Raw genomic sequence first — 143239 nt, 5'->3', positions numbered from 1 at the left:
ACGGCTAAAAATAGAACATAGGGGTAAAATGCAGTTTTTGGCTTATAACTCAAAAGCCAAAACATTTAGAGGAAATCTGACATGGAGTAAAAATGTTTATCAGGTCAAGAGCTATCTGCCCTGAAATTTTCAGATGAATCGGTCAACCTGTTGTTGGATTGCTGCCCCTGAATTGGTAATTTTGAGGAAATTTTGCCGTTTTTGGTTATTATCTTGAATATTATTATAGATAGAGATAAACTGTAAACAGCAATAATGTTCATCAAAGTAAGATTTACAAATAAGTCAACATGACCGAAATGGTCAGTTGACCCCTTTAGGAGTTATTGCCCTTTATAGTCAATTTTTAACCATTTTTCGTAAATCTTAGTTATCGTTTACAAAAATCTTCTCCTCTGAAACTACTGGGCCAAATTAATTCAAACTTGGCCACAATCATCTTTGAGGTACCTTGTTTGAAAAATGTGTCCGATGACCTGGCCATCCAACCAAGATGGCCACCACGGCTAAAAATAGAACAGGGGTAAAATGTAGTTTTTTGCTTACAACTCTGAAACCAAATCATTTAGAGGAAATCTGACAAGGAGTTAAATTGTTAATCAAGTCAATATATATCTGCCCTGAAATATTCAAATGAATTGGACAACCGGTTGTTGGGTTGCTGCCCTCCAATTGGTAATTTTTAAAGAAATTTTGCTGTTTTTGGTTATTATCTTGAATACTATTATAGATAGCGATAAACTGTAAACAGCGATAATGTTCATCAAAGTAAGATCTACAAATAAGTCCACATGACCTAAATGGTCAATTGACCCCTTAAGGAGTTATTGCCCTTTATAGTCAATTTTTAACAATTTTCATTAATTTGGTAAATTTATGTAAATTTTTACCAAATATTTTTCTCTGTTACTAATGGGCAAAGTTCATTATAGATATAATTGTAAGAAGCAAGAATGTTCAGTAAAGTAAGAACTTCAAACACATCACCATCACCAAAATACAATTTTGTCATGAATCCATTTGTGTCCTTTGTTTAATATGCACATAGACCAAGGTGAGCGACACAGGCTCTTTAGAGCCTCTAGTTTTTAAATGTCCACTGCCAAGTCAGGAAAATGGCCATTGTTATATTATAGTTCGTTTCTGTGTGTGTTACATTTTAATGTTGTGTTGTGTACTTGTTCTCCTCTTATATTTGGTGCGTTTCCCTCAGTTTTAGTTTGTAACCCGAATTTGTTTTTTTTTCAATCGATTTATGAGTTTCGAACAACGGTATACTACTGTTGCCTTTATTTAGCACAAACTACCCATAGAAATGGGAAACAAATAGTCTTTCAATGTAAAAATTTATTGAAAAAAATATTATAAATAGTTTCTTTCAAAAACAAACATTCAGCAACAACAATAACAAAAAGAATAACAAACGACTTGCAGACTAATTGCGTATTTCTTCAGAATCAAGTCTACATGGCCTTAAATTAAAAGCACACATTTAAATGGCATGCTCGCATAAAGCGTCTCTTCTGTCTGCAGCAGACAACACTCATTTTGATCTCATTATTTTTATAAACTCTGTAAATAGAAAAAAAAGCAATAGTTATAATCATGCTGGATAATAGTAGCAACGTTTTACAGTATATGGACATGTACTGAATGTTCTATTAAGCTTTCAAGATTGAAGGGGAAATGCACGTTGATACTGTACTGAATGGTGAGCATTAAACCTCTGAGACAAATGTTAACATCTTCAACATATAATCATTTGCTGTTTACAATTACCAAACATTCATCCTGTTGCAATGATACCACAACACTTATAATCAATTTACGGGCATCATGAACATTTTGAAAAAAACGTGACGAACCACATCACCATGGGACTACTTGAATGGTCTCCCACCTTTCTTCTATCGATTTACCCATCCTCATTTTCCATCAATATTGGTTTGGGGAAAACTTATTTAACTATTGTGATCTGGTCAAATTGTTATAAGATTCTAACTTTAAAATGCCTATACCAAGTAAGAAATATGACAGTTGTCATCGATTCGTTTGATGTGTTTTAGTTTTTGTTTTTGTCATTTGATTAGGGACTTTCCGTTTTGAAGATTCCTCGGAGTTCAGTATTTTTGTACTTTTATTTTTTTCTACATTTAGTTCATCAAAACTTATGATTTATGCTTTGGCTCGCCTTTAGTCAAAGTTAGTATTTCTTCTTTAAATGCGATTGTGGTAAAGTGTTTTTGGTAAGTGTTATACTTAAAAAAAAACTTATTCACACACAACACGGTCCTTTTTGCAAGTTGAGTCCAACATTAGTTTTGGTAAAATACTGCTTCAAATATTCACATTTTGTTATCCAATATAAATCGGTGGATAGGAATCAAAGCTGTATGAAACATATTCTTTTTTAAATACATGTGACCTAGTGTATCAACATAAACTAATTTCTTTTCAAACGGAACTGTTTTCTAGTTTGCGTTTATTGAAAATACAACTGACTGATTTCCAGTCCGAATATATGCTACAAGTAAAATATCTTTGTACAATGACTGAAGATATGACTAAACTCACCTTCAACTCCAACCTTCCCGTTTCCGTCTTCATCTGCTTCTCGAACCATTTCATCGATTGTTTCATCTGATATGTCCAATCCTAAAGACTTGATGACGTATCTCAGGTCAGCACATGTAATGAAATTGTTGTTGTCATGATCAAAAATGTTAAAAGCTTCTCGGAGTGTTTCATCACTTTCCTCCGAATTGTTCCTCCGAATCATCATATTTATAAATTCGTCAAAATCTATAATTCCATTTCCTGCAACACAATGTTAACCACAGATGAATGAATGTGAAAGTTGAACAAGATTACACCGTAAATCAACAACAGTCCTAACATAGGAATATGTTTATTACCTTTCAGTGTGCCTCTGCTTCACAGAGTTATCGTCTAATGGTAAAATACAAATACTTCTCTTCTTCTTCTTTAGTTACAGAAAACGATCAACAATTTGAAGATTACATTCTGGCGCATGCCTGATTGAGGTTGCTTTTTAAAATTAATTTAATTTTTTCTTTATTTTCAAGCTTTACAATTTTTATTGAACTTTTAATTTTTACATTTTTTATTTAATTTTTTTTTTTTTTAAATTAAGATAAAAACAATAGGTACATTTAGTTTAAGTGAGAAAAGGTTTTAAGGAGTACTTCATGGGTAAGTGCATCCTTAAAGTTGTCTGTAGAAGTTTTGTTTGAAATTTCAGATGGTAATTTATTCCAGTCTTTGATTGTTTGGCTGAAGAATGAGAATTTAAAACTGTCTTTATTGCATTGGAGCTGTCTGAATGTTAATTGATGAGTAGATCTTGTTTTGGACTGGCTTTTTATGAGAATATCTTGAGATGGTATTGCAATTTCGTTATTTATTACTTTTTGGAACATTTGTAATCTGGTTTTAAGCCTTCGTTCTTGAGGGGTTTGCAATTTCAGATTTTGAAGCATATCAGATACACTGTTGGTGTTGTGAAATCTGTTGCAAGTATATCGTGCAGCTATTCTTTGCACTTGTTCCAGTCTGTATATATTTTCTGATGTGTGTGGGTTCCAAACTGTACAGCAGTATTCGAGTTTTGGTCTTACTATTGTTTGATATGCTCTTTCCTTCACTAATTTTGAACTAATTTTTAGATTGCGTCTGACGAATGATAAAGACTGAAAATTGATTTAAAAGGTGAATATTTTTATCAGGTTGATCCCTATATTGGAAAAATATATAGTCTGTTCTTATGCTGTACATTTACACCACTGTTATTTTAAAAAATATAAGAATATGGATAGCAAAACAAATATTTAGCGATAAGTACTCTAACAGATCATTAGTTTTAGAACCGAAAGTTAAAATGTGACTTGTCAGTGCAATATTTTTTATGTGATTCTTAGTTTAATTTTCTATTTTCATGTCTTATTTTATCATGTCACATTTTGAACTCTTATAATTACTGTTATATGCATTGAATAAATAAATAAATAATCTTTCTTCCAAGAGGTTTAAACATAATTTTCTTGGGAGTTCGCAAAATAATAATGACACATCATAAAGTACATGCAATAGTATGATGATACATGTATATACATATTATACTATTTTAAATGAATATTTATGAAAAAGAGTATTGAAGAATTTGTAACATTTTGTATTGAAAGATCGATACAAGTGTATTAATCATCTTTATTTCGTTGGGTAAACTGTTCCATATTTGAGAATTAGAATATATTAATGATCATTAATGTTTTCTTCAAAAATTATGTTTCTTTAGCCGAAAATAAATTATATTTAAATTTATAATTTTGATTATCAGTAAAATGAAGGTTCTTCTCGTAAAAAGTTAGGATGATTTAAATGTAAACACACGTATTGTCTTTAGATATCAAATTCTTTTTTCCACATTTAACAAATTTAAACTTTTAAACAATAAACTAAAGGCTTTCATTGTGTCCGTTTCTCCTATAACCCTTAATGACTTCTGTTAGACATATTTGTGGAGGATACCCGGTCAGTAAGTGCTGCCGTTGTAAAGATCTGTCTTTAACATATCTGTTCTCTCATTTTAAAATGCTTCTTGTTTTAAAAGAAGTATAGTGTTGTTTCATTTTATTGTATGATAACAATAACCCCAATATTTTACCATCAAGATCAGCTTCACGTATCATCTCAATCAATTCCTCATTTGAGGGGTTCTGTCCAAGCGCTCTCAACACAGATTTAAGTTCCCATGTTGATATGACTCCATCACCGTTCGCATCAAACAGTCCGAATGCTTCCTTATATGCTGCAACAAGAACAGATGAAAAATATACTGGACAAAACTATGTTAATGTGCATACGTAACTTCCGGCAATGTATAATATGCATATTTTTTGTATATTACGCAATACACAGGCGCGTGTTTGCCCCTTAAAATTTTCATTCAAATTGATATAGGATATACATTTTTGTAGTTGTAAATGTTTAAAACACTTCTGATTCTGTTTTACTGTTTCTATGAGTCGATCTCATTCGATTTCAAATATTTCAATTTAAATCTTCCACTTTTGACATATTCTATTTAGATTTTAGGGCAATATAAACAATTTAAAACAATTTGATTAAATTAATGACACTCACAGCAGTTACTTTCAATTTGTGTTTGTGTTTTTGTGTTGATGATTTAGTTGTGTTTGTATACACTACTACTTAACCTCTAGATGTCTACTTGTACTGATGAGTTGATTTCTTATTGGCGATTTGCTTATATAACTTAAGTCCATACATATCTTCAGGATTTTTTAAAAGCAATCTGCAATGTGTGTTTAGTTTTATATAAGTAGTGTCTTGGATTTTTCTGAGGGATTTTTTATTGCGGTTTAGCGCCCATTTCAGCTCGTATTGTCTCGATCATGGCGGTTCAATACATGTACTATAGAATCTGAATATTTTAAAGAGAATTGCATCATGTAGTACTAGTATAACAATGCTGCATCTGTACTAACTTATTCACGTACCTGCAAGTTCTTCTCGGGAAAGTTCACTAGCCTGAAATCAAAGAATTAAGGTTAACAAAATATAGACTAACAGCGTGTTAGTTCAAACTTAAACATTGCTTTATGCCCTTTTTCCTTTGAATACAAATCTTATGAAACGAAACATAAATTAACTTTTCCTGGTGTTCATATTAGACCAAAAACAGTACTTCAAAAAACGATTGTCTGAAGTTGTATCGTTTTCGTGTAATTATGTGCCAGACACTTTAGGGTCTTTTGTCGGTTGTTTCTTGTCGAAAATATTAACCGCTATCTGGCGATATATTGTTTTTAAAAATTGCTTCCCTCGATTTGCAGATATTTAGAATCCAGGAACTTAGTGATGTACACTACTATAAAGTTACGTCTGGTTAATAATTCGCTTCTTCTCAAGGAATGTAATCCCGTCAAAAGAGTAATGACTATAATAAAATTGAGAATGGAAATAAGGAATGTGTCAAATAGACAACAACCCGAACGAAGGGCAGAAAACAGTACGACTTATGCTGCGGTTTAATTCGCATTCGAAACGTTAACGTCTGAACGTTAGTTCTATTTACGATTTGCAATACACGTCAAATTCGCTTTTCTGTCCGAACGATTAATTAATTAAACCCCCTTACCATGTAGTCAGCTAAAGGTTCCAGGTTAATAGCCAACGTATGAATTTCTGTTCATTTTACTGTGATTCACAATTATAATTTAATACAGTTATTGATAACTTTATCAGTCTTAACTTTTAAATTGCACATGTACAAATATCGTAAATCATCTAAGCATTCAATTTCACCTTTTCAAATTGTAACTTATAAATCATGTATAATACATCATGAGACGTTTATAATGTTCGTATAGTTACAATGTTGTGAGGTATTTATTAAATGATGATGGTGCATGACTGTAAATATGTCAATAACCTTTTAAAAACACGGTTGGGGAACTATTCAGTTTAACAACTTTATTTGAAATACTTCATCTTCTTAAAATGTTTCGATCCACTCAGTAAACAGTGAATGAAATATAATATCCTGAAACATAGAGGATATTGCAAACCTTACACAAGCTAATGTTATACGAGCCCGAGAGAGAAACTGAATTTAAAGATGCTGGCCGCTGTTATATATACTAAACAGTTCTTCACAACAACGAATATACGACATATTTAAATCTTGTCTCAATATCGGTATTAACAGCTTGATATGTTGGCAGTACAAATATATCATTGCATAAATATTGAATCTATTGCTTACAAAAAGTATACATAAGGCAAGTTAGGGGTGAAATAATTCAGTGAAATAAACGCTTGATAAAAAGGCATTTAAAAACAAGATACCACGATACGTAATAGAAGAAAGAAAACGACAGTCAATTTTACATTAGAATGATACCAACTGTAACCAAGTTAATTAATTTTATTATACTTTTTTTTCTAAACCGTGTTCTTTTATGTTAATTTTTATTTGGGCATATATATTTCATCGTTTTTTAGCTATAAGAATTCGGTTTTGATGACAGTTTAATCCACATGCAATTCTGATGGAATCAAGAAGAATTAGAGCATGGCATATTGTACAAACACTCGTCTGATGCTGCCCTTTAGATTTCATTTTGTATTTTTTTTGTTGTTCGGTTGTTGTCTTATTAACTTTTACTTGACAACTCCTTATATGTTCATATATGTTATATATTAAATTGAAAAGATTAGTTAACGGTTTGTTTAATTAGACATCTCTGATTTTTAAGAGCAACAATTTTTTTATTCAAAATCTATATAGATATAATATTCGTTCATTTGTATTTGGGTGAAATAAAAAAAAATAACATTCCGTTTTAACTAGTAATTAATTAAAGTTTTAAGTTTTAATAAATCAATTATGTTTCAAAAATATCGCAATATATGCATTTGTTCTAATTTCGTCCTTATAATTTCAATATTTTTAAGACTTACCATTTTGTTCACATGCTCGTACGATAGACGAAGATTTTAACAGATAATGTTTACATATATTTAAATACCCATTTCAAACATGTAAGTTCATGCACCAGTATTTAATAATTATATACTTCGAACACGAATACTTCTATCAACAATAGCACTTCATTCAATTAATCAATTACATATCTTGAGATCTGAAAGTTTGTGTAAATTAAAAAAAAAATCCTACTTGATTAAACAATTGACATATAAGATTAGTTACATTGAGATTTGTAATTTTAAAACTATATCAATACTGTCTGTATGACCTTAGTATACTTAATTTCAACAATTGACATTTAAATTTTTAAAAAAGACCTCCTTTCATTTTTGTAGATATGTTTAAGATTTCATATCAAAGCTTGAATAAAAAGATATTTAAACAAGAGTAATTTGACCGTTGATTATGTTGTCAATGAGATAAAAATGTCTTGATTGACATAAGTAACAAAATAAACCATGTAAACATCATGTAGTAGGATCATACATAATCTATGTATACTCACTATTATAACATTTGTTGAAATCATCTTTTTTATAAATTCGTCAAAATCTATTATTCCATTTCCTGGAAGAAAAACAATAAGAAACACCGACAAATAATTATAAATGAAATTAATTCATAAATAAATTACTTAAAGTCTACCGAATTGACAGTTTTGTTTAAAAACACGCGTTCAGTAGTTTAGGGGGGGAAAGGGGGGGGGGGGGTATATGGAAACATTTGTGGTGAGGTTCCTCTACCGTGCCAAAAAGGCAAAATCTCCTACGTTTAAGGAATCTTTATGCGCAGTAAGAAATGGGCAGTTATTATTCAATAATTTATAGTAGTTTTTACCCTTTTTCTTTCTTGCAATCGCTCCATTACAACTAAACATTATTCTAACCGGTTATAGAGAGGGAGACGAATGGGAAGAACACAGAATGAGTTTTGGAGTTTGAAAATATATTGAAAACACGGAAGTATTACATTGACCAATATAATACTTTTATGTTAGACTAAACCTGAAATAAAAAATCAATGTATTTCTGTAAAAGATATGATACCATCATGTCTATAATGGAATATCCATAAGCAAATGAAAAGAAGGGATCATCTGAAGTGACCGCTTCTCAGAAACGTAATCAAATGGGTTCAAACTAAACATCCATACGAAAGTATAACAAAAATATGAAGTTACTATGTACATTTCAAAATAAAGTTACATAATTATTAATCTATTCTTTAAATTCGTAAAACTTATTCATTTTCCTTTCTTTTATATTGTGTAGAATGGTTTTTTATTAGTCATATTGGGGTCCTTTATAGCTTTCTGTTCGGTGTGAGGTCAGGCTCCTTGTTGAAGATCGTACTCTAATAATAAATAAACAATAAATAAGCTTTATTTAGAGTCGGCAAGGTATACAAACATGACAAACATAAGCTCTGATGAGCTTTTAACCGACATTTTAACCTAAAATGGTTCACTTATATACAAATTGTGACTTGGATGGAGAGTTGTCTCTTTGGCACTCATACCACATCTTCTTATATCTATGTATTCTACTTCAGGTCTTCTTCATTGTCAGTCAACGTGGAATAATTTTAAGGAATAACAATACTGTAGTTCAAGAGTGTTCGTCGTCAATATTCGATTTGACGGTCGCAAATGCATGGAACAATCTTACCATGTACGTCAGCTTCTTGTATCATTGCACGTAATTTCCCGTCTGTTATGATATTTTGTCCGAGTGAACTCAACACAGACTTCAGTTCCCATGTTTTTATAACACAGTTGTCAGTTATATCAAATAATCCAAAGGCTTTATGGGCTGAAACGAAGATAATCATCATGAAATAAAGTAATGTACTGTCAGGTCCAGAAGTATACTAATGTTTAAACAGTTACATATTTACACTGGTTTAAGTATAAACTATGTAACAAAAATGAGTAAAAGTATTTTTATTGTTCAATAATTAATCTTTCACAGTAAAATCTGAATACAATTACGACTTACTTTAAATCTGCAGTTAATTTGTGTAATTAAACATACGCTACTTGACCTATCTACTATAAGTGCACTTTTAAATGATTTAATATTCATGCAACATGTACTTTACAGCGATGAGTGACGTAACACATTGTTATCATATGCGTCCGAAGAGCTTTTCTGGGCTTATATTCACCAATAACGGTAAAAAACGGAGTTATATTGATACACGAGCAGATATATGATCAAAAGAGTCCAAATAGACCAGCCGACACATATGAAGGTCACTTTGCTTGGGGGAAGAAATTGCTACAGTGTTTTTTGCCTTAATATGCATGAAATATTTGCAACTGGACATGAAGCAAACTCAAAACAGCCAGCATTTGATCGAGATCTACGAATTGAATTTGTCTAAATGTCAAAGGATTACATACTAGGCGGATGAGTCATCCGTGAACTTACATCAAACTAGTGTATATAAAGTGTCAGTGAATCAAATTAAACACCAACTTCCACATTAACCATGATATAAATAGAGTAAACACCAACTTCCACGTTAACCATGATATAAATAGAGTAAAAACCTGTAACCAATGCTTTGAAACTGGCACAATTAAAATAAAACATGTACATTGTAAATTTTCCGTTAATAATCTAGTATTCTATCATTGTCAAAACTCTATACAAGATTTTTTTTTGACATTTTCATTTTGATTTAAAAATTTACACAGCAGTAATTGTCTTGGTCGTTATCACAATTCTTTTTTAAAGATTTCAAGATGACGTGTGTTTCTATTTAACAATGCATAATCGGTCAACAAAGTATTTACTACATAAGTATGTATTGTTTGCGATGTGTCGGTGTCCGTTTGATATATAAAAGGTAGAATTTGACTGTTTCACGTTCAAATGAACAGTTTTGTTTTAGAATAATATCTGTTTCGTGGATCCTTAAGATTGTTTTTTTTTTAATAAATTTAGTTTTTTGTTGGTTTTTTTTTCAGTTACGTAAGTGTATGGTCATACATGCTGTCGATACAATGTAGTATTATTTTTGAATGGCACACGATCATGCTGTTCTCTTGTGGTTTATGGCGTCTTTATACTAAATCTGTTGGATGCGTGTTGATTGATATTTTTTTAAAAGTTTAAATTTACTTTGAACAATCGTTCAGTAGCTGCGATCATTCATCACTATCTTTTCTTTTTTTATTAGTTGGTTTTCATTTCCTGTCTTAAGGTGTTTGTGTTTCGTGCCATTATAATGAGTAGAACTGTTTCCAACTTACGTTCAGGCATTCATTTAACTTCACCACATTCTTAATTCACCTAGCTGCTCGAAGTAAGTAGCCTTTTATTTAGTGGTCATTGTTGATTTCTGTCAGTTTTATTTGTTTTTCGTTCATTTTTTTTTACCACTTATCATGCCATTGATGTTCTCATTTGAATTGTTTCAAATGTTGTGTTGTCGGGGCCTTTTGTAGCTGACTATACGGTATCGGTCTTACTCATTATCGAAGACTGTGACCTATAGATTCTTGCGTCATCGCTTTTGTTTAATTGATTGATTGTTGGTAATAAGAACTCTTGGCTATGTCATGGTGGTCAGTGGAAAGAACCACCGACATTCAACAGAAATACTGAAAATCTTCGTCAACCAAGACCCGTGTTGAGCGTAGACTATCTTGCCACGAGCGGGAATCGAACTTACATCCTTAGTGATGACTAGTAAATGATCACCATACATCAGCTGTGGATAGTTGTCTTATTGACAATCATATTACATCTCCATATGTTTGTATAACAGGTTCAAAATATGTTGTAAGTGGACTGTTTGCAGGACTTAATGTCAATCTGACAAAATTATGTCAAATGGCATTAATATCAATTTCTTACAGTTGAATAAAAAGGTTTGCGGTGTGATTTCGCATGTCATAGTACTGAATTTTTAATTCCCATTTTTAAGGCAGAAAATGCATTTATTTTGAACTTTAATAAGTCTTGGTTCATCCATCATCGTTCTTGTGTTCTTGGTGTAGTTGCCGATGCACAATCTAGTTTTCTATGAATAATTTTGGACTATAATTTTTCATTTTACATTCTTTTGGTTCTGTGTAGCCTTCAGAGAAACAGACAGTCAGGAAACCATGCAATGGGCTACAAATGAAATTGTTGTCTTTTTGATATTGACATGAATAAGTTTGCATACATGATACTTCAGGGCAACTACTCTATATGAAAAATGTTTTCCAATTACGGAGCGCTATCATATATACGATCAATTCTAGCCCATATACTATTTAGCTGTCAAAGTAGTGGTGTTCAGACAGTATAATTTCCCTTGAAAAAAAATCATTCATTTTAAACTGTGTGGATCTATATATTTTGTCGGGTCTTTTGCTGATGTTTTATTTGTAGATGTTTTATTTTTTTTTGTCAGGCAAAAATTATAAATTTGGCAATGGAGATAAGTCACTAATCGTAAAGCTCAATAACACGATCAAAGTTTTCCAACAAATATGCAACTTTTTTTTTCATCCAAAAAAAAAAAAATGAAATACAAGTTTATGTATGTCAAAGTATCCTGTTCGAACGATACATAAATCCATAAAATTTAGCAAACATAAAGTATACTGATAACTAATATGCACATAAGGCTTTAAACCCGTGTGTATTTTGCCTTTGGTTTTGCTTTTTGCCATAATTCTTCAATAGGTAAGAAAAGAGGCAGATAATACCAAAATGGCAATCAAAAAGTATTAGTCGAAGAGAAACCAACAACACTATGGCAAAATAAGTTCACTTTTTTGTTTATGATAGCCATGCAATTCGTTAACTTTGCTTTTTAAAACTCGTTTTCGGTCATTAATCGTAAAAGGCAATCAAAATTTTTAAAAAGAAATAGGATAGAGCTCTACTTCATCAAAGAAAATCTTATTCTTTCAAAAGGTTTAAAGCATGTTCACACGACCATAACATTTTTCAAGGAAAATTTTGATTGTGTAAGCTGTGTTGATACACTGCCAAAGTTGTATCCAAATAATACTGAACGTAACAGAAGAAAAAAAAAACATGGATTTAACCATACAAAATTATAAGAGCAATTACTACAAACTAAACAGAGAACACAGTTTCAGCTTGCAATACTTTAATATTTCCTATATGAGAACAAACATATATATCAGTAACATGTCCTGCTGGCTTTCTATAAAAATCAACCAGAATTCATCTCAATATATACATAGGTATACCACCGGACTGTCATATTTACAATACGTTTTGGCAGTTATTTAAATGTGCATCATCTGGGTGAGATTCGTTTACTTTTAACATATCATCTAACTATCTGTCTAACAAAATCTGTAAAAAAAAGAGAGGAAAATTAAATTTTAGAAAAAGAAATGTTTAAATATCAAAAGAGGCTAAAATAAAAATCCAAGCCCTATTTTTTAATGTAACAAAAATGTGTGATCATTTAGTAGCTTTTCATATGTGAGGTATGTATCACACAAGAAGATGGGGGTATATATTGTATTTTTCAGATATAAAACATAAACGTATTGAAGGTTGAAGTTCAAAAAGTTATCACTCTCATCGATCAGATAAATTAGTCAAGGAGAACATGGTTGATTTATCCAAATCATTTTTTCCCTTGAGAAACATACCTCACGCTAATGTCTACATTTGTAACTTCATGTCAGAAAGAAACTTGTATATTTTCGAATTTGAATTGTTTTATGCCTACGGTCTTTCTTCTGCAATTAAGTAGCAGAAAGTTTGTGATTCCTCCGAAGTAAATTAACTTACGTTGTGTACACATAAATCAATGTAAAACAAATTATTCATAAGATTTAACAAAATAAATATTTCTTCAAACACTTCAGAAAAAATTGTTTTCCTATACGATTTTCATTTAAATGTTAGAATGCTCTTAATTGAAATATACATGATGTAACACAAACGTCAAAGTCACTCACAGTCTATTTACTCACTGTATGTATTGTATAAATCTTAACCAAAATAAATATGACTAACATCCGTTTGAAATATGCTATTTTGGTTCATTCATAAATGGAACGAAATATTTAGCTTTAATAATTACATAAGAAATTTACAATACTCAAATATTTATTAAATTCTCATAATCTGAACACAAGTACTTATTGTCAAGTATAACACTCAACAAAAGCTTAATCCAAATCAATAAAGCAAACTAAAATTAAGGACATGTGGTAAAATTTAGGATAAATTGATATAAAACGAAAAACAAACATAGAAAACCGCAACCAATTCCAAACACTGAATTACAGGAGCCTGACTTGATACAGGCACATATAGCATATGGTGGATTCACTATGAAAATAAGGAGAACTGGTATGGTTGCCAACAAGACAAATATCCACCAGCTTCAACATGACGTGGCTGTTAACAACTATAGTTTACTGTATCACCCTAACAATGTGCCAAACCCATACCGTATAGTTCCCTTTAAATTTGCTTGACACGAGAAAAGTTAAAACACAGGCTCCTTACTGGGGACAGACATAATGAATAAACAGAATATTACAGGCTTGAGCATATTTCCGAGTGTTGTGTCTTCCAGGAACATGTGTCGGCACAACAAAGGAAATGGTCTGATAAGATTGGCACTAAGCATGAAAAACGTAAAAAGGCAAAATAAATAAAGCATGTTTCAAACCATTAGTTTCATTTTGTTCAGTTTTGTCTTTGAAACCAAGATAACATGCACTTTTGAAACGCTTTTAAAAACTCGTAAATATTTATTTTGGATATGTAAACCATTTAGAAAAACTTGCGTGAATAGCATGAACTCCAGACAATCCAAAATGTGGTTCATTGACAGGATAGAGTCTCACTCCTGTTATACCTTCCACAACATACATGTATGCAAATCAAGAATCCAAGAAAAAATGTCACTACATTGTCGGCTTATTTACAAATCAAAAGTCTATTCTGGTATCAATAAAATTGGATATAAAAAAATATACACATCGTATTGGTCAACCAATGCATAAGGGGATATAGTAAAACTTGTGTAACATCAATGGATGAAAGGCATGGACTTACAAGATTTTGTACATGTTGCATTTGTTTTACTTACCTTCATACTTTATATTACCATCCCTATCAATTTTAGCTTCCTTTAACATTTCTTCTATTTCCTCATTTGGCATTTCTTCTTCCATTGAAGAAAAAATATGGCGAACAACTTCAGTGTCAACAACGCCTTTTCCTCTGACATCAAATACTCGGAAGGCATCTATCAACTTTTTAGAGAAAGCTTCTTCTTTTGACCTGTTAACCATTACTGACATAAACTCTTGTATTCCTATTGTTCCTTTACCTGAAACAACGGGATTTTTTTCAAAAAGAAAAAAAAGGGGAAATTATCTTTAGAGTTATTAAGTTTGTGTGATTAAATATTGAATTTCATGTAATCTACACAAGGACACTCAGTTGGATGATATTTCATTTTCACTATTATTAAATTTTACTAAGAAAAAACACATGTAGAAAAAATCTATCATATTAATTACTCGACCCAATACTTTAAAAAAGTATTCCTACAGAATTTGTACCTAATAGTGTATTTCGTGAGCATAGTGGTGAATGTTATTTTTCATATACTCCATGATCAGTTCATATTCTTTATTCTAAAAAATCTATAGCACCTACAATCAACCAAAAATTGAAAAGCAGTAGGTGATATTCAATCAATTATGAGATCTCTTGAGTAAAACAAAAGTATAAAAAAAACTTAAAATAACATCCTTCAAATGTGCATTTAAAATGCGAATTGCAAAAAAAGTTACATTTTAAATTATGAAACCTTTTTATCGATATTGAGTTATTTTACAGCAAAATGTTTTAAAAAAAATAGTTAATGTACGAAAAATAAATCCTATGGTTTTTGGACAATTAAGTTGACTCTTTAAAATAAGAACAAAACAAAACAAAACAAAACATCCGACTAGTTATGAAGACAAATATGGTCTTTAGATAATCCGTCATTTTGATGTGATTTTTCAGAATTTTAAGAATTGAGAATAGAACAAACCTTCAAAATCAACCTCGTTCATGATATCAACAAGTTCATCTTTTGGTACGTTGTATCCCAGAGATTTCATAAGTGTTCCTATCTCTCTTGTAAGAATAACTCCTTCTCCGCCACGATCGTAGATAGCAAAGGCATGCTTAATAGCTGAAATTCATTCATAATACAGTTATTATAAATAGATGTGCCGTTTAAAAGAAACTTAAGACACAAAAAAGTCAAAGATGCAAAAACACACATAAATATACATAAACATGCATTGAAACACGAGAAACTAGAATTTGCAAGCGTATGCATATAAATACTGTCTATCTAAATAAACTTTAAAATTTTATTTTGTGGAAATAAAATTGAGAATGGAAATGGGGAATGTGTCAAAGAGACAACAACCCGACCAAATAAAAAACAACAGCAGAGGGTCACCAACAGGTCTTCAATGTAGCGAGAAATTCCCGCACCCGGAGGCGCCCCTCAGCTGGCCCCTAAACAAATACATACTAGTTGATAATGAACGCCATACTAATTTCCAAATTGTACACAAGAAACTAAAATTAAAATAATACAAGACTAACAAAGGCCAGAGGCTCCTGACTTGGGACAGGCGCAAAAATGCGGCGGGGTTAAACATGTTTGTGAGATCTCAACCCTCCCCCTATACCGCTAACCAATGTAGAAAAGTAAACGCATAACAATACGCACATTAAAATTCAGTTCAAGAGAAGTCCGAGTCTGATGTCAGAAGATGTAACCAAAGAAAATAAATAAAATGACAATAATACATAAATAACAACAGACTACTAGCAGTTAACTGACATGCCAGCTCCAGACTTCAATTAAACTGACTGAAAGATTATGATTTCATCATATGAACATCAGGCACAATCCTTCCCGTTAGGGGTTTAGTATCATACCATCATAACATATATGAGAAGAACATAACCCGTGTCATGCCAATAACTGTTTTTAGAATAAATGTGTTTAGCTCCGATGCAAAGACCTTATCAGTGACTCAATATTAACGCCAAAATATGCAATTTGTAATGACTTGACAACAGTATCGTAATTATATCCGTTTGCAATTATAAGCATGCATAATCTGTAACTTATTAAAATCTAATGGAACTGAAATCACAATAAAATCCATACTACCAAAGAAGAGTGACAATTTGGTTTGGCAGGATGTATAAATGCACAGCCACGTCCGGTAAACTGTTGAAATCTATCACATTTTACATGACCTCCTTTATCATTGCATGGTAGTTTAAACTCCAGAGCTCTATTCCAGTCCATCCGCTTTCCAAACATTTTTATCTGAGTTATTGTTTACGTGTATCAATTATTTGTAAGACAATCAATCAACAGTCTCTTTTAGTTCGTAGGCAATTCCCAAAGAGAAGCCCTTGTGTAGCTAACAAGATGAAGACTGTTCGTGTAAAAATTTACTGAACACCAAAAGGATATGAATATGCAAGATCACAAAGCTGTCAAATCGTGCTACTATTAAGCCTGATAGACCCGATGTATGTTTTAAAAGATCGTATACTATTAGATATAAATATGTTGTACTGTGACTTATAGCAAGTGTTGCTCTCTGTCTAGTGTAGTATGTCCAAATTCTGACCAACTTGCAATTTGTTTTCAAACTGTTTAACTGATCCGAAATTGTAATCAACTTATGTGGAAAACCAGAGCCAAGTCATCAAAGAGCAAGATGAAAATAATAAAGCCTTCTTACAAACCTATAATAGGTATAAGAAGCTGTGGTATGAGTGCCAATGAGATAATTCTCCATCAAAGTCACAATTTGTGAAAGTTCGGTCTTTAACAAAGAGCATTTGCTAACACCGAACAGCAAGACTTATTCCTTTTCAATGCTATGATGAAAGAATTGTTAAAAATTGCTGTACATGTCATTGGTATTGTAAAGGTCATTCCAAAGGTACCAGATATTAATTTTAAATTAATGAATAAATGTCATAATTTATGTTTTTGAATTATTTCTTCTTAAATTGTGTGGTAATATGCCGCATGCTACAAAGCTTTCTTTTTAAAGTAATATCTAAACTACGCGGCGAAATATGTGTTAAGCTTAACTAATGTTCTCATGAAGTTTTAACGGTAGATGAGATCAATATGTAAAAAAAGGTGTTCAATGGTTTTAGATTATCTTCCATGGAAACGTATAAAACAACATAATGTAACGTCACATACAATTTACTGAAAATAACATGTTTTCTTATGGCTAATTCATATGAATGTAATAGACGTTTTAAAAAAGACAAATTGTATGAAAGCTTAGTTTGGACATTTTTATATTTTTATCAAAAAGGACAATTATCTCCTTTCAAATTACTCTTTACAATAACAATCTTAATATATATATAGAAGTATTTGGCAAAACGTTCATCAGAGCAATCAATTCTGGTTTAAGCCATATATGATATCAAAATCATAAAAACAAATCTTCTGGGATTATAAGTATGCTTTATTTATCACCTAGTACTTTGATCACTAAACTCGGAGACTTCTACAGCTTATGGTTAAAGTTGCTGGCCAGTTTAACAGTTTGATTTGATAAAACAAATTTCAATTTGGTCAGAATATTGAATGAAATGCAATAGGTAGAGAGAGAGCGAGCACTTATATTCAAGTCGCGCTAAAGGCTTCGGTCATTATTCTAAGACTGCATTTTAAATTAGGTTAGGCTGCTTACCTGCTATCTGTTCTTCAGAAAGCCCCTGTTCTGCCTACAAAGTATTTTGAATTATTGTTGAAGTTTTTGTATGCCCCATTTATGGACATTATGTTTTCTGGTCAGTGCGTCCGTCCGTCCGTTCGTCCGTTGTACCGTTCTTCCATTCGTCCATCCGTCTGTCCCGTTTCAGGTTAAAGTTTTTGGTCGAGATAGTTTTTGATGTATTTGAAGTCCAATCAACTTGAAACTTAGTACACATGTTCCCTATGGTATGATCTTTCTAATTTTAATGCCAAATTAGAGATTTCCACGGTCCACTGAACATAGAAAATGATAGCGCGGATGGGGCATCCGTGTACTGGGACACATTCTTGTTTTATACTGAGTTATCAATGTTGTTTGGTCACATGCGAAATTTTCTGTTCTTATTTTAATAACTTGAATGGTATTTCAATGCATCAGATATAAATGAATGAAATATGCTTATAAATATTGTTTCTGGTCACAAAGGTATCATTGAAGCAAGGCTTAGACCATGATATGTGTATAATAATCGGTTCCGAAATCTAGTTTTTGTGTAAATATGCATATAGTTTATGATATTCGTTGGTTGTATGTCTGCACAGTTTGTTTTACATATTTTGTTTGATTAATACATATTAAGACAAATAAAGTAAATAAAGAAAAAAATGCACATCAAACACTTAAATTTGGAAAATTTTATTTTCTTACCATTCTATATTATTTATTCCATACCGGACTAGGGTTTCACGTCCTTAACAAAGGTACATAAATGTACATCTAGATTGTTTCAAAGATAAAACTATTCATTGCTAACCGCCATACAATTATCTTACCGAACAACAATGTAATTTAGTCAATACTCCATAAAGACGATTTATATCTTAATTGATCAAATGTGCATTATTAAAGTAAACAATACAGGTCCTTTTTATCTCAGTTCTTTAATGTAGGTCTTTATGTCAATAGTGGTGCATTGAAAGAACTAAAAAAAAACACGTATTAAGTAGTCAATAAAATCAATTTTTGAACAAAGAGTAAATCGAAAGGAATAAAAAAGTAGTGTTTAACAATTATACACCTCCATTTGTTAAATAAATTAAGCGATGTAGTTTTGTATGAAAAAAATAATATAATAATGTGAGGGACATATTAGAAAATACTTGTCTGGTTAGTTTAAACATGTTTTTATAATTATCAAAACAAGAAAAAACATATAATGATTAGGACGCAAGTTATAAACTTACGAGATCTTCTTTCAAATGCCTGGTTATGCATCGACTAATGTCATTTATTTTAGCGGAAGGCAAATACAAGATAAGTTGAGTAAATGCTATGTATACACTTTAAACTTCTTCTATGAGTTGCATATCTACCAATACTTGAATGGTCTACAAAAATGTGTAATTCCATAGTATACTTCGTATACAACAGCCATTATTTAAGAAAAGCTTTAAAAATTGAGATCATACTTTGTCTCTGTTGATCAGTGTAAGCCACTAACCAATTCCGAAAATATTTGACAGAACATGTGTACACCAATGTCCATTTAAAAATAAGTTGTCCTTTAGATCTTTCACACCCGATTAACGAGATTATTTTGAAATGAAACCAGAAACTATCTTGACAAACTTCCTGGTTTTTTTAAATGTACATAAAACTGTTGACACAGAGATATGTCTCGCTTGTTGGCTTACCATTCCGAAAAAGACGATCTGTTGGACAGCAAAATATCTAATCATTTCAGTTGCTGGACTATCAGGACAGCGAAATTAATTATACAAGACAATTAAAATTAGTATAAGAATATGTAATATACCGGACCTTCCAGCACCAAATGTTAATTTTAACTCCTGAATTGGTTGACAAACGGAGATGAACAGACAGCAATGTAACTTCTTTTAGAAAATATCGTTGTCTATCGTAAGTAGTTCATATCAAACTAACTAAACACAAAACTAAACTTTGAAAAATTGTCATTTCATTGAAAGTCACATGACCTAGGGGAGACAGCCTTGAAACAGTCGTTAAAATGATATGTTCTGGTAGTAATGCAACTTCATACAAAACATCATTGATCCATCTCAAGTAATTCTTATCAAACCAAGCAGTAAACTGAACTTTGAAAATGCTTGATTGATTGAAATTCACTTGACCATAAACCTATGGGGGCAGGGCCTTAACCTAATCGCCAAACTGATAGTAATTAATTCATATAATTAATACTGATATATCACTTGTAGTTTCTTTCAAAAAAACTTAAGCAGAGTCTGACCACATCTTAAAATTGCTGATCAATTCAAAGTCGCTGGACCATAGCCAAGGGAAAGGGTATCAAAAGTGTCGTCAAACTATAAATAAATAAATAATAAATAAGCTTTATCCGGAGTCGGCAAGGTATACAAACATAGACAAACATAAGCTCTAAAGAGCATTTAACCGACATATGAGACATTTTTAACAATACAACATTTATAACAATACAAAAACATAATATAATACACATGCAATAAATTTCACAGTACAAAAATGAAACACTAAAAGCAGAATATAAGCATTAGCTAGGTATTAAGGCTAAAAGCATATAAGTGTAAACTAGGCATAAAAGCTGGCAAAATACTTAGCATAAAATATTTGAAAAACGGTGTATGATCTAGAGGGTAAATAAATTTGCATAAAATATAAATTAAAAGTCTGCACAAACTGTGCACTTACAGTCATTTCCATTCCATGACTTTAAAATATTTTTGAACTGACTCAAATTAGTAATTTTTCTAAAATCATCAGGTAGATCATTCCATAAAACAGCAGCTGTGTATTTAAAAGAGTTCTTACCATAGGTTGATGTTCGGAGCCTAGGTATATCTACAATATTAGAATACCTAAAATTATATTTACAATCTTTCAATACAACTAAATCATTGTAACTTAAAGCATTGTGGTGACAATTTATGTAAAATTTTAAAACACTCAATAGCCATGTTACGCATACGTCTTATTTTCAGTGATGGAACCTTTGCTCGTAAAAGTCGTTCATCATATGAACTAACATAGTCTTCATATATAAATCGTAAAGCCCTTTCCTGAATTTTTTCAATTTGTTATTTTTGTTGCAAAAATGCCATGCCAAAGGACAAAAATTACAATTAGATAAAATAAATGTGTGGAAAATGGTCAATTTAATCAATTTAGTAAGGCAGCAACCATTTGATTTTCTGGGGGGGGGGCTATGGTTTTTTTTTCTGTGCAAACTTTTTTTTTCGCCTTCGGCGAAGAACAATCTATTTTTTTAGCGACAAACCGAAGACAATTTTTTTCTTTCAATTTTAGCATTACATATAGTGGCAGCTGAGGGTGAAACAAACAATTTTTTTTACTCAGGGTCCAAAACAAATTATTTTTTTCACCAAAACCTGGAAACAAACTTTTTTTTCCAAAAAACACCATAGCCCCCCCCCCCCCCCCCCCCCCAGAAAATCAAATGGTTGCTGCCTAAGGTATCAGCCAATGCGCTTTAAAAAATTCAGTTGTTGGGATGTTTTACGACAAATATGGTGATAGTCAATATCAATACCTAAAAGTTTGACAATCTCATCACATGATATTTTTGCTGACCGTATATTAAAAACAGGCGTTTTTGCAAATGTTTTATTTCCAACTGCAATGGCTTGGAATTTAAAATTGAGAATGGAAATGGGGAATGTGCCAAAGAGACAACAACCCGACCATAGAAAAAAACAACAGCAGAAGGTCACCAACAGGTCTTCAATGTAGCGAGAAATTCCCGCACCCGGAGGCGTCCTTCAGCTGGCCCCTAAACAAATGTGTCAGGATTTGCCTGCATACAATTAAATCTAAACCAGTCTATTAAAACAGCACTTTCTCTTTCAAGTGTACATAATAAATTTTTCAAAATTGTTGTCAGCATATGACAGAGTATTATCATCGGCATAATTATACAGGATACCATGCTCAATAACATAGAATATGTCATTTATAAAAATATTAAATAATAGGGGCCCAGGATTGAGCCTCGGGGTACCCCTTTTTGGATGTCAGCCCAACTGCTTAGTACTCCCCGAAGTTTGATTTGTTGACTACAATCTGTAAGATAATTTTGAAGTAATTTCACTGATTTAGAAGAAAGTAGGCAGATAATTTACTTGAAAGAATATCATGTGGTAAACAGTCAAAAGCTTTCGAAAGATCCATTAGAATAGCTGCCACATACATATTATTATCCAAAGCTGTTTTCCAATCTTCAAGGATTCTCAGCAGACTTGTCTGACATCCATGACCTTTTCTGAATGCACATAAAAAGCATGAAATATATTCTCAAAAAAATCAGTCAACTGGTCATACATAACCATTTCATATACTTTTGAAATTGTTGGTAAAATGCTCACAGGTCTATAGTTCTTTTTATCCAGTGGATCATTCTTTTTGTGTAATGGTACAACCTGAGCTTCTTTGAGTCTGTTTGGAAGCACACTGTATTCTATGGTGTTATTTATTAATGTTGTTATCTGTTTGTTGAGTACTGGTGCACCAGCTCGTATTAATAGTGTAGATGATATCTGATTACACCAGTAGCTTTTTTTTTTTATATTGATCTGTTTCACCAGTTTGTCTACAGTGTCAACATGTATAGGTTTAAAATCAAAAGGTTTATCATGTTGTATGTTAGATTTAATTTTTAAAATACTGGGATGTGTTTTTCTTCAAAAATAGTACCTTTGCCTATGTCATTGGCAACATTAACAAAAAAAGTATAAAGTTGTCACAAACATCTTTAGTGTCATTTAAAATTTTATTATCATCCACAAGTACAATTTTTGTTGGCTACAAGTAGACTTTTTAGATAACTAGAGGCTCTAAAGAGCCTGTGTCGCTCACCTTGGTCTATGTGAATATTAAACAAAGGAAGCAGATGGATTCATGACAAAATTGTGTTTTGGTGATGGTGATGTGTTTGTACGTCTTACTTTACTGAACATTCTTGCTGCTTACAGTTATCTCTATCTATAATGAACTTGGCCCAGTAGTTTCAGTGGAAAATGTTAGTAAAAATTTACAAATTTTATAAAAATTGTTAAAAATTGACTATAAAGGACAATAACTCCTTAGGGGGTCAATTGACCATTTCAGTCATGTTGACTTATTTGTAAATCTAACTTTGCTGAACATTATTGCTGCTAACAGTTTATCTCTATCTATAATAATATTCAAGATATTAACCAAAAACAGTAAAATTTCCTTAAAATTACCAATTTAGGGGCAGCAACCCAACAACAGGTTGTCGGATTCATCTGAAAATTTCAGTGCAGATAGATCTTTCACCTGATAAACAATTTTACCACATGTCAGATTTGCTCTAAATGCTTTGGTTTTTGAGTTATAAGCCAAAAACTGCATTTTACCCATATGTTCTATTTTTAGCCATGGCGGCCATCTTGGTTGGATGGCCGGGTCACCGGACACATTTTTTAAACTAGATACCCCAAAGATAATTGTGGCCAAGTTTGGATTAATTTGGCCCAGTAGTTTCAGAGGAGAAGATTTTTGTAAAAGATTATTAAGATTTACGAAAATGGTTAAAAATTGACTATAAAGGGCAATAACTCCTAAAGGGGTCAACTGACCATTTCAGTCATGTTGACTTATTTGTAAATCTTACTTTGCTGAACATTATTGCTGTTTACAGTTTATCTCTATCTATAATAATATTCAAGATAATAACCAAAAACAGTAAAATTTCCTTAAAATTACTAATTCAGGGGCAGCAACCTATCAACCGGTTGTCCGATTTATCTCAATATTCAGGACAGATAGATTTTGACCTGATAAACAATTTTACCACATGTCAGATTGCTCTAAATGCTTTGGTTTTTTGAGTTATAAGCCAAAAACTGCATTTTACCCATATGTTCTATTTTTAGCCATGGCGACCATCTTGGTTGGATGGCCATGTCACCGGACACATTTTTTAAACTAGATACCCCAAAGATAATTGTGGCCAAGTTTGGATTAATTTGGCCCAGTAGTTTCAAAGGAGAAGATTTTTGTAAAAGATTACTAAGATTTACGAAAATGGTTAAAAATTGGCTATAAAGGGCAATAACTCCTAAAGGGGTCAACTGACCATTTCAGTCATGTTGACTTATTTGTAAATCTTACTTTGCTGAACATTATTGCTGTTTACAGTTTATCTCTATCTATAATAATATTCAAGATAATAACCAAAAACAGTAAAATTTCCTTAAAATTACTAATTCAGGGGCAGCAACCTATAAACGGGTTGTCCTATTCATCTCAAAATTTCAGGGCAGATAGATCTTGACCTGATAAACAAATTTTACCCCCATGTCAGATTTGCTCTAAATGCTTTGGTCTTTGAGTTATAAGCAAAAAACTGCATTTTACCCCTATGTTCTATTTTTAGCCATTGCAACCATCTTGGTTAGTTGGCCAGGTCACCGGACATATTTTTTAAACTAGATACCCCAAAGATGATTGTGGCCAAGTTTGGTTTAATTTGGCCCAGTAGTTTCAGAGGAGAAGATTTTTGTAAAAGACGACGGACGCCAAGTGATGGTAAAAATTGTTTGGCTGTGCTATAAAAGTGTTTTGATTTTTGTCCTCCAGCACATCTTTCTTGATAATAAATGTTCACTGATTTTCTTTTTAATTTTGTGACCATATTTCTTTGTTTTCTATATGCTTCACAACTTTTGCTTGTTTTGTATTTTTCAAATTTTGTTCTCATTTGTTTGTGAAAAATAGCTTTTCTTTATTCTCTGTTCATATATGGTACCGCGTTTTTTCAAGGGTATCTGTATTTCATTGGTGCATGACAATTTATCACATCAGAGACTTTAGTTTCAAAATCATTATATACCAAACTTATATCATCTAAACATTCATCTGAATCATGTAAAAAGTTTATAATATCAAGATCATTAATATAATTATCAACATTAAAAGATTTAAAACTTCTGTATTGTGTCTTACTGTTTACACAATTAGGTGTATGACCTTTTATAAAAGTAGGTATCATATGATGACAATCACTAACACCAGTGTTATAATTCAGTGTTTTGAAACAAAGAGTTGTTCTATTTGTAAGAATAACATCTACAAGTGATGGTTCATACCCTTTCATATAGCATGTAGGTTATTTTACTATATTTGACAGATCAAAAATGTCACATATATCCTCCGACATTTGTGATTTGCTTTTAACCATAAAATCATAGTTAAGATCACCAATAACCATATAATTTTCTATAAATTTGGAACCTTTATCTAATAGGATATTGATGGAGTCATAAAAAATATTATTGGCCGTTGATGGTGGACGATAAATAGCATAAATTAACCATTTAGTTTTATCAAGAGTAATCTCATATACAATGTTTTCAAGAGACTTATATTCAATGTCAAGTCTTCTTCTGGCTGGTATGTCAGCTCTCATGAAAGTAGCTATACCTCCTCCATGGTCAGTACGGTCTCTTCACTGTAGTTTGTACCCATCAACTTCAAATTAGGAGTCTTTAAAAGAAGAGTCTAATTTGGTCACAGAAATAATTAGGCAGTCAACAATTTTATCAAGTAGAATTGGTTTAAGTTCATCAAATTTGTACCGCATACTGTTAATGTACTGATAGAATTGCAACTTCAAAACATAACAGTTCCCCTCTTTTCAAAGTTTAGTGGTGGATAAACTGTCCTTTATCCTTTCTATTCTTTTTCCTTTCACTCATGTACTAGGTTTGATTACATTGTATCGTTACTATTGCTACTACGTGGAGATTTAACCACAGGCCCTCATCTCTAAAAAATATCTATATAATTAAACAAAACACAGTATATAGTTAAACATGTAATTTAAAGACAAGTGCTTGTGCATTTAACGACCCTCATGGGGGTCTCAAACATAGACTCGTTATTACTACTAGGGGGTTGTTTAATGACCTTGACTTCAAATGAGGGCCTCACACAATTGGCAGTGCTTGTTACTATTATATAACAATTTCTATACATATTTATTGTAGTCAGTTGAAAGTTAAGGTTTTATTCAATTTCTATAACAAAACAAATGTCTAAATTAAATTCTTAAATTATGTCATTAGTTATATAATTTATATAACTTTTCTTACATGTTTAAGTTCAATTTAAATTAGTTTAAAAATAATACTCAATAAAATATACTTGCACTTAGATATGGTTTCATTGAAGTTTAAAAAAAGATTAGACGGCTGGCCAGTTACGATTTCATATAAAAAGGTGGATGGTGGATGATATCCATGGGATCTTATTGCGAAATATTGCATATTCACATACATTTAACTATACATTGCACCTATAATTAAAATTGATGTCAATATCTTTTAAATATAGAAGACGCTTGATACGGTGCTTTTTGTCCGCAATTCGCTTTTTGTCCGCTTTTGCTTTTTGTCCGATAATTTTGCTTTTTGTCCGAAACTTTTGCTTTTTGTCCGTTGCTTTTTGTCCGTTTTGCCTTTTGTCCGATTATTTTGCTCTTTGTCCGAAACTTTTGCTTTTTGTCCGTTGCTTTTTGTCCGTTTTGCCTTTTGTCCGATTATTTTGCTTTTTGTCCGAAACTTTTGCTTTTTGTCCGTTGCTTTTTGTCCGTTTTGCTTTTTGTCCGATATAAAATGTGTATATTTTTGGCAGGTTTCATTTTGAACTTCAAAATACCATGTCCTTTTAGGAGTTAAATACAGACCATACTCACATTATAAATGATTTGTACATGAAATTTCATGTCTTTTACAATATATCGCATTACCTCTAAAATGGCTCGAAGCACTAATATCCTAGACCCGTAGGTGTTGGTCAACAGAGGGCAAGGGGAATACTCTTGTATATCTCTAAGTCTAAAAAACAACTATTGAAAGCTGGCTAAACTAAGACATACTCCAGGTAGGCCATTATACCAGAAGAAGAGGTAGTCAAACCCTTATAAATGGCTTATAGCACTTATGTCCTGGATCTACACGAGTTTATCAGCAACGAATTAAAAGGGCATGAGTTTCGCCGGTATATCACGAAGTAAAAATACACCTCATTATTGCCAGCTCTTAAAACTAAGAGATTCTCCACGTTGGCCATTATACCAGAGGTATAGGTAGGCAGTGCCTCTTAAATGGTCCATGGGCCATGGCACTTATGTCCTCGACCCGTACGAGTTGGTCAGAAGAGGGTAAGGGGAATACTCTAGTATATCACACAGTCCACCAAAAATAGTGACGGCTGCCCAAACTAAGACATTTTTAGGTGCGCCCTTATACTAGATGTTGGAGTAGTCATTCTCTTAAAAATGGCTCATAGCACTTATGCTATAGACCCGAACGAGTTTGTCAACAATGAGTTAAAAGGGGGATGAATTAGCCCGGTATATAACGAAGTTGAAATAAACTGTTGCCCGCTGGCTAAACTAAGAAATTATCCACGCGGGCCATAATATGAGAGGTAGAGGAAGGGATTGCCTCTATAAAATGACCATGAGCACGTATGACCTAGACCCGTACGAGTTAGTCAGCAAAGTGTAAGGTTGGTACCCTAGTATATAATAAAGTCGAACTAAACTATTGCTGGATGGCTAAGAGATTCTCCGCGTGGGCCATGATACCAGAGGTAGAGGTTGTCATTGCCTCTAAAATGGCCTAAATCACTTATTCCCTAGAGAAGTACGCGGTATCATCAAAGGGTTTAAAAGGGAGTTGGAACCTCTGTTTACAAAGAAGTCGAAATAAATTATTGCCGGCTTGCTTAAGTACGAGATTCTCCAAGTTGGCCATTAATCCTAGGTTAAATGTGTGCATTGCCTTTTAAATGGCTGATAAAACTAACGCCCTAGACCTGTACGAGTTTGTCAGCAAAAGGTTAAAGGGGGGATGCGATGCCTCTTTTTACAACGAAAATATAAATTAAGCCGACTGGCCTAACTAAGAGATTCTATACGCGGGGTATTATATCAGAGGATGAGGTAGGCATTACCTCTAACATAGCCATAACACGTATGTCCCAGACCCGTGTAAGTTAATCAGCAAAGGGTAAGGGGGGTATCTAAGTATATCACAAAGTCGAAATAAACTATTGCTGGCTGGCTAAACGAAGAGATTCTCCACATGGGCCATGATACCAGAGGTAGAAGTGGCCATAGCCTCAAAAATGGCCACTTATGCCGTAGACCCGTACCAGTGCTTCAGCAAAATGTTAAAAGGGGGAGGTGGTATCTATGTTTACAACGAAGTCGAAATGAATTATTGCCGGCTGGCCAAACAAAGAAATTCTCCACATAGGCCATTATAACAAAGGTAGTGGTGGACATTGCATCTAAAATGGCCCATACTTCTTATTCCATTGATCTGTACGAGTTTGTCAGCAAAGGGTAAGGAGGGTACCCTGGTATATAACAAAGTCGAAATAAACTATTGCCGGATGGCCAAAAATAAAAGATGATCCACGTTTATCATGATACCAGAGGTAGAGGTGGGCCTTGCCTTTAAAATGGTTTATAGCACTTATGCCAGCAAAAGGAAAGGAGGGTATTCTAGTATATCGCAAAGTCGTTATGAAATATTGCCGGCTGTTCAAACTACGAGATTCACCACATGGGCCATGCTACCAGAGGTATAGGTGGTCATTGCCTTTAAAATAGCCTATAGCACTTATATGGCATATACCCGTACGAGTTTGTCAGTAAAGAGCTAAAATGAGGAGGTGGTACCTCTGTTCACATTAAAGTCAAAATAACTGTAGCCGGTAGGCCAAAACTCCTGGATTCTCTACGTGGATCATTATACCAGAGGTAGAGGTTTATTTCGACTTCGTTGTAAACAAAGGTAACACCTTTTATTTTTAACCCCTTGCAGGCAAAATCGTACAGGTCTTTGGAATTAGTGTTATATGCCATTTTAAAGGCAATTACCATATCTATCTCTAATAAAATGGCCTACGTGGAGAACCTCTTAGTTTGGCCAGCCGGCAATACTTTATTTCGACTTTGTTGTAAACAGAGGTACCATCTTCCCCTTTTGATTCATTATTGTCAAACTCGTACGGGTCTAGGGCATAAGTGCTATAAGAAATTTGTATGGCAATGCCCTCCTCTATCTCTGGTAAAATGGCCTACGTGGAGAATCTTTTAGTTTGGCCAGCCGGCAATTATTAAAGTGTATTTCGACTTCGTTGCAAACAGAGGTACCACCTTACCCTTTTAATTCATTGTTGTCAAACTCGTACGGGTCTTGGGCCTAAGTAATCTGTGCCTTTTTTAAGGCAATGCCTACTTCTACCTCTGGCATCATACCCCACGTGGAGAATCTCTTGGCCAGCCGGCAATTGTTTATTTCGACTTTTTTATATACCAAGGTACTTCCCTAACCCTTTGCTGACTTACTCGCTGGCTTATCCCTTATTGTAAGTAAGTAAGTTCAATAAATATAAGACTATATGCCAGGTCTTTCTGACAACCAATTACAAACAAATTGGGGTTTATCTAATGAGGCTTTTCCTAGGATGCAATTGCTCGTAGACTGTATACAGTTGACCAAATAATCCACAAATTCCGCAAAAGGATCTTTTAATTATAGGCCATGTCCATTTAGACATTAAGCAACAAAAGCCCAGCATGACCGATGCATTTGTCTTTAACATCTCCGATATTGATTCCGCGTGGCCTTCCAATTGACATGAGTGTCCATTGGTGTTCATTGTTAAACCTTTGGAGCTATATCAGTTTGTGTGGAAATTAAGAGTACGATGACCTTCCCTTGGTGATAACAACATGACCAACAACCATATCGTGTGTTACCAAAAGCCGTCAGCGATAGTCACACCGACAATTTGCTACCTTCGTGGACAAAAGCCTGGCTTTTCGCTGGATCCTAATTAACATCTAGTGTTGTCACTACCATTTGCTGTAGAGATTTAGTTGCACAACATAACAGAAACATTCTTTGTAAATACTATATGTTGATATTTTGACATTTGGATGGTTCATATACCAATTGTAGCCGAAAAATGATAATGAAACATTTCTGTTTAATATCGATCTATTGTTGGAATTGTAAATTTTCATATTCAATTTTTGTTTGTTTAAAGATGACCATTTTAAATAAAGATTTTAATTTTTTAAAAAGCAGGTGTTAGACTTGTGCTTTTATTGCCACTCAGTTCATATAACCTGTCATTTTAGTCGAGCCTGTAACTTTTGTTGCAGAAAGCTCGACATATGAATAGTGATCCGGCGGCGGCGGCGGCGGCGGCGGCGGCGGCGGCGGCGGCGGCGTAAGTTAACTTCTGAAAAGCTTAATATTTTAGAAGGTAGAAGAATTGGATGCTTCATACTCTGTATATAGATGCCTCATGTTACGAAGTTTCTGTCAGTCACATGTCATATGTCATTGACCTCATTTTCATGGTTCAGTGATCACTTGAAAAAAAAGTTCAGAATTTTTGTAATGTTGAATTCTCTCTTATTATAAGTAATAGGATAACTATATTTGGTATGTGCGTACCTTGCAAGGTACTCATGCCCGTCAGACAGTTTTCACTTGACCTCGACTTCATTTCGTGGATCAGTGAACAAAGGTTAGAATAAGTTTTGGTGGTCAAGTCCACATCTCAGATACTATAAGCAACAGGGCTAGTATATTCGGTGTATGGAAGGACTGTAAGGTGTACATGTCCAACTGGCAGGTGTCATCTGACCTTGACCTCATTTTCACGGTTCAGTGGTTATAGTTAAATTTTTCTGTCTTGGTCTGTTTTTCTCATACTTTATGCAATGAGTCTACAATATTTGTTGTATGAAATGATTGTAAGGTGTACATGTCTAGCGGGAAGATATCATCTGACCTTGACCTCATTTTCATGGTTCAGTGGTCAAAGTTCAGTTTTTGAGTTTTTGGTCTTTTTATCTAATATTATATGCCAAAGGTCACTATATTTGGTGCATGAAAATATCTTATGATCTATATATAAGTCTCCCAGGTTTTATTTGACCATGACCTCAATTTCACGGTTCATTGCACAGTGTTAAGTTTTTGTGTTTTGGTTTGTTTTTCTTAAACTATAAGTAATAGGTCAAGTATATTTGTTGTATCAAAGAATTGTTAGCTGTTCATGTCTGCCTGGTATGGTTCGTCTGACCTTTACCTCATTTTCATAATTCATTCGGTCTTTGTTTAGCTATCTTGGTTAATGTTAAGTTTATGTGGCAGTTGTAATAAATCTTTATACTTAGGGCTATCAACATAATATTAATGATGAGTAAAGTAGGCGAGACATTTCAGTGTGTGCACTCTTGTTTAAATGTGCTTATTTATCCCAGTCCTGGACTGCATTCCAATGGCTTTCATTCGTTTACTTTTGTGTAAATTTTATACAGATCAGTATTTTTTCAAATGTTTTACCAATATTTTAGCTGCATGTAACATCTTGAACACTCAGAACAGCAAAACAAAATTTAGATTTCAGAAATAAATAGCCTTTAGTCATCGACGAATAGCCGATGATTTCAAGAGTTGTTTCCGTTAAAGGATGATTCCTTTTTTTTGTGCAATACTTGCTCTTTCGGAGGCTCGAGGGTAATTTCAGCAAAAATTTTATCATTTTTGTTTTCATTACAAATTTTATTTATTACACTATTAGTTATAACTTTATGAATTGGCTCAAAAATCAACCCAAAAAATCGAATGATTTTGGCCTCAGATTTATTTTTCAAATGTTTATATCACTGTAAAAGCTCCAAATTGTCTCCCTTTAGTGCAATAATGACATTTTGTTTTGGCATTAGAATTAAAATGTCTTTTTCAACTCATCGGTGACCTATAGATATTTTTCAAATATGCTTTACGTAAACTAAACAGTTGTAAAATTAAATCGATTTCTGTAATTTAGTTCTTTTTTTATTTCGATATATATATCTCTCTATTTCTCCTATTAGTTCAACTTAAAAAAAGTACCTTAACAAAAATGGTTGCTTCTTTCGAGGGCAGATTGTGAGCTTAAGTGAACGATAACCCCATGTTTTTATTTGATTTTTCTATTTAGTATACAGGGGCGGATGCAGGAATTTTCGAAAGGGGGGGGTGCTAACCCAGGGCACCCAGGGCAAAGGGGGGGGGGGTGCAAAACATATGTCCCGATACAAATGCATTGATCGGCAAAAATAAAGGGGGGTGCGCACCCCCGGAACCCCCCCCCCCCCTGGATCCGCCACTGAGTATATGATAAAAGTTCATCTATAGAAAAACAAGCAAAATCCTACATGTATATTTAAAAAATAATGGATTAATACCCTCCAGTCCCCTTAACGACAAAAAAAAATAAATAGAACATTACGTTTAAGTATCACCTACAGTATTTTACAACCTCCATTGGTGATACATTATATGTATTTCTGCTGTTGTTTTATATAAGTTATTGTCCTGAATAAACATCTTTATGCGTTTTTGCGTTTCAGTTTTTATTGTGAAATTTCTTCAATCAGCCAGGACAAACTTTAAATTTCGCCTTAACGATGTTTTCGCGAGAAATCCATGTATTATTATCGAATTACTACATTTAATCATTGTCTAGTGCCCTAAAATGAGATTTTCCGAGACGCTGGGTTTGAAATGGGATACCCTATTTAATTTAAACAATATTTGCAATCTTTTCAAAAAGATGCAGATGGGAATTTTCGTTCCTTGTGAAAGTGTTCGCGAGGAGTTTAATTATAAACTCCTTATAGGATTATCCAAAAGCAACTATTAAGGACCCCCTTGGAATAAAGATCTTCCAAGACAACGTGTTCGAGAGTTTGAGTTTAATACATGACTTTTTAAAACTTAATGGACGGAGCAGGATTATCTTACTCTTCCAGTTAACCATACATCATCACAGTTGCATTGGTTCTTGTTGCTCAGATTTTAGATTTCAATGATTTCGTCCGAGACCACAATTGTCGTCCCTTGATTTTCGTTATTAGTCCCTAGTGATAACAGTGGGTTACTTGCCAATGATTTTTATACCCCTTCCAAATTTATTTCTCCTTGTTTAATGCCTCACATTGTAAGTAGGGGGGGGGGGGGGGGGTGGGGGTGAAATTACACTGTAAAAAAAATTGGGTCCAGAATTTTACAGGAAAGTAGTGATTTGGTCCAGCTGAAAAAGGTTAAAAATTAGCACTTCGGTAGCTGTCAAAAGATTTCAAGACACCCTAAACACAAAATTGTCCATATTTTGAGTTAGACGCGATGAAGTTTTCTATAATTTTGATATAATTTGTCCCAAAATTAGTACAACACACTGTAAAAGTTTCATTGAGAAAGCGCAGGTGGGATTTTTTTTAATTTTCATTTATGTTCTAAAAGAAATGCACTACGAATTAATTGTGTTCTCGGACCATTTGTTTTGTGGACTGTTGTGTATCTTGTTGTTTTTCATTCAGCTGCGGCTTTGTTAATTGGTTTGTTTCAACCCTTTTTAGTGTGATTATCCTTTGGTACACTTTGCCTCTCTCTTATATATGATATCGCAATAATTATATATATGTAAGCGTTCATATACATTTATATGGATACAATATTGAATTAAAATAGACATAATAATTAGATGAGTGAAAAAAAATGAAGTAATAATTGTACGTGTGAGGAGATGGCATTCTTATAAAAAAGAAGATGTGGTATTATTGCAAATGAGACCACTATCCACAAAAGACCAAAATGACACAGACATTAACAGCATTAGGTCACCGTACGGCCTTCAACAATGAGGAAAGCCCATACAGCATAGTCAGCTATAAAAGGCCCCGATAAGACAATGTAAAACAATTCAAACGAGAAAACTAACGGCCTTATTTATGTCAAAAAAATAAATGAAAAAACAAATATGTAACACATAAACAAACGACAACCACTGAATATACAGGCTCCTGACTTGGTACAGGCACATACATAAATAATGTGGCGAGGTTAAAGTCTTTTACACTAGAAATATTTTAGATCTTGTTATATAGACTAATTCTTATTCATTCTGGTCGTAAGTTAGTCTGTCATCCTCAAACGTGTGAGCAATGGTGTACGTACACCAATTTGCAGAATACATGGGATATTCAAAGACTTAAACGAACGTTAAGTCTCAGAGGCATGACTTTTTATTAGTTGTTAGTGGCTTTGAAATAGCTGTCAGATAACTGCGAGTACTCTCAGATCTGTTCATTGTGACTTTTTGTGTCGGGATGTATAAGTACCCGGCCACGTCCACTTGTATTTGTGTCTATCTGATGAGTTAAGCCTTTTTAAACTGATTTTTATAGTTCGTTCTTATGTTGTACTGTTATACCACTGTCCCAGGTTAGGGGGAGGGTTGGGATCCCGCTAATATGTTTAACTCCGGCACATTATTTAAATCTGTGCCTGTCCCAAGTCAGGAGCCTGTAATTCAGTGGTTGTCGTTTGTTTATGTGTTACATATTTGTTTTTCGTTCATTTTTTTACTTAAATAAGGCCGTTAGTTTTCTCGTTTGAATTGTTTTACATTGTCTTATCGGGGCCTTTATAGCTGACTATGCGGTATGGGCTTTGCTCATTGTTGAAGGTCGTACGGTGACCTATAGTTGTTAATGTTTGTGTCATTTTGGTCTTTTGTGGATAGTTGTCTCATTGGCAATCATACCACATCTTCTTTTTTATATGCTCGAAACTTTAGAATAGTTTAAAAATTTATCAAATCAAATAATCCTTGAGTGATGGTTTCGTTATTGAAATTCTAAATTGATGTTTAACCGCGCTAAATATTATATATGATAATCATACGAATAAGTCAGGAACGGAGTTTCAATCTGTTATTCAATAGTTGTTGTTTGTTTCTGTATTTGTTTGTCGTATAGTGTTTTGTAAATCAATGGTTTTCTCGTTTGAATAGTTTTATCATTATGTTAAATGGTGTCGGCGTTTGCTACATGTGGAAGTGCACACATTTACGACATGTTATTGCTTAAACGCACAGTTTCTTCTTCCCGCTAATAATATATAGTCACCATTTGCACTTATATGCGAATGGCCGATTGACAGTCGCTCCAAAATATTTTGCAACATTTCAGTTAAAAAAAAACTTTTTTAAGTCTGGTAATATTTTCGTCATATTTCCAACTACTTTATTTTTCTTAAACATTACAAATATTACAAATATAACAAACAAACAAACTTCATTTTTGGAACACTATCACAAAGTTTACGTAATACATGTGTAGCTATTTATTTAGATAAACTGCATTAATCCATACATTTCGGAATTATTTAGCAACTATATCCAAATGACGAGGAAGTTCGAGGTTATTCAAGTAATAAGATTTAGGAAACTTTGGTTAACACAACAGCATTTTCAACAAAGTAGTTTATTTTTGTTTGACAAACTCGAAAAGAGGGGGAAAAGTAATAAAATGGTTACCTAAGCATTTACTTAATTTCTATCACGAAATAAATGCGTTTAATATTTTATATACAGATACAATATAGTGCATTCGTAAATGTAAAACACTTTTTAATAGAAAATTTAAAAGAGATACATCAACAGTGTTTATTTTAGAATTGCTCAAGTCTGTAGGGCTTATTCCCGATTGTCCCACTTTTTTTTAAATTAAGAGCTCATATTGTCCCACATGAAAAGTTCTGACTGGTCCACATTATTTTATGAGGCGAAATGTTCTTATCCCTTGTTAGATTGTCTCTATGGTTTTGTTTCAGATATATAAGCCAAAATCTACATTTTATGCGATGCTCTTCTTTTAGACATTGCGGCCATCTTAATTATTGGGCGGGGTCATCAGATACTTTTTTGAAACTAAATACCCTAAGGATGATTTTGGCCATATTTGCTTTAATTTTGCCAGTAGTTTCAGAAGAGAAGATATTTGTAAAAATTAATGACGACGACGAATAATGAGAAAATGAGAAAAGCTCACTTAGTCCTATGGTCCAGGTGAGCAAAAAAGCAAAACGGACAAAAAGCAACGGACAAAAAGCAAAAGTGTCGGACAAAAAGCAAAATTATCGGACAAAAAGCAAAACGGACAAAAAGCAACGGACAAAAAGCAAAAGTATCGGACAAAAAGCAAAATTATCGGACAAAAAGCAAAACGGACAAAAAGCAACGGACAAAAAGCAAAAGTATCGGACAAAAAGCAAAATAATCGGACAAAAAGCAAAAGCGGACAAAAAGCAAATCGCGGACAAAAAGCACCGTATCAGACGCTTTAAAGAGAATAGTATGAAAAGACTTGACAATAATATAGGACTACCTTACCTTTAACATCATTTAACAATTGATATAAAAAGACAACACACCTAGAGCATTTTAATTTAACAAAAGTGAAATCAAAATATAATACATTGATAACTTGAATGTAGCTTGGTAAAAGTTGATGAAACACTGTGTTTTACACATTGCATTTGGTTCAGAATTTTGAAGGTGTCAAGCAAGGCCAGTAGTCAAGTCTGTCATAGTAATTGATGACTGAATTGAATGACAATTTTTCTCTTCATTTTCTCTTTAATATACAGAAACTGAACACAAAACAACCAAATTTGCAAATACAAAAAAATGTAGACATATTTAAAAAACCATGAAATTTCAAGGTTTCTGGTACCAAACATTTCTTAGCAATTTAAGTTTTCTGATAGCCATGAATGAATAAAATATTTTTTTGTTGACCATAATAACATAAGGGAAGTAATAAATTTTAATAAAATGCTTTGCTGAGCACAGCCAGATATGACCGCAGAGGTTGGACTGTGAACACTTGGGGCAAATTTGGACACAATATTCAAGCTTGATACTATCTGCATTTGGATTGTGATCAAATTTTGGACTTTAAATAGGTTTCTGATACAAAATAAATGTGGTCAAAGATCTTACAAATCTAATGTGCAATACTGTGCAAATGAAGATTTCTTGTTGAAACTTTAAAAAAAATTTGAAATAAAATAAGAATCCCTCAAACATTTTGATTCCCCCCTTGGAGCAGTAACTATCAAACTCAATCAGTCTTTCTTTTGTAGTATATAACCTTGTAGTACAATATTAGAGAGATCCATACACTCAAACACAAGTTATTGCCGGAAATTACAAAAATATTTGTTTTTGGCCCTTAATTCCTGAAATGTTGGCACCTTAACCCCAAAATGAATCCCAACCTTCTACTTGTGGTATTAAACATTGTGGTACAATTTCAGAGCAATTGAAATAATTATACACAATTTATTATTACTCAGAGTTCAAGCCAACAAACTGTATGTAATGATGAACCCACAGAAAACAACTGGATGAACCAAGTGAAAGTCCGAGGAATATACAACATTTTTACCAGTGACAAACATTAGATAAGAACATTTCAAATTTTAAAACATTTTATTATATTTTATTTTATTTTATTCTCAAAAACTGTATGACTTTATTAACATATTTCATTCTCTTTCACTAAATACATTCAATACATGTAACCAATAACAACATGGACAATAATAGAACACTATGACGTCAAATATTTGATGCCGCATTTTAGTACTTCAGAGCTTATTTTTATGTATACTATGTCCTGATGACGCCGATCTAATCGGTGAAACATGTCGACTTAATAAAAATTGCAGATAACTTAAGTGTTGTTGTCAATCTAGTGGCTATACAATTTATTATTATACTGAAACTAGAAAAAATGCTTGTTTTGTGCTGCTTATTCCTAAACAGTTGGGACCATCATCCCCAAAATCAATCCCAGCCTTACTTTTTTGGTATTCAACCTTCTTCAAAAATTTCAGAGAGATCCATTCACTTTAACTAAAGTTATTGTCCAGAAACCAAATGTGTCTTCAAATGACTATATCATAGCACTATAGGAACCACAATTTATTTTTTGAAACAAACAGTTTTACAGACTGTCATTCTCAAAACAGTTTGTTTAAAGAGTAGATGAAGGCTAGGTAAATAAATTCTTAAATATGTGTGGTATCAATTGAAATACGAATCAGGCTTTGTTTCTAATAACATTCTCATTATTTTGATGAAGTTGGTGATTATAAAGTAAATTTGGAAGAGTTGGAAGTACCCCACATATTGTTTTCTTCAACTCTTTTATTAATTACTTAGATAAATACAACATAATCTGTTTTATAAATTTTAATCTAAATTCACAACTAACAAACAACTACATCAACAATAACAATCAAATAACTCACAAATCATTACTAGGTAAATAAATAAATAAATCACAACAAATTAATTCTACTGTTTTAAAAACTGACCCTGGATATTGCACATGTTTATATTTATTGCACATGAAAATAAGAATCGATTCTTATGGAAGATATACACACAATGACTAAGTCCTGGTCATGGGATGCCATCTTGTATTTATTGCACATGATTATGAAAATATAATCTTATGGAAGATAGTCAGAGTTATTCTTGGTCCTAGGATGCAAAGTTGAATTTATTGCTTTATGAATATGTGATTTTTTCCCTCAAAGAGATAACTTTTACAAAGATATTTTCAATTTAAATACAAAAAATATTTATAAATTTTATAAGGTAAGCTTTTAAGGGGATGGGTCATTGAGTGATATCTATATTAGTTAGTTGGACTGATATATTTGCTATAAATCTAATCAGTAATAATAATCTATAGAAGAAACCATTTGATACAATACATGTTCTTTACATGCCAAAGGAGATAAATGGCATGCTATACTTGTATGCATTAAAATGATGTTTAGATTTTTATTTTAAAATACAGCTCACACATAGATAATATGTAGATGTCAGATGGTCTAGTGATAATACATATGCCTCTTACACTTACAAATTGCCAATATAAACTGACTGTGAACCTACATACTGGTTTCTCAAGTTTAGTAAAACAATAGTATTGTACCAACAGTAATCACAATAATAGTTTAACTTGAAATCTACACACTTTGGCAATGAATTTAAAAAAAAAACTAGTCAGTTCTTTAACTCCCTTTGGACTAAACTGTATATAAATATTCAATGGTAAGTAATAGAATTTGAATTCACATTTATGATGGTCTAAGCAGTAAATAAGTGTAACAGCAGACAATGTCCATATTCCCCATCCATCAATTTGTACAAGGTCCTAAACTGTATAAAATTGTGTAGCAGCAGACGACTGAATTTCATTCTGTCCTAGTTTGAATTGTATACGTTTCAGCCATGACAACAACACACTAGAGTTGAAGAGTGCCATATCATTAGATGGAGCAGGTGGTTCCCAGTTCTCAACAGACTGAAGTCTTACTTGTAAGTGGCCTGGTAACTGTTAGGAAAAAATGTTTGATCGTCAATTTTATTAACAGATAAATTTACAGTAAAAAAGTACCCCCCTGTAATGCACATTCTGTCTTTATTTTAAATTTCTTTTCTTTCCCAGTACAAAAAAAAAAATAATCCTTTTTTAAACTTAATTGAAATTTTATTTGACCTAACATAAATGAACTATATATACTTACCTGTGAATGATAAGTGAATAAAATGGATGTCCACATTGGAAACAGCTGAAAAAATATAGACAAATATACTTCAGATTCAATCAAGGTTTTAAAACTAAATGTAAAATATGCTGGTGTTTTTTTCTTCAATATGTTTTCTTATTTCTAACTCCAATATATTTAAAAAAAATAATATAATAGTTTTTATATTTATTTTTTTTCGGCTTTCATAAACCTATTTAAAATGTGGCAAAACAGAAATCTATTGAAATGCTTATCTTTAAATTGTAAAATGTTCAAAAGTTATTTTGCTAGGAATATTTAATTATGATCTGAAAGTTTTATTAGATATAACATTGTTACCTTAGCTAATACTGAAGAGTTGCATTCTCTTAAAGCTTCCATCAATCCTAAGAAATGTAGGTTCACTTTCTCAGAAAACTGTAAATCATAGAAATAAATATACATTAAAGTTCAAATTATTCTTTGAACTTCTTGTTTTCCTTTTCATAAAAAATAATACACAATAATAAAATCAGAGATTGTTAAGTTACAAGAAAACAGGTTTCATTCATATCAATTTATGCCATTATTAAGCAATCAAGGACTATAACCCTGTATTACATAAGGAAATATTGTCAATATCATATTTGACCTTCTTTTTGTCATAAGATACAACACACACAACAACAAAATTTTAACCAAATGCTCTGCAGGGTTCAGCTTTATACGACCGCAGAGGTTGAACCCTGAACGATTGGGGCAAGTATGGACACAACATTCAAGCTGGATTCAGCTCTAAATTTGGATTGTGATTAAATAGTTGACACAGCATAGGTTTCTGACACAGAATGAATGTGGTCTATTGAATTTAAAATATTTTATTTGCCTTTGAGCAATTCACTATGCTGTTGAATATTAATTTTCTCAAAAAAATGTTTGAAGAAATTTTCTTTTTATTTATGAAATCTGAAATGAGAAAAATTTACTATGCAATTAAAGATTTCTTGCTATAGCTGAATAGATTTCTTGCTATTGCTGAATACTGTGCAATTGAAAATTCCTTGCTATTGCACAATACTTAATATAATAATTTTGGATCCTGATTTGAACCAACTTGAAAACTGGGCCCATAATCAAAAATCTAAGTACATTTTTAGATTCAGCATATCAAAGAACCCCAAGGATTCATTTTTTGTTAAAATCAAACTAAGTTTAATTTTGGACCCTTTGGACCTTAATGTAGACCAATTTGAAAATGGGTCCAAAAATTAAGAATCTACATACACAGTTAGATTCTGCATATCAAAGAACCCCAATTACCGGTATTCAATTTTTGATGAAATCAAACAAAGTTCAATTTTGGACCCTTTGGGCCCCTTATTCCTAAACTGTTGGGACCAAAACTCCCAAAATCAAACCCAACCTTCCTTTTATGGTCATAAACCTTGTGTTTAAATCATAGATTTCTATTTACTTATACTAAAGTTATGGTGCGAAAACCAAGAATAATGCTTATTTGCGCCCCTTTTTGGCCCCTAATCCTAAACTGTTGGGACCTCAACTCCCAAAATCAATCCCAACCTTCCTTTTGTGGTCATAAACCTTGAGTTTAAATTTCATCGATTTCTATTTACTTATACTGAAGTTATTGTACGAAAACCAAGAATAATGCTTATTTGGGCCCTTTTTTGTGCCCTAATTCCTAAACTGTTGGAACCAAAACTCCGAAAATCAATCCCAACCTTCCTTTTGTGGTCATAAACCTTGTGTCAAAATTTCATAGATTTCTATTAACTTAAACTAAAGTTATAGTGCGAAAACCAAGAAAATACTTATTTGGGCCCTTTTTGGCCCCTTATTCCTAAAATGTTGGCACCAAAACTCCCAAAATCAATCCCAACCTTCCGTTTGTGGTCATAATCTTGTGTTAAAATTTCATAGATTTCTATTCACTTTTACTAAAGTTAGAGTGCGAAAACTAAAAGTATTCGGACGACAACGCAGACGACGACGCCAACATGATACCAATATATGACCAAAAAATTTTCAAGTTTTGACGACGACGCAGACGACGACGCCAACGTGATACCAATATACGACCAAAAAATTTTCAATTTTTGCCGTCGTGTAAAAATAGGTTTAATAGCTCTGAAACTAGCATGGAAACAAAATAAAACGCCATCAAAACATCAGGGCCCATAACTCCTGAAAAGCAGAAGTGAAAACCATCAAAATCAAATGGGATCTCCAATTTGTCAAGTTTGGAGAAGCAACACAAAGTATGATTGGCATTTCTGTTAATAATTAATAAGATCAATATTTTACCTCTTTTGGTGTAGATAGTAGCTGTAGAATACCAGGTGTGACCCGTGCCCAGAAGTCCATGATGGTAGAAGATGCTATCTGATGACTTTCTGATGTAACTGGATGCTGAGCAGCTGCAGACTCACAATACATTGACCATAACTATTAAACATAAACAAAAAATAGACATAATATAATTGAGAAAGGAAATGGGGAATGTGTCAAAGCGACAACAACCCCGACCATAGAGTAGACAACAGCTGAAGGCCACCAATGGGTCTTCAATGTAGCGAGAAACTCCCGCACCAGGAGGCTAAAATTAAAAATCATACAAGACTAACAAAGGCCAGAGGCTCCTGACTTGAGACAGGCGCTAAATTGAGGAGGGGTTAAACATGCTAATGACATCTCAACCCTCCCCTATACCTCTAGCCAATGTAGAAAAGTAAACGCATACCAATAAGCACATTATAATTCAGTTCAAGAGAAGTCCGAGTCCGATGATGTAACAAAAGAAAATAAACAAAATGACAATAATACATAAATAACAACAGACTACTAGCAGTTAACTGACATACCAGCTCCAGACCTCAATTAAACTGATTGAAAGATCATGTCTTCATCATATGAATATCAGGCAAAATCCCTCCCGTTAGGGGTTTAGTATCATACTACCTGTGTCATGCCAACAACTGTTTTTTTTAAATAATTGTGTTTAGTTCCGATGCAAAGACCCTATAAGTGAATCAATATTAAAGCCAAAATATGCAATCTTTGATGACCTGACAACAGTATGGTCACTATATCCCTTCTTAATAAGTCTGTTTAAAGGTTTTGTAAGCTTTTGAGGTGAATACTGACATTTTTTTGCTTTGTAAAGAATATTACCATAAAAGATTGGATGTGAAATATATTTATAATGTAGGGTTGTCAAATTTTTTTGAGATAATAAAACTGAATGTATTGTTTATTCTTACCTGGCATAGAATGAAAGCATGAAACAGAGAGCTCATATGGAGAACAGAATCCTACAAAAAAAGAAATTGCAAATATATTGCATGAGAAACTTGATTACGGTAACATCTTTTCTATTATACCTATAGTTGGAAAGTGTGTGAAAACTAATCAAGACCCAAACAATGAATAATGCAAGGTCATTCATTCAAAATTAACTATGGTATTCCCAAAAGGAGAATTTATTTCAGAATTTACTAATGTATATTTAATGGAAAATTTCTGTATGACCATAAATTTAGAATCTATTGTATGCATTCTAAAATGTATGATGACTTAATCAATACTCAGCAAATGCTTCATCCAAACAATGAAACAGAACAAGAGTGCACACGCTGAAATGTCTCGCCTTCTATACTAATCATTGATATTATGTTGATAGTCCTAAGTATAAAGCTAAGCTTTATTACAACTGTCACATAAACTCAACATTAACCAAGATAACTAAACAAAGACCAATGAACCTTGAAAATGAGGTCAAGGTCAGATGAACCATGCCAGGCAGACATGTACAGCTAACAATGCTACTATACAACATATATAGTTGACCTATTACTTATAGTTTAAGAAAAATAGACCAAAACACAAAAACTTAACACTGTGCAATGAATCGTGAAAATGAGGTCACGGTCAAATAAAACCTGCACAACTGACATAAAGATCATAAAATATTTTCATACACCAAATATAGTTGACCTATGGCATATAGTATTAGATAAAAAGACCAAAACTCAAAAACTTAACTTTAATCACTGAACCATGAAAATGAGGTCAAGGTCACATGACATCTTCCCACTAGACATGTACACCTTACAATCATTCCATACAACAAATATAGTACACCTATTGCATATAGTATGAGAAAAACAGACCAAAACACAAAAATTTAACTATAACCTCTGAACCATGAAAATGAGGTCAAGGTCAGATGACACCTGCCAGTTGGACATGTACACCTTACAGTCCTTCCATACACTGAATATACTAGCCCTATTGCTTATAGTATCTGAGATATGGACTTGACCACCAAAACTTAACCTTGTTCACTGATCCATGAAATGAGGTCGAGGTCATGTGAAAAACTGTCTGACAAACATGAGGACCTTGCAAGGTACGCACATATCAAATATAGTTATCCTATTACTTATAATAAGAGAGAATTCAACATTACAAAAAATCTGAACCTTTTTTCAAGTGGTCACTGAACCATGAAAATGAGGTCAAGGATATTGGACATGTGACTGACGGAAACTTCGTAACATGAGGCATCTATATACAAAGTATGAAGCATCCAGGTCTTCTACCTTCTAAAATATAAAGCTTTTAAGAAGTTAGCTAACACCGCCGCCGCCGCCAGATCACTATCCCTAAGTCGAGATTTCTGCAACAAAAGTTGCAGGCTCAACAAAAAATGAAATTCCAGTTTTTATAAAGCTCATATTTTTCAGAAATAAAAGGATAAAATGTTCCTTTGAATTAACAGTATCAGAAAATATGCAGGGTTTGTTGCTCGTGCTGTGTATATGCAGTAGAATGTGTCCCTATGTTTGTTGGTGTATGCATTTATATTTTACCATTATGGGTTGTTTGCCTATGAGAGAGCTTTCACAGGTTATTATATATTTGTTTTATTAATTGTTAATTAAGTATTATGATGTTTGGATGTATAAATACTAATCCACCCTTGCAATTTTTATTATATTTTACAAATTGTGACTTGGATGGCAAGTTGTCTGTACATATATTAAAATGGGGTTCTCGTTTGAATTGTTTTACATTGTCTTATCGGGGCTTTTTATAGCTGACTATGCGGTATGGGCTTTGCTCATTGTTAAAGGCCGTACGGTGACCTATAGTTGTTAATGTCTGTCATTTTGGTCTTTTGTGGATAGTTGTCTAATTGGCAATCATACCACATCTTCTTTTTTATATTTGATGATATATTAATGAAAATAACTTATTAGTATAACAATTCTCACTAAGTATCTATTAATTACCTTTGACCTTTCATCAAACCCAGTCATGATGACCAATACATGTTCTGCAACATAACTACTGGCATCCAATGGTATTGGTAAACAGGAAACTGGTGCTGCCCCCTCTGTCATGGCAGTGTGAGTCAAAGAACCAATCAAAACCCAGGACAAAGTCCTGATGTGGCCAATACAATCAGTAAATTCTTTTGGGCTAGAAAACAAAGAATCAAAATCTATATATTAAAGGTAACACCCCTTATTTAAAATTTCTTACAAGACTGAGAGAAGCCTACTATGATATTGCAATACATTTCATTTTTGAAGTACAGTGGTTATTTTGCTCAAATTTCTTTCACCATTAATTGTGTTTTTTTTTGTTATTTTTTATAGACAGCTAGGTCTGTTTTTGTACTAAGTAAAATTGATGATGTCAAGTTGGACAGGAGCAAAGAAACTTTATGAAATTATCTTGTAGTTTGTGGTAATAGAAGCAGGAGGGACATAGCAGCCAACTTCTGAAAATGTACATGTTTTTTGTGTGCATGACAACATTTTTAAGATTTACATTTTTCAAGGAATCTTTGCAAGCACATTTTTTTCTTATATTCATATTTTTGTTTTTCCCTAATTGTATGCTGGTAATGAACTTGCAAGCCTTTTTTTAAACGCACAATTCTTTTACCATTTTTGATATTATAAAAAATTATTTATCTGACTTACCCCTGCTGAACTGTAGATGGTGGGTGATATAGCCAGGGCAAATATCTAATTATAGCCCTATTTGTGTCTCTGTTGTTCCCTCTGGTGATTTCCAATGCTATATATTGTGCAATCCCTGACTTTAGCTGACTACCTAAAGTATCTTCATTTAAACTAGTACTACCACTCTTCATGTTGTTCTATTGAATAAAAGATATGAAAGCAAATCAGCAGAATCCACAGTAGATGAATTGCAGTCTTGACATCCAATGAAAGGCTGTCAAACTTCAGAGCAATCTTGGACTAGTTAGAAAAACTTTGTATAGTTACATTGTCTATGGGCAGTGTTTGTTTCTGAGTTATAACTCTATATATATTTTATATTATTACCTTGACTTGACTTGAGATATAAACTCTGGACTTTATTCTATTTACATTATTTTACATTATTTGGATAGTGTATGTTTATCAGATATCAACTTTGTATTTTATATTATGGTCCTTCCCTCCGTCTATATCACCCTGCTCAGTTGCTCCATAATACTTGTATCATGGCTTTGAGACAAGAGCAGGCATTATCAGCGCATTATCTGTGAGAGGAGACATTATCAAGCTTGCTTTTGTCAAGCGTAAAACTGTCTTATGGAGGATGAAAAAGACCAGTAATAGAACGATAAACAGATAATCCTGTTTTCTTTGTATACATATCGAAAAATATCAGCCTCTAGACACACTGTGAAGTTTTTTAGCTCGTTCACTGCACTCAACAGCTAAAAAGGTTCACATTGTGACTCGCAGTTGATATTTTACAATATCAATGTGTAGAAAACCTGATAATCTATATGTATTTTAATACCTTGACTTTTAATAATGTTTGCATGTCAGATATAATGCTCTATATTTTATATTATTACCTTGACCTTGGATAGTGTATGTATATCAGATATAAACTCCAAACATTCATTTAGATGATCTCTCATAGATTCTGCTGCACATGTGCTAATTAACATGTTGGCATGTGTCATATATAACATCCCTTGTTCGCCTAGAATGTTGGTATTTGCAATGGTTCCTCCTGCATCTAACACTACAAACTATAAGATAATGTTACAAGTTAAATAAGTCTCACACAGAATATAACTGGCTATGGAGTAAGTCGAGAGAAAACACTGTCAAATAAAACACTCTTTAATATTTCTTCCTTCTCCAGATCTAAAACTACGTACATGGCAGTGAACCAAATAAACCAAATGGTGTAACATTTTTATATAGTACTTGTACGTACTTTGATTTACGTTCGTTGAGTTACTTCCCTTTGATATCAGTCTGATATGATTTATGTAAACCTCATACATTATTTGTAAAGTAAACAGCCCCACACCTTGGGTTAATTCCCTCGTCGTTGTCGAAAAACCTAATGGTAAGCTAAGGGTATGCCTGGACCCTAAAGATCTGAACTCTGTGATTCAGCGTCCGCACTATCCGATGCGAACATTAGAGGATATTCTGCCTCAATTGTCGAACGCGCATTATTTTACCAAACTTGATGTCCGATCAGGTTATTGGACCATTAGTCTTGACGAGCCGTCTTCATATTTTACTACCTTCAATACACCCTACAGTCGTTATCGTTTCAAGCGTTTGCCATTTGGTCTCTATTGCTCACAAGACATTTTTCAAGCGAAGATTGACGAGTGCTACGCAGAACTCAGCAATATTGAACAAAGACGTTGAATTTGCATGGGACGAACCTCAAATTGCGGCATTTAAAAAGGTCAAGGAGGTTTTGACGAGCTCACCCGGTCTGATTCTTTCTTATTATGACCCAACGAAAGACTTAACTTTACAAGTTGACGCATCCCAATACTGTCTAGGCGCAGTCTTACTGCAAAACGACAAACCGGTAGCTTACGCTTCGAAATCCTTAACAACATCAGAAATAAATTATGCACAGATAGAAAAAGAAATATACGCAATTGTTTTTGGGTGTACCAGATTTCACCAATACATTTATGGTCGTAGTATCCGAGTTGAAATGGACCATAAACTGCTCGTTTCAATTATGAAACAAGAGGCTGTCACAACGACAGCAAACCGGATTTATTAACATTTATTTCTGTCCTGCAAATATCACAAGAACCATAACTGATGAACAGTGAAAGTGAAAATCATCAATATCAAATTTGACCTCCATTTTGTAATCAGTATCAACATATTAAAATTTGAAAAGCTTAGGTTAAATGGTTCATGAGTAAATGCACGGACACGACTGGAAAAGCCATTTTTCGATCTTTCAAGATTCATAACTCCTGAACGGTAAAAGTCAAAATCGACATTATTGAACTTGACCTCCATTTTGTCATCAGTAACAACATATTAAAATTTGAAAAGCTTTTGTTGAACAGTTCATGAGTAAATGCACGGACACGACTGGAAAAGCCATTTTTCACTCTTTCAAGAAACATAACTCCTGAACGGTATAAGTCAAAATCGTCATTATTGAACTTGACCTCCATTTTGTCATCAGTAACAACATATTAAAATTTGGGAAGCTTTGGTTGAACAGTTCATGCGTAAATGCATGGACACGACTGGAAATGCCATTTTTCAATCTTTCAAGAACCATAACTCCTGAACGGTAAAAGTCAAAATCGTCATTATTGAACTTGACCTTCATTTTGTTGTCTGTAACAACATATTAAAATTTGAAAAGCTTTGGTTAAACGGTTCATGAGTAAATGCACGAACAACATTTGGTTGCCAACCGCCCGGCTGCCCGACTGGCCGCCCGCCGTACATCCCCAAATCAATAACCGACATTTTTGTCACAAAAATCCGGTTAAAAATCATTGTTAGACGCCCCCGCAAGATTGCAATGCATGGTTTTTATGGTTACAGCGTTATGAACTCGATGTTGTACATTTGCCCGGAAAATGTATCCCCGTGGCTGATACCCTGTCGCGCAAATTTCTGTCGGACACTTACCCTGGTCTTTTTGATAGCTTCGAGTCCCCATTACCCTCAATCTAATGGGTTGGCAGAGAAAACAGTGCAAACTGTAAAAAATATGTTTAATAAATGTAAAAAGGATGGTAAAGACCCATATGTAGCTCTCTTGGAGTATCGCACACTTCCTTTGGATATTGGATATACCCCTTCACAGTTACTGATGTGCAGAAAACTCAGATCAGTTCTACCATCCACTCTTGAGGGACTTATACCAAAAACCCCCCTTTATAACGAAGTTCAGAGTAAAATTGATTGTAAAAAGTCTTGTCAGAAAAAGTTCTATGACAAGGCTAGGCTCAAAACCATTAAAATCTTTAATTTCTGGAGATTCTGTCAGAATAAGGGGAAGTGATGGACTCTGGAAACCTGCTATTATCTCTAGTCAACACCCTGCTAGTAGGTCGTACATTATAGAAAGTCAAGATGGTGGTATTTATAGACGCAATAGGCGTCATATAATAGGAACCAGAGAGGAAGTACTGTAATAACTGGCCAAACGGGTGTCTTTTACTTTGCTGCCACCACCTGTGTTTACAGGTACACAGGGAACCTCAATAGACTAGAATAAGCTAGTCTAAAACAGAGAATGGTTTAAACACGGGTGTTCTTTATATTACCAGACCAACAGGGTTAAAATACTTCTGACACATTAACTTCACTTTATATTTAACAAGAAACTCAAATTGCGAGAACAATATGGGTAAAGAATATTCAAATACGTAATAGTCTGTGTATCTAAACGCACTTTCTATCGTGTAGTTCATAGAACAGCATTACACTGTAAAATAGAGGCTGCACCTCTATAACCTGGAATCGCATATAAACTAACACTCAAGAAGTGGAAACTTCCAGGGCAGTACCATCAGACTATTCCACAAATAAATATTATCTATCTGATAATCGAATAGTCTCTTGTCTCGGTCTAACAAGAAGATCTATTCTCTCACGAGACAGTGTAATGACAACAATCAGAGACCAGTTGGACAACTATGGTGTATTATGTGTTTTCAGCAAGGAAAAGTAAGATAATTGTGATAGTCCAGTCAAACTAAGATTTAACCTCAAACTAATTGCAACAGAAAATGTTTCAGTTCTAATCTATAGTATTATGCCCTTTATAAACACAGAAAAAAGTCCCTTAAAATTTAACTTGAGGAAAACTCAAAATCAGCATTTTAGATTTTCAATGGAAATTAACATTGGGAAGGGAGATAACTCTTGCAAAAATTAGTCTTTTTTGGTCAGTTTTTGGTTGTTTTTCTTGAAATTTATGTATAGTATGATACTTTGATGGGGTTATAAGTTTGTTTTTGACTAAATTACATAATCTTCATCTCATGAAATGTACAAAACCGAAGTGTTATGGGTAGTTTTATTTTTTTCGCACATTTTTCTTTCAAGAAATTGCAAATTTGAAGCTTTGTAACCATTTTGAAAAAATAATGTGAAAATTTGGTATTGTTTATATCTGTATATTATATTTTTTCAGCAACTTACTTATCTTAAGAAACTTTAAACCACAAAAAGAAGAATACATGCTTAATCATTTTTATTAAATTTGAGATTCTTCACCTTGACATGTTGAAAAATTCAATAAATGGTCAACTAATAAATTACGAAATCTAGATTATAGCTTGATAAAATATATGAAAACACCTTTAGAGTTGTTTGTTATACTCTAAAGACCGCTAAAAAAACAAGAATCAATACATTCTGATGAATAGAAGCGGTAAAGTTTTAATTTTATATCAATTTTTATTTATATTTCTGCCTTTTTTGCAAGAGTTATTTCCCTTTTCAATGCAAATCTCCATAGGAATTTTAAATGGTGATTTTTTTAGTCTTCCTCAAGTTAGATTTTATGGGACTTTTTTCTGTGTATATTTGGGGTATAATGCTAAAGATTAAAACTCAAAAATCTTCTGTTGCAATTACTTTCAGGTTAGGGTCAAATTTATGCTAGATTGACTGGACTATGAGCATAAAGATGTTTTATCAGTTAATTCACGAATTGTTCAGTAAACAATATTACACAGTTTTTATCTAAATTATTTGCTACAGTGTTCAACCAACTATTAAATATGCTATAACATTAACATATATTATATCTATGCTATCTTCTAATAAATTATACTTTAAAAATAACAGTACTTTGTTATATTATCTAATAGACTTCAGCCTCCTGGAGTAAGCACAGGAAGACAAACTTCAATCGCTGAGATTGAGAGTAGTTAAACAGTAATTATTCTAGCTTCTTACAATTCTTAGCCTAACAAATATACAGAATTTACAAATATTCTCCCTGAATACTGGAAAATCTCAGCAAACAGGATACTTAACAAAATGTCCTTAACAAAATGGGAAGCGAGAAGGGGAATGGGGAAGGCATGTAACTTTAATCCGTTTACCTCAAAGAAACAGGTTAGCAAATGAAAGCTAGCCTGAATAAATAGACCAGCTATTTATATGTACATGTACAATTATATTAAATCCATTTTTGATTCTGATCTAAGTACTAGAATACTAGACTTATAGTGAACAGAAAACGTCCAAAAAGTTCTAAACTGCAGTAAAACTGCTTAGAATCTCATGAAAATATGACTTCAGCTATCGACGGTATCAACTGACCGAATATCTGGCAACATCTCTGTAGTTCTAACTAAGGAGGAAGAGCCCCTGACAAACAGGTGCAAGCTTTTTATACCTCGATGAAGCTATCGGGGTAACGAACGGTTCTTAACGGGGAAACGAACAGGGAACTGGGAACAGGCCTGACAAGAACGAAAATAATCCTTGATAGCTAGAATTAAGTACATAAAAACGTAAACAACATGTTTACGGAACATAAAAATCATCTTAGTACAATTTACAATCACAATTAAAATAGTTTTAATACAATAATCTTGTAATAATCAATCTACAACCGCTATAGTATTCCTACACTGTTTTACGCTTGTGGTACATAAAGTTCACCTGAGGTTTCACACAGTTCACCTCATTTGCATAATCAATACACAAAAATCATTGTGCCGGTAATGGCGACTGAAGTGAAAGTGAAAGTTAACTACATAAGTTATCTCAATTCTACAACATTAAAAATGGTTTTACACTTGGAAAACGGATTACATAGAACACTGTGAGCAATAATGAAATGAATTAAAAAGGTGAGAACCGGTGTCAAACTTTAAAATAGCCCAAAATCGAATCATAGCCGATAACAGGTGCTTGAATGAAAATACACATGTTTTCTAAGGAATTTCGCTTGGCCAAGTCATTACAGTACCCCTTACTACTGTTGAAAATGACACAATTGTACCCCCTGTTTGTAATGAACCACAGTGCAATCTAACCCCCTGAATTAGCCGAACCTACTTCGAACATTAATAACTCGCCCTAAATTACGAGCGATACAGAACCTACAGAAACCCAACAAAATCCTTCTGATGGTTTATACATTACAAGATCGGGACGTATAGTAAAGCGTAAAATCATTGAATCAATGTAACTTCTTGTATATGCTTATAATTTTTTTAATTCATATATGGTGTATACATGCATTTTGAGTCCTTTTTATGCTTACAAATGAACTTTAGTATGCCAGGACAATTATTGAACACTGAATTTATATTGGAACATTAATTTGAATTTGTCCATTGTATTTGTATAACTTGTGCATGTTATTTTCTTTTAGTTTTGTTGAGAAGGGAGATGTAACATTATTTTTATATAGTACTTGTACGTACTTTGATTTACGTTGGTTGAGTTACTTCCCTTTGATATCAGTCTGATATGATTTATGTAAACCCCATATATTGTTTGTATCATTATTCATGTGGAATACAAAGAACACGCTGCTTTCAAATTTTGTCGTTCTTATTATCGCCATACGGCCCCAGAGAATATTACAAATGGGACATGGGTTTGTCTTTTTAAGCAAATTATTTCTTATTTAAGTATTTATTTCATATCGCCTGAAGAACCCCATTGATTGCAATATCTATTCAGTTTTAAATGTAATAGTTAAAATTACAAACTATAAAATATAAGGTTTTTCAAGCATTTTAAATTAAGAAAATATAACTATCGAGGGTTTATAAGTATTGTACTAGACTTGGTCAAGGTATTAATTCTGTCTCTATATTAATAAATGATACAACAGAAAATTCCATGTTATGAATGAATAAGGTAGGAAATTACAGGAAACCATTTATTCAGCATGCTGTTGATCAATATTTATCAAACTGGTCAAGACAAGTTTAAATGCACACTGAGTAAGAGTAAAGCTATTAATGCGACTGAGGATAAACTAATAAAGAAGCCATGGTATGCCATTACTAACCTATATAACTTGTCTTACCTGAACTAGCAGCAAGAAATTTTCATCAGGCAAACTGATCTTAAACTTCATTGCCTGGACCAATTCAAACACAACTGTTCTTGTCAGGTATAACTTGTCCCTCTCCTACAAGATAAACAATCAAAGAGCATGATTGCTCTGAGGGATACAATTGCCATTGTTTTCATTGATACATGTATTAGTTTTATTTTCAAAAATAATTCAACTGCACAAAGTCATGTAAAATGTAATTTACGTAAGTTAAGTAGTAACTCAACTTTAAAAATAGCCAATCCTCCATACAAGTGTATGAAAAATGTAATTATTGTGTTTTATTTTTGTACTAGCAATTCCAAGTTTACTTTCCACAGCAGTCGCTAGAGTGAGAGAAATTATTTCACTTCGTATCTCATCACCTATTTTCCTACGTGAATTCTAGGAGGAACCCCATTTCTAACTCTTTAAATATTTAATTTCCTTTGGGTCAGTGGGAATGACTCCTTTCCGTACACATTCCTATGTTTAAATTGCGATCGCTTTTAATATAATACGACGTCTATCGACAGAACAAGTGAATTTTTTTCGACGTATTGTCTTATTTGGAAGTTACTTACGGAAGAGAGACAACTCGAAGCGATAATATGGAAGACTCCATTTCGGCTGAAGGGGTGTTCTAGTTAAATCTTTACGTCGTGGACTCCATTTATTTTAATTTAAATGATGCATATGATTTAAAATTATGCAACGACAATAACCCTAAATAGCAAACAGACATAGAAAGGATCTCATGAGTTTCAAATTAATCAATGGAGTGGGGAATCCAGAGAAACCATTCAATCTGATACCCCTTGAAGTCAAGAAAACTATACGAATGCGCATAATTACATAAACAAACCCTAAACTTGTCATTTATAGCAAGGACGTATATTAAATGTTAATTAACAGATTAAAAGAACTAGATGGTTCTCCATTTCTTTATGGAAGTACAATATCACATATCAGTTTCATAACGGTGACATATAAGAAAAACTCCACTTCAGTTCTTATATGACAAAAATAGATTTATTGGAATTCAGAAAACTCTCGAATTTTATCAAAACTGGGGAATTCCCTCTGACATGTTTCTAAATTTATAAAAGCACTAAATATAAATAAATATAAATACTGTTTAATTCTGATTTTCCGTGTTGTTAAAAACACGCATATAAGTCAAGAGAAATATTGAAACATGAAGATTATGAGAAGAACATTAAAGGAAAGTTGTTTAAATTCAATCCTTTTGTTTGTTTTTACCTTTTAAAGCAAGACAATCTAAGAATCTGAGATGTTTCTTAATGTTTAGAATAAAACGATTGACGTGAGGGCATGGACCTGAGTCAATGGTATAAGTCTACAGATTGCTTGAAAGCAATCGTATCCCAAAAACTATATACATATATGTATTTTACAGTCTAAATTGTGTTGTTATGTTGCATTCCAATCCAATCAATGCACATTTCCTTTCATTCATAGAAGATTCACTTTAAACAAAATCTTTAAAGCTGCAGAACCTAAAGCATAAAATGGAAATAATAGTGTTTACATTTATTCAGAAATGTGTAGTGCTATTGAATACATACAGAAATATTCCAGAAAACATCAAAAACTTTACTGAATCACTCAAGTATAAAATGTGACAAAGTGACCCGATATTGTGAAGTCTATTGCACCTAAGCTTGATAATCTAAAATTTACAAACTGCATGAGGTTTCTAATAAAAGGATTATTAAACATAGTACACAAACAGAAAGAACAACAATGGTTACACTGTCATTATAAATAAATCCATCAGTGGATCAACTCATAGACAACACCAAAAACTGTGTGCAAAATGTTACTGAATTGAATTTGAAAAGAAGTTATCAAATGTTACCTACCTTAACATATGATCTGTTACCAAGGGAACAAATATCCAACATGTGTTGTAGCTTGAAGTTACAGTTCTCTATTGCAAAACTCAACAACTTGGAGAATGGCTCAAGAATAAACTGTAAAATAAAAATACAACATAGATATAAAATTTGAAAATTACATATTTCATATATAACTAATCATTTGAGTGTATATACATATAGTTTCAAAATTCATTGCATTCTTTGTTCTATGAAAATCAGAATATACTAGTTGCTGTCTCATCCTTTATGTGTCTGCCCAAAGTCATGAGCCTGTAATTCAGTACTTGTCGTTTGTTGCTGTTTATCAAATGTGTTTGTTTTTCTTTATTTATTTTTTGTACATAAACCAGGCTGTTAGTGTTAGTTTTCTCATTTGAATTGTTTTACATTTGTCATGGGGCCCTTTATAGCTGACTATGTGTTATGGGTATTGGCAAACAGTGACATATCCTCGATAATTATAGCAGTCATAAAGAGAAAACAGAAAATGTGTATTGTGTAATTCAGATGCCATTGGTAATGAATACCATTACATTTTTAATTGTTCAGCTTTCGATAATTGTAGAAAACAATGTATTGAATTTTACAATAGAAATAGAACAAACACATTGAAGTTTTATGACTTAATGAATTCCCCAAAATGTACAGAACTGAACGAACTTTGTAAACTTATTAAGGAGATCAATAACAAATTGAACTTTTCTGGGTGAACAATTGTGAATGCCTCTACATGTATCTACTTTCGTATATTATTTATTTATGTAATTGTATTGAAATACGTATAATTATCTCTATACCTTTCTGTAATTTGGTTTTTGAGAATAAAGATATATATACACAGCAATGTATCACCATCATTGATGGCGATCCGATGGATACATCTGTTGTAGAGTTGTCACTGACTCAGACGTACTTATAAATATAATTATTTTCTGTGACTGTATATTACATTAATTTGTAGGATCCTTTACTATAGATAATTTAGCTGATCTGTAACAATAACATCTTCATGCCTTATATATCATGTACTGTAGTACGCTGCTAGATTAAAACTGACGAGGAAAGGTAACACACGGCCAGCGAAAGCTCTTTTTTTGAGAGCCCAGGTGGTCGTGTGGTCTAGCGGGACGGCTGCAGTGCAGGCGATTTGGTGTCACGATATCACAGTAGCATGGGTTCGAATCCCGGCAAGGGAAGAACCAAAAATTTGCGAAAGCAAATTTACAGATCTAACATTGTTGGGTTGATGTTTAGACGACTTGTATATATTTATATATATATATATATATAAGATTATACTTGGTTATAATATTATTTATATCATGATTTATTAGTAAAGCAGACAATTTTTTAAAGTTACAAATTCAAAAATTTAAAAATAAATCTGACTCCAATCTATTTATCATAATTTTTCTTTAATTTTAAGTACAAATTCAAAAGTTTAAAAATAAATCTCACTCCAATCTATTTATCATAATTTTTCTCTATTTTTAAGTATTTATTTGATGAAAAAAGAAACATATTAAAAATAAACAAGGTATTATACCTAAACAGTGTACCAAATATGTTGTGCTTTAACAAAAATACAGGTAAATCTTAGGTGAAATTCTAATTAACCCTGATTGTTATAAAAACAAATTATTTATCAAAACATCTATTGTTATTTGCAAGTGGGAATAGAAGGAATAGTATTTTTAAAAAGTGGGAATAGGAGGAAGACACCATTGACATAAATATTGAGATTTTCAATTTTCATTTTAAAAACTATAAATACTATAACAGTGACTCACCCTTGCAGTGCTCACACCAGACACTTTCAATATAGCTGTAATAATTTTAAGTACTGGTGTCATGTCACATGGATTTGGTAATACTGTTGGAAGTTTCCTCAGGAAGATATCAAACTGTAATATAATACTATTCCACATTGGTGCTGAAGACTCCAGTGATATACAGTTGATATACATAGATAAGTTGTTCAGCAGTAACATTATGTTGTCTGATGGCAAATTCTTTCTACTGTTTAGTCCCTGTAAGAAATTGAAATAATGTAAGCATGTCAACATCGATCACCTCACAAAGTTTTAATTTCCAAATTTTCAACATCTTGATCTTATGGATCTTATTGTTTCAAAATTAAAAAAAATTACATTGTAAATTTGCTTAAAATTGCAAACAAAACAGAAATAAATACCTCAAGTAAAAACTGTATGGGAGCTTGACATGTCAGTTCTGTAAAATCTACCAAAGCTGTAGCCATTGTCTTGAAGAAATAAGTATCTGTAACAATATATTAAATATATCATTGTATATATATATTTAATTATTCACTAACTGCATTTTGGTTGACAGTTTTGTTTATATAGAAAAGTGTAAAGCAGAATGAAAATAAATATGGACACAAAGGGAAGAACAGGGCATACCATAGCAAGTTGTTTGTTTGAAGCGTTTATGTTGATCTGATTTAAGTATGGACCTTTGTCACTAAATATGTTGCATCAACTGACAAAATATGATTTTTTTATATCTATAGTTGCTTGGATCTGAAACTTTATGCAGAACTTAACCAAAGCCGTTAATGTGTTACATGGACTTAAAGGTGATTTGATTCTAGTTTGAACCTTCATCACTAATATAAGACATCAACTTGTAAATATATCTATGTGCTCTACACATAGTTATTTTTAGATGCGTAATACCTATTGTAAGAACTGGTTTGGATTTCGCGGGTAGAATATAATAAAAGGAGCACGTTTTTTTTTCAGTTTTTGAGGTTAGGCAGTGACCACGTTGGTTACTACTACAGTGTAGACATATTTACAGTAGTGTAGAATTGTTATGTAGTTCAGAGATTAATTGGATGTGTACTAATTATGATATTTGTTTATTTTTAGATATTCTGTAAGGCCAGTGTACCATGAAATTTTTTTATTTAGTGGACGTTACGTATTTACATTCAGTGAATCCAATGTTTTGGTGGACAATGAAAATTAATGATGATTAAGTTTGTACAAATAAATGTTTAATAAAATGGACATGGTCACCGTGCTGGACAAAATCAGAAATGTGTTTCTTTATTTTATACCAAGATGATATAGTATACAGTTTGGGTTGGAAGAAGGTTTCAGAAATGAAGTAGCGATGTGAACATAACTTTATGTTTGTTTGAACAAGTGAATTAGAACATAATAGACCCTTCGCTATCATTAACAATGGAGCAAAAATTACCTTTCAACAAAATGGGGTAAAATCTCTAATTTGGCATTAAAATTAGAAAGATCATATCATAAGGAACATGTGTACTACGTTTCAAGTTGATTGGACTTCAACTTCATCAAAAACTACCTTGACCAAAAACTTTAACCTGAAGTGGGATGAATGGACGGACAGACAGACGGACGAACAGACGGACGGACAAACAGACAGACGCACAGACCAGAAACATAATGCCCATAAAATGGGGCATAATAAAAATAAGGTATTGACATAAAGAGCAAAGATTCAACACAAACATCTAACAACTAAAAGTTTTACCCCCTCCCCTTATAACTTGTCACACTCACCTTCAAAATTACTCTGAAACAACATAGGAAATATACCATTGGGTGCTAGCTGATGTAAGACACACCTTAGGAACTGTCTGGCAATGCTTAAACTATTACCTGGTACCATCAGATTACTGAAATGACAAAAATTATTACAGATAACTGGTATTAACAATCACTTCATTTTAATTCCAGTGGATAGTTGTCTCATTGAAAATCATACCACATATCCTTATTTTCAAATCTTCAGAAGACTGGAAAGTTAATTAAAATTGTGACTAGATCGATTAGTTAACAGATTGGTTATCCAAAAAGAACACTATAAGTTTAAGTTTATGACAGGATGAATGGCAGCAATAAGACAGAAAACTAAAAAAAAAAGATTGCACAGTATTATTTATCTATAAGATGTCAAAAAGAAAAGGTGTATCACACTTGCACATTTAAATGAACAAATTTACTAACCTTTCAGCTTGCCAGGCATATGGACTGCTTGATGCTATCCTAAAAAACATAGAAATAAAACTTTGAAAAACTTAGAGCAAAAGGTCAACTCTTACATTTTGAAGAAAAAAAACCCAGACCTTATATAAAACTTAGTTGTACCTAAGTGATTATTCTCATTCATATCTACACTCATATAGTAAAATGCAGCAACATAAAAAAATCTGAAATACAACTATGAATTCAATAAATAAGATTTAAAGAGTTCTTACCTAGATACACACTGTAACATTTCTAACAGTAATGGGGTAGCCAATGATGGTTCTCTGTGTATAAAGGTTGCCAAGACAACAATACAGTAACCAATGACATCATCATCATACTGCTCCAGGATAGCATTACATTCAGCACATCTGTCTAACATTACATTATCACCATATCTAGAAGCTGATGGTTTCTTTACAGCCTTCTTTGCCAGCAGTTCACTTTTTCTACTTCTCCTTCTGGAAGAAAAAAGTCTTAATATGAAGACATGTTTACATTAAAGAAAACAGACAACCATGTCTAATATATTGCACAGAAAGAACATATTTGTATGCATTTTATCATGAAAGAATGCCTGATTCACTCAGAGTATTGTAATATTAATAGAGATGAAAATGTATCATAGTAATCAAATGAAAAATTTCTCAATTACTGGTAATTTCAAATGCACAAAATGCACAGCAAGCCTCATGTTTTTAAATTTGAAATGGAACTGTCTCAAAAGGAGAAAAATCACATCACATTTGATGTACTGGTGAAATTAATACTTCTTAATGTAATGGACCTTAAAGTATTACACTAGAATATATATATACAGAACAGTTTAACTCTTAAACCAACTGTGATAAAAATATTAAATACTTACGATTTAGTGGTGGTAGTTTCATCTGGAGCAGGTTCATTGAGTTCTGGAAATATAGTCTGTAATTCTACAGTAGTTAGACCAGTCTTCCTATTCTTTCTTTGTCTAAAGTTAGGTTTTGGTCCTGTCCCTTTTGAACTCTTCTTTTCATCTGTAAATACACAATGTAACTTAATGGTCTTCTTCAATATAATAAATTTCGCCACAATATAGCCTTTGTGTGCTGATGCAACATACACAATCACCAATCAATATCATAAAATTTTTCCTTCTTTAATAAAAAAAAGAGTACAACTTTTACCTTTTCCGTCAGTTGTGGTTTCTGTTCTGGTCCTTGATGTATTAAGTTTATCTGAATCGGTGTCAGAGGTCGTCTGATTCTTATCACTGTCATCAGCACTCTCTAGTTCAGAGGTCAAGTCATGGCTCATGTCTGTAGTAGAGGTCACTCCTGTCCATGTACTTGACACATCCGTAGCACTACTGGACACCCCAGTTGACAACATTGGAGGACAGGTAACCTTAATACCATCACCAGGTACCACTGATTTGATTTTTCCAATACCTTTCTCTGGTTGTTTAGAGAATTCCTGTAAATTTTTGGCCATTACTTTCTCTACAGATATTGTTTTAGTGTTGTCATCAACTGGACTAGTTTCTATTTTGGCAGGTGATGTAGAAAAGGAATCTTTTGGTTCCTCCTTCTTCTTTGGTATATCTACTGCTGATGTTGCATTTTTGGGTTGTACCTGATGAATGAAACTTAGCATATAAGTACACCTTATATCAGAAAATACGATTGGTTTGTTTTTATAAATTGGATACTAAATATCAGATTTTGTTTTTAAAAATTAGACATGAACTTAAGTGTTCAAAAATACACACGTTTTTGTCGGGTTGTATTCAGATTTTTTTTCTTCAAATCAATGCACATGTACATAGTATGACCTTATTATCTAAAAAATTTCATGAAATTCTGTAGTGTGGTTTCAGACAAGTTGCAATAGCAGACTGTTGCAATAGTATGTTAAGTTATCTTTACTCCATACACTCTGTTTCTATAAAGTATGGATAACATTCATTTATCGCTATTTTGTGCATTTTTCCTTTGATCTTTTTTTGTGATAATTTTCATATCATGCTACTCGCTTGAGATGGAAAATTATCGCTAGAAACTAAGCATGCACGTGGCGTTGCTAACGAAATTGACATGAAATTCAAATGACATTGACAACGTCGTCATTGGTAAATTGGTAAATCGTCATTGGATCATCTCAACTCGTTTGCCTTTCTCGCTTTCGCCGTCCCGGCTCTAGCGAGAAAATCAATCTCGTTGAGATGATCACCGATAATCTATAAGTACGTAATAAGTAGCTACAGCTGTACCAATAGGCATGAATATTTACAGCCATACATACATTATCCCTGGCTGGTTCCATGTTTGGTTCACTGTACTCTATCAGTCTCCTTGGTTTCCTAGTAGTTCTTGTTAAAGGACGTTTTGGGGTTTCTACAGCTTCCTCAATCACCTGTTCTCTGATTGGAGACACTTTATCACCCTTCTTAAAATGAACAGCCCCACCATCAAAGTTAACAGTATCATTTAGATTTTTAGGACTTGATGGAGGTGTATCTGTTTCCTGGATGTTTTCTAGGTCATTCAGTTTACTAGGCTCTGAAAATACACATCATTTATAGATTTTAAAGACTGCTGTTGTTGTAATATGTATTCACAAGAATTGTTAACTCCTTCAATGTGACTGTATACATTTGTTATTTTTTTATTTTATGTCTATTAGTTTATTCAGATTAATAATCTTCACACTGAATCTGGCTTAGTTGCCTAATGCAGCAAGCACACTTAATATTGCAGATCTCTTATTGAGCCCTCAGCTGGTTTAAATTTTAAACTAGAGGCTCTAAAGAGCCTGTGTCGCTCACCTTGGTCAATGTGAATATTAGACAGAAGCAGATGGATTTATGACAAAATTGTGTTTTGGTGATGGCAATGTGTTTGTACACCTTACTTTACTGAACATTCTTGCTGCTTACAATTATCTCTATCTATAATGAACTTGCCCCAGTAGTTTCAGTGGAAAATGTTAGTAAAGATTTACAAATTTTATGAAAATTGTTAAAAATTGACTATAAAGGACAATAACTCCTTAGGGGGGTCAATTGACCATTTTGGTCATGTTGACTTATTTGTAAATCTTACTTTGCTGAGCATTATTACTGTTTACAGTTTATCTCTATCTATAATTATATTCAAGATTAATAACAAAAAATAGAAAAATTTCCTTAAAATTACCCATTCAGGGGCAGCAACCCAACAACGAGTATTCCAATTCATCTGAAAACTAGAAGGCAGATAGATCTTGACCTGATTAACAATTTAACTCCATGTCAGATTTGCTCTAAATGCTTTGGTTTTTGAGTTATAAGCCAAAAAACTGCATTTTACCCCTATGTTCTATTTTTAGCCATGGCGGGACATCTTGGTTGGTTGGCTGGGTCACCGGACACATTTTTTAAACCAGATACCCTAAAGATGAAAGTTTGGTTTAATTTGGCCCAGTAGTTTCAGAGGAGAAGATTTTTGTAAAAGATAATGACGACGGACGACAGACGACGGACGCAAAGTGATGAGAAAAATTCACTTGCCCCTAGGGCCAGGTGAGCTAAAAATAGAGAATGTGTCCATGGTACACAAATGATGCACCCACTTGCATTTAATGTTTTAAAGGGTCATAACTCTCAAACGGTAAAAGTGACACTATCAAAATTCGTAGTTGATCTTAGTTTTGTGTACAAGTCTCATAACAATTGGTAGTGGAAAACTTTTATAAAAGTAAGAGAAAGGAAAAGAAATAAGTCTAGATGAGTAAAAGTGACACCACCAAAGTTGATCAGTGTTTTGTGGTTATAAGCATTCAGTTTAAGTTTCATAACATTTGATTGAGGAAAACTAAAGTAAGACAACAGAAATCATTTCGAGATGTCACGTAGACAAGGGTAAAACTTAAAGCCCCATTTGCTCCTGCTACATCTTTGCAAAGTACATGGCATTTAGGAATAAGGGCATATATCAGAATGAAGTGTCCAGTGAGGGGACATGTTTCAATGTAAATTGATACTTTTATGACTATCACACCAAAAATCGGTCAATATAAAGTACAAAGCAGTATATATTGATATCAAATTAACATGTTATCATCCTGGATGTTTTTTTGAAGTTAAACGTTGCACAATTTTAAATCTTTAATAAATCGATGCTTACACAAGCAAGATAAGAAAGGATAGACACCCTTTAATGACTTGCATATGCTCCTCAGTATAAATCCTTCCTAATAAAACCTTTGACTCACCTCTACTCCTCAGTATGGTAGGACTAGGTGGTATAAACCCTTCCTCATGTGACTTTTTACATCTATGATGCTGAGCATCTACTGTATTTATGACAATTCTTATCAATGTTTGTATAATGGCTGATACAGGAGAGGTATAGAACTGATACTGCAAAACAAATAAATATGTGATGTTGTATATTTCTGCATGAATTCTATAAATTTAGCTCAATATTTATAAGGCAAGTCATCACGCTTATCATTATCTCTTTTTAACGTTTTCCTATGAGTGTTGACATGTCTTCATATAAAATCATATCTTTTATGCTAGACAATATACATGTATCTGGATTCTAGATGGTCTCCAACAGCCCTTTGTATTTGGACTCTTACTAATACAGTTTTTTGAGACTATAAGTCCGCTTGTACAGGTTTCATCCCAGTGAACATTTTGACAATTAATGTGTCTTCAGTGATTCAAAAAGGATACATTACCATTTAAGAGTAATCATCTATCAAAATTACATTTCTTAATTTAGGAAAAACCTCACTAAAATTATCAAAAATATTGTTAAGGATCACTAGAGAAAGTTTGTTATTCAAAACATGTAAAACAAGAATGTGTTCCCAGTACACGGATGCCCACTCGCACTATCATTTTCTATGTTCAGTGGACCGTGAAATTGGGGTCAAAACTCTTATTTGGCATAAAAAATAGAAAGATCATATCATAAGGAACATGTGTACTAAGTTTCAAGTTGATTGGACTTCAACTTCATCAAAAACTACCTTGACCAACAACTTTAACCTGAAGTTGGAGGAACGGACATACGGACGCACGGATGGATAAACAGACGTACAGACCAGAAAACATAATGCCCCTCTACTATCGTAGATGGTGCATAAAAAAATTTGTGATATATTCACACAACTTGACATCAAAACATTACAAATGTAAAAGATTAACATTTTTTTCTTTTGTATTCTATTGTGACTATTGTAAAGGTAGCCCCTTTCATTGCACTTACTTTATACAATATAACTAGTAGTGTAGTCAGCCATGATATCTGTGTATGAGGTTCCAGGTACCACAGCGTATAGTTAGGAGGTTGGTAATCACTGGCATATCTCTGAGGAGATGGTCCATGCTGTAGCAGAAGTAATGTTATTGGAAGGATCTGATTTCCAAGTTTGAAGTTTCGATCCAAAACCTATAAACATGATAAAGTTTGAGTAAAAAATCAGTCTTTAGAGGGAGCATATTGTTTGTCTACTTGCAATACAAAACTCACAGGATTGCTTTTCAACAGATAGGTCAGTGATAGATCCAGAAGTTACTTTATTATAACAATAAGGACATTTGTGTTTCCATGCTTCACTTATCCTTATTATTGTACATCCTTTTTTAATCATGATTCTCTGGTGTAGAAAAGTGCTGATTATTGTTTAGACTGAATACCATTTTTTATCTTTAGCTCATCAATAATTATAATGGATAGAATACAATGAGATGACAGATAAGATTTGTTTCTGTATTCAGTATGAAGGATTTCATGAACTTATATTTGTTTTTTTTTTCTGTTTTGTAAACAATATTGGTTATAGGATGGTAAAAAAAAATTTAATTGGTGTGGCTTTATTAGAAGATATTCAACTAGTGTTACTTAAATCTAAATTCATATAAAAGACTTCGTTTTTAAAAGAAATTCTGACAGCACTATATTGATACAAGTCTTACTGAATTATTCAAAAACACATACAAGGGATGTTGTTTGTTTTTTATGGGTTTTCCTCAAAGATTTTGCTCAATGAATAAACTTACAAATGGAACTCCACTCAGGAAAGAATTAAAGACGGCTGATGTTCTGAAATGAGAATCAATATGACATTTACATTTCTCAAGTTTATAGGAAACACTTAATTTGAGCAATTTTAACATGATATTTATTTACAACATATAACTTATGTATGTATAATGTATGGTCATCATTTTATTAATGCCATAAAATAGGAAGTATTTATGAAATGAATAAAATTTTAGAAGCAATGTCTGGTTAGGATAGGGTTTTATTTGGTATAATCTGTTGATCTGTCTAATATTTGTGGTCATGCCTGGTTTTAGTGATGGTACAGTAAAGGATTTCTCTGTTAACAAACCTGAGTTTATGTGGAGGTACAGTAAAGAATTTCTCTATTAAACAAGAATGTGTCCATAGTACACGAATGCCCCACTCGCACTATCATTTTCTATGTTCAGTGGACCGTGAAATTGGGGTCAAAACTATAATTTGGCATTAAAATTAGAAAGATCATATCATGGGGAACAAGTGTACTAAGTTTCAAGTTGATTGGACTTCAACTTCTTCAAAAACTACCTTGACCAAAAACTTTAACCTGAAGCGGACAGACGAACGGAGGCACAGACCAGAAAACATAATGCCCCTCTACTATCGTAGGTGGGGCATAAAAATCTATTAACAAACCTGAGTTTATGTGGAGGTACAGTAAAGGATCTCTCTATTAACACATCTATTAACAAACCTAAGTTTATGTGGAGGTACAGTAAAGAATTTTTCTATTAAACAAGAATGTGTCCATAGTACACGAATGCCCCACTCGCACTATCATTTTCTATGTTCAGTAGACCGTGAAATTGGGGTCAAAACTATAATTTGACATAAAAATTAGAAAGATCATATCATGGGGAACAAGTGTACTAAGTTTCAAGTTGATTGGACTTCAACTTCTTCAAAAACTACCTTGACCAAAAACTTTAACCTGAAGCGGACAGACGAACGGAGGCACAGACCAGAAAACATAATGCCCCTCTACTATCGTAGGTGGGGCATAAAAATCTATTAACAAACCTGAGTTTATGTGGAGGTACAGTAAAGGATTTCTCTATTAACACATCTATTAACAAACCTAAGTTTATGTGGAGGTACAGTAAAGGATTTCTCTATTAACAAATCTATTAACAAACCTAAGTTTATGTGGAGGTACAGTAAAGGAATTCTCTATTAACACATCTATTAACAAACCTAAGTTTATGTGGAGGTACAGTAAAGGATTTCTCTATTAACAAATCTATTAACAAACCTAAGTTTATGTGGAGGTACAGTAAAGGAATTCTCTATCAACACATCTATTAACAAACCTAAGTTTATGTGGAGGTACAGTAAAGGATTTCTCTGTTAACACATCTACTGACAAACCTAAGTTTATGTGGAGGTACAGTAAAGGATTTCTCTATTAACACATCTATTAACAAACCTAAGTTTATGTGGAGGTACAGTAAAGGATTTCTCTATTAACACATCTATTAACAAACCTAAGTTTATGTGGAGGTACAGTAAATGATTTCTCTATTAACACATCTATTAACAAACCTAAGTTTATGTGGAGGTACAGTAAAGGATTTCTCTATTAACACATCTATTAACAAACCTAAGTTTATGTGGAGGTACAGTAAAGGATTTCTCTATTAACACATCTATTAACAAACCTAAGTTTATGTGGAGGTACAGTAAAGGATTTCTCTGTTAACACATCTATTAACAAACCTAAGTTTATATGGAGGTACAGTAAAGGATTTCTCTATTAACACATCTATTAACAAACCTAAGTTTATGTGGAGGTACAGTAAAGGATTTCTCTATTAACACATCTATTAACAAACCTAAGTTTATGTGGAGGTACAGTAAAGGATTTCTCTATTAACAAACCTGAGTTTATGTGGAGGTACAGTAAAGGATTTCTCTATTAACACATCTATTAACAAACCTGAGTTTATGTGGAGGTACAGTAAAGGATTTCTCTATTAACAAACCTAAGTTTATGTGGAGGTACAGTAAAGGATTTCTCTGTCTGGTTGTAGCCCAGCAGTATATTCAAATGACGTAATACAACATTCTACAAAAACAAAACATACAGATAAAAAATATATTGTAAATTTTATTTGTTTACATTACTGATTAAATGAATACTTATTATACAAATTTAAATTACGCACTCTTGTCATGAATGTTGTATGCCCAAAATATTGTAGGTTAATGAAATGCAGATTATAAAAGCACAAAGACTTCCAACAGTTAATTGTATTTATTCAAATACATGGTTTTTAATAGTTTTAATCAATGCAACATGTTAATTAAAATATGAATCATTTTCTGTGTAAATGTGTTGTTCTTTTGAGTTTAACCATGGTTACAGAAGGTTTTATGTTGATCAATCTTTAATTTTCTATATATTTTTTTGCAGATTATTAATCTTTTTTGATGCTTTTTTGTCCTCATGAATGTAAGGCTTTTGATTGAACCCATATACCCTTTTGCTGTTTTATATGTTGATGAAATGTATATATTTATATACTAATGATACAATCCTCCACAAACATTGTTTAGAATACCTGTGTTTTCATATTACTCTTGTCCTCTTCATTTATATCACAGCTCACCATAAACTACAAATATACAAAAATAGAATTATGTACTTTTGATATAACATAGATTTCCTAACCTTTTTGGGGATTGATGGTGGCATGATACTTAAATCCCTAACAGGTTCCATATGAGGCCTTTTTTTTTTAATTAGTTGGTTTACGGACAACTAGTGTCAAAGGTTAGGGTCGGAGGAGGTAAAAAAAATAAAAATAAAATAGCAATCTTAGATTTTTTTTTTGTTCACGTATAACTGTTCTGAAAAATTTGAGTTGGAGGAAAAAAAAAAAAAAAAAATGCTGTTCATTCATGACATTACAGGGGTTGAGGAGGAGAAATAGTTTAGCTCTTATCTTGATATGCTTTGCATTTGATGGATGGATGGTCAATTGTTGTTTAATGTCTAGTGGCTAATCAGATGCATAATTAGGATGAGAATATGATAATGAGAAATGAAATGCTAAACTGACACACTGAGCCAGAATTTAAATGTGGTAGCTCACAAGGTAACAGTTCCCCCAAAGATATGTTACCTTACCCAAACACATTATTCTGACTCCTTTAATAATTGCAATTGCAGCGTGCTTGGCGAAGAAGCATTTACATCAACAAATATAATTTTTGCCCCAAAGGACGCAAGCACTTCTACGGGTGTACTGGTAGGGGTGTCTGCCCTAGTTTTGTTTGGTGGCGAAACTGTTTGTACCTTGACAATGGCAACATTTTCATCAGCCATATTGTCGAATATGGCATCGCCGATTGTTTGCTTAGGTTTGCATTTGATAAAAGTGCTCTCAGTACGTTGACCATCAAAGTTAATATTCAACTGAAAGTAGATGAAGCCGTCAGACTCCATGGTCCTCCCTCGTTGGGTTTTTGAATTCATCTGCGTCATTTCGAAGCTTTTCAAAATACGCCGTTCACTACAAACGCTTTATTGACACAGACAAAACGTTTTGGAACGCCTCGGATTTTTTTATTCACAGCACTCGAAAAATCGGGTCGGCGGAATAAAAAACAACACGAAATCAAAATTTTAATTTTATTTCACTTTTAAACAAAATCGGGTCGGCGGATCCGTAAACCAACTAATTAAAAAAAAAAGGCCTGATGAAGACATAATCTTTGAATCAGTTTAATTGAAGTCTGGAGCTGGCATGTTAGTAACTGCTTATCTACTTCCACATTGACTGAGACTTCTTTTGAACCAAGTTTTACTGTGGGTTTTGCTATGTGTTTATTTAAACCATATTGGCTAGAAACATAAGGGGAGGGTTGATATCTCACAAAACATAAATAATCCTGTCACATTTTTGTGTATATTCCTACGCAGGAACATCTAGCCTTTGTTGGTCTTGCATTTTTATGTTTCAGAGTTTAAAGTGGCATCCATTTTGCTGCACTTGTACACATCATTGTTTAGGGTCCAGCTGAAGTCCACCTCATAGTGAGATGAACAACATCTTTAACATGTTGTAAAGTCATAGATAAGAGTGGAAACAAAACTCAAACACTTCCAAACCTTCATGAGAAGAGCTACTAGTTGTGAAACTGTATCCCTATCTACACCATCCATATCCATAGCCTTCTGTAACAATGCTGTAAAATTACTGTCCTCATCAGAAAACTCCTTTAAGTTTCCTGAGAAAAAAAACAACATAAAAATTACTGTTCTGATATTTATGACCGATATCATTGCACTCCTTCTTGTAGGAGTTCTTAGCACATCTTTTTGTGATCACTTTTATATGAAGCCTATTTCAATAGTCATGTTTGTTTTTGATTGATAGGGATTTGACAAAGCTTCAACACACACTAGGTTTAATGTAGCAAAGACATCATTAAAACATTATAATATTCATAAATGTAAAAAATTCATATCGAATTCTCATCTCGATTTAATAATTTGGATCTCCCATAAAAATCTGCATAAAAAATACATAATTATAAAAGATTACAATCTATTTCAACAACATTTATTTAGAGCAATAAGCCTCAGTCACACCTTAATGGATAGCTCAAACGGATGCCTAACGAATAACTTTTTTCAATCCATTCATGTCTGTTAGACGTACATTCTTATCAGTTAGACGTCCGTTCATATCGGTTGCATGTCCGTTTAGCGTACATTTTATCTGTCTAAGTTCGTTCTGTCTGGTGGAAAATTTTGAGCATGTTCAAAACTTGGAACGGACGTCCAACAGATGAAATGTCCGTTGAATGTCCGGCAGGCGTCCGTTTTGTACGGTACTCGTCCGCTTCGTTTCCATTTTGTATCCGTAACGTGTCCTTATACATCCGTTGAAGGTCTGGCAGATTATTCACCAACGGACTTCTAACAGACGTCTAACGGATGTTGAATGAATGTGAAACGGACTTCTACCGGACGTATAACAGATAAAAATGGATGATGAACGGATCTGAAACGGATAAATGCCAATTGAAAATGTGGCGTCAGAAATGCCATTTAGAACTCTTAAGGTTAATGAATTCTGATTATTCATAATCGATCTTGGAGTAAGGGCACGTCTTCACAATCAAGCAGCTCTAATTCAGACCAGACACTGCCCTTTGGCGGCATTTTGAAGAACAAACCACAACCAGTTACACAGAAACATTTTGAATATTTATGCTATTTACATGTTTTATTATTGTCGCCTTTAATTTTTCTGTATATCTTGTTCATCCGTTTTATCTGGTACGCTTCCGTTAGGTGTCTGTTTTATGCGGTACTTGTCCGTTGGGTGTAGGTTTGACATCCGTTCTGTCCGGTACTTTTCCGTTTCTCGTACGTTGCATATCCTATGCGTGTCCGTTATGCATTTGTTACGCTTCCGTTTTATTTGGTCAGTATATCAACGGACTCCCAACATATAACAATTTTGTCAATGGACAACTTTAATTTTCATCCGTTGGGGGTCCGTTTGTGCTATCAGGTAAGGTGTGACCTAGGCTATAGTGAATACAGATGCCAGATTAAGGAGAAATATTTCATTAATTTAAAAAAGATTATCCAGAATAGTTACAAAAATAGTAAATAGCTAACTCCATGGACATTATGACATTGCAACTTGTGGAGCAGGACCTGTTTACTCTTCTGGTATACCTGAGATTAATACAATTTGTTTATAGGGTCAATGTTGCTCAGGCTTTTGTGTCCTGTGTAGCATTTTGAAGACAGTGGTTTGTCTTTCTGGCCATGGTATTGCCTTTTTTTAATATGAATAAATATAAGTTAACATACAAAATAATGTTTGTTATTAAAAATACTTACCTGGAAACACATTACTGAAAGCCCCAAAATTCATCTTAGTCATTCTCCTGCCAAGGTTAAAATGAGGAGCTGAATGTTGTCTAATACAGGACTTTTGTCTCTCTAAATCAACTGTAATATATTGTAAACTTTAATTTGAAAAATAATAAACAATTTTATTTTTAATTTGGAGAATGTTTTATAACAAGATTCATCTTGAACTGATATAAACAGAAAGATGGTGAGTGACAATTTGAATTGAACTACTTGGCAACTATTTACTTTCAGGCAGGTGGAATGATTCAATATATTTGCTTCAACTTAACAACACCAAATAATTGAACAATTACCAAAAGCTAATAAAGATAAAATACAATTAACTGAAAGTCACTGGCTAAACAAATTATTTAAACTTGAAATAACCGCATCAGGATGAAGGATCTACCCTTTTGATTGAAAAATTAAAGAAAGAATTCAGAGCAATATCGAGTTCTACAGTTTTATTAAAACTTTTCTAAATTACAGCTCCTATTAATCATCAGTGAGTGGTTGTGGTTAGTATTATCTGTATTTAAACTTGTCCATTCATGCAGCTCATTTCTGACAACATTTTTGTCACAGCAACACAATCAACAATGTGTTTAATAAATTTAGAACAATTCTCCCTTATTCCATACTCATAATACATGTATGATACAACAATAGCTTGTTGACAAGGGAAAGTTGAACTGGTATGGACAAAGTAATATGTTTGACATAGCAGTATACATTTGTCGATATATTGAGGTTAAGATATATAGTATTGAATTTACATGGTACACTTTGACAAAATGATGCATAACTTTCTTGCATAGATATGTTAGTATTTAGTGATCATTTCATACTTTCATGATTATTAATCATGCAATTGCTGCTAATATTGTTAATAAAATAAAAATCGTAGCAAACAAATAAAATTATGTTTTAATAAATCTGTAAATGGCCATCTGAAGAAAATATTGATTCAAATACTGTAGAGTACATGTGATTTTCATCTGAGATGTAATGTTAGTTAGTCACACTCACTAACTTACAATATTCTAGTAATTTACGTCTACGCTGTGCTAATTTCTCTGAAATATTTATTGTCATCTATGAAACAATATACAGATATGCTTCCTTGCTATATCTTATAACAATTGTAATGCGACGAATTGCATGCCAAATTTTAAAATAACAAAACATTGTTAACAATACAGGTTCTAATATTAATATTCATTAAATATAAACATGAAGTAATCGACAATTACACTTAATATGTCCTATTCTGTATCAAATAATGAGTGGAAAAAATCTTATGCTAACTTTAGTCACAGTGACCTACTTCTATTTGGGCTCTGATAAATCTTAATCTACATGGAAGGGTTAATGATCCCATATTTTAGTGTCAGAAACTTGCAATCACCAAAATATTAGGTCAATAATCTCTGAAGCTAGAAATCTGGTAACAATGACCTACTTTGATTTTCAAAATGTTTTATTTATTAATCTAATCGCCTGATGCCAACTCTTTGTTGTAATGTACATATTGTTTTCATTGAAATAAAAGTGTAGAAGATGCCGTGGTTTTTGTAACCAAAAGACAAATTGTTTTTGTTTTGAACATTCAGATACAGAAGTGTCTGTTGAAATTTATCAATGAGTATCTAGAAAAATAGAAGTATGATTGCAATATCATTTTTGTACCTATTCTTTACATTTTTATAATCTTTATTTTCTTGGAGTCTTCTTAATCATTTAACAACCGAACCTTATATTGTTTAACATGCATGTTTGAGGTTTTTTTTTGCACTTTTGTATTTATTTCACCATTTATCTATCTGTAACTAGATAGGGTATTATTTATATATAATCTAAAATACAACTGTTATCAAAACTGACTAATAATAACTTACAGGGAGCATATTGAATTATTTACTTGCTGAAAAGAATTTACTATACAAAAAATAACAATTCTTTGCTTAAACCTCTATGACAGAACTTACGTTTAGGTGGAGCTGTTCTTGTGACAAGATGCATGGGAACAGATACAGCACGTCTATATGGCGGTTTACAGCTCTGACTTACAGAACGTATACTGTCTGTCCTGGCAAGAGCAAATCTGGCACGGTTTAACTTCTTTAGAAATGATTCATTTTCTCTATCAGCACTAAATATATCTAAAACATAAGAAAGGAACAATCAAATTTACATATGAATATAACTTGACCCTTTTTTACAGTAAAAATACAAAATATCATGTGTTGTGTTATATCTGTGCAGGCTTTTCTTTGAAGTTCTAATAAAAACAGATAGAGTAAATATTAGACAATTATGTTGTTCTCCATTTCCATATGATTTCTATTAGATAAAAACACACTAAATGTTTCAGAAGAGAATGCTTTGCATTTCAATTTATACCCATAAAGAATTATGTGCAATACAAGATTAAAGGAAAGATATTTAAAACAGTGCAAAGTTTTCTTCTTTTGTGTACTGGGTTTTTGCTTTTCTGAAAAACAAGAATGTGTCCCTAGTACACGGATGACCCATCCGCACTATCATTTTCTATGTTCAGTGGACCATGACATTGGGGCAAAATTTCTTATTTGGTATTAAAATTAGAAAGATCATATCATAAGGAACATGTGTACTAAGATTCAAGTTGATTGAACTTCAACTTCATCAAAAACTACCTCGACCAAAAACTTTAACATGAGGCAGGACAGATGGATGGAGGAATGGATGTACCAACGAACGGAAGCACAGACCAGAAAACAAAACGCCCATAAATGTGCCATAAAAATTGGGATTTAAAAGTTTTCTTTTTCTTTTTCAAACAGTGATTATCAATCACAATTTACTTTCAATAATTTTTCTTTTACCTAATAAAAATATATTCACAATGCATATGATATGTAAAGCTTTGAATACAGCCTTAAACTTTATAATTATTCAGTTTTACAGCATTACAAAACATTTGAGATTGTGCTAAAACTTTCTTCTAATGAGAAACTTAAATTCCATTATAAACAATAAAGACAAAAGTGAAATAAATCAATTTCATGACATGATATGGAACAAAAAGATAAATATAATCACCACTGTTTTCAAGGTCAATTTGTGCCTCCAAGGACAAAGTATCTAATCTGCTTAGAAAAAAGTCCCATGTAAGAATCTTGTCTTCTTTTAGAACATTGGATAATAGTCTCATCCTCTGGATAATCATTATTCTGTCACTAATCACATGGTCAAACTGAAACTCCAGACATCGGCAAAGACACTGAAACAGGAAAAATTACAATACATAAAATCCACATATCATTTTTATTAGCTAAAATAGAACCTCATAAATATAGTATTTATATTATCTGAGATTGTTTACAAAATAGTATGAAGCAATTTTTTTACAAAAAAGATGAAAGCATAAAACTTGTTCACACGATTTAGCTTGGTAAGTGTTATATTAAGCCCTTAATATCAAGTCTACAGATAAAAAAAAGTTTCAAGATAATAAACAGACATGTAGGAAAGTGAAATGTAACTTTTTTTTCAAAAGTTTATAATAAAGCTTTGACATTCACATCTCAAATAGTCCAAAAATAGCGTTGTTGAGGAATATGACATAATTGTCTTGATTCAACCAAATTTAAGCCTAGGAAACATAGAGTGCAGGCTTCGACAAACTAATTCAAGTCAGATGTGCAAATTTAGCTCTTCCTCCTTCATGCTGCATACTTGACAGAAAGGTAACTTAATAAATATACAAATTGTAACAGAAACTAAAGGTTTTGTAGACAGCAGTGATAAATATACTGCTGAATGTTTAAATTTTGTGAGTATCATATTTTGAGAATGAAGAAACTTTTTTTCCAGAAATACTTGATTTTCTAGTTATAACTATTTCTGCATACAAGCCTTTAGAAAAGTTGTTTATTGAATACTAAATGTATTGTTAATCTTAACCCAAGAAATCCATGAACATAAATTCCAAGGTATAGTACACGGATGCCCCACTCACACTATCATTTTCAGAGGACTGTGAAATTGGGGTATAAACTCTAATTTGGCATTAAGATAAAAAAAGATCATATCATAGGAAACATGTGTACTAAGTTTCAAGTTCAATGACTTCAACTTTGTAAAAAACTACCTTGATCAAAACCTTTAATCTGAAGGACAGACAGACAGACAGACGGATGGACGGACTAATGGACGCACAGACCAAAAAACATAATGCTCATAAATAGGGGGGAAAAAAATTTCTGAATTATTTTGTACTCACTCTGATAGATGATGTTTTGATAGTCTCCAGATATTGTACTGCTCTCTGTGCCACAGCAGAATTCATATCCTCTAAGGAACCAATCAGTAAGCAGAAGGCATGAGCTAATGCTGTTTGTAATACTTGGTTGTGTGAGATAGAATCTAAATCTAGCAGTCGACACAGAACTGTCACTTTCTCAACTGAAAAAGATAAAAAAAACTACATTTATCATATGCCTCAATTTTTTTGCCGCTTCTTAGCTTTTTAATGAAAATCATCCAAAAGCAGTATTAGTCATTGTTCAAATATACAGTTCAATGAATAAAAACACATCTTTATCAATGAATAAAAAATAAAAAAAGTTTGAATTATGTGAAAAAGTATCATTAAAACATTCCAGTATAATCTCTAAGTGTATACCAGCAGCAAATCTAACTCTCCAGTCTTCACTGGTATATGCATCTTCAACTATTTTCCAACAGATATCAGCACCAGTAGGTAAGGTCAGACAGTGAACCAGTAATGGCACAGCAATAAATGCCAGCTGGGAATGCTGAGCTATCAAACATTTCCACAAGCTACAAAATATTACAGTAAATTAGGTGTCATAATTTTTAATACAAATTTCTAAGTGGTAAAACAGTCAATTGAATGCTCTTACTTGATGCATTTATATTTTGGCTGAACTTGCTTAACCCTTTCACTGATAGCTGCCCAAACAGAAGCTATTCCGAGACAATGGCTTCCCTGGCTACTATTACTCAAGTGGGAGATCTTCATAATAATTGTCAATAAAACTTGTTTGTAGTTATTTGTGTCTTTGTTTCATTCACTATCACCATGTTCACAGTTTTGTTCATGTTTTGATAATTTTTCTTCATTAAGTATACAAATTTTCAAATTTTCGGCATTAACTAGGTGAAATTCTCAAAATTCTGCTCTTTGACCCCAAATCGTAATTTTTTTTACCCAAAACGGCAAAATTTTGAAAAATTTAATGAGGCTGTACAAATTCCTTACACTGAACGATGTCCATTCCAAGTGTTTTGTACATGAAACGACATTTTATGTAAAAAAAAGTATACTAGTTTGGCTTCAATTCTTCCATTTTCATTAAAAAAAAATGTTCCCTCAATTCTAATTCTCGTAAATTCTGTAAAATTCCTCCGATTTTGACACGGTTTTCAACAAACAGAAGCGCCATGTTAACACTTTCATTCAGGGAATTCAAGAAAGAAAGATAACTCATGTTTGCACTGTTTTAAGCGGGAAATATAAGAGGTATTGCGATCCTGGTAAAACGGGACTCATCGTCAGCTGTCTGCAGCGTTAATCCGGTAAACTGTGACTCATCGGCAAAAGGGTTAAGGAGGCTCGCGGGTACAAAAATTTTAGCAAAAAATTATACATTTGCTTTTTCATTACAAATTTAATCAATTACACTATTAGTTATTACTTTAGGATATGGTACAAAAATCAACCCAAAAAATTTATTTGGTTTGGCCCCAGATAACTTTTAAAATATCTATATCATTGAAAAAGCTCCAAATTATCTCCCTTTGGTGCAAAAATGACATTTTTTGATATTAAAATTAAAATATCTTTTTTAACTCATGGGTGAGCTATATTTTTTTATTATTGTTTTCAAACAAGCCGTACATAAACTAAATAATTGTAAAATTTAAGCGATTTCTTTAATTTAGTTCTTTTTTTATTTCGAAATTATCTCTATTTTCTCTTATTAGTTCAACAGAACTAGAGGCTCTAAAGAGCCTGTGTCGCTCACCTTGGTCAATGTGAATATTAAACAAAGGAAGCAGATGGATTCATGACAAAATTGTGTTTTGGTGATGGTGATGTGTTTGTACGTCTTACTTTACTGAACATTCTTGCTGCTTACAGTTATCTCTATCTATAATGAACTTTGCCCAGTAGTTTCAGTGGAAAATGTTAGTAAAAATTTACAAATTTTTTAAAAATTGTTAAAAATTGACTATAAAGGACAATAACTCCTTAGGGGGTCAATTGACCATTTCAGTCATGTTGACTTATTTGTAAATCTTACTTTGCTGTACATTATTGATGTTCAAAGTTTATCTCTATCTATAATAATATTCAAGATAATAACCCAAAACAGTAAAATTTCCTTAAAATTACCAATTCAGGGGCAGGAACCCAACAACGGGTTGTCCGATTCATCTGAAAATTTCAGGGCAGATAGATTTTGACCTGATAAACAATTTTACCCCTGTCAGATTTGCTCTAAATGCTTTGGTTTTTGAGTTATAAGCCAAAAACTGCATTTTACCCCTATGTTCTATTTTTAGCCATGGCGGCCATCTTGGTTGGATGGCCGGGTCACCGGACACATTTTTTAAACTAGATACCCCAAAGATGATTGTGGCCAAGTTTGGATTAATTTGGCCAAGTAGTTTCAGAGGAGAAGATTTTTGTAAAAGATTACTAAGATTTACGAAAAATGGTTAAAAATTGACTATAAAGGGCAATAACTCCTAAAGGGGTTAACTGACCATTTCGGTCATGTTGGCTTATTTGTAAATCTTACTTTGCTGAACATTATAGCTGTTTAAAGTTTATCTCTATCTATTATAATATTCAAGATAATAACCAAAAACAGTAAAATTTCCTTAAAATTACTAATTCAGGGGCAGCAACCTATCAACGGGTTGTCCGATTCATCTCAAAATTTCAGGGCAGATAGATCTTGACCTGATAAACAATTTTACCCCTGTCAGATTTGCTCTAAATGCTTTGGTTTTTGAGTTATAAGCCAAAAACTGCATTTTACCCCTATGTTCTATTTTTAGCCATGGCGGCCATCTTGGTTGGATGGCCGGGTCACCAGACACATTTTTTAAACTAGATACCCCAAAGATGATTGTGGCCAAGTTTGGATTAATTTGGCCCAGTAGTTTCAGAGGAGAAGATTTTTGTAAAAGATTACTAAGATTTACGAACTAGAGGCTCTAAAGAGCCTGTGTCGCTCACCTTGGTCTATGTGAATATTAAAGGAAGCAGATGGATTCATGACAAAATTGTGTTTTGGTGATGGTGATGTGTTTGTACATCTTACTTTACTGAACATTCTTGCTGCTTAAAATTATCTCTATCTATAATGAACTTGGTCCATTAGTTTCAGTGGAAAATGTTAGTAAAAATTTATGAAAATTGTTAAAAATTGACTATAAAGAACAATAACTCCTAAGGGGGTCAATTGACCATTTCGGTCATGTAGACTTATTTGTAAATCTTACTTTGCTGAACATTATTGTTGTTTACAGTTTATCTCTATCAATAATAATGTTCAACATAATGACCAAAAACAGCAAAATTTCCTTAAAACTAACAATTCAGGGTCAGCAACCCAACAACGGGTTGTCCGATTCATCTAAAAATTTCAGAGCAGATAAATGTTGACCTGATAAACAATTTTTCCAATGTCAGATTTGCTCTAAATGCTTTGGGTTTTGAGTTATAAGCCAAAAACTGCATTTTACCCCATGTTCTATTTTTAGCCATGGCGGCCATCTTGGTTGGATGGCCGGGTCACCGGACACATTTTTCAAACTACTAACCCAAAAGATGATTGTGGCCAAGTTTGGATTAATTTGGCCAAGTAGTTTCAGAGGAGAAGATATTTGTAAAAGATCACTAAGATTTACGAAAAATGGTTAAAAATTGACTATAAAGGGCAATAACTCCTAAAGGGGTCAACTGACCATTTCAGTCATGTTGACTTATTTGTAAATCTTACTTTGGTGAACATAATGGCTGTTTATAGTTTATCTCTATCTATAATAATATTCAAGATAATAACCAAAAAGAGCAAAATTTCCTTAAAATTACTAATTCAGGGCCAGCAACCCAACAACGGGTTGTCCGATTCATCTGAAAATTTCAGGGCAGATAGATCATGAACTAATTAACAATTTCCCCCCCCCCATGTCAGATTTGCTCTAAATGCTTTGGGTTTTGAGTTATAAGCCAAAAACTGCATTTTACCCCATGTTCTATTTTTAGCCATGGCGGCCATCTTGGTTTGATGGCTGGGTCACCGGACACATTTTTCAAACTACTAACCCAAAAGATGATTGTGGACAAGTTTGGATTAATTTGGCCCAGCAGTTTCAGAGGAGAAGATTTTTGTAAAATATTACTAAGATTTATGAAAAATGGTGAAAAATTGACTATAAAGGGCAATAACTCCTAAAGGGGTCAACTGACCATTTCAGTCATGTTGACTTATTTGTAAATCTTACTTTGCTGAACATTATTGCTGTTTACTGTTTATCTCTATCTATAATAATATTCAAGATAATAACCAAAAACAGCAAAATTTCCTTAAAATTGCTAATTCAGGGGCAGCAACCCAACAACGGGTTATCCGATTCATCTGAAAATTTCAGGGCAGATAGATCTTCACCTGTTTAACAATTCTACCCCTGTCAGATTTGCTCTAAATGCTTTGGTTTTTGAGTTATAAGCCAAAAACTGCATTTTACCCCTATGTTCTATTTTTAGCCATGGCGGCCATCTTGAATGGTTGGCCGGGTCACTGGACACATTTTTTAAACTAGATACTCCAATGATGATTGTGGCCAAGTTTGGTTTAATTTGGCCCAGTAGTTTCAGAGGAGAAGATTTTTGTAAAAGTTAACGACGACGACGGACGACGACGGACGACGACGGACGCCGGACGCCAAGTGATGAGAAAAGCTCACTTGGCCTTTTAGGCCAGGTGAGCTAAAAATGGTTAAAAATTGACTATAAAGGGCAATAACTCCTAAAGGGGTTAACTGACCATTTCGGTCATGTTGGCTTATTTGTAAATCTTACTTTGCTGAACATTATAGCTGTTTAAAGTTTATCTCTATCTATTATAATATTCAAGATAATAACCAAAAACAGTAAAATTTCCTTAAAATTACTAATTCAGGGGCAGCAACCTATCAACGGGTTGTCCGATTCATCTCAAAATTTCAGGGCAGATAGATCTTGACCTGATAAACAATTTTACCCCCGTGTCAGATTTGCTCTAAATGCTTTGGTTTTTGAGTTATAAGCCAAAAACTGCATTTTACCCCTATGTTCTATTTTTAGCCATGGCGGCCATCTTGGTTGGTTGGCCGGGTCACGCCACACATTCTTTAAACTAGATACCCCAATGATGATTGTGGCCAAGTTTAGTTTAATTTGGCCCAGCAGTTTCAGAGGAGAAGATTTTTGTAAAAGTTAACGACGACGGACGACGGACGACGGAGGACGCCGGACGCCAAGTGATGAGAAAAGCTCACTTGGCCCTTTGGGCCAGGTGAGCTAAAAAGAGGACATTAACAAAAATGTATGCTTCTTTCGGAGGCAGATTGTGAGCTTAAAAGAACTGACCCCATTTTTTTAATTCATTTTTCTATTAAGTTTATGATAAATAAAATTGAGAAAGGAAATGGGGAATGTGTCAAAGCGACAACAACTCGACTATAGAGCAGCCAACAGCCGAAGGACACCAATGGGTTTTCAATGTAGCGAGAAATTCCCACACCCATAGGGGTCCTTCAACTGGCCCCTTAAAAATATGTATACTAGTACAGTGATAACGGACGTCATACTAAACTCTGAATTATACACAAAAAGCTAAAATTAAAAATCATACAAGACTAACAAAGGCCAGAGGCTCCTGACTTGGGACAGGCACAAAATTGAGGCGGGGTTAAACATGTTTATGTGATCTCAACCCTCCCCCTTTACCTCTAGCTAATGTAGAAAAGTAAACGCATAACAATACACACATTAAAATTCAATTCAAGAGAAGTCCGAGTCCGATGTCAGAAGATGTAACAAAAGAAATAAATAAAATGACAATAATACATAAATAACAACAGACTACTAGCAGTTAACTGACATGCCAGCTCCAGACCTCAATTAAACTGATTAAAGATTATGTCTTCATCACAGGAATATCAGGCACATTCCCTCCCGTTAGGGGTTAAGTATCATACTTTCATAAAATATATGAGAAGACCATAACCCGTGTCATGCCAACAACTGTTTTTTAAATAAATGTGTTTAGTTCCGATGCAAAGACCCTATAAGTGAATCACTATCAAAACCAAAATATGCAATCTTTAATGACCTGTCAACAGTATCGTAACTATATCCCTTCTTAATAAGTCTGTTTAAAGGTTTTGTAAGATTTTTGAGGTGAATACTGACATTTTTGTGCTTTGTAAAGAATATTACCATAAAAGATTGGATGTGAAATACCTGAACATATAAGATAAGTTCATTTATGGAAAAATATAGCGAAATCCTATATTAAAAAAAAATTGATTTATACACGCGAGCCCCTTAAGTGAAATTTGGAAGTTTGCATAAGAAAAAGTTGTTTCTTATAACTTTTTTTTATAAATAATTTGTTTTATAGCTAATAATCTGAAGAATAGGCACAATATTCATGAAAACAAATATAAATCAATGATGATTTTTTTTTAATTTAAATTTTGTAGAAGAAAAGTAAACAGCAGCAATACTCTTTCATGATGCCCTGGACATAAAGCCAATGAGCTTAGAATTGTTACTTGTACTAATTTTAATATATGTATTTGAAATTATTAAAGTATTACCTTGGTATCAAATGTCTAACTAGGGAGAACTTGACATAATTGGGATACTGGTTAACAGTGTAGTTCAGACTTTCAGCATGAAGTATCAGATATTTCATTGATGTCAGCAAAGAGTAGGAAGCATCTGTATCTGTTGTCCTCTCTAATTCCTGTAAAATATAAATTTACACAATACAAAATAAAAAATATCTCTTATTGATGACCACATTTAGAATCAGCTGTTTACACACATAATCTTATGTATAAAATAATAACAAAGATGACCACTCATATTCGAACCTTAGCATAACATGTTTTTATAACAGATCATGAAGGTAAATTACAACAATGAAGACATGATTTAAAGAAGAGGATATGATACATTTTTTACAGATTTAAATGCAACCTTTGTTATTAACTTAAAGAAGGAAGTAAGGTTGATGAAGTACCAAACTCTATTAGATACATGTGATTTAACTGCAGAAGAAAGGTTTAATATGACATTTTGTTTAAGACTTACAAGGAGGAATGCATGATACAGCTGAAGATGTAGGGGCATGGCTTTTATATCAAATTTTGGCTCTGATTTCTCTTTCTCCTCAGATTCATCTTCCTCTGTTGATGTTGAATCTGAAAATACATATAATACATTTTATCGCTATTTGGAAATCTGTACAGGTTGACCAGAGAATCTGCCCTGCTTGAACTATTGATGTCATACAATAATCAATTTTCCATTGTGGCGTCAGATATTTTGTATTACGATGTCAAAATTAAAAGTGTATATAATATTTTATTATACATTCTACTTTTAAAAGCAGATTTAGCATTTATTTATCTTTAAAAAAATTTTAACATGAAATTCTGTTTAAAATTTGTATTCTTCCACACTTGCAAATTGATATATAAACTTCAACTTCATTTTAAAAATCAAAGAGCAGATTGCTCTGATGGATATGATTGCCATTGTTTTCATTGACACATGTATACATGTAGCTGGATAATATCATTTTCAAAACTAATTCAACTGCACATGTAAAATGTAATTTACGTAATCTGAATAGTTACACAATAGCCAATTCCGGATACAAGTGTATGAACAATGGACTTATTTTTGTACTATCAATTCCAAGTTTACTTTCCTCAGCAGTCACTGAGACTCAGAGTGAGAGAAGGTATTTCACTTCGTATCTTATCACCTATTTTCTACGTTAATTCTAGGGGGAACCCTATTCCTAACTCTTTATATATTTAATTTCCTTTGAGTCAGTGGGCATGACTCCTTTCAGTACACATTCCTCGGTTTAAATTGCAATCGTTTTTAATATAAAACGACGTTTTTTGACAGAACGAGTTAATTTTTCTCGACGTGTCGTATCGCGTTTTGATTCAGAATTGACAGAAGTTACTTCCAGAAGGGAGACAACTCGAAACGATAATATGGAAGACTCCATTTCGCCTGAAGGGGTGTTATAGTGGTATTATATTATTTATGATGTGGACTAAATTAATTTAAATGATGCATATGATTTAAAATTATGTAACAACAATAACCCTCAATAGCAGACATACATAGAAAGGATACCATGAGTTTCAAATTAATCAATGGAGTGGGGAATCCAGAACAACCATTCAATCTGATACCCCTCCAAGTCAAGAAAACTATACGCATGCACATAATTACCTAAACAAACCCTGGAGGAACGTATAATCAATGTTAATTTAACAACCTGGATGGTTCTGTATTTCTTTATGGAAGTACAATATCAAATATCAGTTTCATTACAGTGACATATAAGGAAAACTCCCCTTCAGTTTTTATATGACAGAAATAGATTTATCCGAATTCAGAGAACTCTCGCATTTTTATCAAAACTGAGGAATTCCCTCTGACGTGTTTCTAAATTTATAAAAACACTAAATATAAATTCTGCTTAATTCTGATTTTCTGTGTTGTTAAAAACACACATATAAGTCAAGGGAAATATCAAACATGAAGATTATGAAAAGAACATTATAGGAAAGTTGTTTAAGTTCAATCCCTTTGTTTGTTTTTACCTTTTAAAGAAATACAATCATAAGAATCTGAGATGTCCCTTAATGTTTAGAATAAAACGGTTGACGTGAGGGCATGGCCCTGAGCCAATGGTAAAAGTCTACAGATTGCTTGAAAGCAATTGTATCCCAAAAAACCTTACTTTTTCTTGACTGTGAGTTAGATGAAGAAACCTGTTTCACTTCCTCTACACGAGGTACTTCTTTGGTTGGTATCTTAGCAGGATCCCTGGGACAAAAGTTACACATAACCTGGGACATCAATTGGTGCCACAAAGCAATATTGTGGCAGAAGTTACAGGCTTGTTGTTGGTCATCAGAGCAAGTGTGGGTTCCATCAAGGTCTTCTTTTAACATCACTGCTATCATCTGCATTACTTGTTTACTGGTCTCATTATAGATACCAAGGTATTTGGGAAATTCCTGGAGCTCAAGCTACAACACATTACAAAATTAGATTATAGCTACACATCACTTATAAAATTGAAAAATATACATGGAAATAACCGCATACACAAGGAACATGTCAAATTCTATACCTTTTAACTGAACCATTTAAAGAAAGGTGATAATTCTGAATAAAAGGAACTGTCTTAATGATTTATTTTGTCATAAAATCGCTTAAGTTCATATGCCATGTACAATGGAATTTAAATTTCTTAAGCTTAACGCCATAAACACTGGAATGTTTTTATGCTTATCAAGTGTATAAAATTAGTTTTGCAAACATAATCTTGAAAATTTTAAAGGAAACAGAAGTTTTAAATACATGTACCTCTTTCAAATATAAATCTAACATCATGATATAGCATGGTAAAACAAGCTCAGTCTCCCTCTCATAAACCTCATAGGCTTCTACAACTACATGTGTTTTCTCAGGACTCAATGGTGGAGGTTTCTCCTGAGTTGGAGAGCCTGGAAATACAGTTTGATGACCCATGGCTCCTTCTGGTTTCTTAAGGGGTTTCTCCGGCATGGGACCAGTACATTCAACATGGAGGTTCTGTACACCTTTCAGAAACATCCCAAGAAGCATGTGCATTGGGATTATGATATCAAGTGTGGATAAGATCTGAAATAGATTGAATTGAATGTCATTTGGTTATTAGTTTAACGTATACCTGGTATATAAAACATATATGTGCAAAAAAAGATATGCATTAAACATCGATGAAACAGCAACCTTAAAACATAATATAAACAAAACAAAAAAGGAAATCAAATCAAACATAAATGACACATTTCCCGATGGAATAATAGCATATGCATTTCTTAAAGACTTGTTGAATTCATTCATAAGATCAGTCTGGATTTTTTATATCCTGGTTTTCAATAGAATTTTTTTTATATAACCCCTTTAATATTGTATATTGAACCCGGAATATGGTGATGTTACAAATAAAACAACTCCTCTGGGTATGTAAGTTACCTGTAACCACTGTAAAGCTTGTTCTTGTACATAAGCACTGGGATCTGAAAATCTCTCTGATATAAAACAGTACATCTTCTCCAGGGTGAAGGGCAGTGGACACATGTCAATGTCAAATGATTTACTGCAAGTATTAATACATTCAATAATGACTGATATATATTATTCTGATTTTATATGGGGACGAAGTCCCCAATAACAGTAGAAAATTCAATAAAAAAAAAAAAAAAAAAAATCGGGAAAATTTTCCCGATATTTTCATTGTACTAATGAACTCAAAATCGTTCAATTTTTTTTTGTCGCGTTTTTGAATTTCCGGATCTGCGCAGAAATCTACTTCCGTTTCCCGTCTTGTTTGCATGAGACTTTGAATCAAATGTATATTTATCAGTCTAAGAAAGGAACTCAATACTAATTCATTAAAAAAAATTTTTTGTTATAAAAAAAAAAACGTTACCTGATGACAGCGTTTCTTTGTTTACATTGAATATGACGTCATAACTTAAATAACGTCACGACTAAAATCCCTAACAACAGAACCAAAATCGGAAACGTTACGTTCTTTGTTTACATTAAATATGACGTCATAACGTCACACCTAAATTCCTAACAACAGAACCAAAATCGGAAATGTTACGGTATTTCCGTTTCTCTTTTCCACGTTTGATTTATAACAAAAATCATACCGACTTTGTCCCCATTCACAGGTTATGCCTGCCTCATATTAACTTATAATACATTGATGGGATGCACTTATAGTTGTTAAAAGCGGAACAGCAACATGCAATCTAAATTTTGTAATATGCAACTGTAATAACAGAAGTTTTTCTGTGATAATAATATATTTTTACACCATCTTTTATAAGCTCACAGACTAGACAAACCAGACAAAGAATAGCAGGGATTTTAGTCAAAGTGTACTAAAGACTTATTGTAAAATTTACAAATGGAATTTAGTAGCATCCAAATATTTTGTATTTTCAGCATAACCATGGATAAAATAAAAAAAATCTTTCGATAAAATAATCATAATGTAATTTAAATGTGAATCCAGTAATATCTGCAATATTACCTCAACAGAACTTTCAGTTCATGCAAGTCTTCTGCTGGAACCTCTGTTCTTATAGCTTCTAACCAATATGGCATCACATAATCCCAAATCTGTAATCAGATCAAAACACTAAGTTGCTTAGAAAATTCTACAAATATTACATCAGATCTGTTGTTATATTATCAGGCTACCTTCTAGAACATCTCATATACAAATATATCATGCTTAGAAGGAGTATTTGCCAAAAATACCGGTTGAGAGGTACAAATTTCCAGAGCCGTTAGGCAAGGGAAATTTGATTACCTCGAAACCGGTATTTTTGGCAAATACCCCTTGTAAGCATGATATAATTGTTTAATTCCACCGAATGTTCCACCTCAGAAAGTTTATTATAATCAGGTATCATATGAAATTTCGACTTGAATGTATAATTTTTGTATACACTGCAGCTGTGCTATTTCCGCAGTCAAATTGCATTGACCTTATAATCATTTCTTATCATTGTTTTTATGTACAGTGACTGACTGTGTATATTTCTCCCTTTTTATGATAATAAGCTGGTTCTCGGCTGACTACTACACTTTGTTCATCAGTTTCAGTGAAGCGTAATACAAGTGGATTCCAGTTTTATGTCACCGGTTGACAATTATTTTCCGTTGAGTTTTATTTATGACGTCATTCCCGGAATTTTTGCGTCATTCGGTCCAAGTTCAATAATGATGTTTTTTATCCTAAATATTTCATCTGGAACCATATATTTAGAATGACCATGAATTTGTCATATTAGAATAGAAATAATTCATTGAGTTATTTTTAGACACTGTATTCCCCATCTGCCATGGTATTTGCTAGGGTATTTCCCATCTGCCATGGTATTTTCTAGCAAATACCCCGGTATATGGAATTCCCTAATGGCAAATACCCCGGCAGAGAAAAGAAAATCTCAATATATAGAAATTGGTGAAAAATACCATGGTTCTCATCAAATCAAAATACAGCATTTTTACATGAGGTGGAATTATCTATAATAACTAATATAAATATGGCAAAACATTTTTTTGCAATAAACATTTCCATTTAAGTAACTTTGAAGGTAAATTGGAACATAATGATTTTGAAACAATATGCGGACCTTGGAAACATCTCATCTCTTTTTTTATCTTAAAAACAGTGACTTACTTCAAATGTGATTATATCATAAGGAACCAAACAGAAGAAACAATTCAGTCCTTCTTTAATCTGGGTAGTTCTGTTTGTTATATAATCCCTGAAATAGATAACAACTGTATCAAAAAAACTCTGTATTGACATGTAATATTTCACAGAAAAGTACACTGATCAATTCAATTAAACTCAAATGTTTCTATAGAGTTAAAGAAGGATATTCTGAAATTGTGTTGTAAGGTAGCTGAATATTTACTGAGCTTCATCATTTGTTCCATTGTATCAACTGTGAAAGTATAGATATTGATTAAGTTCCAAGTTCAGAGATTTCATGGTACAACAAAAACTTTGGCAAAATCATAAAAAAAAATTTTCTTCATCAATCCAGGAAAAAATCAATCAAAAGAATCAAATAAATAACATACTTTTAACAACATCTTGCAATGTGTTGAAGAAATAACTTACCAAAATCCTCCGACTCTGGCATATTCTACAGGATGGGGGAGTAAACAGGATACAATGACTTCAAAGTGAGTCTTAGACACTTCCTCAAGCCAGTCATAGATGTACTGAAAACATCAAATAATACAATTTAAAATATGTAATTTTAGGTAAATTCATGCATGCAATTTTTTTTAGCCCCCCCCCCCCTTCTCCCTCAAACATGCCAAAAAATAAACTTTTTTCTACACAGTTTTCATTTTTTATGCCAAAATTCTACACCTGAATAACTTGATGCAATTTATGTTTTCTAAGTATTGGCATATATTTTGATTTTCTAACATGTTGGAAAGATCAATTTATATTTTCATTTTAATTGGCTGATTGTAATAATTCACTTGGCATTTGCATATTGTATTACATGTAAAAATTATAATAATGCCTTTTTACACAAAAAAATCACTTGAAAGAAAGTCCATTATTCATAAAAAATGTTGCGTATGATAAGGACCTTAAACTTGTAATCTTAATTTAGATCTCCCTTTAAACTTACATCTGGCTTTAGTCTCTCTAGAGCATTTCCAATATTGTCTACAAATAATAACAACACACACAATTGATACCACAATTAGACATATCTTATAAATGTACTTTATCCATCAAAAGTTTGATTCTTAAGTATCTAAATATACGAACAATTTTATAATTAAGTTACAATCTAGGTCATATAATCTGTATTCTAAATTGGTTAATCAGTAAACGAGTTTCTAAAACTTTCTCTAATTTAAACTGTTTTGAGCACAAACTAGGATCAGTTATTCAGACAGTAAGAATATGACATATCTATAGTTCAGTTACAGTTCTTTGCACTAGATAGTCTGTATGAAGCCCTTAAAAAATCACTATGAATGACAAAATAATATTTCATTTTAAATTGATACATACCATCAGGAAGATATGCTGTAGCATCAAACCACTGAAACAACATCCCAAGCAGACGTCCAAGTACTTCCTGTCAGTGAAAATTAAATACGGTATTACAAATTTTATATGGGTTTATTTTGGTGTGCAAATAACTTCAAAGACATAAATTCATAAGTTATTTTTGTGAAATTAACTGTTAAAAGCTGTAGTGCAGCTATAATATGAGCTATCAGATTTTCCCACAATTTTGTACAGGTTATTTTGTCTATGAAAATATATCTTTTAAAACTTTTCATTGAGGTCTGTTTTCTCAATTCAAAATTCCATTTATAATTAAGATTTTACATATTTACAAATTTTCCTCTACCATGCTGTTTAATACCAAATGATGCATGCACATATAACCATGCTGTTTTAATAGAAGAAAACAATAAAACATAAAACATAAATAAGAGAAACATAATCCAAAGTACCTTTTATTTCTGTAGCTTTCATCTAAAACAGCATGCAGGAATCACAAACAAACAACAAAATACAATATGTACAAGTATCTGTGGTAATATTTCATCCACTGGAAGACAATATTTATACATTTTATACTCTACATATTCAAAATATAATGTTAGGCATTTCCTTGATTACTTTCTACAGATGTAAATGAATTTTTATATATTTACTTTTAAAATCTGAATATCATCTACTAATCTAACAGCACTCTTTTAAAATAGTTTGCCTAACAAAATTTATTACTCTTCTGTAATTTATTTTGAAAAAGATAATTAGCATGATTAGTTCACTTAATGTGAAGCATAATATACAAATAGCATACATTTTTTCTGTATCAGATGTTTTATCTGCAATTGTAGATAAAATTATCTTAAACAATGAGCCAAATCCATACCACATAGTAAGCTATAAAAGACACAGAAATGAAAACCAATTCAAATGAGAAAACTTATTGGGTGAGTATTTTCAAAAATTTGAAATTTGAAAAAATCTTAACTCTTTGAAACCCCCCTTGAAGCTATAACTCCAAAACTCAATCCCAGACTTTCTTTTGTAGCATGGAACCTTGTAGTAAAATTTCAGAGCGATCCATACACTTTTACACAAGTTATTTTCTAGAAACTAGAAACATGCTTGTATTTGGCCCCTTTTTGGTCCTTAATTCCTAAACTGTTTGGCTCTATAACCCCTAAAATAAATCCCAGTGGACTATTTGAAGAGTTACAACCATTTATTGTCTTTATGTAACATCCCATCCCATCCTAACTGTTTCTAAGCCTTTAATAAATTTCACTTTTTAAATTTAAATCTGCTATAAAAATCAGTTGTATTAAATTACAACATGATTTTCTAATTACATCCTGAAGCCAACATTCAACCATGACTTTCATCCCAAAACAGACATGCACACAAAACCAACACATACAGGTATACTACTGAGAGACAAACATCATGTTACATACTATAGGTATATCTTCTTGAGGTCTACATAGTTCTACCAGTAACCAGATACCATATCTACTGAGTAACTTCCTCTCTCCAGCCTCCTCCATCTCATACAAATCCTCATCATCACCTGCATGTGTCCTATGTTCTTCTCCCATCTCTACCATCCTCTTAGATTCAATAGGCTGGGCTTCTTTTAACAAGCTGAAATTAATATTAACATTAGTAACAACAAAACGTATTTTAGAGAACTGAGTTCATGAAAATTCTTCAGATAAAAGTTCTGAAGTATGAATATTTAAATATCATAATTAAATATTCAAATAAGGGAATGTTTAATTGAACAGAGTTCCAATGTCCCCCACATTGCACTTATTTAATATTTCCAAAGGACATAACTCATTTTTAAAAAAGTTGATCGACCACCATCTTATAACTTGTCAGAGATATTGCTATGTATAAGTTTTGTAAAAATCTGCCAAGAATTATACCCAGCATTAACCTAACAGTTGTCTAGAATTCAGCATAGCATTTGCAAACACAGTTCAACCAATTTTCATTATTATTATTAAATGCTCGAAATTTAATAATGGAAACATTCTGTCACTAAAGAGTTAATCAGATATATTGACAATTTACCACTTGACCACCTTATATAAACACCTTTAAAATGCATTGTGACATGTTTCACTGTTGATGGGTTGCTGTTGATGTCTATCCTTCTTTTATTCATAAAATCAAGATTGACTTTTTTGTTGTTTTATGAAATTGGGATGTTCTGGTTGACCAGTGTTCAAAAGAATCTTGTCAACATTTCATTCCTTTAATTTTTGCAATAAATGAAGAGGTTTCCTTTTAGAAGAAGACAAATCAGTTATACTCATAGATAATTTATTTATACAAATATCACATATATATACCAGGTGCTCCGCAGGGCGCAGCTTTATACGACCCCAGAGGTCGAACCCTGAACAGTTGGAGCAAGTATGGACAAAACATTCAAGCGTGATACAGCTCTGAATTTGGATTGTGATCAAATTTTGACATTACATGGTTTTTTTTTACACAAAACAAATGTCAAGATTTTACAAATCAATTAAAGATTTCTTCTTCAAACTTTTTAAATCTAAAATTAAATAGTTGACACAGCATAGGTTTCTGACACAGAATGAATGTGGTCTAATGAACTTAAAAGGTTTTTTTTGCCTTTGAGCAATTCACTATGCTGTTGAATATTAATCCTCTCAAAAAAATGTTTGAAGAAATTTTCTTTTTTTTCACATCCCCGTTTCCCTTTTTCCAAAACTGATATCAATTCAAATTTCTAATGGAGTTTGCAACAATAACTACTCTTTTAAATACATCATAAAATATTAAAATGTAAAATAAAGTGCTTGTTATCACTGAATGGTAAAGATTGGTTGGTAGTAAAAGTGAATATACATTGTTTATTGTATATAACAATAAAAAAAACTTCATCAGCAACATTTTATATTGGCAAATTTCCAATGAAGTTATTTACATAAAGTTATTGGCAAATAAAAATAGAAAATGACATCATAGTCATGTCTGGCAAATGTCCAACATACATGATCTAAAAACATTTTAGATAAGATAAGGAAAAAAAGCTTCATCAGCAACATTTTATATTGGCAAATTTCCAATGAAGTTATTTACATAAAGTTATTGGCAAATAAAAATAGAAAATGACATCATAGTCATGTCTGGCAAATTTCCAACATATATTATCAACTACTATTCTATACAAAGAAAGATAACTCCAATTGAAAATTAATTGCTATTGCACAATATTGTGCAATTAGATATTTCTTGCTATTGTGCAATACTGTGCAATTGAAAATTTCTTGCTATTGCACAATACTTGATATGGAATCCTGATTTGGACCAACTTGTAAACTGGGCCCATAATCAAAAATCAAAGTACATATTTAGATAAAGCATATCAAATAAGCCCAAGAATTTAATTTTTGTTAAAATCAAATTTTGGACCCTTTGGACCTTAATGTAGACCAATTTGAAAACTGGACCAAAAATTAAGAATCTACATACACAGTTAGATTTGGCATATCAAAGAACCCATTTATTCAATTTTTGATGAAATCAAACAAAGTTTAATTTTGGACCCCCATTTGGACCAACTTGAAAACTAGGCCAATAATTAAAAATCTAAGTACATTTTTAAATTCAGCATATCAAAGAACCCCAAGGATTCAATTTTTGTTAAAATCAAACTAAGTTTAATTTTGGACCCTTTGGACCTTAATGTAGACCAATTTGAAAACTGGACCAAAAATTAAGAAGCTACATACATAGTTAGATTCGGCATATCAAAGAACCCCAATTATTAAATTTTTGATGAAATCACACAAAGTTCAATTTTGGACCCTTTGGGCCCCTTATTCCTAAACTGTTAATACCAAAACTCCCAAAATCTAACCCAACCTTCCTTTTATGGTCATAAACCTTGTGTTTAAATTTCATAGATTTCTATTTACTTATACTAAAGTTATGGTGTAAAAACCAAAAATAATGCTTATTTGGGCCCCTTTTTGGCCCCTAATTCATAAACTGTTGTGACCTCAACTCCAAAAATCAATCCCAACCTTCCTTTTGTGGTCATAAACCTTGTGTTAAAATTTCATTGATTTCTATTTACTTATACTAAAGTTATTGTGCGAAAACCAAGAATAATGCTTATTTGGGCCCTTTTTTGGCCCTTAATTCCTAAACTGTTGGAACCAAAACTCCCAAAATCAATCCCAACCTTCCTTTTGTGGTCATAGACCTTGTGTCAAAATTTCATAGATTTCTATTCACTTAAACTAAAGTTATAGTGCGAAAACCAAGAAAATGCTTATTTGGGCCCTTTTTGGCCCCTAATTCCTAAAATGTTGGGACCAAAACTCCCAAAATCAATCCCAACCTTCCTTTTGTGGTCATAAACCTTGTGTTAAAATTTCATTGATTTCTATTCACTTTTACTAAAGTTAGAGTGCGAAAACTAAAAGTATTCGGACGACGGCGACAACGACGCAGACGACGACGACGCCAACGTGATAGCAATATACGACCAAAAAATTAAAATTTTTGCGGTCGTATAATTATTACAAAATTCACAACAATCAATTCATTAGAATAAGCACTACAGTTGAAACAATCAAAATGATAAAATGAAAATAAAGCACTAAAGTTACAAATGTCGATAGTTTCAAGTCTATCTGTGATAAAAACTAAGGAATTCTTCATGAGCTGATTCCATTAAAAGTGGAAGTCTCTTTGGTATTAGTTGTCGTAGATCTTTGGGAACCTTCTGATTCAACTTGATGCGAAGGTCTTTTGGTCCAGTCTGTTTCTTCTTGTTCAAGAATGTACGCAAATCTTGTACAGAGTTGGAACTGTGTCTAGTTGATATCTTCTTGGTGTGTCTTCTGTATTTAGAGTTGCATGTCCTACTGTTTCTAGATGAGTAGTGGTCTTGTTGTTGTATTTGTTCTGCTTGTCTTTGACCCAGTCTAGAGAACACACTGTCACCACTCTGGGTAGCTGGTGTAAGGGTTGATGTTCCAATCTCCTCCTTGATGTCTAATTCCTGTTTGATGTTTTGAAGTCTTGGCTTTACATCTATTGGTTCATCTTTAACTTGGTTAGAAGCAGTAGTGTTGCTAACTGGTTCCTGTTTGATGTTTGTAGTAATGTCCATTGGCTCCTCTTTGGTTTCTTTTTGAGCAAGCCCATTACCAAAATGTAAGATAAGGAATTGACCAGTAGGTATTGTTCTAGTATGGTAGGTGTGTTGTAGTCCCTCTGGTAGTGAGGTCAGATAGTCCTGGACAGAAGCTTGTACTGACTGATAGTGTGACATCTTGATAGGAGTGCTGATAGAAACTGTTTGATGCTTTTGCCAGGGAAACATGGAGTTTTTATCATAAAGTGTTGTAAAAACAATGAGTTTTATTGGTTAATGAAATAAACATTGTTCACTTTCATTTATTAGAATTAATGTAAAAAAAAACTTGATTATCTTTTAAATAAACACTGTTGACATTTAGATATTTAATAAGCTTGGATAATTTGTAAAAAATAGTTATTGATTACATAGATGATAAGCTGTGATTATTAAAAAACACACTAATTACTGGTAATTAGAAACCTGAGTTTGGAACAAATCTAATAATTTTATAATCATTACCAAATGTATTTTTATGTATTTAAAATGAGCCTATTAATTGAATAATTTAAAAATTATATCAAGCTGAAAAAAAGGACCACAAGTTTCAAAATCAATCATTAAAACTATATTTCTGAGTTTATATCAGCCATTCTTATGTTTGTAGCAATACAAATAGTGCTTCATGAATAAACATATCCTTGATATGGATAAGAAATATCAAAAATCCCACAATACAATTATTTTCTGTTGAGGACCACCCATACCAGAGGTAACTTCTTAGGGGAACTCCAGTAATATGAAATGCTTAAGGAGGAGCTGATGTGGCTGGTATTTATTTTTCATAAATTTTAAGAACTAAAATTTTGCTGGTATAATTGACAATACCTAGTAATAGCATCCATGAGATATCTCTGAACCTGTTGACTACAATCCCAGATCTCTGGTATACTAAGATGATAGACATGTTTCCTTCCCTTGGGTGTTAGATGACGAGTATCATGGCATACATGACAGTAACGGATTGGTCTATTACCATTATAACTGGCACATTCTATAGAGAAACAGGTACATACTGCAAGAGTCTCTCCTGCTCTACAGTTCTGTAATAAACATGATATAATGATTCAATTCCTTATACAATGTTATTTTGTTAATTTATATCATACTGTTCTGAGAGGAAAAAAACCATGAACTAATAACAGTGTATGGAGAAATGTGTGATGAATTTAACACTTACAAATTAATTAAGCGAGTAAGAACTTAGCAGTTTATTTGATATTGGTTCCTATCGCCCTTAATACGTTTCAATGTTATGGCTATTTTTTATACTTTCTATTCTATATTCACTATAATAAGACAAATCTGGTGATCTTAGTTTTGTGTCCTGCATACCTGGTAAATGCTCAACAAATGAGAACTTATAAGGTATATCTAGTTTTCATCTTCAGATATCTCTCATATCTTAATTCTACAAATCAAGACCTTAAAAAATTTATTTTCACATACTATAGACATCTTTGAGCCTTTTACCTTATTTGTGCATATATACCAGACACATTTGACTTGTTATATTTTTCAAATATTGAAGACACATGTAACTTTCAAACCTTATTCTTACATATTTGATTTCTTCAAAAATTTAAATCAAGGAAATATAGAAGAAGATCAGGAGCTAGACTCTGAAGAGATTGAAAGAAATATAGAAAATAATGTATTAAATGAAACGATTACGCCCAATGAAATAATAAGAAATATAAAAAACTTGAAAAATAACAAGGCAAGCGGTGATGATCTGATTATAAACAAATTCTCCAAAGCTACATGTTATTCAACAGAAATCATTAACATCTTTGTAAAGCTATTTAATCTAATATTTGATTCAGGAATCATACCAGACAGTTGGTTATCTGGAAATATACACCCTATATTTAAAAATAAAGGAAATCACCAAGATCCGCAAAATTATAGACCTATCACTATTCTGAGCTGTTTTGGAAAACTGTTTATGTCCATCCTAAAGAAACGATTAACCAAATATTTCGAAAAGTTTTTATTGATTTTGCTAAGGCGTTCGACAGTTTGGAGAAACGGCCTATGGTTTAAGATGGCATTAAATCTCATTGATGGGGAAAGGCATACAGTTATACATAGTATGTACAACAATATAAAATCACGAGTTATCTATAATAATCAAAAATCTGATATTTTTTCCATGTAACACTGGAGTTAGACAAGGGGAAAATCTTTCCCCTCTATTATTCTCTTTATATATCAATGACCTCAATGATTTCTTGCTATCACGTAATGTGAAAGGTTTGTCATTGATATCAAATTCCCTTGAAACTAACCTAAATGTTTATTTAAAGCTATTCATTTTATTATCTGCCGATGATACTGTTCTAATGTCAGAAACAAAGGAAGACCTTCATATGCAATTAAATTGCTTCAGTGAATACTGTGATACTTGGAAACTTAAGGTAAATACATCTAAGACTAAAGTTGTAATTTTCTCTGAAGGAAGACAGCCTAATAATATTAAATTCATTTATAAAAAAAATGAAATTGAAAAAGTGTAAAAATTCAACTACCTTGGACTATTCTTAACCAGATCTGGATCCTTCAATAAAGCAAAGAAAAACTATCAGGAAAAGCAACAAAAGCTATGTACAACGTTCTTATAAAAGGGAGGCAGTATAATTTATCAATAGAATGCCAGTTTGATTTATTTGATAAACTGGAGAAACCAATTCTTTTATACAGATGTGAAGTATGGGGATTTGGAAAAAAATTATATTACTGAACAAGTTCATCTTAAATTCCTAAAGCATTTACTTCACTTACAGAGATCTACCCCAAACATGATTGTGTATGGTAAAACTGGACGATATCCATTGGAAATAAGCATTAAATATTGAATGATATCATATTGGTGCAGGCTGCTTATAGATGAAAATAAGTTATCTTCAATCTTATATAAATTTGTATATTTCCGATATCACACAAATGGTGATGATATTTTATGGATAAAGAACATTAAAAATATATTGGACAATGCTGCATTTTCAAACTTATTTCATGTGCAAAATATAGATCTTACGAAATGGTTACCAAAAAGTATAAAACTCCAATTTATTGACCAGTTTAAACAAATTTGGAATTCAGCTATTCAGAACACATCAAAATGCACAACTAATAGGCTCTTTAAGGAAAATTGGAATTTGAAAATTATTTCAACATCATCAATAACCGAGACAATTATACACTTTGTAAATTCCGAACATCAAATCATACACTGCCAATAGAGGGGAGATGGTATAACATTGACAGAAGTGAAAGAAAATGTCCATTATGTATGAAAAGAGATATCTGAGATGAATATCACTAACTTTTGTTTGCTCGGCTTTACAGGATGAAAGAAAAAGATTTATTCCAAATGAACTAATACCCAGACATAACATTATCAAATTCAACAAACTGTTTAATTAAAAAAAAAAACGAAGACACTAAGAAACCTCTGCAATTTTATAAGATGTATTAAAAGCAAGCTCACTCCTTAACAACCATAATTTATTTACAAAGCTTATACTTATAGAAAGTATTTCTTTATACAATTTTATCTTTTATATTTGACTACAACTGTATAAGTATATATATTCTTTCATATGTTATCTCATCCAAAATTTTGATTTTTTTTGCATTTTTAATGAATTTTTTATATTTATGTGTATTATTTTTTAACTTCTCTGTAATCTTTGTACTTGCATGGTTTTATGAGAATAAACTATCTATCTACATACTTTAGACTTTTTCCCAGCATTTTCACACTAGGTTGACATGTACATCACCTTTTTACCTTATTTTCACATGTGATTGACATGTGTGACATTCTTACCTTATTTTCACATATGGTAGACACATGTGACATGGGTAATAATATGTCAGTCATGTATTCACTATGATCTTTCCTGAGAACATCAGCACAGTCACTACAGATATACAGTGGTGGAGGCTTGTCTCCTGAATGTATTGCTAAAGCTGGATTCAAACACATCTAAATATACAAAATGTAAATTGAAAAATATTGTCAGCTTTTGGTTAATCAGTGGACATCTTCAATTATGAATGAAATCATATTTAACATGCATTTTATTTAAAATAATTAATTTTTGAAGTAAATAAGTCATTTTCTTTATTTTCAAGAACTATATGCTATTTTCAACTTATCCATTAAGCTATGTCTCATATTAAATTCAGAAGGTTCAACCTTCATGTGAATGGAACCCATACATTCATTCTATCATTGGCTGCACTGCCCTAACAAAAAAGCTTTAAATCTTGATCAGCAGTTCCTAAACATTTGCGTTAACACACCCTTCCCCCTTACTGGACATCATTTGCAGTTGAATTAGTAAAAGTCTGCATTAACCATCAATCAATCTCCAAAAGGGGGGATCATTCTTCCCCCAATAAATCAATCCCAGCAGTGTACAATAATACACAAAAATATTCTATTAGTACCTTAACAGCTTGACAGTTTCCATTGTTTACACATCCTCTCCTCTGACAAAGAACTGGTGGCCATGCTGAAATCAGGTATTACATAGATTAATTCGTATCTTATTGATTAGCCAAACAGTGTTTTGTTTTTATAGTTGTTATTTTTTTAAAACACATTTTATCTTTGCTTAAAAGTTTACTTTTAACTTATGAACTAACTTTCAAGTTGATGTAAACACAGCCACGGGTAAACTACCCTATCCTAAAACCTTTTTACATTTTTGTTCTTAAAATTTGGTTGGTTAATGATTTTGTCAGATTTTGAAATCTTATAACAATTCTGAACTTTTTAAAATTATCATATGATAGTTTAAAAGTCTTGTATAGAACAATAGCATACAGAGTACAAATTTCAAATTCTCAACACAGAACAATTCATATTTGTGATTTCTGGTCCTTATGTAGATGATTATGAGGTATGGGCTTTGTTCATTGTTAAAGGCCCTATGGTGATCTATAGCTATTAATTTCTGTGTGCTTTGGTCTCTAATGGAGAGTTGTCTCGTTGGCAAAAATATCACATCTTTTTATTTATATATAAGTTACCAATATATTTATAGTGTATCCCTCTCCTATCAGATAATGCAGGGTTTAATTGTGGCCAGTAATAGAACAGAAGATTAGCTGCAGGAGCTCTGGCCGATGGTGGTCCATATGCTATTATACTCAGTATATCCTGAAATAACAAATATGTCACAAAAACATAAAAACATTTTTGAATGCAATTTATGGGTACATGAGTATGCATATTTATGTAAAATAATGCTTTTGTTTAACCCTTAGTTTACTGAATGTGTATATATGTAAGCATTTAAATAAACACTTAATTGCCTTTGAGTGGTGAAATAATGTTTTTAAAGTTAAAAACATTCATGGGAATAAAAGTATTTTGTAGAAACTGAACAATTATGACTGTTCAATTTATTGTGTAGAAAACATTGAAGAAAACTATTTCACAAATATGTTATAGTCTATACTGACCTTAACTAGATCTCTCTTGATACTCATGAAGCATTCTAGTATCTGTGAGTGATATGCTGAAAGTCAAGGTTCTAATTTTAATACAAGTAGCAAGATAACTATATAAACTAGAGAGCCTGTGTCGCTCACCTTGGTTTATGTGCATATTAAACAAAGGACACCGATGGATTCATGACAAAATTGTGTTTTGGTGTTGGTGATGTGTTTGTAGATCTTACTTTAATGAACAATCTTGCTGCTTACAATTATCTCTACTGATAATGAAATTGGCCCAGAATGTGACAGTGGAAAATATTTTGTAAAAATTTACAAAAATTACAAAATTTATGAAAATTGTAAAAAAAATAACCATAAAGGGCAATAACTCCTTATGGGGTCTATTGACCACTTTGGTCATGTTGACTTATTTGTAGCTCTCACTTTCCTGTACATCATTGCTGTTTACAGTTTATTTCTATCTATAATAGTATTCAAGATAATAACCAAAAGCTGCAAAATTTTCTTAAAAATACCAATTTAGGGGCAGCAACCCAACAACAAGTTGCCCGATTGGTCTGAAAATTTCAGGGCAGATAAATCTTAACCTAATGAACAATTCTATACACAGCAGATTTGCTTTCAATGCTTTGGTTTCAGAGATATGAGCCAAAAACTGCATTTTACCCTATATACTATTTTAAGCCATGTCGGCCATCTTGGTTCGTGATTCCAGCATTTAACCCTATGAATTAAGATATTTATAAACTACCTCAAAATGATATGTATTGTAATACATACTGTATTGTGACAGAATTTCTATTTTTCTTTTCCTTGTAATGCAGTACATCTATACATGTATCAAAATGGCTTTAAATGGTCCTGATGAAGGTAAATCCAGAAAAGCGCTTTGGATGCATGAAATTTTTAATGTGTTGTTTACATTTTTTCAGTAATTTAAATTAAATAATCTTTTGTAAGTATGGTGTTATTGTGAAAACTTGTTTTGATTCCTTTTTTTCTACTATAATGTATTACTTACAACCATTATCTGTGTGCTGTAGAACCATTGTTATAATTGCTGCAGCTGACTCACTGGCATAGGTAGGTTCAAATCCTCCATCATACCCTACAATATAAACAAATGTTTTACAACTGTGTGTTAATGGATGGATGAGCTATTATATTTCAATAATACTTGTAAAATCATGATATAATTTCTGCCCATATGCATAAAAATGTGCCATTAATTTTTGCCACCATGAAAGTCAAAAGGTAGTTTGGCCCTAGCTGTAGGACTAAATAGTTTATTGAATTTAACAGCAATGTACAAAAGTATTTTCATGGAAAATGACTAAATACATCAGATGTGAAAGGGATATAAAAATAGACTTACATGCTATTTTACAACTTGGTATGATACTAAACCCCTAACGGGAAGGATTCTGCCTGATGTTCATATGATGTAATCATAATCTTTCAGTCAGTTTAATTGAAGTCTGGAGCTGGCATGTCAGTTAACTGCTAGTAGTCTGTTGTTATTTATGTATTATTGTCATTTTGTTTATTTTCTTTGGTTACATCTTCTGACATCAGACTCGGACTTCTCTTGGACTGAATTTTAATGTGCGTATTGTTATGCGTTTACTTTTCTACATTGGCTAGAGGTATAGGGGGAGGGTTGAAATCTCACAAACATGTTTAACCCCGCCGCATTTTTGCGCCTGTCCCAAGTCAGGAGCCTCTGGCCTTTGTTAGTCTTGTATTATTTTAATTTTAGTTTCTTGTGTACAATTTGGAAATTAGTATGGCGTTTATTATAACGGCACTAGTATATATTTGTTTAGGGGCCAGCTGAAGGACGCCTCCGGGTGCGGGAATTTCTCGCTACATTGAAGACCTGTTGGTGACCTTCTGCTGTTGTTTTTTTCTATGGTCGGATTGTTGTCTCTTTGGCACATTCCCCATTTCCATTCTCAATTTTATTACAAATATAAATATGTAACATTAATAGTCTTTGCCTGTATAACAGATAGTAGCTCAAGCACATTCAAGTCCAAATTCCTGTGTCAACGAAACAATATTTATAAATGATTAATCAAATGAACATGTGTATTTGTGTTGTGAAGGATAACAGCAGAGGTAATCAAGTTAGACTAACTTATTGTCATCAGTTTCTTATATTGTATGACTCCTTCACATGTTTACAATATCTTGTGAGTCACAGATGAGATATCCCAGTTTAACTCTGGGTAATTAGATGTTTCTGCCTTTCTGCATTAACTTACCAAGTGTCATCGGTAACATATTACTACACAATAGGTCTATAGTTTCTTTGTGTAATGTAGGAGGAAATATAGCCAGGGTAGATGCCACTGTATAAGGGAGAGAATCCAATAAGTCATGCTCAAGGAAGGGAACAAGACAACCTAGAACTTTCAATACATTCTCTCCAACTTCTGAAAAGATAAAAGTAATATTTGTTTAATATATAAATTATATTTCTTATCAATGCTTTTTTGGCTGAAAAAATAATAATTAAAAAATTAATGGCATAATTACATGTTGGCAAATGATATTTTTCTATTAATCATTGTTTAAGAGTCATACATGTATGTCTTATTTAAGAAATAATCATTGTTTACACATCATATATTTTTGATTTAATGATTATTTAACAATAATCAATCAGTTTCATATAAACTATCATTTTAATCCATAAAAACATAGATCTTTTAAAGACATCATCATATAAACTAACCCAACTGTCTTATTTGCATAGTTGGAACTAATTCTATCATATCCAGAACAGCATGATAAAGTCCTGTGTAGTTCAGGTTGGGAAACACTGACAGTCTAACACTGTCCCTTTGTCGTGGACCGTAACTTTCAGCTGGAATGTTAGGTACATCTTTCAGCACACTGTAAAAAAGGGTAACTAATCAAGATATATCTATAAGTTGTACAACAAGTTACACTTTTCTTTATTTTTAAAAAAAAAGTCAATGGTGGTCAAGTCAATTTCACAACTTATCATAACATGGCAAAAACTACATGAACTAGATCTTGATATATATATGATATTAAAACAACCTTAGAACATGTAGAATGTATTAAGCATTTATCCCTTATTTTTTAAAACCAAAAAAAGTATCTCAGTACAACTTAGGTTTAGCAAAATTAGTTTTATGAACTAGCATTATATAAACAGAATGTATCATCTCAATCATGCTAATTTTTGCCTCAAATAAAATTGTTCAAGTGGAGCCCTTGCTGACATGTCAGTTTTCTAGTTTCATTTGAGCAAATTCTTGCACGCAACTTATTCCTTTCTGTAGACCATTAATTGATTGATACAAAACTTATTGAAATTGAACACCTTGTAGTACATGCAGTTACTTGCATAGACATGATAGATGAGATATAAACCTGTCAGAAATAATAAAGGTACTTATAGAAATATATAAAAGTTTTATAAGAACATGTGTATTTGAGTCATCTTATTGTGTGACAACTTCATCCAAACTCATGAATACATTTGTACCTTAAGAGTGCCCAAAAATCACTTACCTTAGCAAAGTCTGTGAGAAATATTTCAGTGTATTTTCAATTTCATTTCCTGCTGGTAATGGCTGTACATTATTTATCAAACGAGATCTGTAATCTTTCAAGTTCCGTATTTTGGATGTAACTACAACAAAACATTTCAAATTGCAATCCAAGAGCTGTATACTGTTATACATGTATATGTACATGTACAATGTATGTGATTTAAACTAGTTATATTCTTCCTTTTTTTAACTTAATTTTGTATATATTGTCATATACATGTACATGTACTGACAAAAACAGACACAACTTTTTCTTTTTTCCATTCTTAACTCTTTTATACTAACAAAACAGAGTCCGTATAACTTACGTATTCATTTGATATTCTATTTAGACAATTATTTAAACTTTATTTTGATTTCTACTAACTTGACCTTAGTGTTTGTTTGGATGGTGTGTATGCATTATGGTTCAATTAAGGTAAGAGTCAAAGGCACCTGCTGTGTGTGGGACTCAAACTCACAACTTCAGTGTTAAATAAGGAATGTTTTCAATTATTCTCAAAGCTTACTTAAAATTTTGGTCATAGTGGTGAAGTTATATTTGTAAAATTTGATGTAAAATATCATACAAGTAATGCTTATGATACATTGTACAATGCATGTTATTAATCAAGGAGCAGAATGCTTTGAGGGATATGATTGCCATTGTTTTCATGGACACATGTTCTGCCAACTTTTCATAAAGTAAATGCGTGAGATTTGGCCAAAATTGAAAAGATCAAAGAGAAAAAAACAAAATATCAAAGGATAATGCTGCGAAAAAGCATGAACATGTGTGATTCTCGCGCATTTTTGGTAGCCCTGATATAGCTGGATTTAATTTTAGTCCGAGATTCTCTAATGTCCAAGATTCTCTAATGTCCATCGTCTGTTTTGCCAGACAAGCTGGGGCCATGGGACAACCCCACTTTGTCTGGAAAAACAGCTGTTGGAAGTCAGAGTAATCTCAACTAATTAATTCATGACCATAGATCTGGAAGCAAGTTAACTCATACCACAGGAAACTCGTACCATGTTAACTCGTACCAAAAAAGTTAACTCGTACCAACGTAAAGTCGTACCACTGGGAAGTCGTACCATTAAAAATATATACAAAAATACGAATGTTTTATGGTGTTTTTTTTTTGTAAACTTAATAAAAAAAAAGTTGAATTACTGGAATTTTATACTGGATTTTAATGAAAACTTAGACAAAAATATGTTTGATTTTTTTTTAACTTAGACAGTAATATAAATGTAACTTTTTAATTACCCTGCTAAATATTATATTATATCCCTTTGATTGTGTGAAAGGCCACTACGTATACTCTTTATCATAAAGCCATGCATATCTGACGCATGACATATATATATGACTTTACTTCATATTAGAAAAGAATACTCATGTTATGATAACAACAGATAGAAGTATTTAAAGACTGGCTATACAGCCCTTGCACGGTTGGATTTTCATAAGATTGTGCTGAATATTATATATAATAAATTTCATACTTTTAACTTTGGTCATAAACAATTTACAACCTTTAAAACACAATAAATTAATTCTTTCAATGAATAAAATTCCTCTGAGAAACAAAAGAAAAGTACCCAAATCTTTTCAATGTTACTGATTTGGAATGATTAAAAACTAAATCCAGTAGTTATAAGTAAAATTTAAAAAAAAAAGTGTATTCAAGGGAGACAACAAAGCAAATCTGCAACGGTATTGTCTATCCAATACACAAGGAACATTAGCTACAAATTGCATGGTCATTGTACTTTAAAATTATATACATTTTACAGACTTAAGAGTGAAATAACAGTATATATTCATCATTAAACACCAATCAAATGCATTTAAATAAGTTGGTACGAGTTAGCAGTGGTACGGGTTCGCATTGGTACGAGTTTTTTTTCAGTGGTACGAGTTGACGTTGGTACGAGTTTACAATGGTACGGGTTAACTATAATTCTGAGCAGATCTGAACCTGAAAACAGACTTTCTCTGAATTACTGTACTGTTCTTTTTTGAAATAAAAGTATAACTTGATTGCAGTTTGTGATGTATTTTGCATTCAACATCTGTAATTGTACATGTAGCCCCTGGATGTTTGTTTACCAAAAATTTGGAAAATAAATTCGGTCGCTTTTGATTGAACCCTGAAAGATGTAATTATTTTTATAAAATTTATTTGCATCATTAATTTCCTACGGCTATGACACACTTTAACTGAAATAAACTTACAAGTCGCTGCTCTGGTCGTCATGTTGGTAAGATTTTAATAATATATTGTCCTGCATACATTTCATCTCGGCATCTTTATGAAAGGGTAAAAGCCGAGTAACCCGAATGAAAATGTTGCGGATGCAGAGCGGTGTCAGACAAAACAATGTAAAAAAAATTGTTCCACGTTAGTAAACTAACAGTAATATTCTTGAGTAGAAATATTGATTTATGCATATTCTATATATAAATTATGTTGTTTTTGTATAAACATTTAAATAATAAACATGATGATTATTCTTACAAATTTCTTTATAACATATTTTTCCAGAACAAAATAATCTGTAAGAAGTGTTCACAACACCGCTTAGATTCTCGGGTAACTACGCGAGACTTCCTTGTTGACAAGCACTCTTTTTCCAAAATGGCTAGGTCAGACTGGGTCTACGATGAACTTCTTACATTTCTTGGCAATCCATTATTTCAGGTTCCAGTTTTAACCTTCATGGAAGCAAATTGTATAAGTATGTATTTTTTCAGACAGTCACCATAGTTGTAGGAATAAAAACTAAGTTTAATCCAGTAATTACGTTCCTCTGTTCATTTTGTGAACTTCAACTTGTCTTGTGTTGTAAATGAACGAAAAACCAACAAAGAGACACAAAGATTAAATGAAATTTCCTGTTTTAGTGTTTAACCATTACACCTTATCTCTATTCCTGACTGACCTGGCCGCTTGAACTTTTGACCTCATGCAACAATCACTTTTCCATTTGTGGCATCAAAATTTTACGGTAACCTGTGTGATATCCAGTAATGTCGGACAAATAGCAATAAGGTGTATGGCAATGCCCCATGTAACTAGTCGCCCAAAGCTGTTTTGCCAGACAAGCTGAAGCAGGAATGCTCGTCCCATGTAAAAAATAGATATTAGCCCTTCCAAAATAGATGAGCCGTTTCGTTGATTCTGGAGGCAGATAGGTAGGTAAAACTCACATAAATAGAGACATAAATGAAAAATGAACAAATTCAGGTCCTATTTATATTGATCCAATGCTGTCATGATAATGGACATCATACTAAACTTCGAAATTTATAAAAGAAACTAAAATTAAAAGTCATACAAGACTAACAAAGGCCAGAAGCTCCTGACTTGGGACAGGTGCAAAACTGCAGTTGGGTTAAACATGTTTTTTGAGATCTCAATCCTCCCCCATACCTCAAGCCAATGTAGAAAAAACAAACACACAACAATATGCATGTTTAAAATATTGTCACTTTTTTTTCAACATTTGCATTATACTATCAAATTACTAACAACATTGAACAAGCGGGACATATCTTTGTTTATTATCATATATACTCAGGGGCGGATCCAGGATATTATATAGTGAGCCGAATACACAAGCTAACATCCTAAGTGAACAATTTAAAAAGGCTTTTACTACCGAAGATACATCCTCTATGCCAAATAAAGGTACTAGTCCCCACCCCACTATGCCAGACATATTTATTAGTAATAATGGCTTATTAAAGTTACTTAAACACTTAAATCCACACAAAGCCACTGGCCCTGATAATCTGCCAGCATATTTTTTACATAATTTTGCAGAAGAATTGTCTCCATTTTTGACATTCTTTTTCGAAAAATCTATTGATACTGGTAAAATCCCAAATGATTGGAAGCAGGCTAATGTTGTACCAATATTTAAAAAAGGTGACAAGCATAACACTAATAATTATAGACTAGTTTCATTAACTGCAATATGTTGCAAAATTCTAGAACACATTTTAACAAGCAACATAAGGAAACATCTTACAATTAATAATATATTAAATGATAGTCAACATGGGTTTAGAAGTAAAAGGTCTTGTGAAACCCAACTTATCATCAGCATACAAGATCTTGCAAAATCATTGGGATATGGTAACCAAATAGATGTCATACTTTTAGATTTTTCCAAAGCTTTTGATAAAGTCCCCCATCAAAGATTAGCCCAGAAATTAGAATTTTATGGTATTAGAAATCAAAATTTAAATTGGATAAATGACTTTTTAGCTGACAGGCAACAGCAAGTACTCTTAAATGGTGTTAAATCTTCAAAATTAGCTGTTGACTCTGGTGTGCCTCAGGGAACAGTTTTAGGTCCAACAGTATTTTTACTCTTTATTAATGACCTACCCGAACATGTAACTTGCAATGCAAGACTTTTTGCAGATGACTGTTTATTGTATAGAAATGTAAATAATAGTTCTGATGCACAATTACTTCAAAAAGATTTATCTAGTTTAGTAAAATGGGAAGAGGACTGGCAAATGAATTTTAATCCTGAGAAGTGTTATGTAATTCATATTTCTAAAAAAAGTAAACCTTCCTCTTTTGATTATATATTGCACAATCATGTTTTAGAAGCAGTAAAAGACAGTAAATATTTAGGCGTAACTATAAGCCATGATCTTGATTGAGGAACACATATAAACAATATTACTTGTAAGGCAAATAAAACCTTAGGTTTTCTTCGTAGGAACCTGAAAAACTGCACACTTAAGGTTAAAAACCTTAAATACACATCACTTGTCCGTCCAGTCGTCGAATACTCTTCCCCTGTCTGGGATCCGTACAAAAAACAACACATCACTCAGGTTGAGCAGGTACAGCGTAAGGCAGCAGGTTTGTCTTCAATGATTATAAAGACAGATCACCTGGTGCAGTTTCAAACTTAATTAAATCTTTGGAATGGGAAAATTTAGAAATAGGAAGGAAAAAAGCTAGATTAACTATGCTGTATAAAATAAATTGGGGGTTAGTGGAAGTTCCTAAGGACAATTTAACAATATCTGATAGACGTACTAGGGGGAAACATAAATTTAGGCAAATATCTACAAATAAAGATTTCTATAAATTTTCATTCTATCCTCGCACTATTTCGGACTGGAACTCACTACCTGAAGCAATAGGTATGTCTGACACCCAGGAATCCTTCAAAAGTGGCATATCCACTCTAACACTTGAAGGATCCACAACAACTTATTAAACTACAAAGCCACTGTACATAATGTATATATGTTATTGTTAACGATTTTTCTTTGTCATATTATTTTTAAATTAAGTCCATATGCACATAGCACACAAGTTCCGGGAAGTTTTACACTCCTACCTAGGAGTCTACTCCCGTATTCGGAAGAAGAAGAAGAAGATTTCCAGTTAGGGGGTGGGGGAGCGAGAAATTTTTGGAGTTTTTTTTTTAGGTAAAATTATTGAAATATTCTTCTAAAGGGGTGACATGTAGATATCTCGAACTATTGTGTGTTAAAATTAGTGAGGAATTAAAGTATCAAGCTGAAACCACCTTAATCCACACCTGACAACAATCTACAGATAAACATGCAGACAGAAGGATGCAAAGTGAGACGAGACAGATCACAATTGCTCACCTGACCAATATATTTTTCAAACGAAAAGTTCTACTTTTACCAGCGATTTTTAATTGTCCTTTCGTACTATCTGTTTTTTGATTTTCGGAGGTCGTGCCAGACTTTACTGTGTTCGCCAAAAACAACTAAAATCAGAATGAGATGCATTTGCGCAGTTATATTTATTTTCTTGGGATGCCAAGCATACAGTAATACGGTACAGAATTCGACTAAATATTTAGGTTGCAAGTGAGAAATAAATATAGACACAGAGATACAAATTAATAAACTAACCTTTCGCTTGAAACAGTATTTCTATCTTTCATTACGGATATTATAAAAGAATCTCACCTGCGGACTGTTTTCTTGACTGTGTCATGATGAAATTGTGAAAGTGAGTAAGGGATGATTTGAAACTTTGATTATCAAACAAATTGATTATAAATTCCGCAAATACAATGTAACATTTGTTTTTACTTTTAACTTCTAAAAACCTATTATATTTGTCATCAAACGCAGCTTTGCATTTGACACCTCCCTTTGAAATTACTTACAGAACTTTAATAAAGCATAGGTCAGTTGATTAGTAATCACGTTGATTCTGTTAAACTGACTGTTTTATATACTTTGAATGTTAAAAAAGATTAAATGGTCTCTTCTGATACTTAAATATGTTGAAGTCAACCCATTCTTTGCAAATTTTAGGGGTGCGCACACCCCTGCCCAAATCCCCCCCTGATACTGTACTTTCAAAGTTGTAATTTGAAGTCAATATTTGAACAGTGAATTTATACATTTGTATCATTTTTAAATCAAAATCACTGTTAAAACTGTACTTCATTTATTTAAAACCTCAGTTCTAAAGTGATATGGAGGTACATTCTGTACTGGAAACATGTGATGTTAATGTTTTCAAAAATTTATTGATAAACAAATGAACTCAATAAGCAAATAATGAATTTGAAAATTTGTTGAACAGGTTTTTTCCAAAGTAAAGCAAGTGTTTGATCTTTCTTTACTGATTTAACCAAATCAAATGTTTGATTCAAATTTTGGATCCATGGGGGCAAAGCTCTCTTTTCAAAAATCTAAATCTGCCAAATTGATTAGTTTAAAGCTAAATTGGAATGTATATTTAGAACAACTGGACTCTCTATAAAACCTGACTTTGGTTACATCTTCTGACATCAGACTCGGACATCTTTTGGACTGAATTTTAATGTGCGTATTGTTATTCGTTTACTTTTCTACATTGGCTAGAGGTATAGGGGGAGAGTTGAGATCTCACAAACATTTTTGCGCCTGTCCCAAGTCAGGAGCCTCTGGCCTTTGTTAGTCTTGTATTATTTTAATTTTAGTTTCTTGTGTACAATTTGGAAATTAGTATGGCGTTCATTATCACTGAACTAGTATATATTTGTTTAGGGGCCAGCTGAAGGATGCCTCCGGGTGCAGGAATTTCTCGCTACATTGAAGACCTGTTGGTGACCTTCTGCTGTTGTTTTTTTTTTTTTTCTATGGTCGGGTTGTTGTCTCTTTGGCACATTCCCCATTTCCATTCTCAATTTTATTGCTAATTTAAAAAATATACAGGTAATAACATGTCAAAATTCTGATATCAGATTTTGCATTTGTTCCAGGAATATTTCCTGAAAACTATTTTCAGTTAATACGTCAAACACAATAAATAAATTGAAAATAGCTCCAACAGATATAAAATGTCAGGCTTTTATGTTTTCCCCTGACATAAAATGCAAATATCAAGTTTATTACATAATAAAAGTAGCAAAATTATACAATAGCTATTATATTAATAGAATTGAATTAATTATCCAGACACAATCATTAATGAATCTAATCAGGTAATTCTGTCATGTCTGTTTTACAAGTATTGATTTTAGAGACAAATAATTATATAAGCTTTGGTATTGACTCTGTACACAAAATCATACTTATTATTATTAAGTCATGAATTATTATAGCTATGCCTACACAAAATCTGTTAGCCATAAGATATTGATAGTGCAGATACATTGAAAATTATTTATCTGATTTTGTGTATTAAAATCCAATGTTTATTCTCATTGTAATTTGAAAAACTACATATAAAGTAAACATTGTAAGGTATAAAAAAATTGAAGATGTGGTATAATTTCCAATGAAACAACTCTCAACCAGAGACCAAATGGCATAAAATTTAACAACTAATTGTCATTGTACAGCCTTCAACATTGAGCAAAACACATGGCACATTACATGTTACGAAAAAATGTTACAATAATAAATTGTACCTAATTATAATGGTTGGTACTTAACAAGCAGCTATGATTTCTTTTCAGTTTTTGACCCCAGTATAGAAGACTGTAAGGAGTACAGAGAACAGCATACATCATATCATGATTTGGTAAGATTTATATCACTACAATGAAACCTGTCTATACAATCAGAAACTCTGGCATTTCTAAAGATCAGTATTACATGTATTTGGTTTAAACATTTTCACTGTAAATGAAGTGAATTATGAAAATGATATTTACAGTGACTGAAAGGATAGTGGTAGAAAGACGAGGAAAGAAAAGAATTCTTGTATTGTTCAAGTGCAATTTATTCAAATGAACAAATTTGAAAAATAAAAACTTTTGTTTCTTCAAATCAGTGTGGGGTTTTAGATAGTACAGCCAGCAAAAAATGACTGTTCTTTTAGATAGATAATGAATTTATATTTATTTTCTTTTTACATAAAAGATGTTTTGGAGTTTTCAATGATCTTCAATAAGCAATAATACATCTATATTTAATTTAATGCATAAGACAAAGGGCTAAGTAACCTCAATAGAAGGCAAGGCGCCCCTCCCCCCAAAAAACCCCAACAAAAAACAATATATAAATAAAATATAAAAGGAATTGAATAAAAAAGAACAGGATATACATCTGAATGAAAGATTTTTGTTTGCACAAAAAAAGGCATTAAAGTCTCTCATTGTATATTGTGTTTTATAAAATATGTGCCAGATAATTTATTTATTTATAGATAAAGAATATACATGATGTTAACAAGATGAATTGATTATGATATTGGTAATTGTTTGAAAGAAATTATTATTTAAAGAAAATATCTGTTTGATTTTCAGATAAACACATTGTTAGATGGCTTTAGGAAGGATTCAAAACTGTCTCATGAAGATATCATCAATGCATTTAAAGAAATGAATGCCAAAGATGATCTTAAAGAAATATTTCAGGTACATAATGTTTTCTTTATGGGTTAGATTTTTTGTTTTATTATAAGCTTACTTAAAGGTAGGCTAGCGCTATTCTCATCACTTTGGGTCTGTCAACTGTTCAGTAAGCGGAATAAGACAATGACATGAGTCAATATTGTCCAAATCATAAGTAAAACTCCTGAAAAGTAGTTATTTACATTTAGATCATATTGCTAAGTATTCTTCTGCTATTCATATTTGATATTTGCAATTTCTCTGTATCTACTATAGTTTTTGCAAAAACACTAAAAGTTGATAAAAATCATCATTCGTTAGACTTTGACATCATGTATATCCATGATTTTTTTTAAGAGCTTCTGTATCAAGTAAGAAATAATTAAATATAACAACAGAATATGAACTATTAAGATATTTTTATTTTATTGTTTTCAGGTGATATTTGAAATGGTTTTAGCAATGGATGATTTTAGTATGTTTGTTAGAATAATGACTTTAAAAAATATTGAGCTCCAAGAGCAGGTATTAAGAATGATGGCTAAGACTACAGGCAGTATACCAGATAGTTTTACAACCGCTCCACCAAAAAAAGCAAAAACTGCAGAAGAGGCAGAGGAAGAACTTCTGGCTAAAGTTATGGAGTAAGTAATATTCAGGGGTACTATTCCAAATCTTTTGTGTGTCAATCAGGCCAATCAGGATTTCTTGTCATAAGTCTCAACTATGTTTCTAAACCTATAAAAAACAGAGTTCAGGGTAAAAATTAAGAAATGGTGAACTTAGGTCTTGGATATAGATATTGAGGTGCATTACAACCCTTCACTCACTCCTCTTATTTTGGGTCATAGGCCAATATGATGAATTAAAAATTAACACCTTCTTAGCTTTGCATACTGGGTAATTAAATTCAACTATATTAGGCTTGTAGAATGATTATTTACTTATTATGTATAACATTATAAATAACAACATTATATTATAGATAATGATACTGCATCAACATAATGATTGGACCTTGTTTGTATTTTAAGAGATGCTGGAAATTTGATAACTAGAATTTTAATTTTGAAATGATGACATAGAATTTTTTGGTGAAGTGTATGGGAAGATTTGAATAAAAAAACTGCAGGAAAAATTGAATTGCTTTTCAAAAGCATTCAGTTCAAAGAAGTTGAATATTTACTCATATGAATGGATTGTTCTTTGTAAAAATAACTTATGACCTGCATCATTTTTCATATAGACAGTCAAAAAAAGAATATGAAATTGAAGAAAAGAAGAGAAAAACTATGGAAAAAGAGGAATTAGCAAATGTTATGGTATTAGAACAGAACAGATTACAAAATGAAAAAGTAAAAGAACACAAAAAATATGAACAGGTAAAGTATTTCATTTATTACTATTAAATAATTCATTATCAGGAAAAATCAAAACCAACTTGGCACAGCCCAGTATTCTGTCATGTACATTATTTTCTATCCTGTATATGGACAAAGTATTCTCAATTTTTACTTGATAACATTTTTGTTCGCTTTGGAGATTCCGTATATCGTCAAGTTATTGGAATTCCAATGGGGACTAACTGTGCACCACTTATTGCGGACCTGTTTTTGTATTGTTATGAGTTCAATTTATGACTAAAATTAGCAAAGACCCATCAAAACAACATCTGATACAAATTTTAACAATACTTTTAGATATTTGGATGATATATTGGCTCTAAATAATGACGACTTCAGTATGTATACTAAAGAAATTTATCCTGTAGAACTTACTTTAAATAAAGCTAATGATAACAATGACCACTGCCCTTTCCTCGATCTTGATATCTATATCATAAACGGGAAGCTTAATACAAAAATTTATGATAAAAGAGATGATTTTTCATTTCCTATTGTTAATTATCCATTTTTAGATGGTGACGTTCCCTTGTCACCATCTTATGGTGTTTATATATCTCAACTTGTACGATTCGCTCGTGTATGTAACAATGTATTAGATTTTAGCGAGAGAAATTTATGTATTACTGAAAAATTATTACACCAGGGTTTTCGATATCACAAACTGGTCAAAACATTTACTAAATTTTATCACCGGTATAAGGAAATAATTCGTAAATATAACTCAACATGCAGACATCTTATACGTTCAGGTATTTCACATCCAAAATTTTATGGAAATATTCTTTATAAAGCACAAAAATGTCAGTATTCTCCTTAGAAACTAACAAAACCTTTAAATAGACTTATTAAAAGGGGATATAGTTACGATACTGTTGTCAGGTCATTAAAGATTGCATATTTTGGATTTAACATTGATTCACTGATAGGGTCTTTGCATCGGAACTAAACACATTTATTTCTAAAAAAACAGTTGTTGGCATGACACGGGTTATGTTCTTCTCATATATTTTATGATAGTATGATACTAAACCCCTAACGGGAGGGATTGTACCTGATATTCATATGATGAAGACATAATCTTTCAATCAGTTTAATTGAGGTCTGGAGCTGGCATGTCAGTTAACTGCTAGTAGTCTGTTGTTATTTATGTATTATTGTCATTTTATTTATTTTCTTTTGTTACATCTTTTGACATCAGACTCGGACTTCTCTTGAACTGAATTTTAATGTGCGTATTGTTATTCTTTTACTTTTCTACATTGGCTAGAGGTATAGGGGGAGGGTTGAGATCTCATAAACATGTTTAACCCCGCCGCAATTTTGCGCCTGTCCCAAGTCAGGAGCCTCTGGCCTTTGTTAGTCTTGTATGATTTTAAATTTTAGTTTCTTGTGTATAATTCGGAGTTTAGTATGACGTCCATTATCACTGTACTATTATGCATATTTTAGGGGCCAGCTGAAGGACACCTATGGGTGCGGGAATTCTCGCTACATTGAAGACCCATTGGTTGCCTTCGGCTGTTGTTTGCTCTATGGTCGGGTGGTTGTCGCTTTGACATATTCACCATTTCCTTTCTCAATTTTATCAAGGTGATATTTAAAAAAAAATCTTGGACCACTTACTAATGATAGTGCATTAGATTAGAAAGGAGAAAATATATTACATAATATATTCATCTTCAGGAGGCAATTGATAAGGGGGAGTGAAATATATTGAGAGGCTTCATATGACATTGAGCGTCCTCATATCCAGCACACATAAAATGTTTGAACAAAATAATCGAATTGAACTTTGGTGTATAGGACCCAACCATTTGATAAAATCTATATTCAGATAGTGATGTTTTAGATATTTAATGATCATTTTTCATTCATCATAATTAGAATATTAGAGTCTTTGAATGTGAAATCAACTTAATATCTTGTTTTTCCAGGCAATTCAAGACTTATCTCAGGGATCAACACCAACCAAACCTGTCCAAGATAAATTGATTGCCTTAAGTATATCTCAACCAAAACCACAGGCTACACAGCCAACCCAACCACAACCGGTGGCACAACCTGTGACCAGCAAGCCACCACCAGCAAAACCAGTAAAGCAAACAGACTTGAAAGCAGCGGTAAGAAATATGTTTTTGCGCAAATGGGCAAATATGAGATAATGCCATTATTTGGTGTTTGTAACATCATAGCTCATATGTCATCTAACTTTTTCAAACCATCTTCTTCTCTGAAACTGCTGAAATAAACCAATTTGGACACAAATTTCATCTTGATGTCATTAAAAAAAGATACATAATTTGATGTCTGATTTAAATTACAAATGACTGAAATGAAATTCCTGATTTTCGTCAATTTTCCATGTACCAAGATCAAACTTTTTTTCATCAGGATTTTTTTTAAGGTTTACGTGAAATTTACATATGCGGAAAAAGTTTGTGGGAATCAATAAAATTTCCTTTATAAAAAATAATCAAATATTTCATCAACTGATGAAACAGCTAGGATTTGTGAATGCCTGTTAAAGTACGAATTGATGCAAATTCAGGTTCTCCCCATGGTGAATTGAATCTGGATGTGTTTTTAATTCCATAATTCTTTCAATTTTAATGCAGTATCATACAACTTGATATGTGTGATTTTATGAATAGTTATTTTAAGGCAGATCTCATGACTTGACATGTTTTTAATTTTATATTTTCCTGTTATTTTAGCCATCAGTTATTGTAACACCTAGTAGAGATAATGTGTCTAGTTCAGAAGCTGCTGCTAACTGGTTAGCACAAGCTAAAACAGATATACCATCTAGTTCCAATGCTGCTAACTTAAATGCTGCTCATGTAAGTTTTGGTCACCATGCATTTAGAACTTATTATCCATTTTGTGGTATAGTGTTCATTTTAAAAGGAGTAAGTGGATATTGATTGTCATTCTCACTGCTGTTTTTAAGATTTAAGATTTCTATTTGATACATAGTTGTGAAAGTAGAGTTTTCAAATAACGTTTCACTAATTTGCATGTAGTGTTCCTTTCCCTTTTTTTTTTGAATATTTATTAATTTTCAAATGGGTGACTTTATTTAGATTTATCAGTTCCTATAAAATCTTTATGGTAGGTATTACAAATTACTAAAAAAAAAAAAGGGATATCTAATTCTATATTCATGCAGTTATATGGTAGTTAAACTAGAGTACTTAAAAAGGGATATCCATCTCCATATACAGTCAAACCTGGGTAAACTGGACCCTGAATAAACCGGATTCCTGTCTATTCTGGTCAAAAATTAAAGTCCCAAAATTCCCTATTCATAACCTTTGCAAAAATACCCTCTATAAACCGGTCCCTGTGTATTCCGAATTCCGATCTCATTAGGAAGTCCCATTACACTTAATTGCATTATTAAATACCTGTCAAAACCAGTCTGTTTAATTTATTTAACTGTACATCATGATAAAGTATTGATCGATGTCTATCAACACAAATTTGTTTACACAAGAGGGTCCTTACGGGTATTAAACTAGCGAGGCGTTAAACGGTGAACTTCTTATAGTGAATTGTTTTTATAAACAATCTTAAGTGGTCATTAAAATAATTTAGTTCAAATAAGAATGGAGACTTTATGTACGCCTAAAAAGAGAAAAAAAGATTTTGATAACAATCTTAATACACCGTTGCCGAAAAGTCTTGCACAGAACTTACATTGAAACTAAAGTACGATCTTATAACGGAATATGAAAAAAACACCTAAGCCAACACAAAAAGATCCTGCATTACAGTTTGGGATTGGCAAGACAATGTTTCAGACATTTTAAAGAAAAGTGGTGAATATAAAACGGTTTACGAGGACAACACAACATCTGCAAGAAAACGACATGATACTGGAAGTAAATACGGAGAGCTAAATGACTTAGTGTTTCAGTGGTTCAAGCAAGCTAGAGCAAAAAACATTCCGTTGAGTGAGCCAATTATTCAGGAAAAGGAATAAGAATTGGCAGAAACCCTGGATTTGACTGATTTTAAGGCATCAAATGGGTGGTTAGAAAGCTGGCGTTCAAAATTTTCGATTGGCTTTTTTAAAGTTTGCGGTGAAAGTGCTGATGTCGATCAAAGTGTAGTGGACGGAAAATATTGTCAGGGATTACACACCTGAAAATGTGTTTAATGCAGATGAAACGGGTTTATTCTTTAAAGCATTACCGGACAAAACACTTGGCCAAAAAGGGGAAGCATGCAAGGTGGAAAATTAGCTAAGGAAAGAATAACAGTGATGCTAGCATGCAGTAGCACAGGAAAAAAGTTACCACCGTTAGTGATTGGCAAGGCAAAGAAACCAAGATGTTTTAAAAACATAAACGTTAACAATTTGCCTGTCATTTGGCAATCTAGCAAAAAAGCGTGGATGACAACTTCCATTTTTACCGAATGGATACAGCAGATTAATAAGAAAATGAAATCTAAAAAGAGAAAAATATTATTGTTTCTTGACAATGCAACATCGCATTCTGATTCAGTTACACTAAGTAACGTGACGAATAAATTTTTCCCACTGAACACTATGTCTAAACTTCAGCCTTTAGATCTTGGGATTATTCGTGCATTCAAAGCCAGATACAGAAAGCATATAATAAAACATGTCAGAACAAAGATCGACAATTGCACTGGCAACACTTCTCTGACAAAAGAAATTAATGTTCTTGATGCTGTTCATTGGATTCTTAGTCCTGTAGCTGGCCGGTTTATACAGGTTTTACTGAATATGTAGTTATATAATAGTTAAACATAAAGTACTTAAAAGGAAATATCTATGTGATTAGTTTTATCCACAATTGGTGCTTATATTTTAAGAATTAAACTAAATGACTGTTTTTAACCTTTTAGGCTGCTTTATCTAAACTAAGTCCTGATGAATTAAAGCAAAGACAAGAATATTTAAAACAACAAAGAGACAAATTGGTTGCAATGAAAAAAAAGGAAAGAGAAAAACAGCTTTTAGCTGCAGAACAAACACAACCACAAAGACCTGTATCAGCACGAAATGCTAGATCAGCATTACAAGGGGATCAACAGAAGAAAGTTGATCCAGAAGAGGAGAAAAAATTAGCAATGAGAAAAGCCATAGCTAATAGACTTAAATCAGAACTATTAGGAAATAATTGATGCTTGTTTCCTGAACCATTTTTAATGGTAATTAATGTTGTGGTATAATTATATGTAATATTCTGTTTGTGAAGTTCTATTCCTTGCTGTAACTGTCCAATGGGTAAATGTACCTTTAAGTTTATATACTATTGTGAAATACAATTATTTGAATGAATCGAAACCTAGATTATCCCTTACATTGAAATCTAGTGTCATTAGACTAACAATCTTTCACTGTATAAGTTGAGTTATGTGGAAAAGGGGCTATATGCTATTAAAATTGGACAACATGGCATGTGGAAATCACACAAAGTCTTGAAATTTGAAACCTATATGTGAAAAAATAACAGAGCATACTCATCTAAAGAGATATTTACAAAGAAAGAGTAGCTTAAATGTTTCTATTAGCTTGCAAAAAGTATTTCAGTGCTCCATGTTAATTTAACAAATATATTCCTTACGTTTACTTAATTTTGCTAAATTCCTTTAATTCAAATTGTGTATTTGGATAATTTAAATGGCTAAAAAAAAAACCAAAAACAAACCTGTTTCAAGTAGATTGTTACTTGTAAAATTAAACTCAGGTTCTGATATTCCCTCCTCAATAGGTCAGTAAGAGAAAAGTGCATGCATGTTGAAATAAGACAATAGTTATATTTATATTGTTCATCACTTCAATTCCAACAATTAAATACTCAAATCATGAAAGGCAATTGTTTGAAATGCTATGCAAAACTTGTATACAAAGAATAAAGATTTTGGTATTGAATTAGTTCTTGTTCTCATAATTTAGTAGACATTTTATTGATTTTTTTCCAATCAAAAGATAATTAAGTTACTATGTTCATATAAGACGATAACAACATTTGAAATTAACTGTTTATCACTTTTATGTACATTTGCATAATTGAGATACAATGGTTCTTTTTGTGCAGCTTGTATCTTCTGTTTTTCATTTTCAACTTTGGTATAAGATGTTCAAAAAGTAGGGCCTTCTAGCCAGATAACTAATACATAAGTCTGACCATGAGTGTTGCCTGAAACTATGTAATTGTGAGATACACAAGATATGAAATGTTTTACAAAACAATCCACAATTCAATATGTAAAATGCAATTGACAAATAAATCTTTGGATAACTATTTTTATGCCCCACCTACGATAGTAGAGGGACATTATGTTTTCTGGTCTGTGCCTCCGTTCGTCCGTCCGCTTCAGGTTAAAGTTTTTGGTCAAGGTAGTTTTTGAAGAAGTTGAAGTCCAATCAACTTGAAACTTAGTACACTTGTTCCCCATGATATGATCTTTCTAATTTTAATGCCAAATTATAGTTTTGACCCCAATTTCATGGTCCACTGAACATAGAAAATGATAGTGCGAAGTTCAGGTTAAAGTTTTTGGTCAAGGTAGTTTTTGATGAAGTTAAAGTTACATCAACTTGAAACTTAGTACACATGTTCCCTATGATATGATCTTTCTAATTTTTAAAGTTTTTACCTCAATTTCACGGTCCACTGAACATAAAAAATGATAGTGCGAGTAGGGCATTCGTGTACTATGGACACATTCTTGTTATATCAATTTTATTTTGGACATAAATATAAAAGAGAATGTTTTATGAATGGTATCTTCAAGTAATGGGAAATGCTAGAACATCTCTCTTCCACAGTATGGTGTTATAATTTACATTCCATTTGTGTTCTTTATAATTTTAACCTTATTTTCCTTCATTCATATATTCTTCTATTCATTTGAACTCTATAATATATTCAGCTACTTATTAGGTAAATCATATTGTACATTTTTCTTTTCTGAATTGCCATAAATCATATGTGATTGAATTATATTTATACTTTTTGTTACCAGTAGTATGTTTATTTGTTTAAAGTGCTATTAATCAAACTTTTGTGTAAATTATGTTTGTTATTATTTTATCATTTGTCTAACATTATGGTTGTTAGTTATAGATGCTCCTAAAATACACCTATAATGCTATATTTTTTTTTAGTTTAAAGGATGTTGAGTTAGTAAGAATATGTCTATATCTATTGATCATGAACTGTAAACCGCTCAGATTGTGTATATGCTAGTACATACTGTAACAAAGAAATCAATTGTAAAAATCTCATGACAAAAACATCTATAATATTATTTAAACTTAATAAATGCATCAAAATATTTTTCCATACAATTAATTTGTAACAGTTTTTTTGATTGGACATTATATCCATAATTTTTCTGTTGGATTGCTCTGTACAATGTCAAAAGTAGTGTTAATGACAAAATTCGTTTGAGACTTGGTTTAGTAATTGCATTTCAATAGGAATAACTATATGTATTTTATACTTAGACACATTAATCATAGATTTTAGTTTTCAAAATATCTGTTCTCAGTTTAAAAGTTGCATTATAAAAAATGCAATGCAATTATTCCTTAATAAGAAATAGCTAGAAAAGGAAAGTGTATAATTACCAATTACAATCATGCATGGGATGGATTCTAAGAATTCTATTGATTTAAAAGTGTATAGCACAAATTTACCAGTCTTGTTCAAAGGAATAATTAAAAAACCCATATCAACCACTTGTGCAATATAAACATTTTCTGTAAATACATGCAATACTTCAACTTTCAAGAAGATTTGGAGGGAATGTATCATGAAGTTCATCTTTTTGTACTTTTGACAGTAGCATTATTGTAGTTTTCTTACATGATTTATTTCTGTACATGTAGTACGTATATTTCATTGCCTCTTTCTTGGTGCTACTGGAATCTTTGTGCAGGTTTAGTTTTGTCTTCTTTTGTGAAATAAAGGTTGAGACACTACTGTATGTAATTAATGACCTATAGTTGATTGACTTATGTGGATTATACAAGTTCTGCTAAAGAGAATTTTAAAATTGATATTCACCATTATTGTTTAGTTCCTAATCATGGCAAAATTAAGGCACTTCATTTTTCTTGATGAATATTTCTGAAAGGATTTTGTTCCTTGTTTAACTTTTCATCCAGTCATCAAATAGCATTGCCTAATTAAAGTAAATATTTTAGTTTGAATGTTCATCCATTCATTATAAAATTAGCATTTCCTAAACTAGAAATCTCTAGAATGGCATTTTGCACTACTGTTTATTTTTTTCTAACAAATGAATTTCGGTTTATTTAAAGATCTATTTTTGGTGTTAAAATATATGGGCATAGTTTTTGTCGAGCCTGCAACTTTTGTTGCAGAAAGCTCGACATAGGGATAGTGATCCGGCGGCGGCGGCGGCTACGGCGGCGGCGTTAGCTAACTTTTTAAAAGCTTTATATTTTAGAGGGTGGAAGACCTGGATGCTTCATACTTTGTATATAGATGCCTCATGTTACCAAGTTTCCGTCAGTCACATGTCAAATGTCCTTGACCTCATTTTCATGGTTCAGTGACCACTTGAAAAAAAAGTTCAGATTTTTTGTAATGTTGAATTCTCTCTTATTATTAGTAATAGGATAATTATATTTGGTATGTGCGTACCTTGCAAGGTCCTCATGCCCGTCAGACAGTTTTCACTTGACCTCGACCTCATTTCATGGATCAGTGAACAAGGTTAAGTTTTGGTGGTCAAGTCCATATCCCAGATACTATAAGCAATAGGTCTAGTATATTCGGTGTATGGAAGGACTGTAAGGTGTACATGTCCAACTGGCAGGTGTCATCTGACCTTGACCTCATTTTCATGGTTCAGTGGTTATAGTTAAGTTTTTGTGTTTTGGTCTGTTTTTCTCATACTTTATGCAATAGATCTACTATATTTGTTGTATGGAATGATTGTAAGATGTACATGTCTAGCGGGCAGATGTCATCTGACCTTGACCTCATTTTCATGGTTGAGTGGTCAAAGTTAAGTTTTTGAGTTTTGGTCTTTTTATCTAATACTATATGCCATAGGTCAACTATATTTGGTGTATGGAAATATTTTATGATCTATATGTCAGTCCCGCAGGTTTTATTTGACCTCGACCTCATTTTCACGGTTCATTGATCAGTGTTAAGTTTTTGTGTTTTGGTCTATTTTTCTTAAACTATAAGTAATAGGTCAACTATATTTGTTGTATGGAATCATTGTTAGCTGTACATGTCTGCCTGGCATGGTTCATCTGACCTTGACCTGATTTTCATGGGTCATTGGTCTTTGTTTAGTTATCTTGGTTAACGCTAAGTTTATGTGAGTTTTTAATAAAGCTTTATACTTAGGACTATCAACATAATATCAATAATTAGTAAAGAAGGCGAGACATTTCAGCGTGTGCACTCTTGTTTACAAAAAGATGTGATGCCTTACCAACAACAATATTGGGGCATTATATTTTCAAGTCGGTGAATCCATACATTTGTTAGTTTTGTCCATTCATCCTGCCCATATCAGAGTTTAAGGTTGGTAAAAGTTTAGTTAGAGTATGTATTGGTCACATCAACTTGCAACTTCATAATAAAATGAATTGTTTTATAAATACAGTTGATTCATTATTATTTTTGAGATACCAATTTCTGTTGGTATAGGGAAACCATAAATTTTAATGTGCAACCAAGTACAAATTATTTATAGGCTTCTATGCATACTTAACAAATCCAGGAAAACACATTTTCCCTCAACCCATGAAAATTGGTGTCTATTAAAATACATGAATCAACAGTATACCAAACAAGGGTTTTGACCAAGATTTCACAGTTGCATTGGGTCCATTTCTCATTTGCTTAAAGTAAAAGGTTGAACACATGATCTCTATATAAATGTTGAAGATGAACATACATTAGTGATGTGGGTCACACTTGGATCCTTTTTGAATGGTTCCACTTTTGTGATTGTCAGTTTCTGAATTGTTATACATGTGTATATTTTTATAGATCTTGTATTTGATGTCAGTGTACTAATTACAAAAGCCTGTGGGAGTTTGATATTAATATTTAAATTTCACTTGCCAGCCTTAAAATGTATATTTTAAGTCCTAATCATTATGCAGGAGACATTTCTTTTTATCGACTTCTTTAATATATTTGTTTTGTTATAATCATGATCATTGTGCTTTGTACTTATCTAACAATGTCAGCAATGTTTATATTTATTATTGATTTTGTTAAGATTCTCACCAATTGTTTCCGTCCTTAGTGATTATCTACTTAGAGTAATACACATATCAATTGTTTTCTTTCTTTATTATGTAACACCATTGTTTTTTATGTGAGGATTTTACACAGATGTTGAAAGGCTTTTACAACCAATAAATTTGTAAATAAATTAAGAAGTGCTATTATGATATAAGTTTTGTTATTTTAGCCATTTCATTAATAAACCCAAGTTTACATATAATAGTACAATATTTTCATTGATAGAAAAAAGTAAAATAACAAAAATAAAAATCTCAATGAAAATTCAAATCAGAAAGTCCCTAGTCAGAAATGATTCATTCATTAGAAGTAAAGGTAGAAGACTACATTAAGTAAATTCCTTTGATATACCTTGTAACCTTTCGTTAAGACTTTAATACCAAAACCTTTATATCAGCGGTATTAAACCATTTAATATTATCCACAGTTTGCAAACAAAAAAAGCAAACTATACATTATTTCCAATCATATTTTTGTTTTGCTTTGACAAAGTCAATAATTTAATTGCAGTTTTATTAGCATTGACTCATATCAATTCCATGGAAATAATTTGGACCTGCTCCCTCTGTAATGGATAATTGACTTAGAAACTTGCATAGTTTACATGTTTAAAGATCACCTCAAAGGGATCAAGTTATGATACCTTTTTAAGTCAATTTATTTGGTATGCAGTTGTTTTTAGCATTGGCTTATCTCATTTCCATTAACAAATTATTTTGCCCTATATTGCATCCTTAGTTATGTAAAAATGAGAATTTGTGGTATAATTTCCATTGGGACACCATAAACCTTCAACACTGAGCAAAACCCATACTGCATAGCAAGCCAAACAATTCCAACAAGAAAACTAATGGCTTGATTTATGTACAAAGCAATTAATTAACTTAATCAAAGAGCAGATTGCCATTGTTTTCATTGACACATGTATAACTGGATAGTATTATTTTGAAAACTAATTCAACTGCACATGTAAAATGTAATTTCTGTAATCTGAATAGTTACTCAACTTTCAAAATAGCTAATCCCAGATGCAAGTGTATTCATGAACAATGTACTTATTGTGTTTTATTTCTATCAAGTCCAAGTTTACTTTCCACAGCAGTCACTGAGAGTGAGAGGAGGTATTTCACTTCGTATCTTATCACTTATTTTCCTACGTTAATTCTATGAGGAACCCCATTCCTAATTCTTTAAATAATTAATTTCCTTTGAGTCAGTGGGCACACTCCTCTGTTTAAATTGCGATCGTTTTTAATATAATACGAATCGTATTTTGATTTACTTACGGAAGGGAGACAACTCGAAAAGATAGTATGGAAGACCCCATTTCTGCTATAGGGGTGTTGTAGTAACACCTTTACGATGTGGACTACATTTAATTTAAATGATGCATATGATTAAAAAATTATGCAACAACAATAACCCTCAATAGCAGACATACATAGAAAGGATCCCATGAGTTTCAAATTAATCAATGGAGTGGGGAATCCAGAGCAACCATTCAATCTGATACCCCTTGAAGTCAAGAAACAACGCATGCACATAATTACCTAAACAAACCCCAGACTTGTGATTTGGAGCAAGAACGTATATTAAATGTTAATTAAACGACCTAGATGGTTCTCCATTTCTCTATGAGAGCACAATATCAAATATCAGTTTCATAACAGTGACATGTAAGAATCAAAGCCTTAAAGGCTGTAAAAGCAATTGCTGCCATGTTAATGTTTGGGGACTTTTATTTTTCATCCACATATATACAAGAATTAAACCTGACATGAGTGTTGTCTAGTTAAAAGTAAGAAGGTTTTAACTTTATATAAATAAAAGTCTTTAGCAGAAAGTCATTTTTAATATGTTTTATATTTCACAAGGAGACAACACGTTTACCAGGCTAAAGTTGGGGTCAAATATACATGTGCTGAAACATATAACTCAAAAAGAAATCATCATGGATTATCCCCTGGTAGTGTTTGTAACTTCCTTGGCAGTAATTTCCTTTATTGATTTAATTTTAACAATTTTCTTTATTAATTTATATTTAACCATTAACACAAATGATTAAGTTAAAACATTTCAACTTTCCAGACGCAAATGTTAAAAAACGGGAAAGAAATAAAATATCTTACAAGACATAAACATGTAAAGAATAAATGTATATTTCAGCTTAATAAAAATATTTTCATAATGTTACTTTGTCATCATTTTTAAAACTAAGTTCCAAACATTATTGCTCAGTTGATATGTGTCCTTCTGATGCGGTACGAGCACAGGCACTTGTTTCTATCCATAGGAAGGTCGATTATCCATATAAATAGTTTTATATGGATAGTCGACCTTCCTATGGATAGAAACAAGTGCATGTGGGTACGAGATAACTACAATTCTCATGCAATCCCGAAAAGGGGGGTCATCACAGACAAACATGACATTAAATCGTTATCACTGAACTAGTATATATATTGTATAGGGGCCAGCTGAAGGACGCCTCCGGGTGCGAGAATTTTTCGCTGCATTGAAGACCTGTTGGTGACCTTAATTCTGCTGTTGTATGTTTTTCTATGGTCGGGTTGTTGTCTCTTTGACAAATTCCCCTTTTCCATTCTCAATTTTATTATACGAACAAGAACAAACAGCTCTACGTTGCTTTGATATTTATCAATTTTTAGGAAACATTGCGAAAAATGATCTTCAATATTTCGAAAACATGTGAAATAAAATTGCTAACACGGTGGACCGTCGAGTGTCAACAAACGTAGTAGACTTGTTCACTGAAAAGACGAGGATAATGGTTTCATCTGACAAGTCACATTTGTTATGCAAACCCAGTTTTGATCATGATATTTAAAATGACGTACTTTTTTTCAATCTATGTATTAATAAACTAGAAAATTCCAAATTGTAAATATCTCTTCATCTGGACCGACTTGGCATCTACTACGTTTGGACGGGTCCATTTCATTAGTAAGGTGATCGATAAATATTACGGAGTTTTGACAGAAAAGAAAAACGAACTTATTGTTATGTGTTTTCAACAAGGGTTTCGTTCCGCTAAATTATTTGCGCAAATAAAGTTTGTCTATTTTTAGATTACAGGTAATAATTTGACACTATAGTCGCCGTCAGCTGAAATTCGTAGCGGTTATCAGTAAAAATAATCTAAACTATCAATCGCGTTCACTCGAGATATAGTTTTTCACATTCCATTCATAAATTGCAAAAAGAAAAACCACTACTGACCTACCTTTTAAGTGATCGCACTGTAATAATCCTGACCTTCACTTTTTCATAGACGATTTTGAATGGTGGAATCAGCCATTGTTTTTACCGGAAGTGTTTCCGTGGAGTTCAATTTCATAAAATTTGCATAAAGCGCGGGAAACCTTATCACATCAATGAAAGGAACATTTCAGGAAACTGCGTACAGTGACGAATGTCATATGTAAACAAATGATCCTCATAGAAACGAAGATGGCGGAATTACAATGGAAAATATTCTGGAAAATGTGAAGGTCAGGATTATTACAGTGCGATCACTTAAAAGGTAGGTCAGTAGTGGTTTTTCTTTTTGCGATTTATGAATGGAATGTGAAAAACTATATCTCGAGTGAACGCGATTGATAGTTTAGATTATTTTTACTGATAACCGCTACGAATTTCAGCTGACGGCGACTATACGCATTAACCTGTGTAGTGATTTTGATTTTACGATAAATGTATGAATGAACGATAATTTTATGAATGAACAAGAGCACCTGACCTCTTAAAGAAACACAAATTAAACATAAAAAACCGTATTTATTAGGAGATAAATCAGTTAAATTTTCAATACTAAATCAACAACTGAAATGAATCCATATTTTGTTGAAACATCGTACGAACGACGGAAAACGGAATCGCATTTATAAAAATGTACTTTTTTTCACTCGGACTTCTATGTTATTTGATAGTCAAACGGTTGACCCTTTAAATACAAAAATACATCTACAAGAACATATTCTGAAACTTCTTAAATCCACTAACGTTTTTTTAAAGTTTCAAGCTATGTATTGCATTAGAAAACATACATAGGTGTTAAAGAATGACTGACCAGGAGCCTGTTTAACAAAATACTATGGCTTGATCTGGGCGGAGTCTCTGATCTGGGTCACAAAGATGGCCATACGCGACGGCATAAAAGCAATTGCTTTAAAAACTCCACTTCAGTTCTTATATGACAGAAATAGATTTTATCGGAATTCAGAGAACTCTCCCATTTTATCAAAACTGGGGAATTCCCTCTGACGTGTTTCGAAATTTATAAAAACACTAAATATAAATACTGCTTAATTCTGATTTTCTGTATTGTTCAAAACATGCATACAAGTCAAGGGAAATATCAAACATGAAGATTATGAGAAGAACATTATAGGAAAGGTGTTAAAGTTCAATCCTTTTGTTTGTTTTTACCTTTTAAAGCAAGACACTTATAAGAATCTGAGATATTCCTTATTGTTTAGAATAAAACGGTTGACGCGAGGGCATGGCCCTGAGTCAATGGTATAAGTCTACAGATTGCTTGAAAGCCATTGTATCCCAAAAACATGAAATACAGCAACAAACGTTTTTTTGACTGAAAGTTGACATGAAACTTGCACAGTTTACCTAAACAAGTGTTGAAACTTTGATTTCAATATTTTTATTATTTTATCAAAATAACAAACAGGTGAGACCTATCTCTGTGTCAACAGTTTATTTATTTCCTTAGCTTTCAAAACTAAAAGCAGTAAATATAAAAAAAGATGTGGTATGATTGCCAATGAGACAACTGTCCACAAGAGACCAAATGACACAACAATTAACAACTATAGATCACTGTACGGCCTTCAACAATGAGCAAAGCCCATACCGCATAAAGCCAATAATAAAAATCATCCATGGGTTGGTTATTACTTTATCTGTAGCATTCATATATTAGTGGGAATCCTGCTTCCAGTGATCTACCAACTTGTCTTATATAACTGTATGATACAGATTACAGTGCACACAACAGTTGTGATTGCAAATATACCAAATATTTTCATGGACCAACACTCAAGGTAATGGAAAATACAATACCTTATATTGACAGTTTGATAATTTCTTTGTATCACATCATCTGCTGAAAGAAAACTGGATTGTACACGATTTCTCTTGTTTCAAGCAATGGATCCATAAAAGGTATGTTTAAAACCATTTATACTCACTAAAGTTTGATCTATGGATCAATTGTCACCTTCAGAAGTTTGCCTCTTTTCCCAACTTTTCAGTCTACCCCTATGCCACTGATACAAATCAATGTGAGACAGATGTAAACTTTGGTAGGCATGGTATATGATTTTTTATCTATTTGTGGATTCTTGGTTAATAAATATTTTTGATTACCAAATAAAATTCCGTCTTATAGGCCAAACCAATATCAAACTAGGATTGTAAGGTTACAGGTTTCAACTAACCTTGACGTCATTTTCATGGAATATTGATCAATGTTGAGATTTTGTGATTTTTTCAATACTTCATGTATTAGCAATGGATCAGCTGGATTTGATGCATGGCATAATTTTAAGGTGCACATCTCTTCACAGGTTTCATCTGACCTTGACCACATTTTCACAGTTCATTGGTCAAGGTTAAATCTGTATCTCAGAGACTCAGATACTAAAAGCAATTTTTCAACTATATTTGGTGTATGTGTTATGTTTTCTGGGAGGGTTCATTTGGCATTTACCTCGTTAAGATGTTTGGATGTGTAAAAAGGTCTTTTTTCTTTGATCCTATATACAATAGGTTAACTTTTTTTGGTGTATGGTAGATTGTAAGGTGTACATGTCTGTCTGACCTCTGACCTTACCTGTATCAATGTGTCATAACCTAGTAAGACCTTATTTACTTAACTGCCTATCTAACAACAGATACAGAAACTCATGATGCCACAGCTCAAGGGATATGTGATAACTACACTTCACTGAGATGGGAGCAATCTCTGTGGGCCCTGCTGTAAATAAGGTGTGGTAAAAAAATGTATCTTTACCATAGGACAATGGGGTTGTCAACTGAAACCAAGATTTTTGACCATGACCTTTGACCTAGGAAGTTGTACATACATTATGACACACCCTCTGGTGTTGGTTAATATACATGTCAAGTATAAACTTTGAAATCATAATGGAACTCAAGATACAGCAGACACAATCTTTACCATAGAGGGTTGTCAGCTGAAACCAAAGCTTTTTACCTTGCAAGATGTACAAACATTATGACACTACCTCGGGTGTTGGTTTCGGTAGGACCCTAATTAAAGTTAAATGAATCACATTAATCAAAATATGTGTACCTTATTAAGGTGAACTCAGTTAGTAGTGCATGTGGCAATCCTCTGAGAGACATTTACAAATTTGATAGCCAGCTTACTTAAAGCACAACCTTAAGCCTCCTAGTGTCTTCAGAAATTCAACTTAAGCTCTTGGTTTTTTATTGAGCCTTTTCAAGAGTTAATCCCATAAAACAGAAACATTTTTTTCTTAGTTTGTATCTCCTCATTTAATACTACTGTAAATTTAGAAATTATTGCGAAAAATGTGACAGAGTTGTAAACACAATGATTTGAACTCGCATTTTGAAATATTTTATATGAAATTTTCTCAAAATCGTAAAAATTAAAATTTCATTTAAGTCTAAAACGAAAAAATTGCAATTATAAATACATGCATTATTCTGAATTAACAGTATCTTTCATTCTGTCCTATGCTTGTTGCAAAAATGTGGTTCTTTCAGTTTCATTTTGCAATGTTGAAACAAAGTGTTCACTATCACTTTTAAACCATACATTCCACTCAAAATGGAACCGCACAAACATTTCTTTCTAAACATTTTTTTCAGTTTCAAAATAGAGTATGTTGGTGAAATTATCCATTTGTCCTACATTGACTTGAATCTTAAGTTTACAGCAATGCATAATCAGACATACATGTAGGGAGACTGTACATCTGAAAAACGTCTGTGATGACTACTTACCGACATAATTTATAACATACTTGTTCCTCTGTTAAATTTATTGTTGATAATCTAGAATTTATTAAGAACTACCACAGGCAAAGCTGACCTTATATGGTTTTTGCTACCTTTTTATATCCCTTTTAGCATTTTGCATTAGCAGTGTTCTCCCCAGGATTTTTTCAAGGCGCAAAATTCAAGAGCGCGTAACTCCTTTTTTATAGTGAACTTTTGTGATCTGAATCAATCAGTCATAAATCATAACATGCAATATTGCTTTGTGTTGTGTGTTTAATAATGCAGAGTATTAATGAATTTATACAAGAATATACTATATACATGAAATAAATTGATTTTAAACACAAAAGTTATTTATATTCACACACGATTCAGTCCATTAAAGAAGTCAAAATATAAATATTCATCTCTGTACTCTCTGCTTCTTCTAGGGATATTGTTTCAAGATAGTGTTATTTTGTTGGACAGTCTGTTCCTCAACATTGTCTTAATCCTCTTCAGGGTAAAAAAAACCCTCTCAATCATAATAACTTTTGCTTATACCCCCCTTAACATTTCTAAGCCATGAAAACTCAGTCAGTCACTTAATTGTCACTGAAACCAGAAACATGGTGCTTGCTGTTATCACTTGCTAAAACTTTAGCTCAGTTGGGATTAGAAGCAATTATAACATCTGCTTATACTGACAGCTGAGTGTAGAAGGAGGTGTATTCCCCTTTTCATTAGAAGTCATTGATCTGAAAAAAACCTTCTACTTCCATCATGTCTTTTGCTTAGAATTCACCCTTTGTTATTTGCAGAGAACATGTTCATTCAGAATTAATAAAATCGAATATGGTTAAGATAGTTGGTATACAACTTTTTAAAACAAAAATATTTTAATGAACAGCTGACTAGTTTCCGTAGTTTGACATTAATTTACGCTTCCGTGTGCATTATTGTTAAAAACTATCTTTGGCAGGTAGTCTTATAAACCAAATTTCGTTAAAGTTAAGACCATTGGAATTATTTACTAGTGACATTATACAGAAGCCGCGGCGATTCCGTACCCGTGTTGATTGTCACATAAAATGTTCCTGACGCACGGACTCACGATCGATGTTCAATGATCATTTTATTTCTAAAAATATGACAGTTTGAAACGAATTTACCTTGCAAGCAACATTTCTCACTTTCAATTAAAATAAATCACTTCTCGTTATCTTTAATCAAAGTTTATTTTAATTTTTTCAACTACAAATACTCTCATTCATAATTTTCATCGTAAATATCTTTAGCAATGTATTCAAATCTATCACGTGTATTGAACACGTTCATTGGTCGTGTTTAAATAGATTCTTCTTCTCGACCAATGAAAAAATTCGTTATTTAAATGGTCAAGTAATCACACACGATGCTAAATACAATGTATTTGCGATCTATTTCTTCAATTTCTACACTGAAGTTTTTATTTTTTTAAATTTTCTTCTGAAAATATCTATCTTCTTGATGATCATTTACGCTATTTCATGATAACATAGTCCGATAAGGCTGAGATAAGCGTGGCTCAGGTAAAACCATATTATCAGATATTGCGTAACACTGACCGACCTCTCAGCGGTGATCAGCAACTTGACAATTTTAACCAACATTTATAAAGAAAATGTGAAACTTAACACGCTGCGGGATCAAGTAGTAAGGGACAGCGGCCAATTAAGATGCTGCGGGATTAACGAAAATATTATGAAGGCGCTGCGGCACCGCAGCGTCATATCGGCCTGGGGAGAACACTGATTAGCTCCCCTAGTATCAAACATCCTTTGCTTTTAAATATGAGTTTTCCTGATGAAGGTAAATCCAGAAAAGTGCTTCAAACACAACATGAAGTGTAATTTTATTTTCTAGCAATACTCCCCAAGGCTATTATCTGCTCAGTAGTCAGTGATTAGGTACTTACATACACTAAATCTTTTAAATTTCATTCATAAAACTAAGGTTTCAACTCTTTCAGGCAAAGTTGACCTAGGATGTTATTGTCTTTTTTTTAGGTCCCTTTCAGTCCAATATCTCCTCAAGTATTTAGATATTCTTGCCTTTTAATAAATGATTGTGTTTCAGTGTTCCTGATAAAAATAAATTAAGATAAATGCTTCTTGTGAACCAAATTTATAAAAGTGTCATTTCCATTCACTTTCTATTATTTGAACAGATATATCTTAACACTACATGTGTTATAATATACAATAACATTGATAAATTCTATTATATTCAATTACATATTTATTATAAAGAGAACATTTTTAGTCTCCATCAAAAACAGTATCAATGCATTGTGTTATTTCCTTTCTGTTAGCCATCTTGAAGCCTATAAGCAGTTTTTATTACTACAATCTTCACAGACTGTGCCACGTAATATTCTAGTTCATAAATAATACAGTGGCCGATATCACAGATTACTTCCTTCTTTTATCACTTTCAAAAGTTCATTTCTTTTCTTTTTTCTTCTTTTTCTTTTTAGAAGGTTTGACTGGAGTATCATCTGTCTTACTGTCTCTTTTCCTTTTTCTGGATAGTCCAGATGTTTCTGGCTCTTCCTCATCTATTTAAACAATGATAAAACTATTTAGTAAGTATTAAAACTTCAAAGTTTTTTTATCAGAGGATTCATGATGACTTATTAAGTGCATCTACTATAAAGAAACAATACAAAAATTACCTCTGAGATGTCTACTAACAATAGTCACCTTAAATATTTATTGGTGAAGTATTTTTTCTGCTATAACGTGTACATTCACAAAATGATCTGAGGCTTCTTTATTAAAATTAATCAGCTAGTGTGTATTTTAGCCCCTACACTATGGACTGCTATCATAATATTTTGTAAAGTGATGTCCCTTTATCCTTGTGTTTGTCATTGCCTTGCATCACTGTCAATTTATAACAATTTCACATGAACTTCTTTTGAGTATAAAACAAATATTACTAAAATATTACATTCATTTTTCAATGGTCTAAAACTTACTGGAGGACAAATGCTGTAAAAACTTGGATCTTTGATAAACAGCTCAAAAAATATTTTTTACCAATTTTTAATTTGCCTCAAAAAAAATCCTAAATAAGTATTGGATGGAGAGTTGTCTCATTGGCACTCACACCACATCTTCCTATATCTATTGTCTATGTTAGTTATATCATAAGTACTTTATAGCCGACATACTTAAAAGTTTTAATGGAGAAATATCAAGAAATACACATAAGCATCATTGAGCATAAAGATGTGTACCTATGTATAAAATGTGTATTCACTGACACAGACATACACAATATATTTATAAAATTGTTTCTAAAATGATGTTTATGTTTGATGTATCTATTAGATGACATTTAAACTTATAAATGAGAGGTTACCTATTACTATAGGTTTATCTTTATACGATGTATCTATTAGATGACATTTAAACTTATAAATGAGAGGTTACCTATTACTATAGGTTTATCTTTATACGATGTATCTATTAGATGACATTTAAACTTATAAATGAGAGGTTACCTATTACTATAGGTTTATCTTTATACGATGTATCTATTAGATGACATTTAAACTTATAAATGAGACATTACCTATTACTATAGGTTTATCTTTATACGATGTATCTATTAGATGACATTTAAACTTATAAATGAGAGATTACCTATTACTATAGGTTTATCTTTATACGATGTATCTATTAGATGACATTTAAACTTATAAATGAGACATTACCTATTACTATAGGTTTATCTTTATACGATGTATCTATTAGATGACATTTAAACTTATAAATGAGAGGTTACCTATTACTATAGGTTTATCTTTATTTTCCTTTGGTGTCACATGTTCCTCTATCTGCTTCTTTGCAGCCTCCCACAGTGAACTCTTGACAAATCGTTTAGCTGCTCCCTTATCAAGTTTTGGAGCCTTTGCTTTGTCCTGGATGTCTTTTACCCTATTCATGTAACTTCTGATTCTATCCTGTATAATCAAGAGATAATACATTGTCATTGTTTTTGTTATAACTTTTAAATCTGCAAACCTGATTTTTTCAGGGTTTCAATTTTAGGGTATAACCCTAAACAAACAATCTAACAAATGTGTACATGCTGCATGTCTCAACTGCTGTAATGATATGATTAATGTTATGTTGAAGGTTTTAGTACAAGTATCACAAAAACTTTATATTGTCCATAATCCATAAAAATGAGGTCAATGTCAACTAAACCATGCCAAATAGACAAGTACACCTAATAAAAAACTGACATACAAAGATAGAAGATGTGGTATGAGTACCATGAGACAACCTTCCCTCTATGTAAACCAAATATGGGTGACCGAGTACTTAGTATCTGAGATACACAGACTTATGATAGATTAATGAACCATAAAAATGAGATCAGGGTTGGATTAGCCCTACATGTACCTGACAGACATGTACATGAACTTCTTACAATTATTCCATAAACTAAATTACATTTGAATATGTTATCAATAAAAATATATTTGAAATGAAATTGTGCGTATTAATCATATAAATCATCTACAACAATATGTTATCATATTGCTCATGCAAATTGATCATCTCATGAGAGGTTTACATTTCATAAATAAACTTCACATCTTTTTTTCTCCAAAGTACATGTACTTCATTTTATCATGCAAATCCAGTTGTTGTTGTTTGTTGATGTGGTTCATAAGTGTTTCTTTTTATATAGAATTGATTTAAAATAGTCATTTTGCAGCCCTTTATAGCTTGCTGTTTGGTGTAAGCCTGGGCTCTGTGTTGAAGGCCGTACTTTGAACTATAATTGCTAACTTTTTAATTATGACTTGGAAGTAGAGTTGTTCCATTGGCACTCATATCACATCTTCTTATCTATAAATACTTGTCATTTATTGCCTTGTGTAAACTTTACTTCCTATAAACCTTACAAACTTCATTACAACATTATTACACTTTATTGTCATTGAAATTCAAGATTTTTTTCAAGCTATATAAATATACATATGATATAAAAAATACTTACAAGTTCCTGTTTCACAGCATGTTCTTTTGGATTTATACCACATACATTGAGGTACACTACAAGAGAAACATATAAATACACAGGGTACTTTAAAAATGCTCACCTATGATTTTTCATTATAAATAACTGTGGGTAACAGTTAAATTATCACAAAAACTGATCATTATCATCATCAAAAATTTTTTTTTTTTTGTAATACAAGCAGTGCTTCACAACCATGACAAAACTGTTTTAAAGTTTAATATTTTCAAACAAAACTACATAAAAATTGATCATGCTGTTCTAACATGTCTAAGAAGGTCAGCAAATACCACTTGTTGTATGTTTGTCCCAAGTCAGCAAATTCATTACTTTTTGTTTGTTTATGTGTATAATAATTTTTTTCTCCATTATCTTGTACACTGTAACACAAAATCAGAACATAAGTTTTATATTTGAATTGTTTGTTTTTCAGGGCCTTTTTTCATTTTTCATTTCAGAGTCTTTTTAGATTGGTTTTAAACTCTCTATTCTGTTTCCATGCAATCTGATTTTAAACCAATATTGTATTTACCATTTTCAGTCTTATCCACTTACAAAATTCACCATTAAAGTAATAAAAACCTCCAAGATTTTGTTCAATTATCATAATTCTTACTGTCACCTATTATCCATGTAAAATGTTAAGACTTACTCCAGAACAATGAGTTGATGGTATATGCTCCTGTCAAATCAAGTTTTGCTTTGTCTAATGGTGTCATCTGAAAGATATTACAGTACACTATTAAGAATATACTCAAGAGTTTCAAGTTTATATATACAAATTTTAAGCTAACAAATGTATTCATGTTGTAAAACAGGGCTTCAAAAAATATTTGAGCCAGCCGTACATTTTATGCCTTATCCTGATTTTCCATCCCTTAAGACCAAAGGAAATTATGGTAATCAGTTGGCCATCCCAATGATTGATATTAAAAAAGAAACATATTAAACTTTACTTTGATATAAATTCGTTCTGATGTAAACTGTTAATTTGACAGTGCACCATTCTAAGTGTGCAACATCAGCTTACTTATATCTGCCTTGGACTCTTTATTTGTGCCAAAAAATAACACAATAATCACAACCTAATTTAATTATATGAAGAAAAAAATCATGTGATGATGTGTTGTTAATCTCTGTGATGATCTGTTATTGATCCTCGAATTGATCCTTTATTATTTAAAATAAAATTGGATGGATGCAATACGTATTTTACTGCTCGTTAAAAGTCCTTGGCAAAATAAAAAAAAAAGAAGTATTTTAACAATTAATACTATAGAAAATTAAAATGAAATTATATCGTGTTCGACAGAAAAGAAATATGTGAAAAAAAGGTGGATCGTATTTTTACGATCTACACATTTTCACAGAGGATCTCTACCAACGCCCAACAGGAACTGAAGGACATGCATTCTGTTTTCATCTACCTTAATGCATAAAGGTAGATGAAAACAGAATGCATGTCGTTCAGTTCCTGTTGGGCGTTGGTAGAGATCCTCTGTGAAAATGTGTAGATCGTAAAAATACGATCCACCTTTTTTTATTGTATATTGTTGACCATGGACGTATAAATAATGTCCAGGTTTATGTACTGTGTTCACTGTGTTGACTGAGAAGCGTAAAAATAAAAGGCTGGTGTTCGTTTATTCAGAAAAGGATTATATTTTAGATTCCGGTTAATCAATTGTAATAGGACTTTGTAGAGCCTTAATCTTAAGCCATACAAATGTCAATCATCCAAAGCAAATTCAAACCCTGAATGAATTTTCCCACGGTCATCCAGAAAGGTCACCTGAGTTTACTGTTACGTGATAATATTTCCTGCCAAATAAAAATCTTGTGGACAAAATTGATGTCAATATTTTTAGCATTCAATATTTTGAGCGAAGTCAAGTTCAAAGTTCAACCACGCACTCATGATCACTGAGATGTGTATTGTCTTCTCACGACAATTAATTTCTTTTTAAAAATTTTAAAATCACTGTCAATATACATGTACCATTATACAACACATAAGTTTACATTCATTGTGCATAAATGAATATTATGCAACAAGGAGTTGATGCAGTTATAGAAGTATTCCTGTTGTAGCCGAAATGTATTATTTATCATAAAGAAATGCCAACAAATGGTAAAGAGAAAATGCTGTAGACTTATTAAGCATAACGAATGGTGAATAGTATTTTCTTTTTTACTTGCAAATACAAATTTTGAGACATGTAATTTTCTTTAAACTGCTCACATTTTATATTCAGCGTGAGTTTCCATTTATTTTTACGCAAGTATGTCTTTTTTTGTAAATAATGATAATACCGATGAACTTAAACAAGGTCAAAATCAAGTATAGTTTTTGTTATAAAACTTAATGCAATTGAAAGAATTAACAAAAACATTCTACTTTTAAATCTTTTATTTATTTCAAGCAATTCTGTAATCGTAACATGAAAATGGCGTAGACTTATTAGCATAAAGAATAGTGAATAATATTTTCTTCTTTACTTGTATACAAAACTTTAAGACAAGCATGACATGTAATTTTCTATAAACTGCCCACATTTATTCAGCGTAAGTCTCCGATTATTTTTACACAAGTATACCTCTTTTGTAAATTAAATATTAATTTAATGACCAGAAAAAAATGAGGTAAAAATCAAATATAGTTTTTTTTTAATAAAACTATTTTTAAATGTACAGAGTTATTGAAAGAATTAACAATAACGTTTTGTTTTGCTTTTAAATCTTTTATTTGTTTCAAGCAATCAAAAATATAGCCTGATTATCAATAGACAGGAAATACAATTGTTTAATTTCATAATTAATCTCACATACTTTGAATGCACATGCCGGTATAGATCAGAAGGATTAGGGCAATTAATTACCTGGTGTGACACCGCGTCACACTGGACTGAGAAAGATGCCGCTAATACATGTACAATAAACAAAAGGTAGCAAATTTTTGCAGAAGTCGGAGGGAATACTCCTAAATTTCTCCAAGAATTTAGAGAGGGATGCCATAGTTTTCTGGTGTCACACCAAGATAAAACTTGGTGTTTGGGAAGCCTTTCGCGAAATATGTGCTGTAATCATGATGTTCATTATCAGAGGGATTATTGCATCACATCTTTATAATATGAATCCAGGTCCGTTCGCGCCCATTCACGTTCGCACCCACTCATGTTCGCCCCCTTTCACCTCCGCACCCTACATGTTCGCGCCCAATTTTAATTGGTTTTGTGTTTAATAACTATAGCTTTGAAATCAAGTTTTGGCAAGTGTATTCTTATATTTGTTGTCATTGTCTCAAAATAAAGTGAGACAGCATTTTTTTGGTGTTGAATAAATCTTAATCATGTTTTGGACAGTGTATTGTCAGAGACATATAATACAATTATTAAATATATTATATGTCTCTGGTATTGTAAAAATCGAAGAGCAGATTGCTCTGAGGGATACGATTGCCGTTGTTTCATTGACACATGTATACATGTAGCTGGATAAATTATTTTCAAAACTAATTCAACTGCACATGTAAATAGTTACAAAATAGCCAAACCCGGATAAAAGTGTATTAACAATGTAATTAGGCCTATTCTGTTTTATTTTTGTACTATCAATTCCAAGTTTACTTTCCACAGCAGTCACTGAGACTCAGAGTGAGAGTGAGAGAAGGTATTTCACTTCGTATCTTATCACCTATTTTCCTACGTAAATTCTAGGAGGAACCCCATTCCTAACTCTTTAAATATTTAATTTCCTTTGGGTCAGTGATCATGACTCCTTTCCGTACACATTTATCGGTTTAAATTGCATTCGTTTTCTAATATAATACGACGTTTATTGACAGAACGAGCTAATACTCGACGTCTTGTTTAGGTTCAGAATTCACGGAAGATACTTCCGGAAAGGAGACAACTCGAAACGATAATATGGAAGACTCCATTTCGCCTGAAGGGGTGTTCTACGATATGGAATACATTTATTTTAATTTAAATGATGCATATGATTTAAAATTATGCAACAACAATAACCCTCAATAGCAGACATTCATAGAAAAGATCCCATGAGTTATAAATTAATTAATTGAGTGGGGAATCCAGAGCAACCATTCAATCTAAAACCCCTTGAAGTCAAGAAAACTATACGCATGCGCATAATTTCCAAAACAAACCCTTGGGCAAGATATATTAAATGTTTATTAAACGACCTAGATGGTTCTCTATTTCTTTATGGAAGTACAATCTCAAAAATCAGTTTCATAATGGTAACATATAAGAAAAACTCCACTTCAGTTCTTATATGACAGAAATAGATTTATCGGTATTCAGAGAACTCTCGCATTTTATCAAAACTGGGAATTCCCTCTGACGTGTTTCTAAATTTATAAAAACACTAAATATAAATACTGCTTAATTCTGATTTTCCGTGTTGTTAAAAACACGCATCTAAGTCAAGGGAATTATCAAACATGAAGATTATGAAAAGAACATTAAGCCAAATAAAAATATATGTGTGGTTCCAGTAACCCGACCGACCCTAGAACTTTTTTTTTCATTTCTGAAAAATAAATTTTCAAACGATCAAATTTTGAGGAATGTGAATTAAAATAATTAAATTCATAGATTTCTGTCATCTGAATTTCCATCACAAGTATCTGTTATGGCTAAAATGCAACAATTCATAACAGAATGCAACAAAATTAACTAAAAATGTATCATGACTGTTTATTTTACAACCAAACACATGTAAAAATGGCGTACTTCCGGTTGGGGCGTGTATAATACTGGAAAAAATTTCGATAAACACACGATTTTTTCCCGGATTTTGACATTCAAAAAAAAAAAAAAAAAAAAAAAAAAAAAAATGCCGACCTACCGACCCTATTTTCTAAAAGTATGTAACTGGAACCACACATATATTTTTATTTGGCCTTATAGGAAAGTTGATTAAGTTCAATCCCTTTGTTTGTTTTTACCTTTTAAAGCAAGACAATCATAAGAATCTGAGATGTTCCTTCATGTTTAGAATAAAACGATTGACGTGAGGGCAATGCTCTGAACCACCGGTATAAGTCTACAGATTGCTTGAAAGCAATCGTATCCCAAAAAATTAATTCTTTCTAAATAAAGTGGGATTCTGTCAACGTTTTTTTTTTGTGTGTTGAATAAATTTTTATCATGTTTTGGATATAATAGTGTATTACTATATTTTATTTTCAGATCAAAGGGACCAAGCTGTTAAAAACAATTATCTTTTGTTCATTTAAAATCTTGAATGTTTTACTTACACCAAAGCAATTTTATAATTTTATAACAACAATCATGATTTTCCAATTAATTAACTGGAATTTAAATTAAAAATGGGCGCGAACGTGTAGAGTGCGAATGGACCTTGGGTGCAAACGTGAGAGGTGCGAATGTGTAGGGTGCGAAAGTGTATTGGGCGCGAACAAACCTGATACCTTATAATATAGTCTATTAATAATTATGTATGGGTAAGTCATATTACCAATACTGGCTAGACGTCATAATTATTTAGACTAGTACTTAATCACAATTCCCTAATGACAGCAGTTGCTGAAAAACAATTATGAGAATTGAATTTGCCAAATTATTTGTGCAATTTAGTTTTATTGTTTTCAAACCACTTGCACAAACATTGGAACGAATGTGACAACACCCCTAAACCACAAATGATGTTCACTAGAACCAAAGTTTTTGACGGAAATGCATCAAACTCGAAAGTTGTTTTAGTTGTCTATTACATTCATGGAATCATGCAATCATGAATATAGCATCACATAAACATGATGTTAAAAGATCATGGGTAGACCACACGACACTGTATTCAAATAATAAGATTAGAGAAAATAGTCTCATTTATGCCATATTTATTAAAATGGCTTAAATAAATTTTAGAAGGCTACTCCGTAATCCTTTTAGAGATTCTTTTTTGAGGGCCACCAAATCAGAAAATCAATTCACCTTTTCGTTTAACTCATTTTGAGGAACATCGACTAGATACTTCAGAGTCTTTTCTACTTCTGTGAGTGAAAGATCAAAAGCTGTAAGCTTTTCTTTCAGTTCCTTTGGTATTCCATCCATGCCTGATTTGTAAATCTTAGAGTTATCTTTTCTTGAAAAAAATATAAGATTATACCAATGACGGGTTAACGAAGATATAAATTTCCGGAACTTATAAAGTGGGATTTCAGGCGTGATTTCATTAATTGTATTCTCTGAAACTAAACGTTCTATCAAAACCCAGTGGGGGTCTAAAAATTTTGATAAGTAAGGGTCAAAGAGGCATAAGAGCTCCAGTCATGCTCCAGTCATGTTCCAGAATATTGGACATTTCCAATTGAGATAACCCAAGTTGTTTACGAAATTTTTATAAAATTTCTGATAGTTTTGAATTTCGATTGCTCACCGAGATATAATTTTATTATGATACATGATATCTCGTATGTTTATTTAAATTAAATCATCATAATTTTTCGTAAATTGACATAACCTTGGTTTTGAATGTACTGTATCTGTGTTATTATATTGTTCATTTTTTTTATCGAAATATATCATGGCCACGGTATATTAAATGCATATTAAATGGCATTAGGCAGTTGCTATTTGACCGGCACCGGCAAAATAGCAAATTTGCTATTTAGCCAGCACTGATTAAATTGTATCTCAATAATCTCACTGGCATTAAAATGAAAGAATAATAATTAAATATCATTTTTTTTATTCAAAACCTTTTGTTACTGTTGCTCATATAAACACTTTAACTTCTTATCTAAAAAAATTAAAACAAAACTTTTGTGTACACATGGAAAATTTGAAAAAAATAAAAATATGGTGAATCTATTAAGAATAGAAGTGAAGTAATAAGATAAATTTAAAAGTAAAAAGTACAAATATGATAATAGCCACTTTGTAGCTATACTACATTCGGGAAACTAGTATACTCTTTTCATTTACGGAACCAGCATTGTGATTGTGTTGCCGATGCAATGGCAGAATGGTCTTAGCTTTCAGTACCATGAGAAGACTTGAGTAATACAATTATAATCAAGCGATTATCTGGCTTGGTCTTCTGAACATAAACCGTGAAAAAATAAAAATTTCATCAGACACATTTTTTTTTCAGTATAAGAAAGGAAAGGAAATGGTCCTTTGATTTTTATAATTATATTTGAGAATTTAAAGTTGAAAAAAAAGATTAAAACATAAAAATGTAATTGTATTTATTTTTGTATTTTCTCATTTAAAAAATATCATGTAAGTTACACAGACGTTGTTCCTTATTAACCTATCTTAACCCAATACACATTAGAAATTTGTTTTTCTCTAATTATTTTTTTC

The 143239-nt window shown here is 32.3% G+C and overlaps 5 protein-coding genes across 7 annotated transcripts; 1 reads left to right on the top strand and 4 right to left on the bottom strand.

Moving 5' to 3' along the window:
* Nucleotides 1-1327: 1327 nt before the first annotated feature.
* On the bottom strand, nucleotides 1328-9367 carry LOC143067894 (uncharacterized). Its single transcript, XM_076241505.1, has 6 exons — nucleotides 9202-9367; nucleotides 8040-8101; nucleotides 5541-5571; nucleotides 4685-4828; nucleotides 2575-2817; nucleotides 1328-1572 (listed from the first exon to the last, which is right to left on the bottom strand). The coding sequence occupies exons 1-6, from the start codon at nucleotides 9365-9367 to the stop codon at nucleotides 1544-1546; spliced, it is 675 nt and encodes a 224-aa protein (XP_076097620.1). The 3' UTR covers nucleotides 1328-1543.
* A 3268-nt stretch (nucleotides 9368-12635) lies between these two features.
* LOC143067893 (calmodulin-like) lies at nucleotides 12636-21150 on the bottom strand. The gene is made up of 5 exons (XM_076241504.1): nucleotides 21132-21150; nucleotides 18294-18327; nucleotides 15584-15727; nucleotides 14627-14869; nucleotides 12636-12864 (listed from the first exon to the last, which is right to left on the bottom strand). Exons 1-5 carry the CDS (start codon nucleotides 21132-21134, stop codon nucleotides 12839-12841), a joined length of 450 nt encoding a protein of 149 aa, XP_076097619.1. The 5' UTR covers nucleotides 21135-21150; the 3' UTR covers nucleotides 12636-12838.
* Nucleotides 21151-38474: 17324 nt separating this feature from the next.
* LOC143067892 (protein unc-79 homolog) lies at nucleotides 38475-105591 on the bottom strand. 3 transcript variants are annotated; one of them, XM_076241501.1, is made up of 51 exons: nucleotides 105489-105591; nucleotides 103224-103344; nucleotides 102415-102575; nucleotides 101942-102112; nucleotides 100696-100782; nucleotides 99678-99733; nucleotides 99243-99372; nucleotides 98658-98722; nucleotides 98032-98190; nucleotides 95025-95239; nucleotides 90466-90652; nucleotides 89018-89084; nucleotides 88626-88663; nucleotides 88097-88200; nucleotides 87647-87734; nucleotides 86489-86577; nucleotides 85417-85540; nucleotides 84763-85059; nucleotides 84131-84422; nucleotides 82453-82562; nucleotides 81954-82102; nucleotides 75733-75890; nucleotides 75331-75512; nucleotides 74148-74328; nucleotides 73052-73225; nucleotides 72101-72139; nucleotides 71049-71159; nucleotides 69297-69415; nucleotides 67744-67797; nucleotides 67165-67247; nucleotides 65158-65200; nucleotides 64364-64546; nucleotides 63357-63504; nucleotides 61407-61663; nucleotides 60290-60737; nucleotides 59992-60139; nucleotides 59354-59584; nucleotides 59103-59141; nucleotides 58656-58771; nucleotides 57287-57372; nucleotides 56883-57122; nucleotides 55075-55185; nucleotides 53180-53284; nucleotides 46728-46907; nucleotides 45835-46013; nucleotides 45136-45325; nucleotides 43102-43152; nucleotides 42146-42286; nucleotides 40181-40258; nucleotides 39839-39883; nucleotides 38475-39645 (listed from the first exon to the last, which is right to left on the bottom strand). In XM_076241501.1, exons 1-51 carry the CDS (start codon nucleotides 105508-105510, stop codon nucleotides 39466-39468), a joined length of 7032 nt encoding a protein of 2343 aa, XP_076097616.1. In that variant the 5' UTR covers nucleotides 105511-105591; the 3' UTR covers nucleotides 38475-39465. The 3 variants fall into 3 exon arrangements, with proteins under 3 accessions (XP_076097616.1, XP_076097617.1, XP_076097618.1); XM_076241502.1 differs by lacking the exon at nucleotides 72101-72139; XM_076241503.1 differs by lacking the exons at nucleotides 95025-95239; nucleotides 98032-98190; nucleotides 98658-98722; ... (5 more) ...; nucleotides 103224-103344; nucleotides 105489-105591 and adding an exon at nucleotides 89470-89567 and having other exon boundaries at nucleotides 90466-90484.
* Nucleotides 105592-105846: 255 nt separating this feature from the next.
* LOC143067891 (cilia- and flagella-associated protein 36-like) lies at nucleotides 105847-118803 on the top strand. Its single transcript, XM_076241500.1, has 8 exons — nucleotides 105847-105991; nucleotides 111221-111285; nucleotides 112013-112123; nucleotides 112538-112743; nucleotides 113346-113481; nucleotides 115440-115625; nucleotides 116220-116345; nucleotides 118384-118803. The coding sequence occupies exons 1-8, from the start codon at nucleotides 105892-105894 to the stop codon at nucleotides 118660-118662; spliced, it is 1209 nt and encodes a 402-aa protein (XP_076097615.1). The 5' UTR covers nucleotides 105847-105891; the 3' UTR covers nucleotides 118663-118803.
* Nucleotides 118804-133056: 14253 nt separating this feature from the next.
* LOC143067890 (nuclear nucleic acid-binding protein C1D-like) lies at nucleotides 133057-142010 on the bottom strand. The gene is made up of 5 exons (XM_076241499.1): nucleotides 141863-142010; nucleotides 136534-136600; nucleotides 135861-135916; nucleotides 134634-134811; nucleotides 133057-133398 (listed from the first exon to the last, which is right to left on the bottom strand). Exons 1-5 carry the CDS (start codon nucleotides 141980-141982, stop codon nucleotides 133283-133285), a joined length of 537 nt encoding a protein of 178 aa, XP_076097614.1. The 5' UTR covers nucleotides 141983-142010; the 3' UTR covers nucleotides 133057-133282.
* Nucleotides 142011-143239: the final 1229 nt, after the last annotated feature.

This window comes from Mytilus galloprovincialis, chromosome 3 (assembly GCF_965363235.1).
Source record: "Mytilus galloprovincialis chromosome 3, xbMytGall1.hap1.1, whole genome shotgun sequence".
NCBI lineage: Eukaryota > Metazoa > Mollusca > Bivalvia > Mytilida > Mytilidae > Mytilus > Mytilus galloprovincialis.
This window is presented reverse-complemented; position numbering and strand designations above follow the sequence as displayed.

Bases quoted from the DNA above. Each gene is read 5' to 3' on its own strand.
- LOC143067894 (XM_076241505.1), bottom strand. From the start codon at position 9,367: ATGATGATTATCTTCGTTTCAGCCCATAAAGCCTTTGGATTATTTGAT. The intron at 2,818-4,684 runs GTAAAATATTGG...ATTGTGTTGCAG, and splicing joins ACGTGAAGCTGATCTTGATG to GAAATGGAATTATAGATTTT. The intron at 1,573-2,574 runs GTGAGTTTAGTC...TTCTATTTACAG, and splicing joins CGGGAAGGTTGGAGTTGAAG to AGTTTATAAAAATAATGAGA.
- LOC143067893 (XM_076241504.1), bottom strand. The intron at 15,728-18,293 runs GTAAGCAGCCTA...AATGAATTTCAG, and splicing joins TTCTGAAGAACAGATAGCAG to CTATTAAGCATGCCTTTGCT. The intron at 14,870-15,583 runs GTTTGTTCTATT...CCGTTGTTTCAG, and splicing joins GAACGAGGTTGATTTTGAAG to GTAAAGGAACAATAGGAATA.
- LOC143067892 (XM_076241501.1), bottom strand. From the start codon at position 105,510: ATGACGACCAGAGCAGCGACTT. The intron at 75,891-81,953 runs GTAATACTTTAA...AATATTTTGTAG, and splicing joins GTTAGACATTTGATACCAAG to CTTGTGGAAATGTTTGATAG. The intron at 73,226-74,147 runs GTGATTATATTT...CTTATGTTTTAG, and splicing joins AATTGACCTTGAAAACAGTG to ATATATTTAGTGCTGATAGA.
- LOC143067890 (XM_076241499.1), bottom strand. From the start codon at position 141,982: ATGGATGGAATACCAAAGGAACTGAAAGAAAAGCTTACAGCTTTTGAT. The intron at 135,917-136,533 runs GTAAGTCTTAAC...TTTCTCTTGTAG, and splicing joins CATCAACTCATTGTTCTGGA to TGTACCTCAATGTATGTGGT. The intron at 134,812-135,860 runs GTAAGTATTTTT...TTGATTATACAG, and splicing joins ATGCTGTGAAACAGGAACTT to GATAGAATCAGAAGTTACAT.
- LOC143067891 (XM_076241500.1), top strand. From the start codon at position 105,892: ATGGCTAGGTCAGACTGGGTCTACGATGAACTTCTTACATTTCTTGGC. The intron at 105,992-111,220 runs GTATGTATTTTT...ATTTCTTTTCAG, and splicing joins CATGGAAGCAAATTGTATAA to TTTTTGACCCCAGTATAGAA. The intron at 112,744-113,345 runs GTAAGTAATATT...TTTTTCATATAG, and splicing joins CTTCTGGCTAAAGTTATGGA to ACAGTCAAAAAAAGAATATG.